This window comes from Orcinus orca, chromosome X, assembly GCF_937001465.1.
Source record: "Orcinus orca chromosome X, mOrcOrc1.1, whole genome shotgun sequence".
Classification (NCBI taxonomy): domain Eukaryota; kingdom Metazoa; phylum Chordata; class Mammalia; order Artiodactyla; family Delphinidae; genus Orcinus; species Orcinus orca.
In genome coordinates, this window is record NC_064580.1 from 64,411,514 (window position 1) to 64,555,692 (window position 144,179).

Below are 144,179 nucleotides of genomic sequence, written 5' to 3' on the forward strand. Positions count from 1 at the left end.
CACATATTTCTTTAAATCCAGTCATTTTTCCAGACAGAAAACATCCTGAGAGTCATCAGAGCAAAACTGTAATAGGTTTCACTTATTTTTCTCCACCTTTCTACTTACCATTAAATCACTGCGGAGAGATGTTGTATATCTAGCTTAAAATAAATATATTTTGTAGTACAACCAAGAGATATGCCACTTGATGGGAACAGATAGTTGAAGTCACAGATCTCCTGCAATACCCAGAATTGTCCCTCCATTTACCCTAGGTTGTCTGCCTGACTCCATCCTCTCTTAAAATGAATTCTTTCTCAAGAGTTCAGCAGTTCTTCTTGCAATTGATTTCTGGTGTCTGCCCTACCACCCAGTTTCCAAACTGTGCTCAAACATGTCTAAACCCCAGGAAATGACATACTTTAAGCTAAGCTAAGTCCTTTTCACCTCACTACACAGATTACTGACAACACAGGTCGGCTCTATGCAGTATTTTACATAAAAATGGCCACACATCAAGGCCCAGATGTTTATACAGTTCTCTACCATTACCTCCTATTTGAGGGTGACAATATCAACATAAAGAAAGAGAAAGTAATGATGTAAATGAATAGAATAAGAGATGTTCTATGCTGGGTTCTTGTAGAAAACTAATGATAACTTTAGAATGTAGAAACTATTCCTTTGGAAAGGAATTAAGACCTCTAAATTGTCTTTTCCTTAACTGTGCAGCACGAACCTTCCCCCACTAACCTTCCACACCATTCACATGTAATTTTGCACAAACAAGTTTGAGTCTCAGTTTAAAAAAATGTTTTGGGGGCTGGCATCCAGCTAGTGTATTTTTCCTTACGGAGAGGGACCAAAAAAGATACACGTTTTGATTAATATAGAGGCTTCTTAGAGGAGTCAGAAGTTGAGCGAAGTCTAAAAGAAGGAATTTTGGGGCTGGAGAACAGCATCCCAACCACTTTTTTTTTTTTTTTTTTGCGGTACACGGGCCTCTCACTGTTGTGGCCTCTCCCGCTGCGGAGCACAGGCTCCGGACGCGCAGAGTCAGCGGCCATGGCCCACGAGCCCACGAGCCTAGCCGCTCCGCGGCATGTGGGATCTTCCCGGACCGGGGCACGAACCCGTGTCTCCTGCGTTGGCAAGCAGACGCTCAACCACTGCGCCACGAGGGAAGTCCCCCCCCCCCCAAACCACTTTTTAAAGACGCTTTCTGTTACAGAATTAAACAAGGAAGCATCTTGTTTTGAATCCAGTTTTGTCATTGACTTATTGTATGAATTTAGGCCTAAACCCTTCCCATCTCTGTACAGTTTTCTCATCTTTTCAATTAGCTGGTTGAAGTAGACCATGATCTATAGGAGCACGGAGCTCAGTGGAATGAAAAGAATTAGGTTTTGTACACTCTAACACTCACTAGCTGTTGCAGCTTTTGGAAAATTGGTTCATCTCTCTAAGCCTTAGTTTCCTCATCTATAAAACAGGGAACATCAGTTCCCAGCTTACCTTATAATGTTGTGATAATTTGGTAAAATAACAGAAAGATAGGTTTGTCTATTAAAAAATGCTATACACATGTGAGGTAAATGAAAGTTGACTAGAACGAGAGATGTGGAAAGGAGTCGGGGCAAAGATAAAAGCAATTTGGTATGGAAAAAGAAGAAAGAAATGAAGGGAAAGAAAATGGGAAATAACGAGGGAATTTCAGCGGAGGTAAACGCTGTAACAGGAAGCGCAATTGGGCAGGAACACTGCGCGGGGGCCGCAGGGCGCCTGGGTCACGTTGCTGGGGGAGCCATTTGGGCAGTGCACGGCGGTTGGGCGCCGGCGCTATTTGGCTGTGACGCTCAACTCAGGTTTCTATCGCCCTATCCCTTAGGGCTCATCTAAGACCTAAGATGGCGGCGTTTCCATGGCGTGTAAGCGCTGCAGGCGTACCAGATATGGAAAGGCGGCCAAAGGACGAATCTACTAAGGAGTGTCCAAGAACTCGCCGATATTTGTGTTGTGGTGAGTGCTGAACCTCACATCGGGTAGAAGAGTGACCGTTAGCAAGGTTACACACTTCGGGATCGCGTGGCCTGCCTGAGTGGGGGAGGAGCCGGCCTGCATTTCATCTTTCTCTCTCTCCTCTCTTCAAAATATCGGAGAATTTCTCTCTCCTTAATCACCTTACTGTCACGGATGAGGATAGGTGGTTGCACAAACTAGGTCCTAGGAGCGATCCTGGGTCGTTTTCCTCTTTGTTTTACTTTTTAAAATGGGTTTTTATTGACACCATGACGCCCTAAAATGAAAGATTCTGTCTCCCTCGAGCGCTTTCAGGAACTGCCTAACCTGTTGGGCCTACCCGTCCTTAATTCCTTCGGGCTGCCTTTCATGTGCAAACTTAGTAGCTTTGATAAACCAGTCAGTTTGTAACATATTCATTGTGGGCTAGATTAAAATTTTTTTTTTCTATGCCCTTTATATATACCCCAAATAAGGACTTTTGGGCATATAATACTTAACATTTGTTCTGGAAGCATGTCAGAGGTAGAGGGGTGTGTGTGTGTGTGTTTGTGTGTGTGTGTATAGATAATATTTGTGGGAGTTGCTACGTTATTTTGTGGATTGTTAGTTTTATTACTCACTGAGTAAGAAAAGAGCTAAATTTCCTGTGTTCAGCTCTCTTGGTGAAAATAAATTTATGTTAAGCATAATATCATAACATGTTTACTATATGGGGAAGACAGTAAAACTGAATTTAATCTATTAAATGCTTATGTGGTTAAAAGAAATTTCACTCAAGAAATGCCCATATCTCACTCATACGTTGCTGGAGAGTATGAATTGCTGTAACCTTTTGAAAAAATAATCTGCCAGTGTTTAGGGAAATAAAAAATACAGGTACCACTTGACTGAATACTGGAACCTAATTGACTTTTAAGAATACATCCTACAGAAATAAATGTACCATTGTATAAGGACATATGAACAAGGATGCCTTTGTAGCTTTGTTTTTGTGACAGGTAACTGGAAACAGCCTGTATATCCATCAATAGGAGGATGTTTGAATAAATTGTGGGACATTTGTATTATGAAATATTTTGAAGCTGTGGAAACAGATTTACCTCTTTACACTCTTTTGATTTAGAGAATGCTATAATGTATTGTTATGTGAGGAAAGTAAGTTGTAGAATACTATGTCTAGTATGATTTAGTGTTTTTGTTTTTGGTGGTGGTAGTGAGTGGTGAAGGAATTGTTAGATTAACTTTCTTTGTCTTTTTTGGGGGGCTTTCTATATATGTTATGAAATACTTAAGGCATATACAAACATATAAAGAATAATACAGTGAATCTCTTTTCTCACCAACCAAACATAAAAAATTAAACATTACCATTATAGTTGAAGTCCTCTGTGTACCCATCCCTGATTGCATCTCTCACCTCTTCCCCAGAGGTAACCATTATTTTAAAGTGATTCTTTTTCCCATGCATTTCTGAAACTTTTGTGACATAATGAACTTTTTCTAGCATGGGTTATTTTTTATACATTTTGAAGAGAAAATTTTAAAAGTCAATAAAAAAGATGAATTTTTAAGTGCCTGTTATCTGGGTAACAGTAACAGGGGCCAAGTGAAATTTCTTCTAAATTGAGGACAGAGTCTAATTTATTAAAAAACCAAAACCAGGAAACAAGTGTTGGCAAGGAAATAGAGAAATTGGAACTCTCATACATTGTTGCTAGGATATAAAATGGTGCAGCCACTGTGGAAAACAGTTTGACAATTTCTCTATAAGTTAAACATAGAATTACCGTACCTCCTTGCCAACACTTGTTATCTCCTGTTTTTGTTTGTTTGTTTGCTTGCTTAATTTTAAAATTACAACCATTCTAGTGTGTTTGAGGTTATATGTCATTGTGGTTTAGATTTGCATTTTCCTAATCACTAATGATTTTGGGCATCTTCACGTACTTGTTGGCCATTTGTATATTTTCTTTGCAGAGATGTCTATTCAAGCCCTTTGCCCGTTTTTAAATTTGGGTGTTTGTTGTTGAGTTATACTTTATATATTATGGATAGTAGACTGATCATATATATAATTTGCAAATTTTTCCCCATTCTGTATACGTTTTTTACACGTTCTTGGTAATGTCCTTTGGTGTACAGATTTTTAAAATCTGAAGTCCACTTAGTCTATTTTTTTTTCTTTTGTTGCTTGTACTTTTGGTGTCAAATCTAAGAATTCTTTGCCAAATTCAAGGTCATGAAGATTTATCCCTATTTATTCTTCTAAGTGTTCTATGGTTTTAGCTCTTATATTTATGTCATAGATCCATTTTAAGTTAGTTTTTATATGTGATGTGAGGTCCAACTTCGTTCTTTTACATGTGCATAGCCAATTGTCCCAGCACCATATGTTGAAGAGACTGTTCATTCCCCCATTGAATGGTCTTGGCACCCTTGTTGAAATCAGTTGGCCATAGATGTATGGGTTTGTTTTTGGTCTTTCAGACCCCACCTCTTTCTATCCTTATTCCAGTGCCACTTTTTTTTTTTTGTGGTACATGGGCCCCTCACCGCTGTGGCCTCTCCCGCCGCGGAGCACAGGCTCCGGATGTGCAGGCCCAGCGGCCATGGCCCACGGGCCCAGCCGCCCCGCGGCATGTGGGATCCTCCTGGACCGGGGCATGAACCCACGGACCCTCAACCACTGCGCCACCAGGGAAGCCCTCAGTGCCACTGTTTTGATTGATGTAGATTGTGCTAATTTTTAAAATTGAGAAGTGTCAGTCCTCCAACTTTGTTCTTTTTTAATATTGTTTTGGCTATTCAGGGCCTCTTGCAATTCCATATGAATTTTAGAATCAGCCTGTCCATTTGTTTTTAAATCATATAGAAAAAAATAAGAGTTACAAACCAAAAGTACAATAATACTGGCTTTTATATTTACCTATGTAGTTACCTTTACCCATGTGCTTTATTTTTTCATATACTTTTGAGTTACTGTCTATTATCCTTTCATTTTAGCCTGAAGAACTCCCTTTGGCAATTCTTGTAGGGTAAGTCTGTTAGCAGTGAACTCCCTAAGCTTTTGTTTATCTGGGAATGTCTTAATTTTTCCTTCAGTTCTCTTTTGACAGATTTATTGAAGTATAATTCATAGCATACAATCACCCATAGCATACAATCACCCATTTAAAGTATACAATTCAATAGTTTTTAGTATATGTGCAACCATCACCACAGTCAATTTTAGAACATTTTCATCACTCCAAGAGGAAGTCCATATGCTTTAGCCATAAACCCATATCCCCTTCAACCCCACCTGCCCATCCCTAGGTAACCACCAATCTACTTTTTATCTCTATAAATTTCCCAGTTTTGAGCATTTCATATGAATAGAATCATATAATAAATGGCCTTTTGTGATTGGCTTTTTTCACTTAGCATAATGCTTCAAAGTTCATCCATGTTGTAGCATGTATCAGTACTTCATCCCATTTATGGCTGAATAATGTTCCATTCATAGTATGGATATACTACATTTTGTTTATCTGTTCATCCATCTGTGGACATTTGGGTTGTTTCCACCTTTAGGCTATCAAGAATAATTCTGCTAAAACATTTGTGTACAAGTTTCTGTGTAGATACATGTTTTCATTTTTCTAGGTGTATACTTAAGAGTGTTATTGCTGGATCATATGTTAACTCTGTGTTTAATAGTTTGAGACACTGTCAGACTTTTTTCCAAAGTGGCTGCATCATTTTACACTCATACCGGCAGTACGAGGGCTCTAACTTGTCCACATTCTCACCAACACCTGTCATTATCTGACTTTATCCAATTCTGGCCATCCTAGAGGGTGTGAAGTGGTATCTCATTGTAGTCTCCTTTCCCACAAGGTTAGTTCCCTGATGTTGCTCCTTGGGGAGGTGCAATTTGAATATACCCACCACCACCCTAGGATGATGGGTTTTGTTAGAGCTGACTGTCTCTGACCACACCCAGCAGCCATCCTCCACTTACTGTGAACTGATTGTTTAACTGTTTTCCATAATGCCCTAGGGCATAAACTATTCTGAAAACTAAGTCAGTCAAATAGTGGGTCATTTGAAGAAATAGTTGCTGAAGTTAGTGCTTGATATTTGTTCTGGCTGTAGGAGGGTTCCTCCCATTTGCCTTATTGCCCAGTTCTCACCTGCAAACTAGCTGACCTACAGTTTAGCCTATATTTTGAATCTTCTCCCAATTGCCTTTCTTTACAACCTCACTGTTTTTTCAGGGCTCCTCTAGGCTTGACTTTCTCCATGGTCTTGCAAATGAAGTCAGTTCAGTTCCTTTGAGAAGAGAATAGGTGCTCCGTTTTAATGTCTGCTTCTTCCCTCAAGCTAAAGCTCTGAGTCTGGTCTCTGGAGGTGGGGGTAGGGACAATGGCAAGTTTCTCTCTGAGAGACAATTCTGCTCGGTTAGCTGAGCGCTTAGTGGAGGGGAGGGTGCCACCAGAGGTCCTCTCAGTTTGCCTTTCTCTCACAGCCCAGGGCAAGGATGTTCAGGGTCCAGTATTCTCCATGTACCACACCCAATTAGAGTCTACATTCCACCACCTGGGGTTAGGTGGCAGAAGGGAACCCGTTCCTCTAAACCACACTTGCTCAGGACTCAGCCCTAGCAACAGGCAGCTGGTGGCTGGATGGGAAACTCTGATGTCCTGTTCTTCCAGGGAAGAAAGCTCTCTAAATGGGACTGGGGGAGGGTGGAGAGGGAGCCCTGTGTTCTTGGCTTCAGGAGTCTTGAGTAGAGTCTCCTGTTCCTTGAGCTGGGATGGGAGAAGAAGGGTGGGAGGGAGAAAGTAGGCTTGGTTCAAATACCGTAGGCTTACCTTTCTTAGTGAATTTTAAAAGATGTTCTTGAATAGATGTTTCTTCATTTGTTGTTTGTCCTTAGAACCATTTCCAGAGGCTTTAAATGGTTGGGTTTCTTTTTTTAACAGGTTTCGTCAGTTTCAGTGGGGAGCAGGACAGTCGAGCTCCTCACGCTGTCATGCCATAAGTTGATTTCTTGCCCTTCTTTGTGAAAGATTGTTTTGTCAGAAATAGATTTGTTGATTCAGAGCTTTTTTTTTTTCTTTCTGGCTTCTTTTTTACTTTATTTATTATTATTATTTTTTTTATTGGGGTTCAGCTGTTTTACAATGTTGTGTTGGTTTCTACTGTACAGCGAAGTGGAGTTCCCTGTGTTATACGGCAGGTTCTCATTAGTTATCTGTTTTATACATACTAGTGTATATATGTCAATCCCAATCTCCCAATTCATCCCACCGCCCCCCTCCCCTCCTTGGTGTTTGGTGTCCATACATTTGTTCTCTACATCTGTGTCTCTTATTTCTGCCTTGAAAACTGGTTCATCTGTACCATTCAGAACTTTTTTTTTTGTTCCAGCATTTAAAATATGTCATTCCACTGCCTCTGGCCTTCATGGTTTCTGATGATGAGTTACTTCTATTTTCTTGCTTTTTTTTTGGCTGCATCAGGTCTTAGTTGCGGCATGCGGGGTCTTTGTTGAGGCATGCGGGATCTTTCGTTGTGGCGCGCGGGCTTCTCTCTAGTTGTGGTGTGCGGGTTTTCTCTCTCTAGTTGTGGCGCATGGGCTCCAGGGCACATGGGCTCTATAGTTGTGGCGCGCAGGCTCCAGAGTGTGTGGGCTCTGTAGTTGTGGCACACGGGCTCTCTTGTTGAGGCACGTGAGCTCAGTAGTTGTGGTGTGTGGACTTAGTTGCCCCATGGCATGTGGGATCTTAGTTCCCCGACCAGGGATCGAACCCATGTCCCCTGCGTTGGAAGGCGGATTCTTTCCCACTGGGCCACCAGGAAAGTCCAAAAAGAGAATCTTAAAAGCAAGAAAAGAGGGACTTCCAATGCAGGGGACATGTGTTCGATCCCTGGTCCGGGAAGATCCCACATGCCACGGAGCAACTAAGCCCGTGCGCCACAACTACTGAGCCTGTGCTCTAGAGCCCACGAGCCACAACTACTGAGCCCACGCACCACAACTACAGAAGCCTGCATGCCTAGAGCCTGTGCTCCAGAACAAGAGAAGCAACCACAATGAGAAGCCTGTGCACCACAGTGAAGAGTAGCTTCCGCTCGCCACAACTAGAGAAAGCCGGCATGCAGCAATGAAGACCCAGTGCAGCCAAAAATAAATAAATAAATGTATAAATTAAGAAAAAATGGGGGCTTCGCTTGTGGCGCAGTGGTTGAGAATCCACCTGCCAATGCAGGGGACACGGATTTGAGCCCTGATCTGGGAAGATCCCACATGTAGCAGAGCAACTAAGCCTGTGTGCCACAACTACTGAGCCTGCGTTCTAGAGCCTGTGAGCCACAACTACGGAAGCCTGTGTGCCTAGAGCCTGTGCTCCGCAACAAGAGAAGCCACCGCAGTGAGAAGCCCGCGCACCACAGTGAAGAGTAGCCCCTGCTTTCAGTAACGAGAGAAAGCCTGCACACAGCCGCGAAGACCCAACGCAGCCAAAAATAAATTAAAAAAAGATTCTCTCTTTTTCTTGGGTTTCAACATTTTGATTATACTACAGCTCAGTGTGGATCTTTTTTGAGTTTCTTCTATTTGGGATTCATTGAATTTCTTATGCTATGTAGATTGGGCATTCTTTCATCAAATATTCTTTTTTTGTAATTACCCTGTATTCATATTTGAAAACTGAATGGAAGGCATAGGGAATATTGCTTCCTTAGTTTTGGTCTGCATTATGGATAACAAAATAGTATACAAAATATAATTTGGGGACCTGTGAAGAATATTGAAGGATTGGAGAGAACAGCTTTCATTAGACTAAATAAAGAGATTTCTGTTACCTTTTCACAGATTGATAGGTTGAAGACAAAGCAGACAAAGATAACTGATATTTGGAGATCACTGAGAAAATTGAGAGGGGTCAGGCTGGGCCCGTCTTTCAATAAAGAAGTCTCATGGCCCTCTGGCTTGTGCTTCTGAATTGTATTAATATGTCTTATACCTTATAATGAACACCTGAGTTGTACAGAGATGAGAGAGGTTACAACTGCAGATCCCAAGTTATATATGAAGCCTGTTTAGTCCTGCAGGATTCTGAACATTGCTTCAAGGTTCTCTGTCATGTTAATAAAAATAGATCTATCACTTCTATTTATTTAGTATTTGCTACATAGGACGTACTTTACTCATCAACTCATTGGAACTTAAAAGTTCTAAATAAGTGTTGCTTAAAAGTTCTGAATAATTGTTAAACCATTTCACAGATGAGGAACTTGAGGTTTATATGGGGACTGATCCACCCATAGTCATGGTTGAATATTGACAGCTCAAGGATATTGTTTGCTTTATGATGTATCTGTAGGTGTATTTGAAATGGATGGGGAAGACAGTTTTGTTAATATGTTCTCAAAATTTATAACCTGTCTGGAAGTGAGAATTATGACTTGATTTGAACATTTCCAGGTTATTTTACACCATACCTCATGTGATATTTCTTTTCAGTAAATGTTGTTGTTCAGAATGTATATATATCCCTGATTACGTCTAAAGGGCACTTGGAAAGTCAGCAGAGAGACACAGATGCCTGAAACACCAAACTCTATACATATAGTCCCCTTCTCCAGCGCTATCATGTCAACTACCCTCCCTTGGAACTTATCCGGGAAGCTCTCTTGGAAGCAGAGTATCCATGATGTTTTAGAAAGCAGTGACCGGGGCTTCCCTGGTGGCGCGGTGGTTGAGAGTCGCCTGCCGATGCAGGGGACACGGGTTCGTGCCCCGGTCCGGGAAGATCCCACATGCCGTGGAGTGACTAGGCCCATGAGCCATGGCTGCTGAGCCTGTGCGTCCGGAGCCTGTGCTCCGCAACGGGAGAGGCCACAGCAGTGAGAGGCCCGCGTACCGCAAAAAAAAAAAAGGAAAATTTAAATTTAAAAATAAAAGTTCTATATGCATATAGTAGAGTTGTGTAGTTTTATGTTTGTTTTTAAAAACCCCGTGTCTTATTTCCCTTACTCCTTAATTTTCCATTCTCAAAGGTAACTAAATCACTTTGAACTTTGATTTTTCTGTTACTTAGATCCATATATCTAAATAATATGCTAGTATACCTTTTGTTTTCTTTTCTTTTCTTTTTTTTTTTTTTTGCGGTACGCGGGCCTCTCACTGTTGTGGCCTCTCCCGTTGCGGAGCACAGGCTCTGGACGCGCAGGCTCTGGACGCGCAGGCTCAGTGGCCATGGCTCACGGGCCTAGCCGCTCCGCGGCATGTGGGATCTTCCTGGACCGGGGCACAAACCCGCGTCCCCTGCATCGGCAGGCAGACTCCCAACCACTGCGCCAACAGGGAAGCCCTAGTATAGCTTTTTTATTTTTAAGTTTTAGCCATTATCTATTGATTGTTCACCCTAGATGATGAGAATTTAACTCTCCTTCGTATATATACCTTTCTCACCCCCACCCTGAATTCAGGTATGTTATATACATACTCACTGCTGGTCCTTTCCGTTATCTTAATATATCATGATTTTGATCTTCTCACTATGTAGTGTCTGGTTTTTAAAATTTTCATTTAGGTTTTTTGAAGTGTAATTTAAATAATGTAAAATTCACTTTCTTTAGTTTACAGTTCTATGAGTTTTCACATTCCATAGTATAGACATCACTACAGTCAAAATATGGAATTGTTTCATAACCTAAAACGTTTGCCTTATGCTCTTTTGAAGTCAGCCCATTCCTTCATCCTCTAATAATTCCAATACTGTTTTGTTGAATATATGTATGGGTTTATTTCTACATACCCTGTTCTGTTCCACTGAGCCACGTGTCAGTCATTTTGCTGATACTGCATAATAAGTCTTGAAGTAAACCTTGAAAACAGGTGGTATGAGTGCTCCAGCTTTAACCTTTTTTTTTTTCCTCAAATATTCTTGTTTCTTGGTTTTTCTACAACTGCCCTAAAAATCCTCTCTGCTCTGCCAGTTCATACTTCTCTCCCCTTTAGCCTCTGGCAACCATTGATCTTTTTACTGTCTCCATGGTTTTGTCTATTCCAGAATCTTAGATGTTGGAATCATACAATATGTAGCCTCTTCATATTAGCTTCTTTCACTTAATAATATGCATTTAAGGTTCCTGCTTATCTTTTCATGTATTGATAGCTCATTTCTTTTTAGCACTGAATAAGATTCCATTGTCTTATTCATTCATTCACTTACAAAGGGGCATCTTGGTTGCTTCCAAGTTTTGGCAATTAATGAATAAAACTGCTACAAACATCTGTGTGCAGGTTTTTGTGAGTATAAGTTTTCAACTCCTTTGGGTAAATACCAAGAAATGTGATTGCTGGATCATATTGTAAGAGTATGCTTAGTTTTGTAAAAGTCTACCAAACTGTTTTGCAAAGTGGCTGTATCATTTTGCATTCCCACTAGCAGTGAATGAAAGTTGCTGTTGCTCTACATCCTTGCTAGCATTTGGTGTTATCAGTGTTCTGGATTTTGATCATTCTAATAGGTATATAGTGGTTTTTCATCATTAATTTAATTTGCATTTCCCTAATGGCAAATGATGTGGAACGTCTTTTTATATGCTTATTTGCCATCTGTATATCTTTGGTGAGGTGTGTCTGTTCGGGCATTTTGCCCATTTTTTAAATTGGGTTGTTTCCTTATTGTTGAGTTTTAAGCATATTTGTATATTTTGGATGACAATCTTTTATCATATATGTCTTTTATAAATATTTTCCTTCAGTCTGTATCTTCTTTTTGTGACAGTGTCTTTTGCAGAGCAGAAGTTTTTAATTTTAATGATGTCCAACTTACCAATTATTTTTGCATGAATCTTACCTGTGGTATTGTATCTAGGAGGTCATCACCATACCCAGGATCATCTAGATTCTCTCGTATGTTATCTTCTAAGAATTTCATAGTTTTGTATTTTACATTTATGTCTGTGATCCATTTTGAGTTAATTTTTCTAAAGGGTGTAAAGTCTGTGTCTAGATTCATTTTATTGCATGTGGGTGTCCAATTGTTCCATCACCATTTGTTGATTAAGACTGCCTTTTTTTTTCCCTATTATATTGTCTTTGCTCCTTTGTCAAAGATCAGTTGACTGTATTTATGTGGGTCTGTTTCTGGGCTTATGCTCTGTATTCTGTTCTATTGACCTGTTTGTCTATTCTTTCATCAATAATACAGTGTCTTGATTACTATAGCTTTATAGTAAGTCTTGAAGTCAGAGCGTATCAGTCCCATGATGTTGTTCTTCAGTATTGTGCTGGCTGTTCTGGATTTTTACCTCTCCATATAAAACTTAGAATCGGTTTTTTGATATCCACAAAATAATTTGCTGGGATTTTGATTAGGATTGCATTGAGTCTATTGATTGAGTTTGGAAGAACTGACATGTTGACAGTATTTACTCTTCCTCTCCGTAAACATGGAATATATCTCTGCTTATTTAGTTATTTGATTTCTGTCATCAGAGTTTTGTAGTTTTCCTCATATAGATCTTGTACATATTTAGATTTATATCCTCATTTTGGGAGGTGCAAATGTAAATAGTATTATGTTTTTAACTTCAAATTCCACTTGTTTATTGCTGGTATATAGGAAAGCAGTTGACTTTTGTATATTTACCTTGTATCCTGCAACCTTGGTATAATTATTAGTTCCAAGTTTTTTTTGTTTTTGTTTTTGTTTTGGGGGGTCAATTCTTTAGGATTTTCTATAATGGATGGACATGTTATCTCTGAACAGAGACAGTTATATTTCTTCCTTCCCAATCTGTATTCCGTTTACTTCCTTTTCTTTATCTTTTCTTGCATTAACTAGGACTGTCAGTGCATTGTTGAAAAGGAATGGTGAGAGGAGCCATCTTTGCCGCCTTCTTGATCATTGTGTGAATTCTTCTAGTTTCTGACATTAACTATGTTAGTTGTATTCTTTTTGGTAGATGCTCTTTATCAAGTTGAGGAAGTTCCCCTATGTTCCTAGTTTGCTGAGAGTTTTTAGCATGAATGGGTTATTGGATTTTGTCAGATGCTTTTTCTGCATCTATTGATATGATCATGTGATTTTTCTTCTTTAGTTATTGATGCAGTGGTTAACATTTATTGATTTTCTAATGTTGAACTAGCCTTGCATACTTGGAATAAACCCCAGTTTGTCATGGTGTATAATTTGTTTCTTATATTGTTGGATTCAGATTGCTAATTTGTTGAGGATTTGTGTATCTACATTAATGAGAGGTATTGGTGTATAGTTTTCTTGTAATGTCTTTGGTTTTGGTATCAGGGTAATGTTGGCCTCATAGAATTGAGGAAGTACTCCCTCTGCTTCTGTCTTCTGGAAAATATTGTAGAGAATTGTTAAAATATCTTAAATATTTGCTAGAATTCACTAGTGAACCCATCTGTGCTTGGTGCTTTCTGTTTTGGAAGATTATTAATTATTGATTCCATTTCTTTAATAGCTATAGTTCTAATGAGATTGTCTGTTTCTCCTTGTATGAGTTTTGGTAAATTGTTTCTTTCAAGAAATTGATCTATTTCATCTAGATTATCAAGTTTGTAGGCATAGTTACTCATAGTATTCCTTTATTATCCTTTTAATGTCCATGGAATCTATAGTGCCCCCTCATTCATTTCTGATATTAGTAATTTGTGTCTTCTCTTTGTTTAATTCATAGTTATCCTTGCTAGAGGCTTATTGATTTTATTGCTATTTTGAAAGAATCTGCTTTAGATTTTACTGATTTTGTGTATTTGCTGTTTTTAATTTGACTTCTGCTGTGGTTTTATTATTTACTTTTTTCAGCTTAATTTGGATTTAATTTGCTCTTCTTTTCTAGTTTCCTAAGGTGGAAGCTTAAGTTTTTGATTTTAGACTTTTATTCTCTTCTAATATATGCGTTCAATGTATAAATTTCCCTTTAAGCACTGCTTTCATTGTGTCCTGCAACTTTTGGCAAGTTGTATTTTCATTTAGCTCAAAATTTATTTTAAATTCTCTTGAGATTTCGTCTTTGATCCATGTGCTAGTTAGAAGTGTGTTATTTAAAATGCAAGTATTTCAGAATTTCCCAGTTATCTTTTTGTTGTTGATCTAGTTTAATTCCACTGTAATCTGAGAACATACAGACCTCAGGAGGGCTCTTCTATCTGTCTCTTTCTCTGGTCTCTGGTAAACTTCTAACTGGTGTTCCTTTAGTTTGTTGCTCTCGTGTAGTTACCAGTGTCCTCTTAATTGTTTACCACCAAAATTTCTGTTCTTTTTGGGAGTAGTTTTAGGATTGAACTTTCCCCAGTGTGTTCCAAATTAAGTTGGTTCCCTTGGGGATACCTCTGAGCTCTCTGTTATTACAGCCTACCTCTGCCCCTTGGCAAAACCTCTGCACTGCTGATCTGGAGCTGAGGGTAGAGGAAGTGGCTTGCGTTTCTCAGAGTGACACCGCTTCTTAGTGAGCAGGGTTGCTGACCTAGGGTAGTAGCCTCTGGTTTTCCTAAATGACTATGTCACCCTCAGGTTAAGTCTTCCCTTTGTGCTGTATCTCTGGAGAAGCTCTCTTCCCATTTTATTGTCCCACTCTTATTTGCAAAAATATCTTCTAAAAATCCACAAAAAGAGGTTGCTGAGATTTTGATTGGGATGACTTTGAATCTATAGATGAGATTGGGGAGATTTAATATCTTACTGAATCTTCTGATTCATAGACATGGTATTTTTCCTATTTAGATCTTCTTTGGTTATTTCATTAATATTTTGTTGTTTCTAGCATATAGATGCTGCTTCGTTAGATTTATATATAAGAGCTTAATTTTGGGGGATGTTATTATAAATTGAATTATTTTTATTGTTTAATTTCAAGCTCCAATTATTTGTAACTCTGTATAAGAATATGGTTGACTTTTGTTTATTGACCTTATATTCTGCAACCTTGCTAAACTCACTTTTTAGTTATAAGGGTTTTTTTTTTTTTTTTGGTAGATTGAGATTTTCCAGATGGACAATTATGTTTTCTGCAAATAAAGGCCTTTAAAATTTATTTCTTCCCAACATGTGTGCCTTATAATTTTTTTCTTGCTTTATTGAACTGGTAGGCCTTCCAATACAGTGTTGAGTAGGGTAGAGAGGGAGGGCATACTTTCCTTCTTTCCAGTATCTGTTACCTATAGGTCTTATAAAGATGCTCTGTATTAGGTTAAGCACTTCCCATTCTGTTTATAGTTTTGTGAGAGTTTTTACCATGAAAGTATGAATTTTTCAAGTTCCTTTTTCTAAATCTATTGAGATGACTGTGTGGTCTTTCTTATTTAAATTGTTGATACGGAATTTCATTGATTTTTGAATGTGGAACTAACCTTATATTCCTTAGATGAACTTGACTGTAATACAGTTTTTTAAATATTACTGGATTTGATTTGCTAACATTTTGTGACAATTTTTACATCTATTATATTCATTAGATGTATTGATTTGTAATGTTCTGGTAGTGTTTCTCTCTGGATTTGTGAGCAGGATAATACTGGTTTCATATTTGGACCATGTTCACTACTTTTCTTTTTAATGGAATTGATTGTATAGAATTGGTATTATTTCTTCCTTGATTGTTTGGTAGAATTTACCAGTGGAACCATCTAGGCTTGAAGTTTTCAGCTTTAGTAGGTTAGTAACATCCCAATCCAATTTATTTAAAAGATATAGGGCTATTTGGGTTTTCTTGAGCAAGTTTTGGTAGTTAGTCTACGTCTTTTAAATAATTATTCCATTTCATGTAATTTATCAAGTTCATAAGCATAAAGTTGTTTGTAGTATTCCTTCATTTTCCTCTTAAAGTCTTTGGCATTATTTGTGATACTGATGATTTATAGTTTCTTTCTCTTCTGTGGGTTTTTGTTGTTGTTGGTTTGCTTTGGTCAGCCAACTCTAGGCACAGTTGAAAATCCATGTATAACTAACTTACAGACGGGCTGTCTATATCCACAGGTCCTCCGTACCTGTGGATTCAACCAACCGTGGATCATGTAGTATTGTAGTATTTACTATTGAGAAAAAAAAAAAAAAACTTTGTATAAGTGGAGCCATGCAGTTCAAAACTGTGTTGTTTAGTGTTTTCAATGAACCAAGTTTTGGTTTTATTGATTTTCTTGGTATTTTTTTTGTTTTGATCTCTGTTCTAGATCTTCTTATTTCCTTCCTTTTGCTTGCTTTATTTGCTCTTCTTTCTCTAGTTTCTTTAATGCAAGCTTTGGTTACTGATTTTAGGTCTTTATTATTTTCCAGTATAGTTATTTTAGTGCTATAAATTTCCCCATTAGCACTGCTTTAGCTGTATCCCACAGATTTTGATGTATTATATTTTCTTTGTCTTTTAGTTCAGTGTCTTTAATTTTAATTTCCCTTTAGACTTTCTCTTTGATCTCTGTTATTTAGACATTTGTTGTTTAATTTTCAGTTATTTGGGAATTTTCCAGATATCTCTGTTATTGATTTCTAGTTTAATTTTATATTTTAGAGTGCACTTTATATTATTATTATTTAAACTCAGTGAGATTTGTTTTATAGACCAGAACATGATCTATCTTGCTAGTGTTACACATGTGTATTTTAGAAGAATATGTATTTTATTGTTATTGTTTGGTGTGTTCTATAATTATATCAAGTTGGTTGATAGTGTTGTTCATGCCTTCCATATTTGTTCTGGTTTTCTGACTGTATTATTAACTTTTTAGAGAGCAGTGTTGAAATCTCGAACTACTTTTGAATTTGCCTATATATCCTTTCACATCTATGATTTATTTATTTCACATCTATATATCCTTTCACACCTATGATTTATTATTAACTTTTTAGAGAGCAGTGTTGAAATCTCGAACTATTTTTTAATTTGCCTGTATGTCTTTTCACATCTATGATTTATTGTCTTCTGTATTTTGAGAATCTGTTGTTAGGTGCATATGCATATGGGATTATTATATCTTTTGGGGGCTGTCACCCCTTTATCTTTTCATAATGTTCCTCTTTATTCTCTGATAATACTTCTTGTTCTGTTGTTTGATTCAAATTAGTATAGATTCTCATCTTTTTTCTTTGGTTAGTATTTCATGCTATGTCTTTCTTCATGTTTTACTTTTAATCTTTTTGTATATGTAAAGTTTGTGTGGGTGTGTGTTTCACAGTAAGTAGGTTGGTGGTTGGGTTTTTAGGTCAGATAATTGGAGTAAATAGATAGGTGGGTTGGCTTGTGTTTTATCCCATATGACAATGTCTGTCTGTCTTCTTTTGGTGTTGTTTAGACCATTCCAATTTTAAAAATCAACTGTTTTTCAGATAAAACTTACATACCATTTAATTTGCTCATTTAAAGTATACAATTAAATAATTTTTAGTAAATTTAATGAGCTCTGCAACCATTACCATAATCACGTTTTACAACATTTTCACCATTCCAGTAACATCCCTCATAGTAGTTTACATTTAATCTCCGTTTCCACCTTTAACCCCAGGCAAACACTAATCTACTTTTGCTTCTACAGATTTGCCTTTTCTGGGTCTTTCATACAATTGGAATCATATAACTTGTAGTCTTTGTGTTTGATTTCTTTTACATAGGTTAATTATTTTGAAGTATTTCATTCAGTATCTCATTTGTTTGCACATAATGTTCAGTTGTACGAGTATACCAGTTTTTGTTTCTGTATTAAACACTTGAGAGTTTGGGTTGTTTCTGTTTTGTTGGCTATTATAAATTATGCTTCTGTGAACATTCACATGGAAATCTTTGTGTGAGTATCTTTTCATTTCTCTTATGTGTAAATTGTAGGCTCATTTGGTAATTTATGTTTAACTTTCTAAGAAATTTCCAAATTCTCTTTCAAAGTAACTTTAGCATACTATATTCCCACCAGCAATGTAGGAGGGTTAATGATTTTTACATTTCTGTCTACATGTTACTGCATTCTATTGGAGTAAAATTGCATCTCATTGTGGTTTCAATTTGCATTTCCTTAATGACTAATGAATTAGGGAATTTTTCCTGTTTTTTTTTTTTTTTTGGCTGCGCCCTGTGGCTTGCAGGATATTAGTTCCCGGATCAGGGATTGAACCCACACACTCAGCAGTGAAAGCGTGGAGTCCTAACCACTGCACCGCCAGGAAATTCCCTCCATGCTTTTTTATTAGCTTTTCATATATCTGTTTTGATGAAATGTCTATTTAAATATTTTGTCTGATTTTTAAGTGGATGTTTGCCTTCTCATTATTGAGTTATAACAGCTCTTGGTGTATTCTGGACACTAGTCTCTTACCAGATACATGATTGGCAAGTACAGTTGACCCTTAAACAGTGCAAAAGTTAGGAGCACCAATCCTCCAGGCAGTCAAAAATCCACATATTAAACTTTTGACTCCTCAAGAACTTAACCAGAAGATTTACCAATAAAATAAATAGTTGATTAATACATGTCTTATGTGATATATGTATTATATACTGTATTTTTATAATAAAGTAAGCTAGAGAAAAGAAAATGTTACTAGGAAAATCATAAGAAAAATACATTTACAGTACTCTACTGTATTTATCGAGATCATAAGCTTATGTCATCTGTTTACTAGATGTCTATCAGTACCTCCATCAGTATTATATGATACAAAGCATGTAGATGTTATACATATTACTAACACTAGATACCAAAAATGAAAAGATAATGTGAAAAAAGAAATTAACATATAGTTACAGGTGTAATCATTTATGCATTGACAATGAAGAAGCAGCAATATGATTGCTTTATGGTAGCCTAGTGTAATCAATATGATAGCCTATACAATACTGAATGAAGTGTTATAAAAATTTTATGGCATACAGTCATATTCATTATACAGTATTTTTTTCATAATACAGTATTGGAAACATCGTTCCATTAAAAAAAACACCTGTGATGACAAACTGATGCACAGTTTCTCTAATTACGAGAGAGAGGTATTCTGTACGGCGATGTAGTTCTTTAAAAGCAGAGTTAGAAAACAGTAAGAAAAGTAACCCCAAAATCTAGAACTAATAAGCAAGGATAAGAAGGATGCAGGATACATTTAGACTATACAAAAGTCAATTATTTTCTTTTTTCTCTTTATTCCTTTAAATCTTTTTTGTTTTGTTTTTTTAATTCTATTTTTTAATATATAACATGTTCTTATTAGTTATTTTATATATATTAGTGTGTATGTGTCAATCCCAAGCTCCCAATTCATCCCACCACCACCATCACCACCCCTGCTTTTCCCCCTTGGTGTCCATACATTTGTTCTCTACATCTGTGTCTCTAGCCTTGTAAACCAGTTGATCTGTACCATTTTTCTAGATTCCATATACATGCATTAATATACGATATTTGTTTTACTCTTTCTGACTTACTTCACTCTGTATGGCAGTCTCTAGGTCCATCCACTTCTCTACAAATGACCCAATTTTGTTCTTTTTTATGGCTGAGTAATATTCCATTGTATATATATACCACATCTTCTTTATCCATTCATCTGTCAATGGGCATTTAGGTTGCTTCCATGACCTGGCTATTGTAAATAGTGCTGCAGTGAACATTGGGGTGCATGTGTCTTTTTGAATTATGGCTTTCTCTGGGTATATGCCCAGGAGTGGGATTGCTGGGTCATATGGTAATTCTATTTTTAGTTTTTTAAGAAACCTCCATACTGTTCTCCATAGTGGCTGTATCAATTTACATTCCCCCCAACAGTGCAAGAGGGTTCCCTATTCTCCACATGCTCTCCAGCAATTGTTGTTTGTAGATTTTCTGATGATGCCCATTCTAACTGGTGTGAGGTGATACCTCATTGTAGTTTTGATTTGCATTTCTCTAATAATTAGTTATGTTGAGCAGCTTTTCATGTGCCTCTTACAATTATTTTCTTATATGCCAGCAATGAACAATTGGAATTTGTAATAAAAAAAAAAATACCATTTCCAGTTGCACCAAATGAAAATGAAGTACTTAGGTGTAAATTTAACAAAATAAGTACAGGGTCTGTTGATGAAAAATATGTACAGGGTCTGTTGAGGTCAAAGAAGATCTAAATAAATGGAGAGATACTTTCTGTTCATGGATTGGAAAGCTCAAGATTGTTAAAATGTCAAATTTTCCTACCTTGAGCTGTAGATTCAATCCAATTTACATAAAAATTCCACCAGAATATTTTGTTGATATTCATAAGCTGATTCTAAACCTTTTATGGAAAGGCAAATTATCTATAACAAGTAACATAGTGCGGAAGAAGCACAGAGTTGGAGGGCTTATACCACTTGGTTTCAAGACTTACTGTAAAGCTATAGTTATGACAACAGCATGCTACTGGTAAAAGGATAGGCATATAGATCAATGGAACAGAATAGAGTTGAGAAACAACCCATACAAACATAGCAAACTAACCTTTGACAAAGGCAGAAAGGCTGTACAATGGTAAAAGGATAGTCTTTTCAACAAATGGTGCTAGAACAATTGTATGTCCACAGGTTAAAAAGTGAACCTATTTTGAGGCCCTCACCCTTCACAAAAATGAACTGAAAGTGGAACACAGACCTAAGTAGAAAATGGAAAACTGTAAGACTTCTAAAAGAAAATACAGGAGAATATGTGAATTCGGGTTTGGTGATGAGTTTTAGATATGACATCAAAAAAGAAATTGATAAGTAGGACTTTATTAAAATTAAAAATGTTTGCTCTGGAATTCCCTGGTGGTCCAGTGGTTAGGACTTGCACTTTCACTGCAGGGGGCCTGGGTTCGATCCCTGGTCAGGGAACTAAGATCCCATAAGCCGCGCAGCGTGTCCCAAAAATTTAAAAAAATGTTTGCGCTCATAAAACACTGTCAAGAGAATGAAAAGACAAAAACCATAGACTAGGAGAAAATTTTGCAAACCCCATATCTAATAAAGGACTTTAATATACAAAGAGCTCTTAAAACTCAACAATAAGGAAACAAAAAAACCAATTAAAAATTGGCCAGAAGATCTGGACAAACACCTCACCAAAGAAAATACAGATACGGCAAATGAGCAAATGAAAAGATGCTCATTTGCAATTACAGAAATTCAATGAAAAAAAAAGATATCCCTATACCCATAATAGAATGAATAAAAAAATTTTAAACCTATAAATACCAATTGCTGGCAAGAGGAAACTCATTTGTAGTGTATTTTTTAGTTTATTTTAAAATTGTTGCTCAAGAGATTATAATATGCATATTAACTTGAAATCATCTACTTTAGATTAATACTAAGTTATGTCCAACATTGTATGGAATCTTCCAATAATTCTTTTTTTGCACCCTCTCTCCTTTGTGCTGTAGCCATACAAATGAGGCCTTTACATGTTGTAACCCAACAATGCTGTTTTATACTTGTTTTGTATTTGTATCTTTTATGCACTTCTCATTTTTTTTTAGCATCTTTATTGGAGTATAGTTGCTCCACAATGGTGTGTTAGTTTCTGCTTTATAACAAAGTGAATCAGTTATACATATACATATGTTCCTGTATCTCTTCCCTCTTGTGTCTCCCTCCCTCCCACCCTCCCTATCCCACCCCTCTGGGTGGTCACAAAGCACTGAGCTGATCTCCTTGTATGCATTTCTCTTTTAAATCATTTTAGAAGAAAAGGGTAAAAAATATATTCTATCATTTATATTTACCCATGTAATAAGTTTTCCTGGTGCTGTTTATTTCTTTGTATGGATTTGAGTTAGTCATTTTTTTAAACAGACTTTACCTTTTTAGTGGAGTTTTAGGTTCATAACAAAATTGAAAACAAGGTACAGAGATTTCCCATATACCCCTTCCCCTACACATGCAATGTTGCCCCCATTATCAACATTTCCCACCAAAGTGGTACTTTTGCTACAACTGATAAACGTACATTAACACATCATCATCCAGGGACTTCCCTGGTCACACAGTGGTTAAGAATCTGCCTGCCAACGCAGGAGACACAGGTTCAGGCCCTGGTCTGGGAAGATCCCACGTGCCATGGAGCAACTAAGCCCGTGCACACAACTACTGAGCCTGTGCTCTGGAGTCTGTGAGCCACAACTATTGAGCTTACGTGCCACAAGTACTGAAGCCTGCGCACCTAGGGCCCATGCTCCACAACAAGAGAAACCTCCGCCATGAGAAGCCCGTGCACTGCAATGAAGAGTAGTAGCCCTCACTCGCCACAACTAGAGAAAGCCCGTGTGCAGCAACGAAGACTGAATGCAGCCAAAAATAAATAAATAATAAATTTATTAGGGAAAAAAACCACATCATCATCCAAATCCATAGTTTACATTGGGGTTCAGTGTACTGTTGTACATTATATGGGTTTGCACAAACTTATAATGACAATACATCCAAGATTAAACTGCTATACAGAATCTCTGCCCTAAAAATCCACTGTACTTTCCCTGTTTATCTCTCCCTCCATCCCCTAACCTCTGGCCACCACTGATCTTTTTACTGTCTCTATAGTTTTGTCTTGAATGATAGTTTTTTTCCCTTAGTTTTTCACCTTACTTTGGAGTTTCTGTCAACCTATGTTCGAGTTTCCTGATTAGTCATTTGTGTTGAGTCTACTTATGAGCCCATTAAAGGCATTCTTTGGGCTTCCCTGGTGGCTCAGTGGTTGAGAGTCCGCCTGCTGATTCAGGGGACACGGGTTCGTGCCCTGGTCCGGGAAGATCCCACATGCCACGGAGTGGCTGGGCCCGTGAGCCATGGCCGCTGAGCCTGCGTGTCCGGAGCCTGTGCGCCACAACGGAAGAGGCCACAACAGTGAGAGGCCCGTGTACCGCAAAAACAAACAAACAAAAACAAATAAGCAAAAGGCATTCTTCATTTCTGCGTTTTAAATTTCTACCATTTTCTGGGCTTCCCTGGTGGCGCAGTGGTTGAGAGTCCGCCTGCCGATGCAGGGGACACGGGTTCGTGCCCCGGTCCGGGAAGATCCCACATGCCGCGGAGCGGTTGGGCCGGTGAGCTATGGCCGCTGAGCCTGCGCGTCCGGAGCCTGTGCTCCGCAACGGGAGAGGCCACAACAGTGAGAGGCCCGCGTACCACAAAAAAAAAAAAAAAAAAAATTTCTACCATTTTTATATGATTCCTTCTTATAGTTTCTACCTGTCTTCTGATATTACCTACGTGATCTCGTCTGTTGCCTACGTTTCAAACGTATTATCCTAGTTATTTAAAATTCTCTGTTAGTTCCCACATCTCATATCCGAGTCTGGTTTTGAAGATTGCACTTTTTCAGACTGTTTTTTATCACATTATTTTTGTTTACATTATAATTTTTGTTGATAGACGTTATATAAGATAGTAGATACTGAAGTATATATTTTTTATTCTTTGAGAAAAACATACCTTTCTTTTGTCTAGGCTATTAATGTGGAATTTTGTATCCAGTTAGTGAGAATTGAGTTGGTTTTGAAGCTTGTTGCTATGGTTTCCCTCAGTGCACCAGAGATTTTGAACCATGTAATGATACTTTGTTTTCATGTCCCTGCTTGGCTTTGGGTTTCTTTCTTTGCAATGCTTCCCAGAGAGGGTCTGTCTCCTTCAGTTTTCCCCTGTGTATTATTTTAATTTTAAGCCGGCACTGTGATTCTGGGTCTTAGAGTATGGCCTTCACAAGTCTTCTTGCACCTTCATATTTAATGCTGTTCCCAGCTTGTATTCCTGTTCCTCCTCCAGGGCTAAAGCTTTGTTTTTTCTCCCTTACCCAGATGTAGTTGGTTTCCACCACTGGGTTTCCCCACGTTGTGCATTTAGGCTTTTGTTCCTTAGGGGAGATAGGCCTGGTATTAATTTTTGTCTGCCCTCTATTCCTCTACCCAGTTCTTCAGGCCACAAGTTTTAGTGATCTTACTTTGAGATTAAGTACTTTTTCTTTGGTAAGAGAGATAGGAGAGATGCTTCTGGGCAGGATTTCAGCCATAGTTGCTGCTCCCCTTCCCCCGATAGCACAGAGGGAATCTTTCTCTCTGATCTTCCTTGTGGCCATCTGTTGATAAAACTGCAGGCCAGTACAGCCTGACCCTTGTTTTTGAAACCTTGAGGGGCTTCTCCTTCTTGTGGAATCCCATACTTGGCCATTAGCAGTTTATTATAATTTTTAGTTTAATATTCCTACCTGCTTTTATATGACTTTCTGTGGCATTCGTTCCAGTAATCAATTGCTCATTCTATCTTTCCCTGTAGGCACCTTCCTTTCTCTAAATTTCTTTATAATTCTTTGCCACAATGGCTTAACTTCTGAGGTCAAGAAAATCAAGTTGTCAAGCTTGTGTCTTCTCTTAAGGAACATAGTGATGCTTTTTCTAACTTCCTACATGTCTGACCTTTGTTGTCTTTGTTAATTTTGTTTGTTGATGTTTTTCATTTTTTTCTTTTGCATTATTTGACCATTTTTTTTAGTATTGCATTTTAAAGTTCTTTTTTAAACTTTTGGTTGCATCTCTTAAATTTGCTTTGCTGTTGTGGTTGCTGTAGGGATTACACTATACATACCTAGCAATCACCTAACAGTTTGCATAGATTTTATGTTTTACCACTTCAAGTGAAACACAGAAGCCTTAACATTCATATAGATCTCTTTATACCCCCAGTGGTTTTTTTAATAGTTGCCATGTGTCTTACATTTATATATTTTGAAGGCCCACCAGACTGTGTTATGATTCCTTTCATATTTTAGAGTCTTACATATTTTAAAGAATTTAGGAGGAGAAAAATAATCTGTTAGTTATTTACCAGTTCCATTGTTCTTCCTTCATTCCTAAAGATCCTAGCTCCCTCTGGACATTATTTACCTTCAAGAGTAAATAGCTCTCTATCATTTCATCTCAATGCTGCTTGAGATGAATTCTCTTCATTTTCCTGCATCTAAGAATGTGTTCATTTCACCTTCATTCCTAAAGGACGTTTTCACTGGATAAAGAGGTGTTAGATAATGAAACCATTATTTACTTCTTCTTTCAGCACTTTAAATAAAGGTGTTTTTCTACTATGTCCCCCATCGTTTCTGAAGAGAAATTTGCAGTTGTTTGAATCATTGTTTCCCCTTAAGGAATGTGTTGTTTTTTGTAGCTGCTTGCAAATTTTTTCTTTATTTTTTAGCAGTTTGACTAATATTTTTGGGTGTGTTTTTCTTTCGGTTTATCTTGTTTGGGTTTGCTGAGGTGGTTGAATATGTGGATTTATCTTTCATCAAATTTGGGAAGTTTTTGGCTGATATTCCTATGAACATTATTTGCCTGCGCAATATTTATCTCTTTCTGGCATTCTGAAGACTTGTATGCTAAGCATTTTTATAGTGCCCTATAGATCCTGAGTGTATGTTTTGTTTCAACCTTTTTTGTTGTTGTTCTGTTGCTCAGAACAGTAATTTCTGTTGTCTGTCTTCAAATTCAAATTCAGTGACTTTTTCTTCCTGTCTCTATTCCGCTATTGAGATCTCAAGTGAATTTTTTTTATTGTAGATGATGTATTTTTTAGTTAAAAATTTTCAATTTGGTTCTTTTTAAGCATTATTGAGGTATAATATCATACCATAAAAATTAGTCATTGCATTTACTTATTTTCAGTAAATTTGTATAGTGTGCAGCTGTCACCACAATCCAGCTTTAGGACATTTCACTATTTCAAAAAACTCCCTCAAGCCTGTTTATATTCAGTCCTGTTCCTGTCCTCAGCCCCAGGCTACCACTGATCTGTCTAAAATTAACCTTTTCTGGATATTTCATATAAGTGAAATCGTATAATATTTATTATACTGAGTTTGATCCCCCTTCACTTATTAAAATCTCTCTTCTTTTTTTTTGGCCGCCCTGCACAGCTTGCAAGATCTTAGTTCCCCAACATCAGGGATTGAACCTGGGACCATGACAGTGAAAGTGCCGAGTCCTAACCACTGGACCACCAGGGAGTTCCCAAAATCTTTCTGAGGTTTATCCTTGTGGTAGCATATATCAGTATTTTAGTTCTTTTTTAGAGCTGAATATTATTCAATTTTATAAATATACTACATTTTTGTTTTTCCATTTAGCACTTGACAGAAAGTTAAATTGTTTCCCCTTTTTGTTTTTCTTTTGACTATTAATAAATGCTGCTGTGAACATTGATGTACATATTCTTGTATGTTTTCATTTCTCTTGTGTAGATTTTTTGGAGTGGATTACCTGGGTCATAGGGTAAGTATTTATTTAGCTTTTAAAGAAGCTGCCAAATTGTTTTCCACAGTGGCTGTGCTATTTTACATTCCCACCTATAATATATGAGAGTTCACATTTCTCCACATCCTCATCGTCACTTGTTGCTCCCCGTCTTTTTGGTTATAGCCATTTTAGTTTGTGTGAAGTGGTATTTTGTTGTGGTTTTATTTTGCATTTCCTTAAACTCTAATGAGCTTGAGCATCTTTTCATTTGCTTATTGCTCATTCATATGTATTTGAAGGAATAACATTTAAATCTTTTCCATTTCTAATGTTTTTCTTATTGCATTGTAAGAGTTCTTTATATCTACAGAGTTTGGACACAAAGTTATCAAAAATATGATTTTCAAATATTTTCTCCCACTGGGTGGCTTGTCTTTTCATTTCCTATAGTGTCTATCTGAAGCACTAAAATTTTTAATTTTGATGAAGTCCAATATATCAGTTATTTTCTGTATCTAACCTTTTATCAGTGTTGTACTGTCTTGATTACTGTAAATTTAAAGTAAGTTTTAAAATCTGGTAATGAAAGACCTAATACTTTTGTTTTTCAAAATTGTTTCTGGTATTCTGCATTTTTTGCCTTTAGGATCATTTGCCATTTTCCACACACACACACACACACACACACACACAAAAGCCTGTTGGGATTTTGATATAGATTGCATTGACTTTATAGAGCAGTGTGGTGAGTGTTGTCTTCATAATAATATTGCATGTTCCAATCCATGAATGTAGATTTCCATAAATTTCTTTCCATTTATATATCTCAATTTCTCCAAGAAGTGTTTTGTAGTTTTTAATGTATAAATCTTTTCTTTTGTTAAATGTATTCCTAAATGTTTTATTCTTTTTGATGCTATTCAGAATGGAGGTCTCTTAATTTCATTTTTGGATGGTTTATTGTAGTGTAGAAATACAATTGATTTTGGGGTTTAAATCCTGTATCCTATTGCTTCCTAAATTTCTTTGTTAGTTGTGTAGTTTTATTATGGATTCCTTAGGATTTTCTACATATAGGATTATTTCACCTGCAAATAAGGGCAGTTTTACTTCTTTCTTTCTAATCTCATCTTCTTTAATTTTTTCCCCTTATTTACTGCCTAGAACTCCCAATACAGTGTTGAATAGAAGTGGTAGGAATGGGCATTCAGTCTTTCACCATTAAGTATGGTAGTAACTATAGGTTTTTGTTTTGTAGATTTCCTTTATTAGGTTAAATCAGTTTCTTTTCATTCTTAGTTTTTTGAGTTTTAAAGTCTTGAATGAGCTTGGAATTTAGTCAAGTGCTATTTTTGTGTTCATTGAGATGATTATGTGGTTTTTCTTTTGGAATTCAATGTATTTAACTACATTTATTTTTGAATTATGAAACAGGCTTGTATTTCTGGGATAAACCTTACTTTGTCAAGATACATTACTCTGTTTATATGTTGTTAGATTAGATTTGCTAAAATTTTGTTAATTGTTGCATTTACTTTCATGAGGGATATTAGTTTGTAGTTTTCTTATGTCTTTGTGAGGTTTTAGTATCAGCCTGATTGTGGCCTAATTCATTAAACTGAGTTGGAGTGTAATACTTCTTCAGTTTTCTGAAATAATGTTTGAAGAATCCATATTATTTCATCCTTACATGTTTAGTAGAATTCACCAGTGAATTCATCTTAGCCTGATGTTTTCTTTTGGGGAAGATTTTTAACATTTATTGTAATATCTTTAGGTTATATACATATATTTGAGTGAGCTTTGATAGTGTGCATCTTTTAAAGAATATGCCCATTTCACTTCAGTCATTGAATTTATTGACATGAAGTTCATAAAATTCACTTATCATTTTTTTATATCTATGTAACCGGGTGATGTCACCTTTCTCATTTGTGGTAATGCTGTCCTGCCTTCTCTTTTTCTCTCTGTTTTCTCATCAGCCTGGCTAGAGGTTTATCAATTTTATTAATCTTCTCAAAGATCTACATTTTGGTTTCATTTATTTTCTTTATTTTATGTTATCAGTTCATTGATTTTTTTTTTTTTTAGGCTGATTTTTTTTTCCTGCTTATTACCTCTAGTTTAATTTGCTCTTTTTCTAGTTTCTTAAGGTCAGGTCACTGAGTCAAGACTTTTCTCTCTCACATAGGGATTTTATGCTGTTTTCTCCTATGTACATCTTTGGTGACTTCCCACAAATTTTGATATAGTTTTAATTTTATGTTCAAAATACTTTCTAATTTCCGTATTGATTTCTTCTTTGATCCATGAGTGTGCTATTTAGTTTGCATACATTTGGGGGATATTGGGGGATATTCCAGAGATCTTTCTGGATTATTATCTATTTTAATTCTCTTATAGTCAAAGAATATGCTTTATATGATTTGCATTATTTTAAATTTACTTAAGATTGTTTTATGGCCCTGGTTATGATTTATCTTAAAAATGCTCAGTGTGTGCTTAAAAAAGAATGTGTGTCCGCTGTTGGCTGAAGTGTTATATAAACATCAGCCAGGTCAAGTTAGTTGATTGAGTTGTTCAGTCTCTATCTTTACTGATTTTCTGTCCACTTTTTCTACCAATTATGGTGAGAAATATATTGAAATCTTTAAATATAATTGCAGTCAATCTGTTTCTCCTTGAAGTTCTATTAATTTTTGCTGAATTTATTTTGAGGCTCTGCATAGACTTTTGGCATTATGTCTTTCTTAACCCTTTTATCATTACGAGATGAACTTCATCTGTGGTAATATTCTTTGGTCAGAAATCTGCTTTGTCTGCCCCAAAAGGCCTTGGTTTCTAGCAAATTAAGCCATGAAGAAAAAAAAAACTTGGAGAAAATGAGAATATGATCCAAATGATTGTTGACACTAAACTTGTTCAGGCGAGGTTAAGAGTGCAAGAAGTAGGAGAGTTGATGAAAATGTGAGGACTTTAAATTTTTTAATATCTCTGAAAATTCACTTTTTTTTCACTTGAGAAAATTACAGCCTCCAACTAAGGCAGAAACTTTTGAATTCTTTTTAAAGATAAATTTAAGTTTTAAAATAACTTTTATGGTAAAATACACCACAAACAGAATTTGAAAGAAAACTAATTTGTATTGCACGCAAAAGGTAAAGGGTTTCTATCTCTGCTATTCCAAAGAGTTAGTAAGAAAAATAGTAGATTAATGGATAAAAGATACGAATGGAAATGCCTATCCAAATCAATAATAAGCATAGAAAATATACTGAAGGAAATGCAAGTTATAAGTGCAATATCCTTTCTTATCTGCTAGATTGGTATAAAACTAAATAGACAACTACTATTGGCAGTGATGGGCAAAGGATACTTTTGTATGTTGGTTGTGGAACTGGAGCTGTGAATTGTCACTCTCTTTTTTTGGATCTGTAGGACCTTCCATACAGGAAGCCAAGCTCTTCTACTTTCTGGAGAGCACATTTCTTGCCTAGATATCACAGCAGTGGCTTTGAGTTCTGTCTTTGTTTCTGGTATCTGAGGAATTTCTTCTCTTCTCTTTGATCTTTCTTATGTACTTTTGTCAGTGTGTTCTATTTTATCCAGCATTTCTATTTTGAGTTGGGTGAGGGGAGGTTTCCCATAGCATTCTTAAGTTCACCATAGTGACTGGAATTCATCTAAAAAATTGTCACCAAATTTGTTACCATATCACTCAAAGAGAGAGGTTGTCTTTCAAGTATTAAGGAGACAGGCAGAAATAATTAAATATAAAATTACTCATGGAATTAGCATTCATGAACCTTTCTTGAAAAAGGTATTTAACAGTGAAATATAGTCAACCACGAAGTAAATAAAAATTCATATAAGGCAAGTCAAGGAAAATTTAAAACTAAAGCTTTTTCTCTGCCCTTTGGCCTCTTGTCTCCCCTCTATTGTGCATTGTGTATTTGCATTATGCATCGACCAAACCTCCCTGTCAGCAGAAATACCTGCTCAACCATAAAGAGCAACATTCTCCTAGCACCAACAAGACAACTCCTTAAAAGATAGCATTCCTTCTTAATCTTGTAAGGAGTCACAATGACCCACCATTTTGTACTTGCAGATCTGAATTGTGCAATCTATCTGTGGCATTTAATGTACAGCTTTCTGTCTCAAAAAAACTGCTTTGACCTCTAATGGGTGGAACAGTTCTCAGATCTTTCTGAGAGGCTGTTCCTCGGTTATAATCCTCAATTTGGCTCAAATAAAATTTTCCTTTTCTTTCAATAGATTGACTGTTGATTAATTTTTTGTCAATTACAGGAATAGAATTAACTGTTATAAAAGGACTGGTGGTAAACATTGAATCCATGGTAAATGTTGAACTAGAGGAAAAACTGAGGGAGTAAGGTTACACAACAAAATGTGTTATAAGCCCTGAAAGTAGAAATACACCAGCCACAGAAATTTGTCATTTTATGAGTTGTAGAAGTAATTATCCTCATTCTTTTATTCTCATTCTTCATTGTATGGTGTCAATACTTTAAAATTAACATGTGGTAAGAATATATATAATGTTTTACATGCTAATGATTTTTCATCCAAAAAAAACATTAGGGTGTCATTTTGTAAGTTATATTTCTTGTGAAATAGCATGTGCAATTCAGCAAGTCCTTCACTGTCATTTTTCTTTCTCTCCTCTTTAAAACAAGTAAAATAAAATTGAACTATTTAAAATAAAAGCTCATATAATCCCATTTTAAAACTTTGAGGTATAGTTCACATATATTAAAATGCATTATCGGGAAGAAAGAAATTTTCCTCTATCCTTACTGGAAGCCTTTCCTCTATCCTTACTAGACCTCTGGCTGGTCTAGTAATTAGATTGACATGATTTACAGGAGATTAACAGAAGAAAAATCAAACAAAAGTTTAATAACATGTATACATGGGGCAGACCCAGGAATGTTGAGTAACTTGCCAAAATGGCTGAAGCCTTCACCTTAAATACCATCTTTAGCTAAAGACAAAAGAGGGTGTTGGGGGTAGTGGTTTGGGACTTCAAAGGGAAGGAAGGCAATTCACATGGAGATGGAAAAGCAAGGGTCTGGTATATAAATGCAGAGACAACCTGACACAGAGTGGACTCTTGATCTCTAGGCCCTGCTAAGTTTCCTCCCACCACAGCTAGTTCATATTATTTGCAGATATCTTTGGTGATAGCTCTATTCCAGGAACAGGCCCTTGATCTAAATTCTTTAGATAGTTTCAGGGTAAGTATAATGACAGTCTTCCAGAGTCTTCTGTTATTTAAAAATAATCAGCCTAAATTAATCCTCATGCCAAAGAGAAACATTTTGGGGTGGCAAATTTTGCACCCCTAAAGCATTGTAACCCTTCCATTTCCATCACCTGTGAAAGTTTCCTTGTGCCCCTTTCCAGTCAGTTCTGTAAGCAACGGCACCAAAAACGGAGGAGAGCTTAAACAAGCTTTATTTAGGAACGCTCCCGGGCGAGGTTCACTGGTCCGAGAGAAAGGGGCCAGAGAAGTCGCGCGCGGGTGCAGGCACGAACAAAATTTATAGGGGTGGACGCAGGGGAGGCGCTTGCTGTGTGAGGCAGCCCTTTTTTGGTAATCTCTCGGGTGTTGTGGCAATGTCAGGTGTCGGTTGCATCAGCCTCAGAGCCGTTGGTTCTGCCCCTTGGGGAGCGGGAAGACCGGGGCCGAGTGGGAAGTCCTGGGCCTGCAATGTCAGGTGTCGTCGGTTGTATCAGCCACTTTGGCGGGGGTTCCGTCTGGCTCCCTGGGCCCTTCCCTGGACCTGCTGGCCTTACAAGTTCACCACTCCTTAGCAGCCACTTTGTGATTTAATCCTAGGTTAATGAAATTGTTGGTAACTATGTTTTTAATCTACTTATATTTTTCTTTTTAATTTTATTTTTTGTACATTTTTATTTTAGTTTTATTGAGATATAATGGACATATAGCACTGTATAAGTTTAAGGCATACAACATAATGATTAGACTTAACATGCATCATTAAATGATTACCACAATAAGTTTAGTGAATATCCATATTTCATATAGATGCAAAATTAAAGAAATAGAAAAAAAATTTTTTCTTGTGATGAGGACTCTTAGGATTTACTCTTAACAACTTCTATCCATAACATACATCACTGTTAATTTATCATGTTGTACATTACATCCCTAGTACTTATTTATCTTATAACGAGAAGTTTGTAACTTTTGACTGTCTTCATCCAAACCCCACCCCCCCCACCCATCTCTCGTAACCACAAATCTGATGCATTTTTCTATGAGTTACTTTGTTTTTGAAGTATAATTGACCCACAGTACTATGTTAGTTCCTGTTGTACAACATACTGATTTGATATTTCTGTATATTTCAAAATGATCTTCACGATAAATCTAGTTACCATCTATCACCATTCAAAGGTATTACATAATTATTGGCTATATTTCCCACACTGTACATTTTATAGCAGTGACTCATTTATCGTGCAACTCTTAATCCCCCTCACTGATTTCTCTCCTCTCACTCCCTCCCCTCTGGCAACCATCTGTTCTCTGTATTTATGTTTCTGTATTATGTTTGTTCATTTGTTTTGGTTTTTAGATTTCACTTAGAATAATACTCTCTAGGTCAAGATTTCATTCTTTTTTATGGCTAAGTAATATTCCACTGTGTGTGTGTGTGTGTGTGTGTGTGTGTGTGTGTGTGTGTATCCCACATCTTCTTTATCCATTCATCTATTGAAGAGCCCAGGGTGTCCCAAACCTGGTGTCAGCCAGCTGCTGAGCAGGCTGGATCCTAGGGCAGCTGACTGAGGGGTCCACAGTGTCTCAGAGCTGGTGTTGGCCTGCTGGTGGGCGGGGCCAGGTCCCAGGAATCCTGGGACTAGTGCCAGTCCATTGGTGGGCAAAGCTGGGTCCCAAGGTTTTTGACTGCAGGGCCCTGGGGAATCCTGGAGCTGATGTCAGCCCCTCTGGTGGATGGGGCTGGGACCTAGGGGGTCCCTGGGTTGACACCAGCCTCCTGGTAGGTGTGGTGGGTCTTGACACTGGTAGACCATGGGTCTGTGGTGGTCCTAGCGCTGGTGTCTGCCCACTGGTGGGCACCACCAGGGTCAAGGGGGTTCCGGGGTTGGTGCCCACCCACTGGTATGTGCAGCCAGGGCCCAGGGTGTCCTGGGGCTAATGCCAGCCTGCTGGTAGGCAGAGCCAGGTCCTGATGTCTCTGGCTGCAGGGCCCTGGGGGTCCCAGAGTTGGTGTCTGCCCACTGGTAGGCGGACTGGGTCTTAATGGCTGGCTGTAGGCCCTCAGAGGTCCCTGGGCTAGTGCTGGTGCATTGGTGGTAGCCCATGTCTGAGGGTGGCTGGTGCTCAAGGGGTCCTAAGGCAGCTGGTCTGCTGGTGGGTGGGTCTGTGTTCCCATGTGAGTAGCTGCTTGACCTAAAGCATCCCAGAACTGATGCCGACAGGCTGGTGGGTGGGGCCAGTTCCATCCCTAATAAGCTAGAGGGAAGATTCCAAAATGGCGTTTTCCAGCACCAGTATCCTCCTGATAGAATGAGCTCCCCAAAATGGCTGCTGCCAGCATCTGTGTCCTCAGGGTGAGCTCCAGTTGCCTCCTGCCTCTCGTAGAGCCTCTCCAAGATCAGCAGGAGGGTCTGATCCAGGCTTCTTTCAAATTACTGCTTCTTCCCAGGGTCTCAGAGTGTGTGAGATTTGGGGTGTGCCCTTTAAGAGTGGAGTCTCTTTTCTATCCTCTGGTTCTCCTGAAAGTAAGTCATCTAAATTTTTTAAATGAAATATTTCAAACGGAATATATTGGCAATGAGAAACTGAGCGCTTGTTACTACTACCCTGCTTTAACAGATCTTAAATGTTATATTTGTTTCAGATTTTTAAAAACTTTAAACAGTACAGTTGAAGCCCCCCTCTTCATCACATGCCACAAGTAAGTCCTATTCTGAAGTTGTATATCCTTACCATGTGTTTTTTTTAATACTTTTACTGCTTAGTTATATAGTAATGGTTTTTCCATGCTATTAAACTTTATTAAAATTCTATCATATTTTATGTATTCTACAACTTTGGTTTTTTTCACTCATTTTTGAGATACGGGATATTCAGCCACTATGGAGTGGTATAGCCATAGTAGTTATTTACAATGTCTTTTCTGGTTGGTGCCATACTAGTTGTTAAGTATTTTTAATATCTTACCCTGGGATTTATCTATATTGATAAATATATTAATCTAGCCAATTCATTTCAATTACTGTACCATAGTCCACTTGGTGAAAATACAATGGATCTGTTAGCCTATTGATGGATGTTTAGGTTGTTTCCAGTTATTTACTATTAAATACAAAGCTGCAGTAAAATCTTTAGAGGACTTCTTACACACATATGAGAATTTCTTCAGTGTTTTTATTAAAGTGAAATTATGTGTATGTAAAGTGAAATATGTGTTACTCTCCAGAGTGATTGTTCCAATTTACGCTCTCACCAAAGAGTATGAGAATATTTGTTTCTCAGTAACATTTTCTTTCCTCTCCTTATCCCTTTTCCCCCCTGCTTATGCTTTTCAGCACTTTTGTTATTATTTCTTTAAAAAATTTGCCAACATGATGGATATGAAATTATATCTTGTGCTTTAATTTGCGTTTCACTAATTATTGGTGATGTTGAAGATCTTTTCATAGGCTTATTAATGATTCTGGTTTCCTTTTCTTAAGTTTCTTTTCACATCATTTACTGTTATCTATTGGGTTGTTTTGTCTTTTAATTTTGTTAATTGATTTGCGACAGTATTGTTTTTAATATTCTGGATAAAAATTTACAGTAGTTTTTAAGAAATGTTATGGATGTCATTCCTTTTTTAAAAATTTTTCATTCAAAAATATTTTTAAACTTATGGAAACTTACCAAAATAATATAAGGAACACATGTATTCTCTTATCAAGATTTGTCTATTGTTTACATTTTCCACTACTAGTTTTACCTTTTGTGCTCCTCCCTCTTCACTCTGTATAAATAGTTTTTTTTTTCTAGAACATTTGGCCCTTTACCCCTAAATACTTAAGTGGATACTTTCTAAGAATAGGGTTGTTTTTGTTTTTTTTTTATAACCATAATACATTTGTCTACCTCATTTGTCTAAACTATCCTTCATATTTCATAACAATGTTCTTTATAGCATTTTTACCCCATGTAGTCCTGGATCCAGCCTAGAGATAAATATTATACTTAGGTGTGCCAGTTTATTTTCCTAGGAAGGGCTTATCCCACGTCACACATCATTTATTAAGATTCCCCCAACGTTGCTGCCACTCATTGATCCCTACCTTGCCTGAACTCTTACAATAGTCAGACTAAAAACTTTGTTTTAGCGTTTAACTATACAAGGTAGTGCCATGAAGAAAGCATAGACTTTGCTGACAGCCAAGAGAATGCTGGAGTTCTCTCAGAGTAAATTGACCAGCTGAAGAAATCAGACCAGTATTTACAGTTGGGAATCTCCATTGAAATGACCCAACCATGTCATTCTACCACGAAGAACAAAGATTAACAAGCCCCACCTATATACCTAAAACTTCCAATCAGCTTTTCATTCCAGTCCCTTAGATATGAACAGACAACCATGGATCACTCCACATTTGAAGAAAATCTTTAAGCAGAAAGGCAGAGACCAAAATGAACAAACCAACAGCAAGGAATTAAAGACAAACAAACAATGCAGAGAACAGAAGAAAATGTTTTAATTATAATAAATTCCTTTAGAGAGATGAGAGAAAACTTTGCATCCATGAAACAATAAAATGCCAGGACTTCCCAGGTGGCGCAGTGGTTAAGAATCCACTTTCCCATGCAGGGGACACAGGTTTGATCCCTGGTCCGGGAAAATCCCACATGCCACAGAGCAACTAAGCCCGTGTGCCGCAACTACTGAAGCCCACGCACTCTAGGGCCCTTGCTCCGCAACAAGCATAGCCACCGCAATGAGAAGCCCGTGCACTGCAACGAAGAGTAGCCCCCGCTCGCTGCAACTAGAGAAAGCGCGCACGCAGCAACAAAGACCCAGCTCAGCCAAAAAAAAAAAGCCATGTAAAGGAATATTTAAAGGACCAAAATGAGCTCTTAGAAATTAAAAACATGATAACATAAATGAAAAAGTCCATAAGTGGATTGAAAGATAAACCAAGGAAATGTCCCAGATAGTAGAACAAAAAGACAAAGCTATGAAAATAAGAGAGAAAAGTTAAGAAAATTAGTGGATTAGAACAGGATATCTAACATCCAAATAAAGGAGAGAGAGCAGAGAATATGGAGGAAAGGAAAATATTAAAATAATTTTTAAAATTTTCTCAGAAATGTCAGATGTGCATTTTCAAACTGTATCAGCGCACTAAGTGCCCAGCATAGTGGAAAAGAAAGACCAACAGCAAGGGACATAATTGTGACATTTCAGAACAATGGGAATCAAAAGAAGATCATAATAACTTGCATGGGGGGTGCAGGGGGGAACCATGTTGCATGAAAAGAACAAGAATAAATATATCTTTGAACTTGCCAGTAAAAACACTGGAAGCTGAAGGATAATGAAGTAAACAATTTGAAAATATTTTTAACCTAGAATGTTATACTCAACCAAATAATCAAGTGTGAGAGCAAAACAGCTCATTTTCAGACACACAAGTTCAAAAAAATTGTATCTCTTACACACCCTTTCTCAGAAAGCAAATGGAGGCTGTGTCACACCAAAACAAGGCAGTTAATTACAAGAGAGCAACGTGGAATCTCGAAAACAGGAAACAAACATGGGGGTATAATGCAAAACAGGACATTTCTGTTGGGAATGTGAAATGGTACAGCTACTGTAGAAAACTATATGGCAGTTCCTTAAAAAATTAAGCAGAATTGCCATATGATCCAGCAATTTCACTTCTAGATATAGTTTCAGAATAAGTGAAAGCAGAGACAGGTATTTGCACACCAATATTCATAGCAGCATTATTCACAATAGCCAAAAGGTTGAAACAACCTAAAAATTCATCAACAGGTGAATGGATAAAACAAAATATCATGTATACATACAATGGAATATTAGTCTTAAAAAGGAATGAAATTCTGATACATACTACAACATGGATAAACCTTGAAAATATTATGCTAAGTGAAACGAGCCAGCCACAAAATGGCAAATACTGTATGATTCTACTTATATGTGGTACGTAGAATAGTCAGATTTATAGATACAGAAGGTAGCATAGTGGTCTGGGGGTGGGGGGCTGGTGAGGGAGAATAAGAATCATTGTTTAATTGGTGCAGTGTTTCAGTTTGGGATGATGAGATGGATGGTGGTGATGGTTGGCCAAAAATGTGAATGTACTTAATGTCACTGAATTGTACATTTTTAAATGGCTGAAATAATAAATTTTATGTTATGTTTTTTATACCAAAAAATATATTATACTTAGTCGTCATGTCTTTGTAGCCTTCTTTAATCTGCAGCATTTCCACAACCTTGTAAAACTGTAGTACAGTATGGCAACCAGAATATTCACATTGTTGATGATTCCATCACAGTGTAGTGAGATATTTTGAGATCATGAAAATATCTTGCACCCTATCAAAATATCCCCCTGGACTTAGCCTTTATCCTTGCCCATTCTTTACTGTGAATGTTTTGCAACTCTAGTACTTCCTCCAGATTTACCAGTCAAGCCTCAGCATAATACTATAAGCACAAGACCTACCTTCTCTCTGATTTATTTATTATTATGAGGGATTGAAATTCTTAGCTTTTTTCAATGGTTAATAATTCATTTTGTTTCTTAATTATTTTTTTGCTCAAAATGTTCTAGACATGGCCCATGGGAGCCCCTTAAAACTGTTTCTTATGTGCTTGTAATATGTCCCCAACATTTATTTGAACATTTCCTTACTTTTGTCATCATAAGACTCATACCTATCCTGCCTCATCCTGCAATTGTCTCTTTCTTCTAGGAGCCTTGGCTCCTTTTAGTGGAGGAATAGTATTTACAAACCAAGATCTCGGTGCTTGGTTGCTCATTGCTCCTGAGCTCTTTTCTTGTTAGCCCTTCCTACAGAGCTAGGAAGTACATACATATATATACACAGATACACAGATATATATATATACTAAACATATACATATTTTATTTCTGTGTGGGTTCATACTGTACCTTCAGTTCTAATCCATCCCTATAGTGTTCTTTCTTGATTTTCCCCATTCTATAATTATCTCTTCCTTCTATGCACAGTGGGAAAACTGGCTCCCAGTAACATCAAAAATATTTACGCAATTGTGCGGTCTTACAATGTATCTAAAGTATTTTCAAAATTGCTTCACCCAAAAGCCAATAAACAAACCCACTAAGAATAGTTAAGGGTTTATTTTCACTACTGCTCCTCGCCCCCTGACACCCCCGCATCCCCCAAGACTGAGGGTATACTGTCAGATATTGTGTTTATAAGATACTTGAATGCATCCTTTCTTCTTCCCTCCCTCCCTTCTTTCCATTCTTCCCCTTTCCTTGCCTATTTCCCTGCCCCTTCCTCTTTCTCTTTTTCCCATCCCATTTGCTTCCTTTTCTTCTCTCCATATGGTTATGGTGTAAACACAGAATGTAACTATGTTCATTTGTTTAGTTTTAGTTTTCCTTCCATCACGTTCTTACTGATATAATTTTATTTTTTGAATATTTAGAGTAGTAATATGCTTTAATAAGTTAAAAAGTGTACAAAAGATTACACTCAGAGAAGTGTCATTCTCTCCTATATCCGTTCTACCTCATTTGCTTCCCCATCCCTTATTGATGACTCAGTTCATTGTTTTCTGGTTTATTCTGCTGACACAGATATATGTTTTCTTATTTTCCCTTCTCACACAATAGGTAGCATGATATATTTGTTCTTTAACATATTGTATTTTGAGTTTTCCTTTTAATACTACTTTTTGGAACCTACTCCATATCAATTCATAATATTCCTTTTTTATTTTTTGAATGTATGAAGCATCTGTAGTGATGTTCCTTATTTAATTCCTGATGTTAGAAATTAGTTTTATTCCTTTCTTTATCAATCTATCTAATTTATCAGTTTTGAGACTTTTTTGTTTTCTCTATTTTTCAGTTTTTTATTTCAGTGATTTCTGCTCTTACCTTTATAATTTGCTTTTGCTTGCTTTGAGTTTAACTTGTCTTCCTTTCCTGCTTTCATAAGGTAGAAGTTTAGGTCAGGTGTAGGCAAAGTTTTTGTTAAAGGGCAGCATAGTATTTTAGCTTTATGGACCGTATGGCCTCTCACAATTGCTCAGTGCTGCTGTTGTGGCAGAAGTCGGCCATAGATAATTTAAGTGAATGGATGTGGCTGTGTTCTGGTAAAACATTATTTACAAAGACAACACAGGCCTGGGGGCTGTAAATCAGTGAACCCCCCCCCCGCACTGGCTTAGATCGATTTGAGACCTTCCTTCTTTTTTTTGGCTGCGTTGGGTCTTCATTGGTACACGTGGGCTTTCTCTAGTTGCAGCGAGTGGGGGTTACTCTTCGTTGCAGTACGCTGGCTTCTCTTGTTGCAGAGCACAGGCTCTAGGCATGCAGGCTTTAGTAGTTGCCACATGCGGGCTCAGTAGTTGCTGCACATGGGCTCTAGGGTACGCGGGCATCAGCAGTATGGCACGCAGGCTCAGTAGTGGTGGCTCGTGGGCTTTAGAGCGCAGGCTCAGTAGTTGTGGTGCAATGGCTTAGTTGCTCTGCAGCATGTGGGATATCTTCCCAGACGAGGGATCAAACCCATGTCCCCTGCATTGGCAGGCGGATTCTTTTTTTTTTTTTAAACATCTTTATTGGAGTATAATTGCTTTACAATGGGGTGTTAGTTTCTGCTTTATAACAAAGTGAATCAGTTATACATATACATATATCCCCATATCTCTTCCCTCTTGCGTTTCTCTCCCTCTCACCCTCCCTATCCCACCCCTCTAGGTGATCACAAAACACCGAGCTGATCTCCCTGTGCTATGCACCTGCTTCCCACTAGCTATTTTACGTTTGGTAGTGTATATATGTGCGTGCCACCCTCTCACTTTGTCACAGCTTACCCTTCCCCTCTCACCATATCCTCAAGTCCATTCTCTAGTAGGTCTGCGTCTTTATTGCCATCTTGCCCCTAGGCTTTTCATGACCATTTTTTGTTTGTTTTTTAGATTCCATATATATGTGTTAGTATACGGTATTTGTTTTTCTCTTTCTGACTTACTTCACTCTGTATGACAGACTCTAGGTCCATCCACCTCACTACAAATAACTCAATTTCGTTTCTTTTTATGGCTGAGTAATATTCCATTGTATATATGTGCCACATCTTCTTTATCCATTCACCAGTTTATGGATACTTAGGTTGCTTCCATGTCCTGGCTATTGTAAATAGAGCTGCAGTGAACATTGTGGTACATGACTCTTTTTGAATTATGGTTTTCTCAGGGTATATGGCAGGCAGATTCTTAACCACTGCACCACCAGAGAAGTCCCAAGACCTTCCTTCTTTTCTAAGATAGACATTTAAAGTCATAAATTTCTCTATTTAGCTGCATCTCACAGATTTAAAACATATTTTCATTATTATTCAGTACAAAATGTCATCTGATCTTTCTTTTTTTTGTTAGTAGTTTTTTGACTGAGTCAATGTTCATTTAAAGGAATGTTTAATTTCTAAGTATTTGGGGGCTTCCTAGTTACCTTATGGTTTGTGTTTAATTCTGTTGTGGTTAAAGAACATATTCTTTACAATCTTAATGTTTTAACTTGTTTTTTTTTAATTTAATTAATTTATTTTTGGCTGCATTAGGTCTTTGTTGCTGCACACGCAGGCTTCCTCTTGTTGCAGCGAGTGGGGGATTACTCTTCGTTGTGGTGCGTGGGCTTCTCATTGTGGCGGCTTCTCTTTGCTGCAGAGCATGGGCTCTAGGCCTGTAGGCTTCAGTAGTTGTGGCTTGCGGGCTCCAGAGCACAGGCTCAGTAGCTGTGGTGCACGGGCTTAGTTGCTCCATGGCATGTGGGATCTTCCCAGACCGGGGCTCAAACCCATGTCCCCAGCATTAGCAGGTGGATTCTTAACCACTGTGCCACCAGGGAAGCCAATCTTAATGTTTTTATTTATACTTGTACTGTATTATGGTCCAGCATATTGTCCCTCTTGGTAAACCTACCTTGTGCAATTGAAAATAATGTGTGTTATGTCATTTTTGTTGTATTATCTAACAGTATCAATTGAATCTAGGTGATTGATAACGTTGTTCATATCTTTTATGCATGTATGCATTCCTGAATTTTTTTTTTATGTCTGTGAATTGCTGACAGAGGTTTAAAATTAGCAACCATGAGTGTAGAATTACCTTTTATTTTGTCAGTCTTTAGTTCATGTATTTTGATGTAGTTCATGTATTCTGTTACTGAGTGCAAATACGTTTATGATTATTGTGTATTGTTGAATCAGTACTTTTTTTAGTCTTAGTCCTTCTTGATTTCCAGTAATAAGTTTTGTTTTTAAATCTGTTTTATCTACTATTAATGCAACTATTTTAGTGAACTTATGCTTATCATTTCCTTCTGATATTGTTTTTCCACCCATTTCAGTCTATTTGTGTTTTATATTTAAAGTTCACCTCTGTATTTCATATTTAGTTTATGTTAGTTTTTAAATTGATTTTTAACAGTCTCTGCCTTTTAAGTGGAGCATTTATTCCATTAACATTTATTGGAATTATTGCCGAGTCTCTGCTGGGGTCTGCCATTTTATTTTTTGGCTTTCTATTTGTTTCCTCCATTATTAGTTTCTTTGTTCCTCCTTTCTTGCTTTTCTGGGAGCAGTTGAATTGTTTTAGAATTTCATTTTAGTTTTCCTATTTACTATTTAGCTTATGTTTTGTACATTATTTTTATAGTGGTCTTCCTATGAATTACAATGTTCATTCTTATGAAGAACCGAATTCCAACTCTAAGGTAAACCAAAATTGTAAACTAGCATTTGAGAATTTTAAAGTGGGCATTTTTATTCTCAATGAAGTGAAACAACATATTTTCTTTTTTAAATATTTATTTATTTTTATTGGTGTATAGTTGCTTTACAATGTTGTGCTAGCTCCTGATGCACAGCGAAGTGAACCAGCCATATGTATACACATATCCCCCCCCGCTTTTGGATTTCCCTCCCATCCAGATTGCTACAGAGCACTGAGTAGATTTCCCTGTGCTCTACAGCAGGTCCTTACTAGTTATCTGTTTCATACCTAGCAGCATATGTATGTCAATCCCAGTCTCCCAATTCATCCCAGCCCTCCTTCCCCCTGCCGTGTCCACACGTTGAAACAACATATTTTCAATGCATGAAAATCTCAGTAGAAAAATGGAAACTCTCCACAAGGAGCTCATGAAAAGGAAATAAATGGAAATGCTGGAAAACAACAATGTAATTTCTGAAGTGCAGAGTTCATTGAGGAGATTTAACTTCTGTATGTGTATAGACGTGACAGAAGAAAGAGTAAGTGAGCTTGGAGCCAGATCAATAAAAATTATCTTAGGTGAGGAAACGAGTAAAAAAAGAATGAGAAAAACTGAACAGAGCCATGGAAACCTGTTAGATCACATCAGTCAAACATATGTGTAATTGGGATATCAGAAGAGATGAAAGAGACAAATAGGGAAAAACATTTTTTAAATGAAAAATTCTCAAACTCCATTAAATGTAAAAATTTGCAGACAGAAAATGCTAAATATGAAGCATGATAAAGGTAAAGAAGGCCACCTTAGGCACATCATAATTAAAGTGTCTGAAGCCAAACAAAAAGTGTAAGCTTAGCAACACAAAAATGACATATACATGGGCATAATGATCATATTACTTTCTGACTTCTCATCAGAAACCATTTCAGCCAAACTGCATGGAACAGCACCTTTAAAGTTGTGAGCGAAAAAAAAAAAAAGAAACAAACCTGTCAATCCTTAATGTATATCCAGTGAAAATACTCAAAAATGAAGATGGAATAAAGGCATTTTCAATAAAAGAAAACTAAGAGTATTTGTTACAAATGGATCTGTATTACACCACAAGATAAAGAAGTACTTAAGACAGAAGTAAATGAAACTTCTTGAAAACTTGGATCCTCAGAAAAGAATGAAGGGCATTAGAACTGCTAAATATCTGGGTAAATGCAAAGTTTGTTTTTTTTTTTTGGCCTTTTCTGTCTTCATAGCTTTATAAAGCAAATACCTTATTAAAAATTAAAATTGTAACATCGTTGTATTAGGTCTATAACATACATGTATGTATTATATATAAAAAAGTAAAATAAAGAACGGGACTATGAGCTTATAACATTGCAAGATATTGTGAAGCAATACATTATTAACTGCAAAAGGACTGTGATGTAGTAAGCTTTTACATATAGTTGGGTCTGTTTTCTGGACTTTTCTGTTCCTTTCCATTGACCTCTCTATTCAGGGGCTAGTACCACACTCCTGATTATATAGGCTTTATAGTATATTATAATAACTTGTCAGGTTAGTTCACTCATGGAGCTTTTTTTTTCTTCAGTGTTTTCCTAGAAATTTATGTGGGTTTATTTTTCCAGTTGAACTTCAGGATCAATTTGTGTAGCTCTGTAAAACTAATTTTTGGGGATTTTGGGGGGAGGATTTTATTAAATTTATAAAATTATGTTTATAAAATTTATAAACTTATAAGTGTTGTCTTGAAGATCTTGGGACATCCTAATCCAAAAACAAGGGATGTCTTTTTATTTATTTAAGGCTCTTTTTGAATTTTTAATGTGTATTTTATAGTTATCTTTATATATATTTTAAACAGTTTTTGACCTGCTTATTCATAATATTTTATCCTTTTTGTTGCTGTTGTATTTGGGGCTTTACCATAATGCCCTCTAACACAGGGGTCAGAAAGTTTAAGGACCAAATCGAAGGTGTTTTATGCTTTTCAAGTCCTGGTCTTTCACACTACTTAACTCTGCCATTGTAGCACAGAAGTCACCTTAGACAATTAATAAATGAATGAGTGTGACTGTTTTCCAGTAAAACTTTATTTATAAAAACAGGCACCAGGACTTCTGTTTCAGAAAGTGTGACATAGATACATTTCTCCCTGTTCCTCCACTCTTAAGTACACTGTAATCCCTGGAAATAACTTAAGAGGCAACCCAAGGAGAACTCTGAAAAGTGGAAAGAGGAGCTCTGTTAATATGTTGGTAAGGTATGTGGGGAGAGGAGTAGCATTTATATCCCTGTGATTAAGTCTCAGTCTTTTAGTGAGCCTGTGCCCCTTGTCTGTGACCTTACCAAGTGATTCTTGGGTTTTTCCCACTTGAGGTGAGACAGGAAGGCTAGAAAGGGCTGGATTTGGGTACTTCCCTTTTTTCTGTCAGAGGCTCGAAGGGACTGGAGTTGGGTATTTTCTTTCCTCTATGTCAAAGGCTGTAGGGAACAGAAGTTGGGATTTCCCTTACCCGAGGTCTGTTTGACTGTGATAAAATGTTTCCCTTGACAGTGTGCCTTTTTTAAGGAGAACAGAATGCTCTGGGTGTATTTGAAAATGGTCCGGTTCAGAACTGAAAGAGTAATTCAACATTTGGAAGTCAATCATGTAACTAAAAAAGAAAACATGTTATCTCAATATGTACAAAAAGAAAAAGCATTTGACATAATTTAAAACCTATTCATAACAAAAAAATGCTTAGCAAATTTGGAATAGAAGGCAACCTCATTAATGTGATAAATTGAATCTCCTAAACATTGATAGTAACATCAGTATCAACCATTAAAGACTTAATGGTTTCCCCTTCTATGAACAGGAAGTAGGCAAGTATGTTAGATTTCACCATGACTATTCAGTTTTGCACTGGAAGTTCAACCCAATACCATAAGGCAATAAAAAACAATAAAGGGCATGCATTTCAGTATACTAGCTGTGAATATTTGGAAATCAAAATTTAATTAACAGTACCATTTACAGTGGCACCCCACCCCCCAAAAAATCCCATGAAATATAGGCAAATCTTGCTTTACATAGTATTGTGGGACTGTAAAAATGACTGCTACCTGAAAGCAGTATTAATTAATGGAAAAATTACTGTTGCTCCATTACCTAAAATGTTTTTTGTCAAAACATTAAAAATTCTTACTGTCAATCACAAATGTATAGGAAATTTAAAGCATTAGTTAAGCTAACAGTTATTTACTATATTTTAATATGAAATGTTAGAAACATTTAAAATTAGAGTGTTTTATTTCATTATAAAAATTATCAATAGTAGATTTAACAGTGCTTACTTTCTTCTCGTATAATTTGTATATTAGGAATGAGCATCTTTTCTATAGTTTGCTGAATTGTCATTCTTCTTTCTAAATATGGATTTCCATCCAGCATTTCATCTTTCATGCCTTCAATGTCATGAAATATTTCTGAAAGTTTCTTTAATATAAAATTTTTTGCTGGTATGTCATTCCCTATTGGACATCTTCATCCTTTTCAGCACAGTCACTGTTCTCATTTGTACTGGTAAGTTACTACAGGTGCATATCTAAACATCTCAAATGATATTGTCAACATTTCCATGGTCAGCCAATTATGTTATAACTATGTTTACATTAATTTCAAATTTCCCGTCAGTATTAACACTTTTATTACTGCACTTCTATTTTTTTTTCTTGGCCATTTCCTTTTTTGATTATGTATTTTCGAAGATGTTGTATGGGTTCATCCCTGGAAGACAAGGAGGCAACATAACTACATTTTTGCATGTAAACTGAATACCTGATATGCAGTGACTGATCACTAGTAGACTTCAAAAGAAGTGAGGTTTCTAGTTCCACATGTAAGGAACTTGGAGCCACTCCATCCAAAAGATAAGTAAAAAACTAAACAGACTGAAAAATCACCAGTGCTTCTTGTATCTGTAAAAGAGGAGAGGACACAGGGCAAACTATTGCCCACAAGATTGGAGAGAAGAGACAGGTGAATACAGGGAATCATGGCTTACTGTAGTAGAGGAGCAGAAACCACTGCAGGAACCAGTGCCAGGATAGGAAAACCTGAACTGTAAGTTAAATTGCTGGAGCCTCAGTGTGGACAAGTCTGAGAGGTAAAAACTCCTTGGGAACCCAGTCATAGAGGGATCTCCACAATATTGTGAGATTTACCTCCAGGAGTACATACAGGAGAAAAATACCCTTGTACTTCTGTCAGGGGGAGAGACAGGGGAATCATTTTGAAATAAGCCAGAGTACTCTGTTCTTAAGAAGACCTGACCTCAGAGGCAACTATTTAACCAGAGCCTAACCTGCTGGGGTATTATCATAGCCTAACTTAACCTGGGGAAGGGGAATACCCAACTCCAGCTTACTGTAGCCATCCTGTCCCACCCAAGGCAAGAAGAATAAAACTGAGAAGCTGTTGTGAAGTTACATAGTCCAGAGACTACGGTCACTGAGAGATCGAAATCTAATTATAGGACTGTAGAATGTTTCTCCTTCCCTCACGCTTCACCATCCCATTACTAAAGCCTTGTTATAGCAGTTCCTTTTACATTGTATGTCGTGTCCAGCTATCAAGAAAAAACTACAAGGCATACCTAAAGGCAAAAAAACCCAATTTGAAGATGCAGACCAAGGACCAGAACCAGAGATGGCAGGTATATTGGAGTTATCAGACCTGGAATTTAAAACAACTATGATTAATATTCTAGGGGCTCTAAATGAGTGAAGTAGACAGCATGCCAGAAGAGACGGACAGTGTAAGTAGAGAGATGGAAATCCTAAGAAAGAACCAAAAGAAGTGATAAATATAAAAAACACTGTAACAGAAATGAAGAATGGTTTTGATGGGCCCCTTAGTAGACTAAACAAGGCTGAGGAAAGAATCTCTGAGCTCAAGGATATAGTAATAGAATTCTTGAAAACCAGAAGCAAAGGGAACAAAAGACTGAAGAAAAAAGTAGAATATTGAAGAACTGTGGCACAACCACGAAGTGTAACATACATGTAATGGGAATACAAGAAGAAGAAGTAAAGGAACAGAAGTTATATTTGAAGTAATAGTGACTGAAATTTTCCCCCAAATTAATGTTAGACACCACAGCACAGATCCAGGAAGCTCAGAGAGCACCAAGATAAATGGGCCAAAAACTATACCTAGGAATATCATTTTAAAAAACTACAGAAAATTAAAGCTAAAAAAAAATCCTGAAAGAAGCGAGAGGACTATGTTAAGGACTCTAGTGGGTGACGTAGACAGCATGTAGGAACAGATGGGCAATGTAAGCAGAGAGATGGAAATCCTAAGAACCAAAAGAAATGTTAAATATCAAAAACACTATAAAAGAAATGAGGACACCTTTATAGAGGAATAAAAATAAGAATCACATCTGACTTCTCAGAAATGATAGCAAGAAAAGCATGGAGTGAAATATTTAAAGTGGTTAGAGAAAAAAACCTGGAAACTAGAGTTCTGTACTTTGCAAAGTTATCCTTCATAAGCGAAGAAGAAATAAAGACCTTCTCAGACAAACAAAAATTGAAGGTCCATTTTTTGCCAGTAGACCTTTCAGGAAACGTTAAAAGAAGTGCTTAGAGAGGAGGAAAGTGATAAAGATTAGAAACTCGGATCTACATAAAGTATCGAAGCGCCTTGAAGAAGGAATGAGTGAAGGTGAATAAAAACTTTTTTTCTTATTATTAATTGATCTAACAGGTAATAGTTTGTTAATAATAACACTGTATTCAATCGTGTACTTTTATATATCATATGCATATATGTTTGTGCTTATGTTTACTTACATATAAGTGAAATTAGTGAAAGCAATGATATAAGGTACAGGAGGGAGGAATTAGGAGTATTTTGTTATTAAAAGGTACTCACACTACCGGGAAGTGATATAATGTTGTTTGAAAGCAGACCTGGATTAATTGTAAATGTATATTGCATTGTGGCAAGCACTAAAAAAAAGTTACAAAAGAAGTATTAGCTGATATGCTAATAAAGGGGAGAAAATGGAATCATATAAAATGCTCAGTTAAAACCACAAAAGGCCAAAAAAATTAAAAGACAAAAATAGGAACAGAGAAAAAGTGCAACAAATAGAAAACAGGAACAAATATAGTAGATATTAATCCAGCTATATCAATAATCACTTTCAACATCAGTGTTCTAATTGCACAAATTTGGGAGTGTTCAGAGTAGGTCAGATAACAAGAGCCAACTATATGCTTCCTAAAAGAAGTGAATTATAAAGACACATACAGATAAAAGTAAATGAGTGGGCTTCCCTTGTGGCACAGTGGTTGAGAGTCCGCCTGCTGATGCAGGGGACATGGGTTCGTGCCACAGTCCGGGAAGATCCCACATGCCGCGGAGCGGCTGGTCCCGTGAGCCATGGCTGCTGAGCCTGTGCGTCCAGAGCCTGTGCTCCACAGCAGGAGAGGCCACAGCAGTGAGAGTCCCGTGTACCGCAAAAAAAAAAAAAAAAAAGTAAATGGGTGGAAAAGATATATCATGTTAACACTAGTGAAAAGAGAGTAGGAGTACCTCTATTAATTTCAGATGGAGGAGATTTCAAAGAAATTAAAGGTGTCAGGGATAAAGAAGGTCATTACATAACGATAAAGGGGTCATTTCTCCAAAAAGATACAAGAGTCCTTCACGTGTATACACTTACCAACAGAACATCAAACTATTTGAGGGAAAACCTATGCAAACTACACAGAGAAATAGATGAAACCATCTATTAGTTAGAGACTTCAACACCTCTCTTTCAGAAATGGACAAATCCAGCAGGCAGAAAATCAGTAAGGACATAGTTGAACTCAACACCACCATCAATCAGCTGGGTCTAATGAATATCTATAGACTACTTCATTGAACAACACTAAGATTACACATTCTTCTCAAGCTGACATGGAACATTCAGCAAAATGGAAAACATTTTGGGCCATAAAACACACCTTAACAAATTTAAAAGAATAAAATCAATATATGCTCTCAGACTGCAATGGAATGAGATTACAAATCAATAATTTTCCTGATTAGAAATATCTGGAAAATCTCAAATGTGTTGAGATTAAAAACACTTCTAAATAACACATGTGTTAAAGAAGCAGTATCAAGTGAAATTTTTAAATATTTTTAATTAAATGAAAATGAAAACTCTACTTACCAAAATTTGTAGAATGTAATGAAAGCAGTGCTCAGAGAATAATTTATAGCACCGGATATGTATTTATAGAAAACAAGAAACAACTAAACTCAATCTAAATTTCTACCTTAGGAAACTAGAAAAAAGCAAATTAATCTAAAGAAGAAAAATAACAGAGCAGAAATTAATAAAACTGAAAACAAGAAATACAAAAAGTAAATGAATCCAAAAGTTGGTTCTTTCAAAAGATCCATGAAATTCATAAGCCTCTAGACAGACTAAGAAAAATAAAGCAGAGGACACAAATTACTCATATCAGAAATGAAAGATGGGACATCACTACAGATCCTGTGGACACTGAAATGATAATAAAGGAATACTATAAACAATTCTGTGCCCACATATTTGATAATCTAAATGAAATGGACCAATTCCTCAAAAGACACAGTTTACCAAAACTTACACAATAAAAATAGACAATCTCAGGAATTCCCTGGTGGTCCAGTGGTTGGGACTTGGTTCTCTCACTGCCAGGGGCCCAGGATCAATCCCTTGTCAGGGAACTAAGAACCTGCAAGGTGTGTGGTGCAGCCAAAAAAAGAAAAAAGATGAGTATAGAAAAAGTTACATTTAAAAAAGTAGACAAGCTCCTTAGTCCTATATCTATGAAGGAAATTGAATCAATATTTAATAACCTTTCAAAACAGAAAGCACCAGGCCCAGATGGGTTCACTAGTAAATTCTGTAAGACATTTAAGGAAGGAATCATCCCAGTACTCTACAATCGTTTTCAGAGGATAGAGGCAGAGAAAATGTTTCCTAACTTATTCTGTGAGGCCAACATTACCCTAATAGGAAAATCAGACAAAGGCATTACAAGAAAACTGCAGACCAGTATCTTTCATGAACATAGATAAAAGTTCTCAACAAAATATTAGCAAATCAAATACAACAATGTATAAAGAATTATGCATCATGAATAAATGGAATATATAATTGGTATGCAAGGTTGTTTCAGCATTTGAAAATTAATTAATGGTCAGATGCCAGTCCCTGCTCCTGCTGTCCTGGGAGTGTGCACAGGCCACCAGACCTGCACACCCCATATCAAGGGGATAATGGCTAGCACACACTGAGGAAAGAGGCAGCAATCATCCAAACTAAAAGCAGCCCCTCCATTCTGGACAAGATGGCAGAGTAGAAGGACTTGTGCTCACCTCCTGTCATGAAAACACCAAAATCACGACTAACTGCTGAACAGCCATCAATAAAAAAGGCTGGAACCTATGAAAAAATATATTTTACATCCAGAGACAAAGAAGAATCCACAATGAGATGGTAGGAGGGGCACTTTCATGATATAATCAAATCCCATACCTGCCAGGTGGGCAACCCACAAACTGGAAAATATATCAGGTTCTCCCACAGGAGTGAGAGTTCTGAGCCCTACGTCAGGCTCCCCCAGCCTGAGGGTTTGACATTGGGAGGAGAAGCCCCCAGAGCATTTGGCTTTGAAGGCTAGCAGGGCATGAGTGCAGGAGCTGCATAGCAGTGGGGGAAACAGACTCCACTCTTAGAGGGCGCACACAAGGCTTCATGTGCACTGGGACTCAGCACAAAGCAGTGACTCCATAGGAACCTGGGCTAGACCTACTGGCGGGTCTTGGAGGGTCTCCTGGGGAGGCAGGTGTCGGCTGTGGCTCACTGTGGGGGCAAGGACATTGGTGGCAGAAGCCCCAGGAAATATTAATTGGTGTGAGCTCTCATGGAGGTCACCATTTTGGCACTGAGACATGGCCCCACCCAACGGCCTGCAGGCTCCAGTGCTGGGATGCCTCAGGCCAATCAACCAGCAGGCTGGGAACACAGCTCCACCCATCAGCAGACAGGCTGCCTAAAGTTGTACTGAGCTCACAGCCACCTCTAAACCCACCCGTTGAAATGGCAGGTACCAGTCCCTTCCACCAGGAAGACTGCACAAGCCCCTGGACCAACTTTACCCACCCGGGTGGCAGACACCAGAAGCAAGAGGAACTATGACCCTGCAGCCTGTGGAAAGGACATCACAAACACAGAAGGTTAGGACTTCCCTGGTGGTGCAGTGGTTAAGAATCTCCTGCCAAGGCAGGGGACACAGGTTTGATCCCTGGTCTGGGAAGATCCCACATGCCACAGAACAGCTAAGTCTGTGTGCCACAACTACTGAGCCTGCACTCTAGAGCCCATGAGCCACAACTACTGAGCCCAAGTGCCACAATCACTGAAGCTGTGCACCTAGAGCCTGTGCTCCGCAGCAAGAGAAGCCATTGCAATGAGAAGCCCGCTCACAGTAGTGAAGAGTAGCCCCAGCTTGCCACAACTAGAGAAAACCTGCACACAGCAACGAAGACCCAATGCAGCCCCAAATAAAATTTTAAATAAATTTATATAAAAACACATGAGAAAAACCCACAGAAGGTTGGACAAAATGAGACGGTAGAGAAATGTAGTCCAGATGAAGGAACAAGATAAAACCCCAGAAGAACAGCTAAGTGAAGTGGAGATAGGTAATCTACCTGAAAAATAATTCATAGTAATGATAGTAAAGGTGATCCAGGATCTTGGAAAAAGAATGGAGGCACAGACCGAGAAGATGTAAGAAATGTTTAACAAAGATTTTTGTTTTGTTTTCAAATTTGCTTTATTATTATTTTTTTAACATCTTTATTGGAATACAATTGCTTTACAATATTGTGTTAGTTTCTGCTATACAGCAAAGTGAATCAGCTTTATGTATATTTACATCCCCATATCCCCTCCCTCTAGAGCCTCCCTCCCACCCTCCCTATCCCACTCCTCTAGGTCATCACAAAGCATCGAGCTGATCTCCCTGGAGGTAGAGATTTAAAGAACAAACTGTTAAACAGAGATGAACAATACAGTAGCTGAAATGAAAAACACACTAGAAGGAATTAATGGCAGAATAAATGAGGCAGAACAGATAAGTGAGCTGGAAGACAGTGGTGGGAATCAGTGCCACAGGACAGAATAAAGAAAACGGAATGAAAAGAAATGAGGACAGTGTAAGAGACCTCTGGGACAACATTAAATGCACCAATATTCACATTGTAGGGGTCCCAGAAGGAGAAGGGAGAGAGAAAGGGCATGAGAACATATTTGAAGAGAAAATTAATTAATGTAAACTCTTATATCAACAGGCTAAAAAAAGAAAAATCACATGATCATAGCAATAGATGCAGGAAAAGCATTTGACAAAATCCAACACCCATTTGTGATTTAAAAAAACAAAAACCTTGCAATAAACTAGGAATGCAGGGGGAACTAACTCAGCCTGATAAAGATGATCTATCTACATAAAACCTACAGCTTGATACCTAATGGTGAGAAGCTAGCAGCTTTCACACCAAGATCAGATAAAAGGCAAAGATGTCCCCTGTCACCACTCCTTTTTTTTTTTTTTTTAACATCTTTATTGGGGTATAATTGCTTTACAATGGTGTGTTAGTTTCTGCTTTATAACAAAGTGAATCAGTCATACATAAACATATGTTCCCATATGTCTTCCCTCTTGTGTCTCCCTCCCTCCCACCCTCCCTATCCCACCCCTCCAGGCTGTCACAAAGCATCGAGCCAATATCCCTGTGCCATGCGGCTGCTTCCCACTAGCTATCTACCTTACTACGTTTGTTAGTGTGTATATGTCCATGACTCTCTCTCGCCCTGTCACAGCTCACCCTTCCCCCTCCCCATAACCTCAAGTCCGTTCTCTAGGAGGTCTGCGTCTTTATTCCTGCCTTACCCCTAGGTTCTTCATGACATTTTTTTTCCCTTAAATTCCATATATATGTGTTAGCATACGGTATTTGTCTTTTTCTTTCTGACTTACTTCACTCTGTATGACAGACTCTAAGTCTATCCATCTCATTACAAATAGCTCAGTTTCGTTTCTTTTTATGGCTGAGTAATATTCCATTGTATATATATGTGCCACCACTCCTTTTTAACATTGTACTGGATTCTAGCTAAAGCAAAGACAAGGAAATTAAAGGAATACATTTTGGATAGGAAAAAATATAACTGACTTTGGTTGGAAATGACATGTTTGTCTATGTAGAAAATATGAATTGACAAAACTAAAACCAAAAATACCTTCCCAGAACTGAAAAAATTATAGAAAGGATTCAGGATACAAGGTTTTTCAGTCACTTTCTTAGACAGCAGCAACAAGCAAGTGGAATTTGAAGTTAAAAACACAGGTCTGTTCACATTCATACTCTCCAAAATGAAACTGGTATAAATCTAACAAAATATGTACAAGATATATATGAGGAAAACTGTAAAATTCTGATAATAGAAATTACCTGATTTAATGGAGATAGTATCAATACATGTTCATGGATAAAGAAGACTCAATATATTCAAGATGTATGTTTTTCCCAATTTGATGAATAGCTTCAAGGTAGTCCTAATAAAAATTCCAGTAAGTTATTTTGTGGATATCAACAAACTGATTATAAAGTTTATATGGAGAGACAAAATACCCTGCATTACCAACATGTTATTTGAGAAGAGCAAAGTTGAAAGATTCACACTACTCTACTTCAAGACTTATTTTAAAGCTACAGACAGTAATCAAGATAGTGTTGTATTATTCCCCCCAATAGACAAATAGATTAATGAAACAGAATAGGTAGCCCAGAAATAGACCCAAGTGAAAATTGATACATATGACAAAAGAGCATATATATGATATATATGCCAGTATGGTACTGGCACAAAAACAGAAATATAGATCAATGGAACAGGATAGAAAGCCCAGAGATAAACCCACGCACATATGGTCACTTTATCTTTGACAAAGGAGGCAAGAAGATACAATGGAGAAAAGACAGCCTCTTCAGTAAGTGTGCTGGGAAAACTGGACAGCTAAATGTAAAAGAAGGAAATTAGCACACTCTCTAACATCATACACAAAAATAAACTCAGTATTGATTAAAGACCTAAATGTAAGGCTGAATACTATAAAACTCTTAGAGAAATATATAGCAGAACACTCTTTGACATAAGTCACAGCAACATCTTTTTTGTCCCACTGCCTAGAGTAATGAAAATAAAAACAAAAATAATGGGACCTAATTAAACTTAAAAGCTTTAGCGCAGCAAAGGAAACCATAAACAAAATGAAAAGACAACCCTCAGAATGGGAGAAAATATTTGCAAATGAAGCGACCCACAAGGGATTAATTTCCAAAATATGCAAACAGCTCATGCAGCTCAATATCAAAATAAAAAACAACAAACCCAATCATAAATGGGCAGATTATCTAAATAGACATATCTCCAAAGAAGACATACCGATGGCCATGAGACACATGAAAAGATGCTCAACATCACTAATTATTAGAGAAATGCTATCAAAATTACAATGAGGTATCACCTCACACCAGTCAGAATGGCCATCATCAAAAAATCTACAAACAGCAAATGCTGGGGAGAGTGTGGAGAAAAGGGAACCCTCTTGCACTGTTGGTGGGGATGTAAATTGGTACAGCCACTATGGAGAACAGTATGGAGGTTCCTTAAAAAACTAAAAATAGAGCTGCCATTTGATCTAGCAATCGCACTCCTGGGCGTATATCTGGAGAATACCATAATTTGAAAAGATACATGCACCCAATGTTCATTGCAGCACTATTTACAATAGCCAAGACATGGAAGCAACCTAAATGTCCATTGATGGATGAATGGATAAAGGTGTGGCACATGTATACAATGGAATATTACTCAGCCATAAAAAAGTACAAAATAATGCCATTTGCAGCAACATGGATGGACCTAGAGATTGTCATACTGAGTGAAGTAAGTGAAACATAGACAAGTATCATATGATATTGCTTATATGTGGAATCTGTAAAAAAGGTTACAGATGAACTCATTTACAAAACAGAAGTAGAGTCACCGATGTAGAAAACAAACTTACAGTTACCAGGGGATAAAGGGGGGGGAGGGATAAATTGGGAGATACACACTACTATATATAAAATAGATAACTAATTAGAACCTGCTGTATAGCACAGGGAACTCTGTACTCTGTAATGGCCTATATGGGAAAAGAATATAAGAAAAAAAGGAGTGGATATATGCATATGTATAACTCATTCACTTTGCTGTACACCTGAAACTAACACAACATTGTATTAATAAAAATAATTTTTAAATAATAATAAAAAATTTTAAAAAACAACCCAATTTAAATAAATGGGTCAAAGATGTTAATAGACCCCTCACCAAAGAAAATATACAGATCAAAATAAACATATGATAAGACTTAATGTAAAAAATAAATGGAAATTTAACCATCACTGTGATACCTCTGCACACCTATTAGAATGGCCAACTTCTGAAACACTGACCATACCATATTTTGGCAAGGATGTGGGGCAACAGTAACTCTCCTTCATCGCTGGTGGGGATTCAAAATGTTGTAGCCACTTTAGAAGACAGTTGGCAATTTCTTAAAAAGTAAACATACTCTTACCATAAAATCCAGCAGTTGTGCACTTTGACATTTACCTGAAGAGTTGAAAACTTAAGTTCACACAGAAATCTGCACATGGATGTTTATAGCAGCTTTATTCATAATTGACCAAATGTGGAAGAATTAGGATGTCTTTCAGTAGGTGAAGGAATAAATAAGCTGTGGTACATTCAGAGAATGGAATATTTAATTCTAAAATGAAATGATATATGAAGCCATGAAAAGACATGAATGATTCCTTCATATGTGCATATTATAAAGTGAAAGAAGCCAGTCTGAAAAGGCTATATAATGTATGATTCCAACTATATGACATTGTAGAAAAGAGAATACTATGGAGAACGTGAAAGGATCAGTGGTTCTCAGAGGTTGGGGTGGGGTGGAATGAAAAGTACAGCACAAAAGATTTTTAGGGCAATGAAAATACTCTGTATGATATGTTAACGATGAATATATGTCATTATACATTCTATGTACCCATAGAATATACAACACTGAGAGTGAACCGTAATGTAATCTGTGGATTTGGGTGATTAAGATATCTCTGCGTAGATTTGTCACTTGTAACAAATGTGCCATTCTGTTGGGGGACATTGATAATGAGGGAGGATATGCATGTGGTGCAGCTTGTATATGGGAAATCTCTACTCCTAAATTTTGCTGTGATCCTGAAACAGCTCAAAAAAATAAAATCAACCATAGGGGAAGAAACAAAAAGAAGAACAGAGAACTACAAAAACAAAAAGGAAACAAGTAATAAAATGGCAATAAGTACATACCTATCAATAATTACTTTAAATGTCAACAGACTAAATGCCCCAATCAAAACACATAGGGTGGGACTTCCTTGGTGGTCCAGTGGTTAAGACTCTGTGCTTCCACTGCAGGGGATGTGGGTTTGATCCCTTGTTGGGGAACTAAGATCCCCCATGCCACGTGGCACGGCCAAGAATAAAAACACACATAGGGTGGCTGATTAGATATAAAAGCAGGACCTATCTACATGCTGCCTACAAAAGACTCACTTCAGAGCTAAAGACAGACACAGACTGAAAGTGAGGGGATGGAAAAAAGATATTTCATGCAAATAGAAACAAGAAAGTGAGGGTAATAATACTCATATCAGACAGAACTTTAAAGGGTATAACAAAAGACAAGGGCATGATAATATGATAAAGGGATCAGTACAAGAAATTATACTTGTTAACTATATGCACCCAATACAGGAGCATCTAAATATATAAAGCAAATATTAACAAACAAAAGGAGGAATTGGCAATAATATAAGGCAAAAGAAATAAAGCAAAAATAAACAAATGGGACCTAATTAAACTTAAACGCTTTTGCACAGGAAAGGAAACCATCAACAAAACAAAACGATGACCTACCGAGTGGGAGAAAATATTTGCAAATGATATGACCAACAAGGGGTTAGTATCCAAATTATATAAACAGGTCATACAACTCCATATCTAAAAAGCACCCAATTTAAAAATGGGCAGAAGACCTGAACAGACATTTTTCCAGAGAAGATCTACAGATAGTTAATAGGCAGATGAAAAGATGCTCAACATTGTTAATTATTAGACAAAGGCGAATCAAAACAACGAGATACCACCTCACATCTATCAGAATGGCTAACCTCAAAATGTCTGCAAATAACAAACGTTGGCATGGATGTAGAGAAAAGGGAATACTAGTACACTGTTGGTGGGAATGTAAATTGGTGCAGCCACTGTGGAAAACAGTATGGAGGTTCCTCAAGAAACTAAAAATAGAACCACCATATGATTCAGCAATTCCAGTCTTGGGTGTATATCCAAAGAAAATGAAAACACTAATTCAAAAAGATACATGCACCCTAGTGTTCATAGCAGTACCATATACAATAGCCAAGATATGGAAGCAACCCAAGTGTCCATCAATAGATGAATGGATAAAGAAGAGGTATATATACATGTGTGTGTGTATATTATACACGCACACATATGCATACCCACAATGGAATATTAGCCATAAAAAAGAATGAAATTCTACCATTTGCAGCAATGTGGATGGACATTATGCTTACTGAAATAAGTCAGACTGAGAAAGACAAATACTGTATGGAATCACTTATATGTGGAATCTAAAGATCAAAACAAATGTACATAGCAGAACAGAAACAAACTCATAGATGTCGAAAACAAACCAGTGGTTATCGGTGCGGAAATGGAAGTGAGGAGGTGCAAGGTAGGGGTATGGGATTAAGAGATATGAACTCCTATGTATAAAATATAGAAGCAACAAGACATATTGTATAACAGTGTATATAGCCATTATTTGGTAATAACTTTTAATGGAATATAATTCATAAAAATACTGAATCACTTTGAAAATTTGAAGAGATCTATATAAATAAAGGGACTGAACAAGTAACCAAAATATAAAACCTCTCAGTAAAGACCTCTGTCATATGCCTGCACTGGTACATTCTACCAAATATTGGGTTGATAGTAATCACTCAGATTCTTTAAAAAAAAAATGGAGGGGCTTCCCTGGTGGCACAGTGGTTGAGAGTCTGCCTGCCGATGCAGGGGGCACGGGTTCGTGCCCCAGTCCGGGAAGATCCCACATGCCGCGGAGTGGCTGGGCCCATGAGCCATGGCCGCTGAGCCTGTGCGTCCAGAGCCTGTGCTCTGCAACAGGAGAGGCCACAACAGTGAGAGGCCCACGTACTGCAAAAAAAAAAAAAAAAAAAAAAGGAAAGGAGGGAATACTTAGTTATTCTCTGTGTCCACATTACTCTGACACCAAAGCCAAGTAAAACCATCACAAGAAGAGAAAATTAATTACCAGTATGTCTTAGAATATAGATTCCAAATTTTTCCAAAAACTCTACAAGAAAGAAACCAACATTATATTATCAGAATTATACACCAAAAATAAGTAGAATTATTGCCAGTAATACAAGGATAATACATCACATTAATGTAATGAGGGAAAGAAACCAAAGGATCATCTCAGTTGATACAGAGCAAGAATTTGATAAAAACCAACAAACCTTTCATGATTTCAGAAAAGAAAAAAAATGTGAATTAGGAATAGGAAATTTCTGAACATGATAAATAGCATTTATGTAAAACACATAGCTAATATCAGTGTCAAATGACTGAATGCTTTTCTGCTAAGATCATCAGCAAGACGAATGTACCTGATTTCATCATTGCTGTTATATATTGTACTGGATATTGTAGCCACAGCAACTAGGCTGGAAGAAGGAATGGAAGGCATAGTAATTGGAAAGTAAGAATTAAAACTCTTTTTATACTCCTATTATGTAGAAAATTCCAAGGAATTCACAGAAAGTTTCTAGAGATAATAAGATCAGCAAAATTAAACCATCAGCACTCAAAATTATTTGTATTTCTGTAGCTAATTACAATCTGAAAAGGAAATTTTAAAATTATTTTTAAAATCCATGAACCGGGCTTCCCTGGTGGCGCAGTGGTTGAGAGTCCACCTGCCGATGCAGGGGACATGGGTTTGTGCCGCGGTTGGGGAGGATCCCACATGCCGCGGAACAACTGGGCCCGTGAGCCATGGCTGCTGAGCCTGCACGTCCGGAGCCTTGCTCTGCAACAGAAGAGGCCACAACAGTGAGAGGCCCACATACCACAAAAAAAAAAAAAAAAAAAAAAAATCCATGTACCATAGTATTCAATAGAATAAAATGCCTAGGAATAAATTTAGCCTGGAGTTGAAGTATTTGTTCAGTGAAAACTGCAAAACTTTGCTGGAATAAATTAAGGAACATGTAAATAGATGGAAAGACATCCTGTGTAAATGTATTGTAATACAGTATTCTTAAGATGTCGTACAACCCATAGTGATCAACAGATTCAGTGCAATTCCTTTCAAAATATGTATAGCCTTTTATTCAGAAATGGAAAAGCTGGTCCTCAAATTCATACGTAATTGCTAAGGTTTGTGAGTAACCAAATCAGTCTTGAAAAAGAGTGAAGTCCGAAGACTTGAATTCTGATTTCAAAACTTACTGCATAGCTTCATTAATCAAAAATGATACAGTCCTGGCATAAGTATATACATATTGACCAATGAAATAGAATCGAGTTTCTAGAAATAAACCCGTATACCTATACCCAGTTGCTTATTGATAGGTTTCCAAGATCATTTAGAGGAATGAGTAGTCCCTTCAACAAATGGTGCTTGACAGCTGGATTTCCACATGCAGAGGAATGAAGATGAACCCCTACCAACAAATGGAGCTTGGACAAATGGACTCAGCAATGAAGATGTACCATATACAAAATTAACTCAATGTGCATCAACATCCCAAATGTAAGAGCTAATCTCTGTAACTTTTAGTAGAAAACATAGAAATAAATCTTCATGACCTTGGATTTGGCAATGGAATATTAGATGTGATATCTAAAGTCTAAGTAAATAAATAATTAATATATTAGATGCTATCAAAAATCAACACTTTTGTGCATGATAGAACATTACCAAGGAGGAAAAAGGCAACATGCAGAAGATGAGAAAATAGAAAGCATATGCCCAATACGGGTCGAGTATCAAGGATGTGTTATGTATTAAAAACAAAAAAACAAAACTCTTACATCTCCACAAGTAGACAACCCAATTAAAGAATGGGCAAAAACTTGAAAAGACATTTCTTCAAAGAAAATGTATAAATGGACAAAAAGCACATGAAAGATGCTTCATAGTATTTGACATAAGTGAGGTAAAAGCAGAGCCATGAGATAATTTCATATCCACTAATGTGTTTGTAATTTTAAAAGCATGAAAAAGAAAAGTGTTGGCAAGAATATACATAATTGAATCTTGTCCACATAGCTGGTATTTAAAATGGTTCAGCTGCTGTGGAATACAGTGCAAATGTCCACAGAGACAATGAAATTTTGGTATATGCCTACAGTGGAGTATTATTAAGCCACAGAAGTCATGAGGCACTGACAAAATGATAAATTTGGATGAACCTACAAAGCATTATGCTAAGTGAGTGAAACCAGACACAAAAAGTCACATGTTATATGATTTTATACATATAGACATTACTTTGAGAAAGAATTTTGATTATTTGGTGCCAGGAACTAGGAATAGAGGGAATGTGGAGAAACCGCTTAATGACTATAGGGCTTTACTTTGTAGTGATGAAAATGTTTCCTACTAAACCATGTGAATGTGCTAAATGCCACTAATGTGTTCACTTTAAATTGTTATTTTTAAGTTATGTGAACGTCACCTCAGGAAATTATATTTTTTAAAATCTGCCAATAAAGAAGCCCAGTACTAAGTGGTTTCACTGGTGAATTCTTCCAGATGTTAAGGAAGAATTAATACCACTTTTCAGCCTCTCTCCAAAAATACAATTGAGGGAACGTTTTAAAATTCATTTTATGAGATAACATTTCAATGATACCAGTGTCAGACAAACACAAAGACAAATCTATGGGTCATTATACCTTATGAATATAAATGCCAAAACCCTTAAAGTACTAGTTAAAAATTGTGACAACATGCTAAAAGGGATTATACACCATGAGCAAAATGGGATTTTTTTTCCAGAATTGCAAAGATGACTCACCATACATAAATCAATGTTACATACCATATTAATAGTAGAAAGGAAAAAAATAACACGTGATAATTCATTTCAAAGAAAGCATTAGACAAAGTACATACCCGTTCGTGATATACAAAGCTCTACAAACTAGGGATAGAATTGAATTTCCTCAACATGATGAAAGGCATTTATGAATACCATGTAACATAGTTAAAGGGGAAAGATGGCTGTCTCCTTATGACCAGAAATAAAACTAGGATGCCTCTTGTATTCAGCTTTGTACTAGAAGTTTCAGCCAGAACAATTAGCCAAGAAAAAGAATAAAATATATCAAAATTGGAAATGAAGATGTAAAATTGTCTCTATTCTCATGATATTGTCATACATACAGAAAATCTTAAAGAATACATGCAAAAAACTATTAGATCTTATAAGAAATTCAGCAGTTTCAGAGTATACAGGAAAATCGGTTATATTTTTGTGTACTAGCAATGGACAATAAATAAAGGCAAATAAGCAATTCCATTTACAATATCATAAATAATAAAATATGTAGGGTACATTTATTCAAATAGATGTGAGACTTGTAAATTGAAATCTACACAACATTGCTGAAAGAAATTAAACAAATGGAAAGACATCCTGTGTTCATTTATTGGAAAGCATATTTAACATGCCATCAGCCCATAAAGCAATATACAGATTTAATGTGATCCTTATCAAAATCTCAACTGCCTTTTTTACAGAAATGGAAATGTTGAACCTAAAATAGGTATGAAATTGCAAACAACCTGAATAGCCTAAACAATCTTGAAAACTATAAATTTGGATGATTTACACTTTTCTCAAACCATAACAAAGCAATAGTAATCTTGAACAGTATGGTATTTGTGTAAGGATAGACATATAAGCCAATGTCATAGAAATGAGATTTCAGAAATACAACTTATGGCTAATTGATTGTCCAGAAGATTGCCAAGACCATTCAATTATGAAAGAGTAGCGTTAGCAGATGGTCCTTTGACAAATGGAGATCAACATATAAAAGAATGTAATTGGACTTTTAACTCATAACCTTTACAGAAATTAACTCAAAATCTATCAAAAGCTAAATATACAAGCTAATACTGCAAAAATCCATAACTGAAAATGTATAGTAAAATTTTCTTGATCTTTAATTTGGTGATCAATTCTTAGATACGACACTGAAAGTAAAATCATCAAAAGAAATAATAAATTACAGTATACCTCATTGCAGTTGGTTTTACAGTATACCTCATTGCACTTTGGGTACATTGTGTTTCTTACAAATTTAAAGTTTGTAGCAACCCAACATTGAGCAAGTGTATTGATACCATTTTTCCAACAGCATTTCCTCACTTTATATCTCTGTGTCATATTTTGGTAATTCTTGCAATATTTCAAAAATTTTCATCATTATATTTGTTATGGTGATCTGTGATCAGTGATCTTTGATGTTACTATTGTAATTGTTTTAGAAAATCACATACCACATCCATATAAGATGGTGAGCTTAATCAATGTTGTATGTGTTCTGAATGCTCCACTGACATGCCATTTTCCTGTTTCTTTCCCTCTCCTCAGGCCTGTCTATTCCCTGAGAAACAACAACAATGAAGTTAGGCCAGTGGATATCCCTACAGTGGCCTCTAAGTGTTCAAGTGAAAGGAAGACTCGCACATCTCTCACTTTAAATCAAAAGCTAGAAATGATTAAGCTTAGTGGGGAAGGCATGTGAATGCCTACACAGGCCAAAAACTAGGCCTTTTGTGCCAGTTAGCCAAATTGTGAATACAAAGGAAAAATTCTTGAAGGAAATGAAAAGTGCTTCTCCAGTGAACACGTAAATGATAAGAAAGCAAAACAGCCTTATTGCTGATACTGAGACAGTTTTAGCAGTCTGGATAAACGAACAGACCAGCCTCAACATTCCCTTAAGCCAAAGCCTAATCCAGGGCAAGGCCCTAGCTCTCTTCAATTCTATGAAGGTTGACAGAGATGAGGAAGCTGCAGAAGAAAAGTTTGAAGCTAGCAGAGGTTCGTTCATGAAGTTTAAGGAAAGAAGCCATCTCCATAACATAAAAATGCAAGGTGAAGCAATAAGTGCTGATGTAGAAGCTGCAGCAAATTATTCAGAAGATCTGACTAAGATAATTAATGAAGGTGGCCACACTAAACAACAGGTCTTCAATGTAGACAAAACAGCCTTCTATTGGAAGAAGTACATCTAGGATATTCATAGCTACAGAGGAGAAGCCAATTCCTGGCTTCAGAGGACAGGCTGACTCTCTTGTCAGGCTAATGCAACTGGTAACTTTGAGTTCAAGCCGGTTGTCATTTACCATTCTGAAAATCCTAGGGTTCTTAATAATTATGCTAAATCTACTCTGCCTGTGCTCCGCAAATGGAACAACAAAGCCTGGATGAGAGCACAGCTGTTTACAACATGGTTTACTGAATATTTTCAGCCTACTGTTGATACCCACTGCTCAGCAAAAAGAGATTCCTTTCAAAATATTGCTGCTCATTGACAATGAACCTGGTCACTCAAGAGCCCTGGTGGAGATGTACAATGAAATTAATGTTTTTTTAATGCCTGCTAACATATCATCCATTCTGCATCCTGTCAGTTAAGGAGCAATTTCGACTTTCAATTTTTATTATTTAACAAGTACATTTTGTAAGACAATACCTGCCATAGATAGTGTTTTCTTTGATGTTTTGGGCAAAGTAAATTGAAAACCTTCTGGAATGGATTCACCATTCCAGATGTCATTAAGAACATTCGTGATTCATGGGAAGAGGTCAGAGTATCAACATTAACAGGAGTTTGGAGGACATTGATTCCAGCCCTCATGGATGACTTTGAGAGGTTCAAGACGTCAGTGGAGGAGGTAACTCCAAATGTGGAAATTGGAAGAGAACCAAAAATTAGGAGTGGAGCCCGAAGATGTGACTGAATTGCTGCAATCTCATCACAGAACTTTAATGGGTGAGGAGATGCTTCTTATGGATGAACTAAGAAAGTGATTTCTTGATATGGAGTCTACACCCATTAAAGATGCTTTTGAATATTGTCCAAATGACAAGAAAGGATTTAGAGTATTACACAAACTTAGTTGATAAAGTAGTGGAAGAGTTCGAGAGGACTGACTCCAATTTTAAAGTTCCACTGTGGGTAAAATGCTACCAAACAGCATTGCATGTTACAGCGAAGTTGTTCGTGAAAGGAAGAGTCAATTGATGTGGCAGACTTCACTGCTGTCTTATTTTAAGAAATTGTCATAGCCATCTCAATCTTTAGCAACCACCACCCTCATCAGTCAGCAGCCATCAACATCAAGGCAATATCCTCCACAAGCAGAAAGATAACTACTCACTGAAGGCTCAGGTGACAGTATTTTTTAGTTAAGGTATGTACATTGTTTTTTAGGCATAATGCCACTGCATACTTAATAGACTACAATGTAGAGTAAATATAACTTATTTTCACTGGGGAACCTAAAAATTCATTTGACTCAACTCACTTTACTGTGATATTTGCTGGAACAATACACTCACTATCTCAGAGGTATGCCCGTAGTTGGACTTTATCCAACTTACAAACGTGCACCATAGCACACTCTGAGGGAAGTGAAAAGACAGCTCACAGAATGGGAGAAAATACTTGGAAATTATGTATTTGAGAACTTACTAGCATGGAGAATATATAAAGAGCACTTCCAACTAAAAAACGGAAGAAAAGTACAATTTAGAAATGCACTAAGGATGTAAATATTTCTCAAAAGTTAATATACCAGGAGCCGTAGTACATGAAAAGAATTTTAATATTTTTACTTGAGAAATTCAATTCAAAATAATCATGAGATATCACTTCACATTTTGGGTATAAAATGAAAAATGAGAAATAATAAATGTTGCTAAGGATGTGGAGAAGTTGGGATTTTTGTTCTTTGCTATGGGGGGATGTCAAATAGTGAGGCTACTGTGCAAAACACTATGGTGGTCCCCCAACAATTTATAGAATCTCTGTGACCCACCAATTCCACAAAAGGTATATTTCTCAGTTAAAGGAATATTAATGTTCAAGTAGAAATTTTGTATGGAAATATGTAAAGGAATATTAATGTTCAAGTAGAAATTTTGTATAGAAATATGTATAGCCACACTACTTGCCATAGTCAAAGGGTGTGTAAATGGAATAAGACCCTTATGTGTCTGGTTTCTTTTACTTAGCACAATGTCATACATGTCATACTGTGTATCCATAATTCATTCCTGTTTATAGATGAATAATATTGCAGTATATGGACATACTACTTTCTTTACCCATCTGTCACCTCATGGTGATTGGCACAGAAAACATTTGAAGAAATAATAATATTGTTTGGTGAAAGACATATATGTGCAGATTTAATAAGCATTGTGACCTTGAAGAGAATAAACCCAAATGCATACTGATAACACAATGTAATCAAACTGATGAAAGCCAATGATGAAGAAAAAATTTTGAAAGTTCCTACCAAAAATCAGTTTATTATATATAGGGTAATGGTAATTTGAATAAATAATTGTATTTCTTACCAGATACTACAGAGTCCAGAAAATAGAACATCTTTAAAGTGCTGAAGGTAAAATTAACCCAGAAGTCTATAACTAGGAAAAATGTCCTTTTAAATGAATTGAAGATTATTCTCAAATGAAGGTAAACGTAGATAATTTTTTATCACAAAAATGCTCTAAAAGAAATGATAATGGTTTTCTTCAGGTAGTGACACCAGAGAGAAACTTGGTACTTCAAAGGGATAAAGTTTGAGCAAGTAATGGTAAGTATCTGGGGATATACGATAACTGTTTTTCTCCTAAACTCTTTAAAAAGTACATGACTCTTGGAAACAAGATTATAGCATTGTCTGAGAGGAATTTCAATATATTTAGATGTTAAATTATGGTAACAACATGAAGTAGGTGTTGGTAGGTAATTTTAGCACAGGGCAGGTTTTTTGTTTTCTTTTTAGGTATTTTAAATTTGTTTTATTTTTATTTATTTTTGGCTGTGTTGGGTCTTTGTTGCTGCGTGTGGGCTTTCTCTAGTTGCGGCAAGTGGGGGCTGCTTTTCATTGTGGTGCATGGGTTTCTCATTGTGGTGGCTTCTCTTGTTGCAGAGCACGGGCTCTAGGCACGTGGGCTTCAGTAATTGCAGCGCGTGGGCTTAGTTGTGGCACACGGGCTCAGTATTGGTGGTTCGCAGGCTCTAGGGTGCAGACTCAGTAGTTGTGGTGCACGGACTTAGTTGCTCTGCGGCATGTGGGATCTTCCTGGGCCAGGGCTCGAATCTGTGTCCCCTGCATTGGCAGGTGGATTCTTAACTGCTGTGCCACCAGGGAATCCCACAGGGCTGGTTTTTAAATTTATTGTTTTGCTCTATCCAAATGATAATGTTTCCTTCTGTCATGCCAGAGGTTGGCATGACACTTTGCAATCTCTTAAAACATTTGGAATATCCATTTTGAGAAAAAAGGCCCAACAAGCCTATTTGTCAGATGAAATTAGTATTTTTTAATAATACAGAAACATTAGCCCCAGGGTAATCTCATCTTCACTTTGAAATGTTGCAGCTTTCCCTCTCTGGGAATCTTTATCTCCTGCTCCACAACCTGAAGCAAAGCTTCAGTGAAAGCTGACTCCATGGGGTGCTTAATTCATTAAGGTTCCTCTACCTATTCCTTGAATACAGTCAAGTCAGCTTCATCTCATTGGCCAGAGTTTGTTTTAGATTATAGAATTGCCCTAGAGTTACAACTTGCAAGCAAAGACAGAGCCTCTGCAATTACTAATATATCCTGTGATACCTGGATTAATCCTTTGGGCCTATTGGAAAAGTTAATATACAGAGAATCCAAAATATTCAGGTTTCCTAAACTTGGGATTCCTTACCTCTGATGCAAACCCATTACATGGGCAGAATCCACCTAGACCATTTTTCATTGCCTCCTTGAAATAAGGTGGAAGGCTTGAAGAACCAGTGTGAACTCATGAAATCAATGTGAAGATGCTCATGCTGCTTACCATGTCATAAGTTATAAAATCTTCTGTCATTGAGGCATGATTTTCATGTCTTCTGCCAGAATTCATAAAGCTAACAGGCTTACTTTGAGCTTGTACGTATGACAAAATCACAGGACTATAGTTCATGACAAAGCAGATGGTAATGGGACCTATATGGTCCTAAGATTTATAGATTTTATTTAAAGTAGTAATATTTTAATGTTTAGTAGATGGGAAAATATCACCCATGTACATTTTAATCCTTAGGGAAACCTCTGAAATATATGAAAACCTACTAAAAATTATTAAATAAATTAAAATGGAATACTATAAAATATTCAAATCAAATGGAATAGAGGAAAGAAGGAAAAGTAGAATTTTATAAAGAGAGGAGAGACATAATAAAAAGATAGACATAAATGCATATAAATAAATATCTTAATTTTATATGGCCTAGGATTTTGGGCTCAAGATCAGGGGAATAGATGCACTTTCATATTTGCCAAAAACCCTGGATATTATATATAAAAGAAATATAAGAAGAATGAAAAGGGATGGAGATCAGCAAGAGACACTGGCACCCAAGAAAAGACATTACATTGAGGTTTTTTTCTTTTGCCTAATATATCTCAGGTTAAGTGCTGAAGTATCTGGCAAATAGAAAGACCTGTGAGCACAGACCAAAAATCAAAACAGAACAAATCCCTAGGAAAAGGATTCTCTAGCCAGTAGCAACCCATCAAATAAGACAACTTTTAGAAAGTATTGCCCTACTACTTCCAAACCTAAGGGTAAAAATCACTGCTCCATCCACACCTTCATCAGCAAAGGCTGAGTGGCATCATAGCCTTCTCTGTTGCCAATCTACAATGAGACTCTTCAACCACCCTCAACCAATGTCAGGGTAGTATGAGAGAAAGCCTGTTGGGCAGCAAAGCCTTTACTGCACAGTGGCAGCACTAATCCCCATGGCATAAATAGAGGCCTTGTGGGCATCTTGGCTTCATATCCACATCCCGCAGTAACAAAGAGCACTTCCCTCTCTACATGGGGCTTGTCAGATGAGGCCATGTGGTAAGCTAGTACTTCAATCACTCTCCAGCCCTATTGAGTGCTGTCCCAACCACCCATTCTGATATCTGTGGAGGACATGTGGTGAGGAGCATTGATATAATATGCTGTTCCCTCACATCTACATATGATCAGCAGTAATGAGCTTCCTCTCCCTCCTGGAGTTTAAAGAATGTCAAGGGGAGAACCTGTACATTCACTGTTACCTAGTACTTAGATGGCAGAATCTCCATCCCTCACCAGAGCTGACTCATAGGAGGTCTGTAAAAAGAAGATTCAAATGAATTCCAGAATCATATGCCCAAAATGTCTAGCATAAAAAAAAATCATAATCATGGGCGAGGAAATTTTCAACTTTAATGAGAAAAGACAATAAATAGCTGCCAACATAGAGATGACACAGATGTTGGAATTACCTATTGAAGACTATAAAGCAGCCCCCACAGGAATGTTTTAACAAGCAATTAAAAACACATTTGAAATAGAATATCAGAAAATCTCAGTAAGGAAAGAAGATATGAAGGACCAAGTGTTTAATTTCAGAACTGAAAAACATAAATGAAGTAACTAAACAGATGGTTTTAACAGCACAATGGAGATGACAGAGAAAAGACCCAGTGAACTGAAAGATAGAACAATTAAAATTATTCACAGCAAATAGACTAAACATTTTTTTAAGCCTCAAGGGTCTTTGGGACAATAACAGAAGTTCCACACGATTCCTGTCACTGGGGTCCCAGAAGAAGGTAAGAAAGAAGGTAAGTCCAAAATGTGTTTGACAATGACTGAAGACTCCTCCAATTTTTTTAAAACACATAGATTCACAAAGCTTAATGAACCCCAAATAGTAGAAACCCAAAGAAATCCATTCTGAGGCACACAGTAGTCAAACTATTAAAAACAAAAGATACTCATGAAAGCAGCCAGAGGGGGCCAAAAAGAAACAAACAAAAACTATTGTAGAAAAAAACACAAATGATAGTAGACTTGTCCTCAGAAAATGTGGAGGCCAGAAAGAGGTGACTTTACATTTTTCAAGTCATAAAGGAACTGTCACCTAGATTTTTATAGTGGGCAAAGTTATCCTTTAGGAATGAAGAAGAAATAAACACATTTTCAAACAAATTAAACACAGGATAAATTGATGTTCCCAGACCTATTCTATAAGAATGGTTAAAGAACATTCTCCAAACAAGTGAAATGATAAATATTGGAACACTAGGAGGGACGAAAGAACAGTAGAAGGTGAAGACTGTTTAACACTGAGCATGGTTCTCAAAGCATGTGGTGAAAATATTTAAAACTATTATAAATAGGAGAGGGAAAAGAGACAGAAGTTCTCTACACTTATTACCAAGAGCAACTAAAAATCTCTAAGAAGAGATATACTCAAAAACACTAGATAAATCAATATGATATCCTAATACGCACTCAAGTAAAAATTAGTAAGGTAGGAAAGATAAACATAAATGAAAAACAGAAGGAGCAAGCAAACAGCAATATAAATTGTGGAGTTAACCCTACCATGTCAAAAGTTATAATGTAAATTTCTAATTATGGAACAATTATAATGTATATAATATACAATAATATATATAACATAAATTATAATATGGGTACAATTATAAGACAGTGGCATAGAGGACAAATTTACATGGCCAGTTATACATGCTATATATCAGTAAATCACTCAAAATATGGTGATATATATACTTGGAAGTAGAAACATGGAAAAAGCTAACCATGCAAATATGAACCTGAAGAAATTAGGAGTTCCTGTAAATTTCACCACAAAAAATCACAAGGACCAGGAAGAGACAAAACATAATAAAAGAGTCAACTAAGAATATATAACAATCCTAAATTTTATGCATCAAACAGCAGAGGTTGAAAATACAAAAAGTGGTAATGGATACAAAAGTAATAAATAGAGTTGGCAAACACTCCTCTCAATAGTGGATAGAATTAGACAGAAAATTAGTAAGGGTAGAGAATTGATCAAAACTATGAATTACCCAGACTTAATTGACAGAAGAAACAGGCCATCCATATAATACCAAAGTAAATGTTCTCTTCAAATGAACATTTGAAATAAACAAATGTAGAAATGATACCATATTTTGTGCCACAAAGCAAATCTGAATGTGTTTAAAAGCATTTCAACCATAGAGTGTTTTCTGACCACAATAGTATTAAAGCAGAAATGCATAAGTGAAAGGTAACAGGAAATTTTATGAACACTTGGAAACTAAAAAACATACTTTTTTGGGGGGGGGGCGGGTACGCAGGCCTCTCACTGTTGTGGCCTCTCCCGTTGCGGAGCACAGGCTCTGGACGCACAGGCCCAGCGGCCATGGCTCACGGGCCTAGCCGCTCCATGGCATGTGGGATCTTCCCGGACCGGGGCATGAACCCACATCCCCTGCATCAGCAGGCGGACTCCCAACCACTGCACCACCAGGGAAGCCCAAAACATACTTTTAAATAACCCACTGATGAAAGAAAATGTCTTTCAAGAAATACAAATACCTAAAAATGACGAAAAATATTAAATATGTAAGGTACAGCTCAATCAGTGCTGCAAGAAACATATCATTGAATACACACATCAGAAAACACAAAAACCACAAAATCAGTAAACACCTTAAGAAACTAGGAAAAGAATGGCAAATTAAATACAAAACAAGAAGAAGGAAGAGAATAAGACCAGAAACTGATGAAACGATGCACAAAACAATAGAGAAAATGAAACATAAGCTGTTTCATTGAAAGGCTTGTTGAAATTAACAAACCTCTACCAAGACTGGGAAAAAAGTGAAGCCACAAATAGTTCAATAACACAAGAGAAACAAGATATAACAATAAACTATGAAGACCTTAAAGAAATGAGAAAATACGAATAACTTGCCATGCTTGAGTTAGACACATTAAATGAAATGGACCAATACCTTAAAGAACACAAATTACTGTTACTCGCTAAAAGAAGTAAAATGAATACTCCAATAACAACTTATTTACATTTATAATTTTAAAACTCCTGGAAAAAAGATCTCCAGGCCCACTTTGTTTTACTGCAAAAACAAACTAAATATTTTCAGATTTATCACCAATTTGCATGTGATCTCTTTCAGAAAATAAAAAAGAAAAGCACTTCTTAACTCATTCTGTAAGACTAGGTTGTTGCCTTTATATCAAAGGCAAATGAACTTAAAAAATAAATAAAATACATAAATAAACTACAGACTAATATCAGTTTAATATAGATATACAATTCCTTAACAAATAGACAAATTTTTTTTTTTTGGCAGTACGCGGACCTCTCACTGTTGTGGCTTCTCCCGCTGCAGAGCACAGGCTCAGCGGCCATGGCTCACGGGCCCAGCCGCTCCGCAACATGTGGGATCCTCCCGGACCGGGGCACGAACCCGTGTCCCCTGCATCAGCAGGTGGACTCTCAACCACTGCGCCACCAGGGAAGCCCAACAAATAGACAATTTGAATAAGCCCTTATGTATTACAGAAATTAAATCGATAAATAACAGCCTTCAATAAGGGAAAGCATAAGGCCTAGATGGATTCACTGGGGAATTCTATCAACAATTTATGGAAGAAACTATGTCAATACTCTGCAAAGTCTTCCAGAAGATAGAAGCAGTAGGAATATTTCCTAACTCATACAATTGGACCACAATTACCATATATCAAAATCACAGACATTAAAAGAATACTACAAACCTGTATTTCATGAACACAGATGTAAAAATCCTTAACAAAATATTATATCAAATCCAAATATGAATTAAAATTTTTAAGCCGTGAACTTACGGAATTTACCCCATGTAAGCAACATGGTTTCAACATTCAAAAATCAGTTTCTGTAATCCATCACATCAACAGGCTAAAAAAAGAAAAATCATATGGTCATATAAATAGATGCAGTAAAAATCATTTGACAAAATCCAAAACCCATACATGATTTGTAAAAAAGAATAAAGAGTAACATCCTTAACCTGATAAAAACTTATTCAAAAAACCTACAGCTAATATCATTTTTTAAAATTGTATTTTAAAAATGTTTTATTGAAATATAGTTGATTTAAATGTGTGAGTTTCAGTTGTACAGCAAAGTGAGATATATATATATATATATTTTTAAGATTATTTTCCATTATAGGTTATTAAAAGATATTGACTATAGTTCCCTGTGCTATACAGTAGGTCCTTGTTGGTTATCTATTTTATATAGAGTACTGTGTATATTTTAATCCCAAACCCCTAATTTATTCCTCCCTCCCTCTTTCCCCTTTGGTAGCCATAAGGTTCTGTTCCGTGAGTCTATTTCTGTTTTGCAAATAAGTTCATTTGTATCATTTTTTAGATTCCACAAATAAGTGATATATATTTGTCTTCCTCTGTCTGGTATGACTCTGGTATGACTGCTTGGATTGCATGAGCCCCATTAGCACCAAATGCGCAGGGAAGCAGGCAGCCACGGGCGCAAGAGATATGGCCCTCTCTGGATTATTCTTAACTTAGGATGCAACTAACTATAGTTTTCAACATAAGTGAAACAAAAAGTGAAAAGAGATATAGAAAGATCCACAATTATTCTTGGAGAATTTAACTTTCCTCTCTCGTTATTCATCAATTATTATTATTAATTCATTATTTTATTCATATATGAAATCACGTAGACAGAAAATATCATGGATGTAGAAGTCTAAACACTATAAATCAACTTTACTTAGATGACATTTATGGAACACTCCACCTAACAACTGTAGATTGCAAGTTCACTTGAAACATTCAGCAGTATTCACCATATGCTCAGCCAAAAGGAAATTTGATCAAATGTACTATGATCATAATCATAGAAAGTGTTATTTGTCGCAATAATGGAATTAAACCAGAAATCAGTAACAGAAACATCTGATACATCCTCTACTCTTTGGAAATTAAGCAACAACCTCTCCAAATCTAATTGGTATAAGAAATTAGATTTGTATAAGAATTAGATTAGAAAATATTTTGAACTGAATAAAACATACAGCATATCAAAACTGGGATGTTTCTACACAGAACTTGAAATTTTTAACGTTAAATTCTTACATTGGTATTCAAGAAAGGCTTTAAATCATTAAAAATTTCCCCTTGAAGCAGGGAGAAAAAGAACAAATTAAACTGAAAGCAAGCGGTAGTAATGAATAATAAATATGGGAGCTAAAATCAGTGAAATTGAAAAAAGAAAGTAAAATTAGCAAAAGCAAACCTTTCTAAAATCAATAAATATGATAAGCTACCTGCCGTAACCTCCAAGAAAAAAAGAGACATAACAAAATTATCATTATCATGAATAAAAGATGATATTATTACAAACCCTAAAGGCATTAAAAGATATTAAAACACCAACTACTATAATTACACCAAGAACAGATAATTTGAATAGGCCCATATTTATTAAAGAATTATATAATTTGTATTTAAATAACCTTTCAACTTCAAAGTTTTGGTGGAAGAAATCAATGACCTAAATTAATTGAGAGACATACTGTGTTCATGGGTTTGAAGACTCATCATAGTAAGGATGCCAATTCTCCTCAAATTTATCTGTAGAATTAACAATTTTCCAAACATGATCATAGCAGTTAGTAGTATACTGTCTACCTACTAAATAAATATTTTCAATATTTTTGTATGATCGAGTGATGAAATAAGTGACCAAAAAATACATTACAAATAAACTTTTTGTAGAACTTATTTTTCAGCTTGAGACTCTTCTGTATATCAGTTTTCCATTTGTCAAATTAGTGTAACAATTGTGGGATCTTAGTTTTTTAAAATGATTCAGTGCAAGGTGTATGGATAGAAAATATATTTAATTGAACTCAGTATGATGAATTACATCATGATATTTCCTATATTTTAAAACATTTCATATATGATATTCTGTTATACATTTTCTTATTTGGTTCCCCAGAACTTTTGTATTTCTCCATATTCCTACTTTTTGCATATTTTTTATTTATTTATTTTTATTATTTTTTTTTATTTTTTAACATCTTTATTGGGGTATAATTGCTTTACAATGGTGTGTTAGTTTCTGCTTTATAACAAAGTGAATCAGTTATACATATACATATGTTCCCATATCTCTTCCCTCTTGTGTCTCCCTCCCTCCCACCCTCCCTATCCCACCCCTCCAGGCTGTCACAAAGCACCAAGCCAATATCCCTGTGCCATGCAGCTGCTTCCAACTAGCTATCTACCTTACTACGTTTGTTAGTGTGTATATGTCCATGACTCTCTCTAGCCCTGTCACAGCTCACCCTTCCCCCTCCCCATAACCTCAAGTCCGTTCTCTAGGAGGTCTGCGTCTTTATTCCTGCCTTACCCCTAGGTTCTTCATGACATTTTTTTTTCTTAAATTCCATATATATGTGTTAGCATACGGTATTTGTCTTTTTCTTTCTGACTTACTTCACTCTGTATGACAGACTCTAAGTCTATCCACCTCATTACAAATAGCTCAATTTCGTTTCTTTTTATGGCTGAGTAATATTCCATTGTATATATGTGCCACATCTTCTTTATCCATTCATCCGATGATGGGCACTTAGGTTGTTTCCATCTCCAGGCTATTGTAAATAGAGCTGCAATGAACATTTTGGTACATGACTCTTTTTGAATTTCGGTTTTCTCAGGGTATATGCCCAGTAGTGGGATTGCTGGGTCATATGGTAGTTCTATTTGTAGCTTTTTAAGGAACCTCCATACTGTTCTCCATAGTGGCTGAACCAATTCACATTCCCACCAGCATTGCAAGAGTGTTCCCTTTTCTCCACACCCTCTCCAGCATTTATTGTTTCTAGATTTTTTGATGATGGCCATTCTGACTGGTGTGAGATGATATCTCATTGTAGTTTTGATTTGCATTTCTCTAATGATTAATGATGTTGAGCATTCTTTCATGTGTTTGTTGGCAGTCTGTATATCTTCTTTGGGGAAATGTCTGTTTAGGTCTTCTGCCCATTTTTGGATTGGGTTGTTTGTTTTTTTGTTATTGAGCTGCATGAGCTGCTTGTAAATTTTGGAGATTAATGGAAAATGGATGAGAAGTAGTATTATATAGTTGACTACTGTGAGGATTAATTTTATGTGTTGTTGAGAATTTAAACTCCATAATATTGCTGCCTTGGCATCCATTTTGTATGTTTAAGTACCCTGCAGGGGCCTTAAGTTGACACTAGCCCCTTCAAAGAATGCATGCCCTATATAACAGCAGGGGCACAAATGTAAATGTAGGGTCCTGATATGACTCCCCAAACTGCCCTTGTAGTAAGCATTCTCATCCAAAGCCTCCCCCTTGTGCACCTTTTATATTAGACTCAAGAAGCTTTCCAAAGTCCGATTCTTTTTGGTTTGAATTGACCAATTCAGCCCTAGCCTGGGATCTCTTGCGGTCTTTTGTTGAACTGTGACTCACCATCTGACATCCTGAGGCTCTACTTGACAAATGATAATTTAACAAGTCACAACATGTGTCAGTTTGACTGCACTAAGTGATGCCCCAGATAGCCGGTAAAGAATTATTTCTGGGTGTATCTGTGAGAGTCTATCCAGAAGATTTGTATTTGAATCAGTAGACTGAGTAAAGAATATCCACCCTCACCAATGTGCCAGAATAGAACAAAAAGGCAAAGGAAGAGTGAATTCTTTCCTGCTGTCAGACATTGGAGCTCCTGGTTCTCAGGCTTTCAGACTCCAGGATTTACACCACCACCTCTCTTCTCCCCTAGAGTTTCAGTCTTGGAATGGGAGTTACATCATTGGTTCCCCTGTCTCCCAGGACTTCAGACTTGGACTGAATTATACCACCAGCTTTCCTGAGCCTCCAGCTTGCTGACAGCAGATCATGGGACTTCTCATCCTGTGTTGCCACATGGGCCAATTCCTATAATAAATCTCTTCATATATTTGTTTTATATCCTTCTGGTTCTGTTTCTAAGGGGAACCCTGACTAATATAACTAGTTTATATGAATGTGTAAAGTGAAGGAGTAGAAAAAACACTTTGAAATTTAAATCTCAGAATTAGGATGCTCAAATTAATTTTTAAAGACATACTTTCAAGTATTAGATTTAAAATTCTCATGTCTATTTCATAATATCTTCAAAAGTTAACCTTAGGGGCTTCCTTGGTGGCGCAGTGGTTGAGAGTCCGCCTGCCGATGCAGGGGACATGGGTTCGTGCCCCGGTCCAGGAAGATCCCACATGCCACAGAGCGGCTAGGCCTGTGAGCCATGGCCACTTAGCCTGAGCGTCCGGAGCCTGTGCTCCGCAGTGGGAGAGGCCACAACAGTGAGAGGCCCACGTACTGCAAAAAAAAAAAAAAAAAAAAAGAGTTAACCTTAAAATGTTAGAGCAATTATAATTAGAAAAATATACCAGTAGAGCAATTATACCTCAGTATGGGAAATTTATTTGAGAACCATTATAACCACTTGTCAGCGTTTTTAAGCTGAGCCATATTCATGATAACTTATTCCAAAAATAATATATTTTCAAATGTATTTACAAGTGTCTGTCATCAAGATTTTTGTAGACTATTAGAACTAAAGTTAATGTTTTGGTTTTTACTGTAACAGTGTTAAACATGCCAATTATAGAAGAGTAAATTGCAGGCATTAATAAAAATATTGAAAAGTAAGTAAAGATAAACTACTATACATATATATGTAGTAGTTGGGTATCTTCTTAGGTCTGGGAAATATCAATTCTAAATAACAACTCTTGGTCCTGTTTTTAAAATAGGTTTGTGGCAGACAAACCATAAGGTAACCCCCAATATTTTCTTGTCTACTAGTGTTTACACCTTTGTCTATTCCCCTCCCCTTCTGTGCACACAGTACCTGTGACTTCCAACCAATAGCAAACTCTAAACAATGGCAGAGGTGATGGAATGTCATTCACTTGATTAGGTTATGTTATGTGACCAAAAGTCACTTCTATGATTATATCATGTTATCTAAGACTCTATCCTATATCAGACTGGAGGAAGAAACTCATTGCTGGTTTCACAATGTAAGCAGTTATGTTGGGGAGACACATGGGAAACAGGAACTGTGGCATCATTTAGGACCTGAGGTCAGTCTCCTGCTGGCAGGCAGCAAAATGTCTGAAAATTTGGTTATATAGCCACAAGAACATGAATTATGCCAACAACCTGAATGAACTTGGAAGTATATTCTTTTCCTAACTATTCCTACAGATGAGAACCCAGCCCAGCCAACACCTTGATTACAGTCTTGTGAGACCCTAAGCAGAGGAGGCAGCTAAGCTGTCCCAGATCCTTGGCCAACACATAACACGATATAAAAAATGTGTGTTATTTAAAGCTGTTAACTTCATGGTAATTTTTAGCCAGGAATAGAAAATGAATATAAAGTTTAATGTGAAGTTGTCTATGTCTACAATCTATTTGAATAGTCTTTAACCTGTTCTTCTACAAATATATTTTTTGATTAGCTTTGGAAAGGATTATCATCTAGTATATTTTTCAGGATTGCTCCTAAAATTTTAAAACTTTTGTTTTCTTTACAAGTAGGTTTATGAGCTATCTACTGTTGTGTAAAAAATTGGCCCATAATATGAAGGCTTAAAACTACAAACATTAATTACCTCACAGTTTGTAGGAATTAGAAATTCAGGTATAGCTTAGCTAATAGTTCTGGCACAGCATTTCTCAGAATATTGGAGCCAGGGAGTCTGTTGAGACTGGAACCATCTGAAGGTTTGACTGGGTTGTGGGATTCACTTATAAGATTGCTCAGTCACATTGCTTTTGGTAGGAATATTTCATTCCTTCTATGCGGGCCTCAGCATATAGCAGTTGGCTTTTCCCAGAGTGAACAATCCAAGAGAGAGAGCAAGGAAGAAGCCTCCAATGCCTTTTGTGATATAGTCCTCCTGAGTCGTGTACCATCACTTGTATTTTGTAGCCACCTCCTATTGCTATTGTGGTGAGAGCAAGTGTTGGGAGGATCTGCTTGAAACACTGTGTGATGTTAATCATCTTTGTGTGAGTGGTTTGTCCCCAGTAAATTGCATAACAGTAAAAAGTGATTTCTGCTTGTTTTTGTGTTTGTTTGCGGTACACGGGCCTCTCCCGCTGAGGAGCACAGGCTCCGGACGCACAGGCTTAGCGGCCATGGCTCATGGGCCCAGCCGCTCCGCGGCATGTGGGGTCCTCCCAGACCAGGGCACGAACCCATGTCCCCTGCATTGGCAGGTGGCCTCTCAACCACTGCGCCACGAGGGAAGCCCTGTTTTTGTGTATTTTTCATGTTTAGTGCAATACAGTAAACCTTGTATAACATCATGGGACCCATTCAAAGTGCCACTAGTGATGCTGGAAGTGCTCCCAAGAAGCAGAAAAAAGTTGTGACATTACAAGAAAAAGTTGAATTGCTTGACATGCACCTGCCATTTCAAGATAAATCCAGTATAAGGATTATTGTAAGAAAAGGAAAGAAAACGAAATTCATAACGTCCTTGCTGTGGCTAGCAACAGACCTAAAAACCTTGCACTTTTTGTGAAATAACTTTTTATCTCCTATTGAAAATGCAGCTTCTATGTGGGTGCAGGATTGGTATAAGAAAGTCATGCCTATAGACTCTAATATGATTCAAAATAAAGCTATGTCAGTATATGGCAAAGCAAAAGGAAGGTGAAGGATCTAAAGCTGGAGAATTTAATGCCAGAAAAGGATGGTTTGATCATTTTAGAAAGAGGTTTGGCTTAAAAAATGTCACGATAACAAGAGAACCAACTTCTGCTAATGAAGAGGCAGCAGACAAGTTCCCAGATACCATTAAGAAAATCACTGAGGAGAAAGGATGTCTTTTTTAAAAATATGTATTTTATTGATTTTTAACTAATTTTATTGGAGTATAGTTGCTTTACAATGTTGTGTTAGTTCCTGCTGTACAGCAGAGTGAATCAGTTATACGTATACATATATCCCCTCTTTTTTAGATTTCATTCCCACTTAGGTCACCACACAGCACTGAGTACTACTGTGCTATACAGTAGGTTCTCATTAGTTATCTATTTTATTCACAATAGTGTATATATGTCAGTCCCAATCTCCCAATTCATCCCACCCCCATTCCCCCCTTGGTATCCATAAGTTCTTTACATCTGTGTCTCTATTCCTGCTTTGCAAGTAAGTTCATCTGTACCATTTTCTTTTTTTTTTTCATCTGTACCATTTTCTAGATTTCCACGTATAAGTGATATTATATGATATTTGTTTTTCTCTTTCTGACTTCATTCTGTATGACAGTCTCTAGGTCCATCCACATCTCTGCAAATGATCCAATTTCGTTCCTTTTAATGGCTGAGTAATATTACATTGTATATATGTACCACATCTTTATCCATTCCTCGGTTGATGGATGTTTAGATTGCTTCCACGTCCTGTCTATTGTAAATAGTGCTGCAATGAACATCTGGGTGCATGCATCATTTCAAATTATGGTTTTCTCTGGGTATATGCCCGGTAATGAGATTGCTGTGTCATATGGTAGTTCTATTTTTAGTTTTTTTAGGAACCTCCATACTGTTCTCCATAGTGGCTGTACCAATTTACATTCCCACCAACAGAGTAGGAGGGTTCCCTTTTCTCCACATCCTTTCCAGCATTTATGGTTTGTAGATTTTTTTGATGATGGCCGTTCTGACTGGTGTGAGGTGATATTTCATTGTAGTTTTGATTTACATCTCTCTAGTACTTAGTGATGTTGATCTTCTTTTCATGGGTTTGTTGGTCATTGCGACAGTCAGGTATGGGCCCAACTCTCCAGCGTCATCCATTTTCAGGGCTAGTTAATTTGGCAGGTGAGTTGTTACACACTCCTTACCAGATTCCAACATCCATGGCCACTGTCCTGCTGAAAGGGTATCTTCTTGAACAGGTTTTTAACGCAGACAAAAGTGCCTTATTCTGGGCGGAAAATGCCACAAAGGACTTCTATTAGTAAGGAAGAGAAGCAACCATCAGAATTTAAGGCAGGAAGGGGTAGGATAACTCTACTGTTTTGTGCAAATGGAGTCGGGTTTATGAACAGGACTGCCTTTACCTATAGAGCAGCTAACCCCCGAGCCTTGAAGGGAAAAGGTAAACACCAACTGCCAGTCTTTTGGTTGTACAACAAGAAGGACTGGACGACAACCCTTTTTTCTGGATTGGTTCCATTAATGCTTTGTCCCTGAAGTCAGGAAATACTTTGCCAGTAAGGGATGGCCTTCTGAGGTTCTTTTGATATTGGACAATGCCCCTGGCCATCCAGAACCCCATGAGTCCAATACTGAGGGCGTCAAAGTGGTTTATGCCCCCAAATACACGTCTGTAATTCAGCCTCTAGGTCAGAGGGTCATAAGGATCTTTAAGGCTCATTACACACAGTACTGTATGGGAAAGATTGTCAATGCTATAGAAGAGAACCACGATAGAGAGAACATCATGAAAGTCTGGAAGGAGTACACCATTGAAGATGCCATCATTGTTATAGAAAAAGCCATGAAAGGCATCAAGCCCAAAACAATAAATTCCTGCTGGAAAAAAACTGTCCAGATGTTGTGCATGACTTCACAGGATTTAGGACAGAGCCATCAAAGAAATCATGAAATAGATTGTGGATATGGCCAAAAAGATGGGGAGAGTGAGTGATTCAAGATATGGATCTATTGAGAAATTCAAGAGTTAACAGACACCATACCAGAGCAATTAACAGATGACAACTTGATGGAGATGAGTGCTTCTGAACCAGTGCCAGACGACAAGTAAGAAGACTTAGAAGCAGCACCAGAAAACAAATTGACGTTAGACAATCTAGCAGTGTTCCAGTTATTCAAGACTGCTTTTGACTTCTTTTATGACAGGGACCCTTATATGATACAGGTGCTGAAACTAAAGCAAATCTTGGAAGAAGGATTAGTACCATATAGAAACAGTTTTAGAGAAATGGAAAGACAAAAAAGTTAGACAGAAATTGTGATGTATTTCTGTAAAGTTGCACCGAGTGTGCCTGCCTCTCCTGCCTCCCCTTCTACCTCTGCCATCCCTGAGACTGCAAGACCAAACCCTCCTCATCCTCCTCAGTCTAGTCAATATGAAGATGATGAAGATGAAGAATTTACGATGATCCACTTCCACTTAACGGTAGCAAATAATCACCATGCCCTACAGTTTAGAAACTTATCTATTGTGTATGTCTGTGAATGTCTTCATATGAAAATCTAATAAACTTACAGCAAAAACTCTATGGGACCTTTTTTGTCACCATTGTCATCATCATCCCCTAAGTATTCATTGTATATCACATCCTGTACAAGACTTGTATTGAGCTGGGTAACCTATCCTTACATAGGCATAATGTGAATGACATTTAATATAAAATTAGTACTGGGTTAGTTTTCTTACTGTTTTATAACTTTACTTTCAAAGAATTACATTACAGTATGCCTCTCGTTATTAGAGAAACTGTGCATCAGCCTTATCATAACAGGTAAGTGGTTTTTTAAAAGTGTAATAACATTTCCAATACTGTATTAAGAATGTGACTGTAATATTGCATACCATAAAATTTTTATAACATTTCATTCATTAGTGTATAGGCTATCATATTGATTACACTAGGCTACCATAAAGCAATCTTTCTTATCAATGCATGAAAATAAATCAATACCTGTAAATAAATATTAATTTCTTTTTTCACATTGTTTCATTTTTGATGTCTAGTGTTAATAATATGTATAACATCTAAAGTGTTTTGTATCATATAAGACTGTTGTGGGTACTCACAGATGATTCATCTTGTAAACAGATGATGTAAACTTATGGTATCAATTAATATATTACAGTACTGTAAATGTATTTTCTCTTATGATTTTCTTAACATTTTCTTTTCTCTAGCTTACTTTATGGTAAGAATGTAATATATAATACATATAGCATACAAATATGTGTTAATTGACTGTTTATGTTATCAGTAAGACTTCTGGTCAACAGTTGGCTATTAGTAAAGTTTTTAGGGAGTCAAAAGTTATATGCAGGTATTTGACTGAATGAGGGTTTGGTGCCCCTAGCCCCCACATTGTTCAAGAGTCAACTGCATTTATGTAATAATGAGACCTCTATAAAAAGAAATGTGTAAAATGAAAGGAATATTGAAATAATTATGCAGCTATGCAAGTAACTACTCTGTCTCTTTTCCCTTTCTCACACACACACACACACACACACACACACACACACACACACACATGCCCTTATTCAGTTTTGCTAGTATATTTTTAGTGGTTATTTATATTATTATTTTAAACTCAACAAACTGTGGGATAATAGTTTTAATTGATGAGAAAGAATAGCATGCTTGGTGTAAATTTAAAAAACATCTCATTATTTATTTAAGTGGTATGCAAGGTTATAGCTTAGTTAGGTAATTGAGTAACTTGGTCATTCTAATGTTTTTTCCATTCCAGCTTCAGTTAAAAAGTTTGGAGATTAATAGCAGACTTGTTATAAGTAACAGCTTACCACATACATTAGTAATGTGGTTTGTAAACTCATTAAAAGATTGTGGTAGCTGAAGTAAAACAGTCATGTTGCTATACAGAGTGGTGTTTTATCTTCTTTCTCTAAGCATCTCAGCTTTGAGTCATTCCTGAAGAAGGGTTTAATCACGTTCCAGCAAGTCTCTTCATCTTTGACATCCATCTGCACTGCTGAGCTCTGTGGACCTGGTCTTATACTTGGTTTGGTTTCTGTAGCATCTTTATTAAGCTATAAAAAAGGAGAATGAATATTAACAAATCCATTAAAATATTATAGAGGGTTGATAAAAATACAAGTAGACTAAAATGCAAGGACAGAATCCTTCAGGAAAGAACCATGCATGTTAATATCTATGAAGTAAAAGAACCACAAGTAGATAGATTCAAATGACTGTTGAGAGGAACTGGGGGAAATACAACAATAATGCAGAAAATGGCTTAAGGACAGTGATCTAAAAACATATTCACTTTCATGTGATTTAGTAAGAAGAAACAACATTATTAAGAAAGCTTAAATTAAGTGAAGTAATTTAGGAAGAGAAAGACAAATACCATATGATATCACTTATATGTGGAATCTAAAATATGACACAAATGAACATATCTATGAAACAGAAACAGACTCACAGACATAGAGAACAGACTTGTGATTGCCAATGAGGAGGGGAGTAGGGGAGGGAAGTATTGGGAGTTTGGGATTAGCAGATGTAAACTATTATGTATAGGATGGATAAACAACAAGGTCCTACTGTATAGCACAGGGAACTATATTCAGTATATTGTGATAAACCATAATGGAAAAGAATATGAAAAAGAACATATATATATGTATAACTGAGTCACTTTGCTGTACAGCAGAAATTAACACAACATTGTAAATTAACTATACTTCAATAAAATTTAAGAGAAAAAGAATGCTTGTATTAAAAGGCTACCATTTAAAATGAATTTGAGGATTTTTTTTCAAAAAAAAAAAGTCACCAAAAGATCAGTAGGCAGCATTAATAAAAAAATCCTGGGGAGAGGTGAGAATCTAATTTCTATAGCTGCCATATTATAATATGGACATCCTCAAAATGTCCACTTTTCAAGAAAAATCTAACAGACATTTTAATAAAAGAAAATATGGGACTTCCCTGGTGGCACAGTGGTTAAGAATCTGCCTGCCAATGCAGGGGACACGGGTTTGAGCCCTAGTCCAGGAAGATCCCACATGCCATGCAGCAACTAAGCCCATGTGCCACAACTACTGAGCCTGTGCTTTAGAGCCTGCAGGCCACAACTACTGAGCCTGTGTGCCACAACTACTGAAACCTGCACACCTACAGCCCATGCTCCACAACAAAGAGAAGCCACCTCAATGAGAAGCCCACACACCGCAATGAAGAGTAGCCCCTGCTCACCACAACTAGAGAAAGCCCGCCTGCAGCAATGAAGACCCAATGCAGCCAAAGATAAATTTATATAAAAAAAGAAAATATGGCATATCAACAAGAGAAAAATCAATGCAAACATGCTTGAGGAAGCACAAATGATGTATTTCTAGACAAAGACTTTAAGTTGGTTGTTTTAAATGAGTTTAATAGAATGAGTTTTGAAGTGTTCAAAGAGCTAAAGGAAACTATTATCTAACAAACTAAAGAAAAGTATGAGAAAATGTCTCACCAAAGTGAGAATATCAATAAAAAAATGGAAATTATATAAAGAGCAACTAAATAGAATATTTAAACTTGAAAAGTATAGTAACTTGAATTCCTTTTATTTCTTTTTCTTGTCTGATTGCTATGACTAGGACTTCTGATACTATGGTGAATAAAAGTGGTGAGAGTGGGTGTCCTTGTCTTGTTCCCAGTCTTAGAGGAAATGCTTTCAAATTTTCACTGTTGAGTATGATGTCTGCTGTGGGTTTCTCATAAATGGCCTTTATTATGTTGAGGTATGTTCCTTGTATGCCCACATTCTGGATAGTTTTTATCCTAAATGGATGTTGAATTTTGTTAAAAGCTTTTTTTGCATCAATTGATATAATCATATGGATTTTTTGTTTTGTTTTGTTTTCTGTTTTTTCTTGCAGTATGCGGGCTTCTCACTGCTCTGGCCTCTCCCGTTGTGGAGCACAGGCTCTGGACACGCAGGCTCAGCAGCCATGGCTCATGGGCCCAGCCGCTCCACAGCATGTGGGATCCTCCCAGACCGGGGCACGAACCCGTGTCCCCTGCATCGGCAGGCAGACTCTCAACCACTGCGCCACCAGGGAAGCCCAATCATATGGTTTTTATTCTTCAATTTGTTAATGTGGTGTATCACATTGATTGATTTGTGGATGTTGAAAAATCCTTGCATCCCTGGGATAAATCCCACTTGGTCATGGTGTGTGATCCTTGTAATGTATTGTTGGATTCGGTTTGCTAATATTTTGTTGAGGATTTTTACATCTATGTCTGTTAGTTATATTTGTAATTTTCTTTTTCTTGTGATACCTTTGTCTCATTTTGGTATCAGGGTGATGCTGGCTTCATAGAATGAGTTTTGAAGTGTTCCTTCATCTGCAGTTTTTTGGAATACTTTAAGAAGTGTAGGTGTTAACACTTAGTTAACTGTTTGGTAGAATTCACCTGTGCAGCCATCTGGTCCTGGACTTTTGTTTGTTGTGAGTTTTTAAATTACTGATTCAGTTTCATTACTGCTAACTGGTCTGTTCATATTTTGTATTTCTTACTGGTTCAGTCTTGGAAGATTGTATATTTCTAAGAATTTGTCCATTTCTTCTTGGTTGTTCATTTTATTGGCATATAGTTGTTTGTAGTAGTCTCTTTTGATCCTTGGTGTTTCTGTGGTGTCGGTTGTAACTTCTCCTTTTTCATTTCTTACTTTATTGATTTGGACCCTCTTCCTTTTTTTCTTGATGAGTCTGGCTAAAGGTTTATCAATTTTGTTTATCTTAAAAAAAAACAGCTTTTAGTTTCATTGATCTTTTCTATTTTTTTAGTCTCTTTCATTTATTTCTGCTCTGATCTTTATGATTTCTTTACTTTTTTTTTTAAACATCTTTACTGGAGTATAATTGCTTTACAATGGTATGTTAGTTTCTGGTTTATAACAAAGTGAATCAGCTATACATATACATATATCCCCATATCTCCTCCATCTTGCGTCTCCCTCCCAACCCCCCATCCCACCCCTCTAGGTGGTCACAAAGCACCAAGCTGATCTCCCTGTGCTATGCAGCTGCTTCCCACTAGCTATCTATTTTATATTTGGTAGTATATATTAGTCCATGCCACTCTCTCACTTCGTCCCAGCTTACCCTTCCCCCTCCCAGTGTCCTCAAGTCCATTGTCTTCATCTGCGTCTTTATTCCTGTCCTGCTCCTAGGTTCTTCATAACCTTTTTTTTTGGTTTGTTTTTAGACTCCATATATATGTGTTAGCATATGATATTTGTTTTTCTCTTTCTGACTTCACTCTGTACGACAGACTCTAGGTCCATCCACCTCACTACAAATAACTCAATTTCGTTTCTTTTTCTGACTGAGTAATATTCCATTGTATATATGTGCCACATCTTCTTTATCCATTCATCTGTCAGTGGACACTTAGGTTGCTTCCATGTCCTGGCTATTGTAAATAGAGCTGCAGTGAACATTGTGGTACATGGCTCTTTTTGAATTATGGTTTTCTCAGGGTATATGCCCAGTAGTGGGATTGCTGGGTCACATGGTAGTTCTATTTTTATTTTTTTAAGGAACCTCCATACTGTTCTCCGTAGTGGCTGTATCAATTTACATTCCTACCAACAGTGCAAGAGGGTTCACTGTTCTCCACACCCTCTCCAGAATTTATTGTTTCTAGTTTTTTTGATGATGGCCACTCTGACTGGTGTGAGGTGATACCTCATACTTCTTTTTTTTAATTAGTTAATTTTTGGCTGCATTGGTTCTTTGTTGCTGCATGTAGGCTTTCTCTAGGTTCAGTGAGTGCGGGCTACTCTTCATTGTGGTGTGCAGGCTTCTCATTGCAGTGGCTTCTCTTGTTGTGGAGCTTGGGCTCTAGGCACGTGGGCTACAGTAGTTGTGGCATGCGGGCTCAGTAGTTGTGGCTCACAGACTCTAGAATGCAGGCTCAGTAGTTGTGGCACATGGGCTTAGTTGCTGCATGGCATGTGGGATCTTCCCTGACCAGTGATCAAGCCCATGTCCCCTGCATTGGCAGGTAGATTCCCAGCCACTGCTCCACCAGGGAAGTGCCGATTTCTTTACTTCTAATTTTGGGTTTTATTTGTTTTTCTTTCTCTAGTTCCTTTAGGTATAATTTTATGTTGTTTGATATTTTTCTTGTTTCCTGAGGTAAGCTTGTGTCACTATAAACTTCTCTCTTAAAACTGCTTTTGTTGCATCCCATAGGTTTTGGACTGTTGTGTTTTCATTTTCATTTTTCTGTAGGTAGTTTTTTAAATTTCCATTTTGATTTCTTCAGTGATCCATTGGTTGTTTAGTCCATATAGTTTTGCCTTCACATGTTTGTGCTTTTTGCAGTTTTTTTCTTGTAGTTGATGTCTAGTCTCATAGCATTGTGGTCGGAAAAGACGCTTGATATGATTCCAATTTTCTTAAATTTACTGAGGCTTGTTTTGTGGCCTATCATGTGATCTATCCTGGAGAATGTTCCATGCACACTTGAAAAGAATGTGTATTCTGCTGCTTTCGGATGGAATGCTTTATATATATATCAATTAAGTACAACTTGTCTAATATGTCATTTAAGCCCAGTATTTTATTGTTTATTTTTTGTCTGGATTATCTATCCATTTATGTAAGGGGGTTGTTAAAGTCCCCCACTTTTATTGTGTTACTGTCAATAAGAAAAATGAACACAAGCATACTACTAAAGGAAATCATCAAACGAAATGGAGAGAAACTAAAAGAAGAAGAAAAGAACAGGGAAAACTGACAAAAATAATCAGAAAACAGGTATAAGTACATACCTATCAATAATTACTTTAAATGTTAGTGGACTAAATGCTCCAATCAAAAGATATAGGGTGGCTGGATAAAAAAAACAAGACCCATCTATATGATGCTTACAAGAGACTCACTTCAGAACTAAACACACATGCATACTGAAAATGAAGGGATGGAAAAAGATATTTTATGCAGATGGAAATGAAGATAGAAAAGAAAGGGGTGGTACCAATAATATCAGGAAAAATCTTTAAAGCAAAGTCTCAACAACAGACAAAGAAGGGCATTATATTATGATAAAGGGATGAATACAAGAAGTGTATATTTTACTTTTTAACATTTATGGATCCAATGTAGGAGTACCTAAGTATATAAAGCAAATACAGATATAAAGGGGAAATTTGACAATACAATAATGGCAGGGTACTTTAGCACCCCAATTTCATCAAAGGACAGATCATCAAGCTCTAAAGACTTTACCAAAAAACTATTATAAATAAGAGATGGATTCAGTAAAGTTGCAGAACAGAAAATTAATACACAGAAATCTGTTAAATTTCTATACAGTAATAATGAGCTGTCAGAAAGAGAAGTGAAGAAAACTATCCCATTTACAGTTGTATCAAAAAGAATAATACACCCAGGAACAAATTTAACGAGGTGAAATACCTGGACTCTGAAGAGTAGAAGATATTGTTGAAGAAGACACAAATAAATGGAAAGATATTTCCTGCTCATTGATTGGAAGAATTCACATTGTTTAAATGTCCATATTATTTAAAAGAATCTATGCATTCAGTGCAATTCCTGTCTGAATCTTAAGGACATTTTTCATAGAAATAGAACAAAAAAATTCTAAAATTTATGTGGAACCACAAAATACCCCAAATAGTCAAAGCAACCCTGAGAAAAAAGATCAAATCTGGAGGTGTAACACTCTTTAGTTTCAAAGTATATTACAAAGGTATAGTAATCAAAACAGCATGGTATTGGCAGAAACTCAGACATATGTGGGCAATTAATTTATGATAAAGTAGCAAAGAACATACAATGGAGAAACAATACTCTTTTCAGTAAATGATGTTGGGGAAACTTGACAGTCACATGCAAAGCAAAAAGAAAAATGAAACTAGATCGATCACCTTGTTTCACCATAAAGAAAAATCACCTGAAAATGGATTGTATGTAAGCTTTGAATGTAAGAACTGGAACCATAAAACTAGAATAAAACATAGGCAGTATGCTCTTTGAAATCAGTCGCAGCATTATCTTTCTGGATATGTCTCCTCAGGCATGGGGACCAAAACAAAAACAAATGAGACTACATTAAACTAAATAGTTTCTGCCTATCAAAGGAAATCATCAACAAAACAAAAAGAGAACCTACTGAATGGGAGAAGATATTTGCAAATCATATATCCAATAAGGGGTTAATATCCAAAATATATAAAGAATTCATAGAACTCAAAAACAAAAGCAAACAACCTGATTAAAAAGGGGGGCAGAGGAAATGAATAGACATTTTCCAAAGAAGACATACAGATAGCCAATAGGCACATGAAAAAATATTCAACATCGGTAATTATTAGTGAAATAAATATCTGGTAAAGATAAATACATGGGAAATTGTGTAATGCCAATTTTTATTTTCTACATGATTGAAAAGATAAATGCATTAGAATTATCATTCTATTTATTGGGCACACAATTTATAACTATGTAGTCTATGTCATCAATGATAGAAAGAGGGAAGGACAGAGCTCTACTGGAGCAGGGGTTTTGTATGATATTGAAGTTAAGGTGGTATACATTCTTTTTTGTTTTTTAATTGAAGTGTAACTGATTTACAATGTTGCGCCAATCTCTGCTGTACAGCAAAGTGACTCAGTTATACACATATAGACATTCTTTTTTTAAATTTTTTTTCCATTTTGTTTTATCCTAGGACATTGGATATAGTACCCCTTGCTATACAGTAGGACCGTTTTGTTTATCCATTCTAAATGTAATAGTTTGCATCTACCAACCCCAAACTTCCAGTCCATCCCTCTCCCTCCCCCCATCCCCCTTGGCAACCACAAGTCTGATCTCTAGGTCTGTGAGTGTGTTTCTGTTTTGTAGATAGGTTCATTTGTGCTGTATTTCAGATTCCACATATAAGTGATATCATATGGTATTTTTCTATTTCTGACTTGCTTCACTTAGTATGATAATATCTGTTTGCATCCAGGTTGCCATAAATGGCATTACTTTGTTCTTTTTTATGGCTGAGTAGTTTATATGTTGTTTATATGTACCTCATCTTCTTTATCCATTTTCTGTCAATAGACATTTAGGTTGTTTTGATATTTTGGCTATTGTTAATAGTGCTGCTGTGAACATTGGGGTGCATGTATCTTTTTGAATTATAGTTTTGTCCGGTTATATGCCCAGGAGTGGGATTGCTGGATCATATGGTAATTCTATTTTTAGTTTTCTGAGGAACCGCCATACTGTTTTCCATAGTGGCTGCACCAACTTACATTCAAGGGTGGTATACATTCTAATTAGACTGTTATAACTTTAAGTTGCTAAATGTAATGATCAGTGTACCCACAAAGTACCTATGTATAGAATATACACTAAAATAAGAAGGGAATCAAAATGTTTCACTAGAAAAAAAAAATCATCCAAACACAAAAGATGTCAGTAAAATGGTAGGAAATGAGTTACAAAAATGCCATAAGGCATATAGTAAACAAATAGCAAAATGGCAGAAGAAGTACCTCCTGATTGATAACTACTTGGAATGTAAAAAATCTTTAATCAAAAGACATAGCTTGGCAGAATAGATAAAACATGATCAAACTATATTGTATCTAAAAGAGACTCATGGGGACTTCCCTGGTGGCACAATGGTTAAGAATCCACCTGCCAATGCAGGGGACACGGTTCGATCCCTGGTCCAGGAAGATCCCACATGCTGCAGAGCAACTGGGCCCATGCGCCACAACTACTGAGCCCGCGCTCTAGAGCCCGCGCGCCACAACTGCTGAAGCCCGCATGCCTAGAGCCTGCGCTCTGCAGCAAGAGAAGCCACCGCAATAAGAAACACACACACCGCAGGGAAGAGTAGCCCCCATTCGCCGCAACTAGAGAAAGCCCACGCACAGCAATGAAGACCCAATGCAGCCAAAAATAAATAAATAAATTTGTTAAAAAAATTTTTTAAAACAGACATATTTTAGATCTAACACACAAATATATTGACAGTGAAGAAGACTCCATGCAAATAGTAACTGAAAGAGCTCAGGCGTGTCTATACTAATATGAAATAAAGTAGATTTTAAATCAAGAAGTTTATAGTAGGTGGAGGAATTATATATTAATAAAATATTCAATTCAACAAGAAGACATAACAATTGTAAACATTTACAAACCTAATAACAGATCCTCAAAATATATGAAGGAAACTGGACAGAATTGAAGGAAGAAATAGGTAGTTCTTCATAAGAGTGAGAGGCTTCAATACTTCTCTTTCTATAATGGAAATAGCAACCAAACAGAAAATAAGTAAGGAATTAGAGGACTTGAACAACTCTGAACCAAATACACCTAACAGACATATATAAAGTACATTCTACACAACAACAGCAAATTACACATTCTCTCACATGCACATGGAACTTTCTCCAGGACAGAGTATATTTTAAGCTACAAAACAAGTCTCAATAGATGTAAAAAGATGGTTATCGTACAAAGTATCTTCACTGACCACAACAGGATGAAGTTAGATATCAACAACAGAAGGAACTAATAAAATCACAAATATATTAAAATTAAACAACACACTCAAACAGCCAATTGGTCAAAGAAGAAATTGTAATGGAAATTAGAAAATACTTAGAGACAAGTGCAAATAAAAACACATTAAAATTATACTATGCAGTGAAAACAGTTGTTAGAGGAAAATGTATATCTGTAATTATGTAGATCTAAAAAGAATAAAGGTCTCAGATCAGTAACCTAACTTCACACCTGAAGGAACCAGAAAAAGAAGAAGAAACTATCCCAAAGGTAACAGAAAGAAGGAAATAATAAAGATCAAAGTAGTGATAAAATAGAGACTAAGCAAACAATAGAGAAAATTAATTAAATCAGAAGACGGTTCCTTGGAAAGATAAACAAAATCACCAAATGTTTAGTAAGACTAAGAAAAAACAGGGAGAGAGAGTACATACAAATAACTAAGATGAGAAATGTAAGTGGTGACACAACAACTGACCTTAACAAAATTAAATTAATTGTAAGAAAATAGTATGAAAAATTGTACAGCAAATTAGATAACTTAGAAGAAATGGATAAATTCCTTGAAATACACAATTCACCTAAACTGACTCAAGAAGAAATAGAAAATCTCAACAGACCTAACAAGTAAAGAGAATGAATCACTAACATAACACCTGACGACAAAATTAAGTCCTGAATTAATTTTGGTGATTTCCGCCAAACATTTAAACAAGAGCTAAAAACAATACTTTTAGTACTCTTTCAAAAAATTAAAGTACTTCCTAACTCATTTGATGAGAACAGCATTGCTCTGATACAAAACCAAATAAAGACATAACAAGGAAGAAAATTATAGATCAATATCCCTTATTAATATAGATGCAAAAGTCCTCAACAAAATATTAGAAAACCAAATCCAGTTGCATATTAAATGGATTACTCACCATGTCCAAGTCAAATTTATTCCAGGAATGCAAGGGTGGTTCAACATAAGGAAAGCAATCAATGTAATACATGATGTGAATAGAGCAAAGGGAAAAAACCCTCATGATCATCTCAATTTATGCAGGAAAGGCATTTGACAAAATCCAACATCCTTTCTTGATAAATACTCTGAAAACTGGGAAAATAGGGAAAATTCTGCGACATGATACAGGACATTTATGAAAAACCCACAGTTAACATCATACTCATTGATGAAAGACTGCAAATTTTACCCCTAAGATCACTAACAAGGCAAGGATACCCACTTTCATCATTTGCCATTCATGTCTTACTGGAAGTACTAGCAATAGCTATTATACAAGAAAAGGGGCATCCGCATTGGAAATGAAGGGGTAAAGCTACCTCTATTCACAGATTATGTGATCTGATCTTTAGAAAATCCAAAGGAATCCGCAAGAAAGCTAGTAGAACTAAAAAGCGAGTTCTTCATAATTGCAGGGTACAAATGAAAACAAAAATCAGATGTATTTCTGTACACCACCAACAATCTAAAAATGAAATTAAGAATGGAATTCCATTTATAATAATATCTAAGAGTTTAAATCCAAGGAGAGAAAGGAAATCTTGGGAAGCTGCCGTCTGCACTTCCATGACCAGCACAGCCATGCCAGAGTCAACAGGAGACCCAGGCCATCACCCCATCACTGCTGCTTCTATCCACCTGCTTCCACGTCCTTGGATTCCTTCCAACAGCTTGCTAAAACATGATGGATTACTATGAAGTTCTATGCATGCAGAGACATGCTTCAGCCAAGGATATTAAAAAGGCTTATTGGAAACTGGCATCAGCATAGCAACCAGATAAAAATCTTGACAAGAAAAAGGGAGAGAAAATTCAAATAGCCAAGGTATATGAGGTGTTTGAGGTGTTATCACATATTAAAAAAATGGGACATCTATGACAGATATGCTAAAAAACAATTAAATGATGGAGGTGGAAGTCATTTTGACAGGCCATTTGAGTTTGGCTTCAGATTCCTTAATCCAGATGTCTTCAGGGAATATTTTGGTGGAAGAGACTTTTTTTATTTGACCTCTTTGAAGACCCACTTGAGAACATATTTGGTCATTGCAGGGGCCCCATGGAAACAAAAGCTGGGGCACAGGGTCATTTTTCTCTGCCTTAAGTGGATTTCCGTCTTTTGGAGGTGGATTTTCTTCTTTTGACCCAAATTTACATTGTTCAGTTCACTACGTCATGGGGGCCTCACTTCATTCTCTTCCATGTCATTTGGTGGTAGTGGGATGGGCAACTTCAAATCTATGTCAACTTCTACTAAATTAATTAATGACAGAAAAATCACTACAAAGAGAATTGTCAAGAATGGTGAAGAAAGATTAGAAGTTGAAAAAGATGGCCAGTTAAAGTCCTTAACAATAAAATGCAAGGAGCAGCAGCTATGCTTGGATAAGGAGTAATTGCATGCATTTAACTGAAATGTTAAACTATAAATATAGGAACATTTGTTGAAGATTTGAAATGAATTCAACTTCTAGTATAACTGTACCTAATGTAAAGTATTTATAAACAGTTCACTGGAGCCCCTATTTGTCATATGCTTTCGAGTTTATTGTTGGGACCACATAACAGTTCCATATTTTTTTGTCTTTAAAATTGTTGTAAATCTGTATATGCACATTGCTTTTCTATTAAATGTAATCTAAGGTGGCTTTGATTCTTTTGTACACTAACAGCTGCAAAGACCTTCTTTTGCATTGTGTTTGAAATATGAGCCAAGTAGTGTCAGTCAGCTGTAAAGTCAGTATTGCCAGGATGAATCTTACACACACACACACACACACACACACACACACACACACACACACACATACACAAATTCAATTTTTTTCAGTATTTAATAGTGAAAGACATTAATGGTAACACACTTTTGATTTAATATAAATTGAGGATGTTTTCTACTTGTGCATGAATGCTGGCAACTTAGTACATTTTGACAATTGTTTAAACATGTAATTATAAGCTTAGGTTTAAAAAAGTAAAGCTGGTAAGCTGGGTCTTTGTCATTTGCTTTAAAAAAAGAATGGAAATGTGAATGTGTTTAATGCATTCCTTCCTGAGTGGGACCTGTAAAAACTTAATTAATTTAATTAATTTATGAATTAAATTCTCAGTAATAAATTTAGGCAAAAGGCTAGTACACCAAAAATTATAAAACATTTTGCTGAGAGAATCCTTGTGCATTTCTGGTGGGAATGTAAAAAGGTGTAATTGCTATGAAAAACAGTTTGGCAATTTTTCAAAAGGTTCAATATAGAACTACCAAATGACACAGCAATTCCACTCCTAGGTTTATATCCGAAAGAACTCAAAACAGGAACTCAGATATTTGTAACAAGTTTCATAGCAGCATTATTCACAATAACCAAAAGGTGGAAACAACCGAAGTGTCAATCAACAGGTGAATGGATAAACTATATGTGGTATATTCATACAATGGAATATCATTCTGTCATAAAAAGGAATTACATTTTGATATAGGATATACCATGGGTAAACCTTGAAAATATTATGCTTAGTGAAATAAGCCAGATACAGATGAAAATATAATATTGTATCCTTTCACTTTTATGACATGCCTAGAATAGGCAAATTCATAGAGACAGAAAGTAGAACAGAGATTACCAGAGGCTGGGGGCAAGGGATGGGGTTAGAAGCTCAGGTTTTTGTTTAATGTGTATGGGGGTTTGGTTGGGATGATGAAAACGTTTTGGGTATTGATTTAGTAGTGATGTTTACAAAACATTGTATATTTAATGCCACTTACAAATGATTAAAATGATAAAAAATTATGTATATTTTACCACAATAAAAATGAAAAAGAAATTAAGGCATTTCCAGATCTACAAAAACTGAGGGTTGTTTTTTACTAGCAGACCTGTCCTTCAATGAATGCTAAAGAGAGTCCTTTAGTTTGAAATATATGGATACTAGACAGTAACTCAACTCGACATGAAGAAATAAAGAACAGCAGGAAAGGTAACTAAATAGGTAAATGTAAAAGCCAGTATTATTGTATTTTTGGCTTATAACTCCTTTTTCCCTATATGATTTAAAAGACAGTTGCAAAACGCAGTAATTATAAATCTGCATTAATGGGAACACAGCATGTAAAGATGTATTCTGTGGTAATAGAAGCATACAGATTGGGAGAGGAATGGAGATATATAGAAGCAAAATGTATACTATTGAAATTATGTCAGTGTTACTCTGAACTAGATTGTTATAAATTAAGATGTTAATTGTAATCCTAAGGCAACCAGTAAGATAATGACTAAAAGATATAGTAAAAGAAATGATAAGGGAATGAAAATAATACACTAGAAAATATCTATTTAATACTAAAAAAGGAAATAAAATAAGTATGGAGAAACCAAAAAGACATAAGATATGGAACATTAATATCCAAATGCTACAAATAAGTCCTTCCTTATCCATAATTACATTAGATGTAAGTGGATTAACCTCTCGAATTAAAAGGCAGAGATTGGCAGAATGGATTTTTAAAAAAATGATCCAACTAAATGCTGTCTACAGATACTTTAGTTTTAATGACACAAATTGTTTGAAAGTAAAAATATAGTGTATGGAAACAGTACTCACAAGAGAGCTGAAGTTCATATGCTAATATCAGACAAAATAGACTTTGAAATAAAATTGTCACTAGAGAGAAAGGACATTTTTTTTGGCTGCATTGGGTCTTCATTGCTGCATGCGGGCTTTCTCTAGTTGTGGTGAGCGGGGACTACTCTTCATTGTGGGGCATGGGCTTCTCATTGCGGTGGCTTCTCTTGTTGCAGAGCACGGGCTCTAGGTTCACGGGCTTCAGTAGTTGCAGCACTCAGGCCCTAGAGTGCACAGGCTTCAGTAGTTGCAGCACGTGGGCTCAGTAGTTGTGGTGCGTGGGCTCTAGGGCACACAGGCTTCAGTAGTTCTGGCGTGCAGGCTCCATAGTTGTGGCTCACAGGCTAGTTGCTCCATGGCATGTGGAATCTTCCGGGACCAGGGATCGAACCTATGTCCCCTGCATTGGTAGGCGGATTCTTAAACACCGCACCACCAGGGAATCCTGAGAAAGGACATTGTATAATGATGAAATCATCAATCCCTGGAAAAAATATAATAATTTAAGCACCTCACAACAGAGCACCTCACAACAGAGCTCCAAAATATATAAAGTAAAAATGGAGAGAATGGAAGGGAGAAATAGGTAATTTAATCATAAGAGTTGGATATGTCAATACCCTACTTTCAATAATAGAAAAAGTAGATGGAAGATCAGCAAGGAAATGGAAGACTTGAACATCCCTAATTACCAAGCAGACCTAACAGTTACCTATAGAACACTTCACCCAATTTCATCAGAATATTATTCTCAAGGGAACCTGGAACATTGTGCATGATAGATTGTATCTTAAGCCATTAACGTGTTAATAAATTTTAAAAGGATTTAAATCATACAAAGTAAGTGTTGTAATTAAAGTAAAATGAAATATGAAATTAGTAACAGAAGGAAATTTAGAAAAACCACAAAATGTGGAAATCAAACAACACACTACCAAATAAGGAATGGGTTAAAAAGGAAATCATAAGGGAATGTAAAATGGTGCATTTGCTGTGGAAAATAAGTTTGGCAGTTGCTCAAAAAGATAAAATAAAGTTACTTTATGACACAGCAATTCCTCTCCTAGGTATATACCCAAGAGAAATGAAAACATATGTCCATACAATACTTGTACATGACTGGTTATAAGAGCATTATTCATAATAGCCAAAAAAATGAAAATAACCCAAATGTATTCAATACATTAAATGTTGGATGGACAAATAAAATGGATGTGGACAAATAAAATGTGGCATAACCATCCAAAGGAATATTATACAGAAATAAAATGAAATGAACTGATATATGCTGCAAGATGGATAAACATTGAAAATATGCTAAGTGAAAGAAGCCATATACAAGAGGCTACATATTCTATGATTCCATTTATATGAAGTAATCAGAATAGACAAATCTGTAGAGACAAATCTATAGAGATAGAAATCTGTAGAGTAGTTATTGCTATCACATGGGAGGAAAGACAAACTAGGACTAACTACTAATAGGTATGGCTTGGTTTTGGGGGTGGGGGTATCAATAGAAATAGTCTGGAATTAGATAGTGGAGATGGTTGCAGAACCTAATGAATGTCCCCAAAACCACAGAAGTGTACCCTTTAAAGTGGTGAATTTTACCTCATGTAAAGTACATGTGAATTTTAAAACCCTATAGGTCCCCCATGTGGCCACAAATTATTTACAATCCTCCCACATGCAAAATACACTTACCCACTACAAAGGCCCACAAAAGTCTCATCTCACTATACCATCAGCTCAAAGTCCGTGAAATCATCTAAATCAGATCCATGCACAGATGAAGTTTTCCCAGGTATACTTTCTTAAGTAAATCACCTCAAGTATAGTTCTTGATCTGAGTTATGTGCACTCCATTTGCCCAACATACAGGGTCGAGACTGATAAAACCCCTATGGGTATTCCTATTCAAATAGGGAGAAAATGTGAAGCACAAAGAAGTACATAGAAATTCTGAAATCCAGACAGGAAAATTTTGGAAGTTTCTTCATTAAGGACTCGGCCCCATTCCTGCCCAGGAATGGCTCAGTCCTTACTCATTGTTCTTGGTTCCACACTTTGAGTCATCCTTCCTTTGATTTGCTAGGTAAGCTATATTTTCAACTGCGTAGCTTTTGTGGTTTGCTCCCTGCTAGTAGGTTTCGGAGGTTCAAAGTCCTTTTTTCCTTTTTGTAGTGTTTTTGTCCCTGTCAGTGAAAGTTGGTGGTATGTCTGGAAATGTAATTCTTTTAAAATCATTTTGGTCTCCTATGAATAAACACCACACCCTGAATTTCTTCCAATTAAACCCTTCTTCACCCTGGTCTTATGTCAGGAGGGTTGTATAATAAAGTTTTTATGTTTCTTAGATACTCTTGTTTGATGAAGATACTCTTAGGTACACCCTTAAACTCTAAAGTGCTATTTTTGTCCAACTTAATATTCTAAAGCAGAACACTATCTTTTTGATGCCTTAACAAAGGATTTTAGAGCTATAACTTCAGCTTCACCTTGAGAGCATACAGTATTTTTCTGGCAGGACCCTGGGTTTGATTGTTACTTGGAAGCCATTTCTTAACTTCAACATAGTTTGCCTTTAGGAGAGAATGAGAATTTTCCAAACCGTTAGGTCTAAACTTGTTCATGTTTAATACTCCTTCTTTTTTTTTTTTAGTTTTTTAAGGAACCTCCATATGGTTCTCCATAGTGACTGTATCAGTTTACATTCCCACCAACAGTGCAAGAGGGTTCCCTTTTCTCCACACCCTCTCCAGCATTTATTATTTGTAGATTTTTTTGATGATGGCCATTTGGATTGGTGTGAGGTGATATCTCACTGTAGTTTTGATTTGTGTTTCTCTAATGATTAATGATGTTGAGCATTCTTTCATGTGTTTGTTGGCAATCTGTATATCTTCTTTGGAGAAATGACTATTTAGGTCTTCTGCCCAGTTTTGGATTGGGTTGTTTGTTTTTTAGATACTGAGCTGCATGAGCTGCTTGTAAATTTTGGAGATTAATGCTTTGTCAGTTGCTACATTTGCAAATATTTTCTCCCATTCTGAGGGTTGTCTTTTGGTCTTGTTTATGGTTTCCTTTGCTGTGCAAAAGCTTTTAAGTTTCATTAGGTCCCAATTGTTTATTTTTGTTTTTATTTCCATTTCTCTAGGAGCTGGGTCAAAAAGGATCTTGCTGTGATTTATATCATAGAGTGTTTTACCTATGTTTTCCTCTAAGAGTTGGATATTGTCTGGCCTTACACTTAGGTCTTTTATCCATTTTGAGCTTATTTTTGTGTATGGTGTTAGGGAGTGTTCTAATTTCATACTTTTACATGTAGGTGTCCAGTTTTCCCAGCACCACTTATTGAACAGGCTGTCTTTTCTCCACTGTATATTCTTGCCTCTTTTATCAAAGATAAGGTGATCATATGTGCATGGGTTTATCTCAGGGCTTTCTATCCTGTTCCATTGATCTATATTTCTGTTTTTGTACCAGTACCATACTGTCTTGATAACTGTAGCTTTGTAGTATAGTCTGAAGTCAGGGAACCTGATTCCTCCAGCTCTGTTTTTCATTCTCAAGATTGCTTTGGCTATTCGGAGTCTTATGTGTTTCCATACAAATTGTGAAATTTTTTGTTCTAGTATGACCCAGCAATCCCACTACTGGGCATATACCCTGAGAAAACCATAATTCAAAAAGAGTCATGTACCAAAATGTTCATTGCAGCTCTATTTACAATAGCCAGGACATGGAAGCAACCTAAGTGTCCATCAACAGATGAATGGATAAAGAAGATGTGGCACACATATACAATGGAATATTACTCAGCCATAAAAAGAAACGAAATTGAGTTATTTGTAGTGAGGTGGATGGACCTAGAGTCTGTCATACAGAGTGAAGTAAGTCAGAAAGAGAAAAACAAATATCTTATGCTAACACATATATATGGAATCTAAGGGGGAAAAAAAGGTCATGAAGAACCTATGGGTAAGACAGGAATAAAAACACAGACCTACTAGAGCATGGACTTGAGGATATGGGGAGGGGGAGGGGGAGGCTGTGATGAGGTGAGAGAGTGGTATGGACATATATACACTACCAAGCGTAAAGTGGATAGCTAGTGGGAAGCAGCCGCGTAGCACAGGGGGATCAGCTAGGTGGTTTGTGACTGCCTAGCGGGGTGAGAGAGGGAGGGTGGGAGACGCAGGAGGGAAGAGATATGGGAACATGTGTATATGTATAACTGATTCAGTTTGTTATAAAGCAGAAACTAACACACCGTTGTAAAGTAATTATACTCCAATAAAGATGTTAATAAATAAATAAATAAATATATAAAATGCTAAATAGGACCACAAAGCACAGTTTAGACAGAGCAACTAAGATTAATCTTTGCCTCCAATTCTTGAGGTGCCTCTTTCACTATAAATTCTGTAACAGCTATTCTTAAAATTGTTTAAAATTTAAACTAAGCTAAATACAGGTACATGATTTATCTAACTAACCCTATTGCACAAGATTCTAGAAAATTTCTTTAGATCTATTATTTTGAATAATTTATTCCTATTGAATTATAATTTGTTTTAAATAATTGTATGAATTTCTTGTGGGGTGGAGCTGTGGGTAATGGAAATTGGGTAAAACGGAATTTTTTATAGGACTTATAAAATTTTAGTTTGTAATACAATCTGACACGATACTTTCTTCTTAGATGAAAGTACTGAGGCTTGGGCTACATTCAAACGGAAATAAAGATTTGAAACAGTCAAAAAAAAAAGATGTGGCACATATATACATTGGAATATTACTCAGCCATAAAAAGAAACAAAATTGAGTTATTTGTAGTGAGGTAGATGGACCTAGAGTCTGTCATACAGAGTGAAGTAAGTCAGAAAGAGAAAAATAAATACCATATGCTAACACATATATATGGAATCTAAGAAAAAATATGGTCATGAAGAACCTAGGGGCAAGACGGGAATAAAGACACAGACCTACCAGAGAATGGACTTGAGCATATGGGGAGGGAGAAGGGTAAGCTGTGACAAAGTGAGAGAGTGGCATCGACATATATACACTACCAGATGTAAAATAGATAGTGGGAAGCAGCCGCATAGCACAGGGAGATCAGCTTGGTGCTTTGTGACCACCTAGAGGGGTGGGATAGGGAGGGTGGGAGGGAGGGAGACGCAAGAGGGAAGAGATATGGGAACATATGCATATGTATAACTGATTCACTTTGTTATGAAGCAGAAACTAACACACCATTGTAAAGCAATTATACTCCAATAAAGGTGTTTTTAAAAATACAAAAAAAAAAGAATGATGTTGGCTGTAGTGGATTTTTAAATTTTTTTTAATCAAATTGAGGAAGTCCTTCTCTATTCCTAGCTTTCTGAGAGTTTCTTTCATGAATGGCTGGTGGATTTTTTCAAGTGTTTTCTTCTGCATCTATTGATATAATCATGATTTTTCTTCTCTACTCTGTTAATGTGAGAGTTTACATTATTTGACTTTCGAATGTTGAACTAGCCTTACATAGATGGAAGAAATCTCACTTGGTCATGGTGTATATCCTTTTTATATATTTTTGAATTCTGTTTACTAATATATTGTTGAATACTTTTGCATATACATTTATGAGGGATGTCATTCTCTGCTTTTTGTTTCTTATCATAGTTTGGGCAATTTTTAATGCTGCATCTTCAGTTCATAAATTTTTTACTTGTTCTCTCCAATCTCTTGAGCCCACCTATTGAGCTTTTAAATTTTTACTGACTCTATGCTTTACTTCTAAAATTTCATTTGGTCTTTTTTATTTCTTCTATTTCCTTGCTGGTGCTTTCTAAATGCTTAATGAGACTTTCTGTTTTTGTTTCAGTTGTGTTTGTAATTCCTCACTGATGCTTTTTTATAAAAGTTGATTGAAAATCATTTTCAAATAATTTTATCATCTGTATCATCTCAGTGTTGACACACTTCGATTTTCTTTTTTCATTCAGTTTAAGATCCTCCTTGTTCTTGGTATAAGTGACTTTCAGTTGAAAGCTGAAAATTTTAATATTATGTTATTAGACTCTGGGTGTTATTTAAATCTTCTGCTTCATCTGGTTTTCTCTGACAGTGCTTTGGCAGGGTAAAGAGTATCACCACCTTGTTACTTCCAGGTGTAAGTAGAATTCTAGATTCCCCACTTGACCTCATTACCACCTAAGGATGGGAGCTTATTTGCTTATTTTTACTGCTGGGCAAGAATCAGAATTCTGGCTTCCCTCACAGTCTCCAGTGATGCTGCAATGGGGGTGCTTTGGTACCATTAGGTGATAGTGAAGTTCCTTACTCTCCACTTCTCCTTTGATATTTCCCCAGTAGGTAAAAAAATGTTGTGCTGCATGGGGCTGAAGTCTACAGTTTCTACGTGGTCTCCACTGATATCGTGGGGATGAATGGTTTCATTGCTGACAAAAGGGGATGAGAGTCCAAGTTATCTACTTGGACCTCTTGAACATCACCCACACATGAATGTTGTGATGCTCTGCTACAACCTCATGGGAATTCTGTGGTACCCACCTGGATTTTTCTGGTATGGTTAGGGGTGAGGAGCCACAGTTCTTTTCTGTAATGTTTGACTAGAGTACAGCCATTATTATGTAAAAGTTTTCTGCCTTGTTAAGATGCTCCTTTCCTGATCTGTTGCTAGGGAAACCAGGATTTATTGGGCCTTTTACAGCAGTAATTGGCAATTTGAGGTTTCTACCTTCTTCAGTTCCAAGTCTGGGATATATTAGGCAAAGAGAAACCCCACAGAACTCATAAACATCTCTTCCTTTTGGTCCCAAGGACCCTAGCTGTCTGCCTTCTCTCCACCTTTCATATTCTTATTTTATATATAGTGTCCAGGGTTCTTATTTGCAAGAATGAATAGTAAGAAGAATAGGGAAAAGTATGTCTACTTCATCTTACCAGAAGCTTCTTTTTGGGGAAGGAATCTTCTCTCTACATCAAGTTCTTAAGTATTTATTTGGTTTGTTTTATATGTTTATGTGTGTGCATGTTAAACCAACATGGAGCAAACCATTTAACATACCGAGATTTAGTCTCTTTGAGTAAGTACATAAAGCTTTATTCAACTGCTTTGCTAATAGAGAAGAAAGAGAACACTATTAAATAAATTGTTGAGTATAAGCATTATGGTTTTGCTTCCCCTCAACTTCATTTTCAAACTTTCTCAAGGGCAGCTAATAAAGAACAGAATTTGCTTATTTGAATTATACCTTGTTCCTTTAGTTGCCTAACTTCTGTTATTAATACAATGAAATTTCTAAATGATAAGTTGGGAGTGGAAGAAAGGCTCAAATTATATTCCAGGCAGATAATCAGCCCCTTTATACTTGAGACTTAGTTATACTTATAAGCATTATTCATTCTAAAATAAAGGAGTAATATTAAAAATGCTTGTATTAATAAGATACAGATTCATAATTTGAGGGAAAAGTATTTTCCCCTTAATATAGTACCAAGTAACTCATATTTTTAAAAAGGTTTTCTCCCTTTCAAAGCCCTTTTCTATATTAATTAGTTTGGCAACATCAGCTATTGAAATGTCATTTTAAAGAGACTTTTTTTCCCTTCATTATTTATTTTAATTTTTTATTTGTTTTTATTTTTTTTTTGGTTGTGCCACGTGGCATGTGGGATCTTAGTTCCCCAACCAGGGATCAAACCTGCGCCCCCTGCATTGGAAGCGCAGGGTCTTAACCACTGGACCGCCAGGAAAGTCCCAAAGATACTTTATTTTCGTTGTCCATAGTGAGAAAATGTCTTAGCATACATGATCCAACTGTAGAACAAGAGACAAATTTTTATTTGGGTTTGGATATTTTCTTGACAAATCACTTAAAATTTTATTACAGAATAAAATAAAACCCTCTTTGGAAATGGTTATATTACACTCAAACTTGCTGTGAGCTCATCTCCAGACTCTTACAAAGTAACCAGCTACAGCCTTAAAAAATAATGTGTTGATGAAAAATTAATCAATAGTGAATCTATGAAAGAGATGGAAAATTGTATTAGAGCCAACCTGAGGATTATAACCCAGGAGACAGATTATAACCCAGAGAGCCCTGAGAACTGTTCTGCCCATTAGAGGTCAAAGCACAGTTACATACATTTTTGAGACAGAAGGTTATATATCACAGTATGTATTGACAGTGTACACAATCTAGAATTGCACTTACAAAGTAATGGGTCATCCTGACCCCTTGCAGGATTAAGAAGGAATGTTATCTCCTAAGGAATTATCTTGCTAGCACTGGGAGTATATTGCTCTATATGGTGGAGCAGGTATTTCTGCCATGGGGGAGGTCTGGTCAATGCATAATGCAAATACACAATGCACAGCAGAAGGGAGAGAGGAGGCCAAAGGGCAGAGAAACTTTTTATGTTTAAATTTTTAGAGAGTTGCCTTAAATTATGAATTTTTATTTCATCAATCTCCCCCTTCTTATCATAAATCTTTTGATAAAAAGCATAAGGTGATCAATTATTTCATCCCTCCATGCAGGTTGCTTACCTGCCCTGGGTTCATCATGTCCCTTGATGGCTGGGACCTAGTAGCCTGGTTCTCTATTTTTGGGAAGGGGGTTGGTTATACTAATAGGATGTTCGGCAAGGACTGAAGGTCAATTCCAGGTTGTCCAATAAGATGCCAGTTTTGCCTCGCATATGCATTGTGCATGTCCATTATTTTATAAAGAACTATAGATGTAATCAATAATTTCAAGTTGTTTAGACATGATTATCTTAGTAGGAGTAGGTAATATATGGCATGAAAGGCAAGAAACTATCACCTTACAAGTTAGACAAACTGTAATTAAAATTGCCAGGTGGAGTAAACAACATTATTAGTAAAGTTTTAAGCCAAGATCCTCCTAAACCAAACCATTTTCCTAGTATTTCCCCTAAACTGGGAAGAGGATTATTCAGACCAGAAATTTGAGTCTTCATAGGTATTAAGAATGAGTTACATTAGAAGACTTGCCAGGTATAAAGACACAGCATTCAGTTTGTATTATAGCACAATTCCCCCTTGAGAAGCAGTTAGAATATCAAGGGCTATGCAATTCTGTAGGACCACTTTTCTCATCATGGAGACTTCTGAATTGAGCAAGCTAATGGCTTAATTACTATCATTCAAAGCTTGCTGAGTAATTTTTAGTAAAGCTTCTATGTGAGTAATGATATCTTCTATTCCATGCGCAGGAACAAATATCACGACCAAATGATCATATCACTGAAAAACTAATCAAACCCAGTGTGCCCACATTAAAGGCAGATTGGCAGGGGCTATTTCCAAGGTTACCGGTAAGTGACCTTGAACCCAAGGGAAAACAATTGTGCATCTCCCTAACCAACCTGAGGAAAACCAAGGCCACAAACTTGTTCCACAAATCCATTGGATCCCATTAGAAGCTACACAGTATATCCCTGGTCCTCTTAACCAATTAGTTCCAAACCAATCACTGGTCCTCAAAGTTATAGTATACTGACAACTTTCAGGTGGCATCCAACATAACTTATAAGTATTGCTAGGTTGATTATCTTTGGTATGATTGGTTTGTCCCCATCAGAGAGGGTCCCTCATATTCAGGTTGCCATAGGCTGGCATCAGATAAATTCATCCCATAACTGGGGAATAATGCCACCAAAAAGACAGGTTGTTACATTTTTAGGTTTAGCCTTAGCATGCTGCTCTGGTTGGGATTGGGTAACATCCAGTGAAAAGGAGTATTTATGGCCAGGTTCAGAACAGGTGTCATTAATTAACCAGGTAAGAGGGTCCCACTTAGTGATATCATTGGTGGCTTGCATGGTACTAGAATTTCTTTCTTCTAAGATAAAATGCCTAAGGTCTAGCCAGTCTGAACCGTGAAGAGGTTAAACCCGCCAGTGTAATCCAGAAGTGCTGGACATGGGTAATTGGCCACAAACCCAGCAATTGGATTGATTTTTCAAATTTTCAAGTGATTGAGCCCAAGAAATAAATACATTTGGTTCATAAGCAAACGTGAGCGATTATCAAGACCTGGTCCAGCATCTTGGGTCATCTGTTTACTTCGGATTTCATCTTCTCCTCCTGGTCTGGTAGTGCTGGTTTTAGTTAGTCAAAGCTGGGTGTCAGAAACAGGAGTTGCAGTCCATTTAGGAGAGGAGGCTTTTTAAGGTGAGCAATGTGAATCCAAGAGCTTACTCCTTTAAGTTTTGCAGCACAGATTTGTTAGTAATATCTGATATGGCCTCTTCCAATTTGGTTGTTAAGAGTCCTTTATTTGATATCTTGTCCAATAGACAAAATCTCCAGGCTGTAACCCGTGGTCCTTAGAGTCTTTGTCTCCCAGGAGCTCGCTGTGAAAGGAATTAGTAACTTTTCATTTTCTTTAAGTGCTTTAATAAGTCCTTGGCAATAATATGATACGGCACCCTTAAGTAATGCTGGTTCTTACATGCCTTCATCTAAGCACATAGGTCACCCAGTGATTATTTCAAAAGGAAACAGTTGATGTTTACCAAAAGGGATAGACCTGAGGTTGAGAAGCACCAATGGGAAAGGTTTTCACCATGAAAGACTAAAAGCCTCTGAGAATTTTGCCAATTGAGTTTTGCTGTTGTTGTTGTTATCTTCATGATCTTATGATTTTTTTTGTTTTTTTGAATTTATGAATTTTATTATGTTTATTTTTTATACAGCAAGCTCTTATTAGTTATACATTTTATATGTCAATCCCAATCTCCCAATTCATCACACCACCACCACCACCACCCCCGCCGCTTTCCCCCCTTGGTGTCCATACGTTTGCTCTCTACATCTGTGTCTCAATTTCTGCCCTGCAAGCCGGTTCATCTGTACCATTTGTCAAGGTCCCACATATATGCGTTGATATATGATAATGTTACTCTCTTTCTGACTTACTTCACTCTGTATGACAGTCTCTAGATTCATCCACATCTCTACAAATGACCCAAATTCGTTCCTTTTTATGGCTGAGTAATATTCCATTGTATATATGTACCACATCTCCTTTATCCATTCATCGATGAGAATTTAGGTTGCTTCCATGACCTGGCTATTGTAAATAGTGCTGCAATGAACATTGGGGTGCATGTGTCTTTTTGAATTATGGTTTTCTCTGGGTATATGCCCAGTAGTGGGATTGCTGGATCATATGGTAATTCTATTTTTCGTTTTTTAAGGAACCACCATATTGTTCTCCATAGAGGCTGTATCAATTTATGTTCCCACCAAAAGAGCAAGAGGGTTCCCTTTTCTCCACACCCTCTCCAGCATTTGTTATTTGTAGATTTTCTGATGATGCCCCTTGTAACTGGTGTAGGTGATACCTCATTGTAGTTTTGATTTCCATTTCTCTAATAATTAATGATGTTCAGCAGCTTTTCATGTGTTTCTTGGCCATCTGTATTTCTTCTTTGGAGAAATGTCTATTTCGGTCTTCTGCCCATTTTTTGATTGGGTTGTTTGTTTTATAAATATTGAGCTGCATGAGCTGTTTATATATTTTGGAGATTAATTCTTTGTCCATTGATTCATTTGCAAATATTTTCTCCCATTCTGAGGATTGTTTTCTCGTCTTGTTTGTAGTTTCCTTTGCTTTGCAAAAGCTTTTAAGTTTCATTAGGTCCCATTTGTTTATTTTTGTTTTTATTTCCATTACTTGAGGAGGCGGATAAAAAAGATCTTACTGTGATTTATGTCAAAGAGTGTTCTTCCTATGTTTTCCTCTAAGAGTTTTATAGTGTCTCATCTTACATTTAGGTCTCTAATCCATTTTGAGTTTATTTTTGTGTATGGTGTTAGGGAGTGTTCTAATTTCATTCTTTTACATGTAGCTGTCCAGTTTTCCCAGCACCACTTATTGAAGAGACTGTCTTTTCTCCATTGTATATTCTTGCCTCCTTTGTCATAGAATAGTTAACCATAGGTGCATGGGTTTATCTCTGGGCTTTCTATCCTTTTCCATTGATCTATGTTTATGTTTTTGTACCAGTACCATATTATCTTGATTACTGTAGCTTTGTAGTATAGGCTGAAGTCAGGGAGTCTAATTTCTCCAACTCAGTTTTTTTCCCCTCAAGACTGATTTGGCTATTTGGGGTCTTTTGTGTCTCCATACAAATTTTAAGATTTTTTGTCCTAGTTTTGTGAAAAATGCCAGTGGTAGTTTAATAGGGATTGCATTGAATCTGTAGATTGCTTTGTGTAGTATAGCCATTTTCACAATATTGATTCTTCCAATCCAAAAACATGGTATATGTCTCCATCTGTTTGTATCATATTTAATTTCTTTCATCAGTGTCTTATAGTTTTCTGCATACAGGTCTTTTGTTTCCCTAGGTAGGTTTATTCCTAGGTATTTTATTCTTTTTGTTGCAATGGTAAATGGAAGTGTTTCCTTAATTTCTCTTTCAGATTTTTCATCATTAGTGTATAGGAATGCAAGAGATTTCTGTGCATTAATTTTGTATCCTACAAATTTACCAAGTTCATTGATTAGCTCTAGTAGTTTTCTTGTGGCATCTTTAGGATTCTCTATGTATAGTGTCATGTCATCTGCAAACAGTGACCGTTTTACTTCTCCTTTTCCAATTTGTATTCCTTTTATTTATTTTTCTTTTCTGATTGCCGTGGCTAGGATTTCCATAACTATGTTGAATAATAGTGGTGAGAGTGGCCATCCTTGTCTTGTTACTGGTCTTAGAGGATATGCTTTCAGTTTTTCACCATTGAGAATGATGTTTGCTGTGGATTTGTCGTATATGGCCTTTATTATATTGAGGTAGGTTCCCTCTATGCCCACTTTCTGGAGAGTTTTTTTCATAAATTGGTGTTGAATTTTGTCAAAAGCTTTTTCTGCATCTATTGAGATGATCATATGGTTTTTATTCTTCAGTTTGTTAATATGGTGTATCACATTGATTGACATGCAAATATTGAAGAATCCTTGCATCCCTGGGATAAATCCCACTTGATCATGGTGTATGATCCTTTTAATGTGTTGTTGGATTCTGTTTGCTAGTGTTTTGTTGAGGATTTTTGCATCTATGTTTATCAGTGATATTGGTCTGTTGTTTTCTTTTTTGTGACATCTTTGTCTGGTTTTGGTATCAGAGTGATGGTGGCCTCATAGAATGAGTTTGGGAGTGTTCCTCCCTCTGCTATATTTTGGAAGACTTTGAGAAGGATGGGTGTTAGCTCTTCTCTAAATGTTTGATAGAATTCGCCAGTGAAACCATCTGGTCCTGGACTTTGTTTGTTGGAAGACCTTTAATCACAGTTTCTATTTCATTACTTGTGATTGGCCTGTTCATATTTTCTGTTTCTTCCTGGTTCACTCTTGGAAGGTTATACCTTTCTAAGAATTTGTTCATTTCTTCCAGCTTGTCCACTTTATTGGCGTAGAGCTGCTTGTACTAGTCTCTTAGGATGCTTTGTATTTCTGTGATGTCTGTTGTAACTTCTCCTTTTTTATTTCTAATTTTATTGTTTGAGTCCTATCCCTCTTTTTCTTGATGAGTCTGGCTAATGGTTTATCAATATTGTTTATCTTCTCAAAGAACCAGCTTTTAGTTTTATTGATCTTTGCTATTGTTTTCTTTGTTTCTGTTTCATTTATTTCTGCTCTGATCTTTATGATTTCTTTCCTTCTACTGACTTTGGGTTATTTGTTCTTCTTTTTCTAGTTCCTTTAGGTGTAAGTTTAGATTGTTTATTTGAGATTTTTCTTGTTTCTTGAGGTAGGCTTGTATTGCTATAAACTTCCCTCTTAGAACTGCTTTTGCTGCATCCCACAGGTTTTGGATTGTCGTGTTTTCATTGTAATTTGGCTCTAGGTATTTTTTGATTTCCTATTTGATTTCTTCAGTGATCTCTTGGTTATTTAGTAACATACTGTTTAGCCTCCTTGTGTTTGTGTTTTTTTATGTTTCTTTCCCCTGTAATTGATTTCTAATCTCATAGCATTGTGGACAGAAAAGATGCTTGATATGATTTCAGTTTTCTTAAATTTACTGAGGCTTGATTTGTGACCCAAGATGTGATCTATCCTGGAGAATGTTCCATGCGCACTTCAGAAGAAAGTGTAATCTGCTGTTTTTGGATGGAATGTCCTATAAATATCAATTAAATCTATCTGGTCTACTGTGTCATTTAACGCTTGTGTTTCCTTATTAATTTTCTGTTTGGATGATCTGTCCATTGATGTAAGCGAGGCATTAACGTCCCCCGCTATTATTGTGTTACTGTCGATTTCCTCTTTCATAGCTGTTAGCACTTGACTTCTGTAGTGAGGTGCTCCTTTGTTGGGTGCATATATATTTATAATTGTTATATCTTCTTCTTGGATCGATCCCTTGATCATTATGTAGTGTCCTACTTTGTCTCTTGTAACATTCTTTATTTTAAAGTCTATTTTATCTGATATGAGTATTGCTACTCCAGTTTTCTTTTTTTTTTTTCTTACATCTTTATTGGAGTATAATGGCTTGACAATGGTGTGTTAGTTTCTGCTTTATAACAAAGTGAATCAGTTATACATATACATATGTTCCCATATCTCTTCCCTCTTGCATCTCTCTCCCTCCCACCCTCCCTACCTTACCCCTCCAGGTGGTCACAAAGCACCGAGCTGATCTCCCTGTGCTATGCGGCTGCTTCCCACTAGCTATCTACCTTACGTTTGGTAGTGTATCTATGTCCATGCCTCTCTCTCGCTTTGTCACAGCTTACCCTTCCCCCTCCCCATATCCCCAAGTCCATTCTCTAGTACGTCTGTGTCTTTATTCCAATCTTACCCCTAGGTTCTTCATGACATTTTTTCTCTTAATTTCCATATATATGTTTTAGCATACAGTATTTGTCCTTCTCTTTCTGACTTACTTCATTCTGTATGAAAGACTCTAGGTCTATCCACCTCATTACAAATAGCTCAATTTCGTTTCTTTTTATGGCTGAGTAATATTCCATTGTATATATGTGCCACATCTTCTTTATCCATTCATCCGATGATGGACACTTAGGTTGTTTTCATCTCCGGGCTATTGTAAATAGAGCTGCAATGAACATTTTGGTACATGACTCTTTTTGAATTATGGTTTTCTCAGGGTATATGCCCAGTAGTGAGATTGCTGGGTCATATGGTAGTTCTATTTGTAGTTTTTTAAGGAACCTCCATACTGTTCTCCATAGTGGCTGTACCAATTCACATTCCCACCAGCATTGCAAGAGTGTTCCCTTTTCTCCACACCCTCTCCAGCATTTATTGTTTCTATATTTTTTGATGATGGCCATTCTGACTGGTGTAAGATGATATCTCATTGTACTTTTGATTTGCATTTCTCTAATGATTAATGATGTTGAGCATTCTTTCATGTGTTTGTTGGCAGTCTGTATATCTTCTTTGGAGAAATGTCTATTTAGGTCTTCTGCCCATTTTTGGATTGGGTTGTTTATTTTTTTTTATTGAGCTGCATGAGCTGCTTATAAATTTTAGAGATTAATCCTTTGTCAGTTGCTTCATTTTTAAATATTTTCTCCCATTCTGAGGGTTGTCTTTTGGTCTTGTTTATGGTTTCCTTTGCTGTGCAAAAGCTTTGAAGTTTCATTAGGTCCCATTTGTTTATTTTTTTTATTTCCATTTCTCTAGGAGGTGGGTCAAAAAGGATCTTGCTGTGATTTATGTCATAGAGTGTTCTACCTATGTTTTCCTCTAAGAATTTGATAGTTTCTGGCCTTACATTTAGGTCTTTAATCCATTTTAAGCTTATTTTTGTGTATGGTGTTAGGGAGTGATCTAATCTCATACTTTTACATGTACCTGTCCAGTTTTCCCAGCACCACTTATTGAAGAGGCTGTCCTTTCTCCACTGTACATTCCTCTCTCTTTTATCAATGATAAGGTGACCATATGTGCATGGGTTTATCTCTGGGCTATCTATCCTGTTCCGTTGATCTATATTTCTGGTTTTGTGCCAGTACCATACTGTCTTGATTACTGTCCAGCTTTCTTTTGATTCCCATTTGCATGGAGTATCTTTTTCCATCCCCTCACTTTCAGTCTGTATGTGTCCCTAGGTCTGAAGTGGGTCTCTTGTAGTCAGCATATATATGGGTCTTGTTTGTTTGTCCATTGTGCAAACCCGTGTCTTTTGGTTGGAGCATTTAATCCATTCACGTTTAAGGTAATTATCGATATGTATGTTCCTGTTACCATTTTCTTAATTGTTTTGGGTTTGTTTTTGTAGGCCCTTTTCTTCTCCTGTGTTTCCTGCCTAGAGAAGTTCCTTTAGCATTTTTTGTAGAGCTGGTTCGGTGGGACTGAATTCTCTTTGCTTTTGCTTGTCTGTAAAGCTTTTGATTTTTTTTGAATCTGAATGAGATCCTTGCCAGGTAGAGTAATCTTCATTTTAGGTTCTTCCCTTTCATCACTTTAAATATGTCATGCCACTCCCTTCTGGCTTGTAGAGTTTCTGCTGAGAAATCAGCTCTTAACCTGATGGGAGTTCCCTTGTATGTTATTTGTCATTTTTCCCTTGCTGCTTTCAGTAATTTTTCTTTGTCTTTAATTTTTGCCAATTTGATTACTATGTGTCTTGGCGTGTTTCTCCTTGGGTTTATCCTGTATGGGGCTCTCTGCACTTCCTGGACTTGAGTCGCTATTTCCTTTCCCACGTTAGGGACGTTTTCAAGTATAATCTTTTCAAATATTTTCTCGGGTCCTGTCTTTCTCTGTTCTCCTTCTGGGACCCCTGTAATGTGAATGTTTTTGCATTTCTTATTGTTCCCCTGGTCTCTTAGGCTGTCTTCATTTCTTTTCATTCTTTTTTTATTCTGTTCCACAGCAGTGAATTCCACCATTCTGTCTTACATGTCACCTATCCATTCTTCTGCCTCAGTTATTCTGCTATTGATTCCTTCTAGTGTAGTTTTCATTTCAGTTACTGTATTGTTCATCTCTGTTTGTTTGTTCTTTAATTCTTCTAGATCTTTGTTAAACATTTCTTGCATCTTCTCCATCTTTGCCTCCATTGTTTTTCCTAAGTCCTGGATCATCTTCACTCTCATTATTCTGAATTCTGGAAGGTTGCCTATCTCCACTTCATTTAGGTGTTTTTCTGTTGTTTTATCTTGTTCCTTCATCTGGTACATAGCCCTCTGCCTTTTCATCTTTTCTATCTTTCTGTGAATATGGTTTTTGTTCCACAGGCTGCAGGATTGTAGTTCTTCTTGCTTCTGCTGTCTGCCCTCTGGTAGATGAGGCTATCTGTCAATTGAGTTTTGATAATACTGTTTATTCTTTCTACCAATCCTGAAGATTGGAGGTGGTAAGCGCACTATTGGCCAAATATGGATTTTATTATTTTCCCAGTAAAGTGAGTCCCCTGGTTGTGGTGCAACTCGAAAGGGATCCTCCAAACAGGAGTTATTCTTTCCAATAGTAATTTACCTACTGTTAAAGCTGTTGCTGTTCTGCACGGAAAAGCTTCAACCCAGTGTGAAATCATACAGATCATTACCAAAATATATTCATATCCTTGAGATTGTGGCATTTGGATGAAGCCCAATTGCCATACCTCAAAGGGTCCCCTAGGAATGGGAAAGTGACCTTGTGACCAATGCAGTGGTTTTCTGGGATTATATTTAAGGCAAATAATACATCCAGTATATGCCTTTTTGGCTACCATTGAGGAGCGCTTTGAAATATACTCTTTTCTCCATAGAGTTATTTTTTCAGGAGCCTATTGGGTCAGGGAATGCATGTGCTGGAGTAAGGGTAACTGAGCCCCCATGGGCACTATAAGCCTCTTATTATTTTCCAAATCGTATTCGTGAGGTGGGATCAAAGAATCTTGTTTTCTTCTTCCATATTTCTTTTTCATCTTTTGGGGCTAATTCTTGAACCTGTAGGGGAAATTTCTTAACAGCTAAATTGGTGTCAAGTTTAAGTAGTGGACATTCTCAGAGCTGGACAGAAATAGAACTTAAAGCAGCTTGTTTAGCTGCCAAGTCTGTGAATTGATTCCGTTTAGCCTCTATTGAATAAGATTTGGAATGTCCAGGTATTTTGATAATGGCCAATTGTTTGGGTAATTATGGAGTCTAGTAATTCTGAGACTAGTTTCCCATTTTTTTATGAGCTTCCCTGAGGAAGTAAGAAATCCTCTTTCAGGGCTTCTCTGGTGGCGCAGTGGTTGAGCGTCCGCCTGCTGATGCAGGGGACACGGGTTCGTGCCCCGGTTCGGGAAGGCCCCACATGCCGCGGAGCGGCTGGGCCCATGAGCCATGGCCGCTGAGCCTGCGCTTCCGGAAGCTGTGCTTCACAACGGGAGAGGCCACAACAGTGAAAGGCCCGTGTACCGCAAAAAAAAAAAAGAAGGAAATTGTCTTTCCTTCCAGAGCCTTCCAAAATCATGAGCCACTCCAAAATCATAGCGACTATCAGTATAAATATTTGCTATTTGATCCTTGGCTAGCTGAGAAGCCCTGATTAGAGCAATTAATTCAGCTTGTTGTGCCAACTTTTGTTCTGGTAAGTAAGAAGTTTCAATTATGTCCACAGTGGATGTTATTGCATTTTCAGCTCAGTAATGTCCGTGTTCATCTTTTAAGTAAGATCCATCTGTAAACCAACTTAAGTCAGCATTATCAATAGGATTTCTTGTAAATCATTCCTAGGAGTAAGAAGATAATCCATTAGTGAAATACGGATGTGGCTGTTTTCTTCCTGTGGTACTGGAAGCAAAATTGTGGGGTTAAGATTATCACATTGAGCCAAAGTATAATAATATTAGACAAAGAAAGCAACAATGCCTTGTAAGAAGTGAGTCTACTCACAGAATAGTGCTGAGTATAATGAGAATTTAAAAGAGATTCCACTGAATGTGAAACATAGACAGTCAAAGGAGACCCCATTATGAGCTCTTCAGTAACTTTGAACAAGAGAGCTGCTGTTGAAACAACCTTCATATAGGGTGGGATTCCTTTTGCCACTGAATCTAGGTGGTGGCTATACTATCCTATGGGTTGATGCTGGTCACCACGCTTCTGAGTTAACACACCCCTAGGGCATTTCCTTTATCTTCATGCACAAAGAGAAAAAATGGTAATTTATAATTAGGATGGCCTAATGCCAGAGCCTGAGTCAATGAAGATTTTTAAGGCATCTGTAGCCTTTTCTCCTTTTATTGTCCATTCAATTGGGCCTGATCAGTCGTACTTAAGTAACACATAGAGGAGTTGGGAAATTAGGGGAAAAGTAGGTACTTAATTCCTACAGTATTCAGTCAAACCTAGGAATCCTCTTAGCTATTTCTTTGTTTTGGGTAGCAAGAAAGCCAGGATTCCCTTAATTCTTTCAGAATCAATTAACAATCCTTCCTTGGATATCAAATGACCCAAATATTTCACAATTGGTAAACAGAATTGCAGTCTGTTTTTAGACACTGTATGTCCCTTAGAGGCTAATTGTTGTTACAGACAGATAGTGTCTGTTTGAAAGTCCTGTTTGGGGACTTCCCTGGTGGTCCAGTGGTTAACACTCCATGCTCCCAATGCAGGGGGCCTGGGTTCAATCCCTGGCCAGGGAACTAGATCCCACATGCATGCCACAACTAAGAGCCCACATGCTGCAACTATAAGATCCTGCATGCCAAAACAAAGGTACCATGTGCCTCAACTAAGACCCAGCACAGCCAAATAAGTAAATAAATATAAAATAAAGAAAGTCTTGTCCAGTTCTTGAACACAAAAGCAAATCAGCTACATATTGAATCAAAACAGAGCCATTAAGGAAGTGAACAGCTAAGTCAGCTTTAAGTATTTGAGAAAAATAAGTGAGTCCTTCAGTATAGTCTTGCAGCATAACTCTCCAAGTATACTGATGATCTTCCCACATAAAGGCAAAGAGGTATTGGTTTTCATCTTCCACTGGAATACTAAAAAATGTACTACATAGGTCTATTACTGAGAAATAACAGGTGTCTGCTGGAACGGCTGAGAGCAGGGTGTGAGGATTAGGAACCACAGTGTAGCAAGGGATCACAATGGTATTTATACCTCTCAGGTCCTGAACAAACCTTCAGTCTTCCTCATTTAACTTTCTTACTGGTAAAATAGGGCTATTACAAGGACTGGTACAAGGAATTATAAGTCCTTTATTGAGGAATTCCTGAATAATAGGAATTCCATTTAATACCTCTGATCTAAGTGGATATTGTCAAATATTGGATAGAGGCTTGGAATTATCAATAGTTACTTTAATGGGAGTAGCTGACTTGATTTTCCCAATGTCTGAGGAGGAGGATGACCATAATTCCTCAGGCACCTGTAACAGTAGTTAACTTCCTCTCCATCTGTCCAAACTCTTGTTTTCATTACCATCAATTTCTTGGTAATTATGTTCTTGTCTGCATCTAAGTTTTATAAATCTAAAATAATTTCACCCTTTGGTGGAAAGATAATATGGCTGTTGTATGCTTATGAAAGTCTCATCCTATTAAATGAATTGGAGCACATTTTACCAAAAGGAAAACATGTCTTCCAATGATAGTTCCTAGCTGAAAATTTATTGGTGCTGGTTTAAAAACTTGTATAGGTAAATTAGAAACCCCTATCATTTGAATCGACTGTTTACTCTGAGGGAGAGGGCAATGAATAAGGGTAGGGTTAAGAACAGATAATGTAGCCCCTGTGTCTACAAGGGCCTTAGAAGTTTTCCCTCTGATTTTTATTTCAATTTCCCCGAAGGTAGTTAGTGAGAAGGAGGGGGAATGCCTTCTCATAATCCTCAGAGCACCCGTATTCCTTGTTAATCCTACCTTGTTCTAAATGTCATTTAAATTTGTGGCAGTCTCTTTCAAAATGCCCAGGTTTTCTGCAATAAAGGTGTTACTGAAGTCAGGTCTGGCCGCTTGCCACTCAAAAATCAATATCAAGAGGCAATTGTTGGTAGAAAGGAAAGTTGCTTTTAATCAGAATGCTGGCAATCTGGGGAGAAGGTGGACTCATGTCCCTCAAAAACTAACTCCCAAGATTCTGCTTTGCCATGAAAGGTTTTAAAGGGAAAAGGACAAGTAATTTCAGTTAATCATTGAGATAGGGCGTCTGAGTCATTGCCATCTCCCACTGCATGCAGGCTTGTTGACTCCTCGTGGTCTTTCTTTAGATGCTATTTTGTTCACGCAGTTTGTTCACAAAGTTTATTTGAAAGATTACTGAAGGGGAAGCTAGGGAAACAATCTGGTCATCTGTTAATTACTTTTTCTTCATTTCTATTTCTTTGATCTATGGAAAGAACCAACAGGTTAGGCAAGGTACTGTGTAATCAAAAGTTATGAAATGTGTGCTACGGCCAGAGATGAGGAGAGCATGGGGGTGCCTGGTTATATTAGTTACAATATAGCTTTCCTAAAGTGACAAAACAAAGAAGCCTCCTGCAGAGAGCTCTTTTCTGCAAAGAGCTCTTTCCTGCCAAAAGCTGCTTACAAATCCCCACTTGTCAGAATATCATTCCATGTTTGTGGGATTATGAGTGAAGGTCCATCTTCTGTAACTTCTTCCTGCTGACATAGGGTGCCATATTCTTAGAGTGGAAGATGTCAACGTAGTTCTGTAGTATCTCTTTGCTGACAGTTTTAGTTGCCTATTTACATACATGGGCAGAACAAGCTACAATTATTTTGATGCCCACATAGATATAGATTATTATGAGCAATAGTGTTTTTTCTTTTGATTTTCCTTACCTATTTTAATTGAAGTACAATTAATTTACTATATATATATATATATATATATTCTTTTTCAGATTGTTTTCCATTATAGATTATTACAAGATATTGAGTATAGTTCCCTGTGCTATATACTAGGTCCTTGCTGTCTACCTATTTTATATATAGTAGTGTGTATATGCTAATCCCAAACTCCTAATTTGTCTTCCCCCCACCTTTCCCCTTTGGTAACCATAAGTTTATTTTCTATGTCTGTGAGTCTGTTTCTGTTTTGTAAATAAGTTCATTTATATCATTTTTTTAGATTCCACATATAATGATATCATATGATATTTGTCTTTGTCTGCCGTACTTCACTTAGAATGATCATCTCTAGGTCCATCCATATTGCTGCAAATGGCATTATTTCATTTTGTTTTTATGGCTGAGTAATATGCCATTGTATATATATATCACATCTTCTTTATTCATCTGTTGATGGACATTTAGGTTGCTTCCATGTCTTGGCTATTGTGAATAGTGCTGCTATGAACATTGAGGTTCATGTATCTTTTCGAATTAGAGTTTTCTCTGGATATATGCCCAGCAGTGGGATTGCAGGATCATATGGTAGTTCTACTTTTAGTTTCTAAAGGAACCTCCATACTGTTCTCCATAATGGGTGCACTAGTTTACATTCCCACCAACAGTGTAGGAGGGTTCTTTTTTCTCCACACCCTCTTCAGCATTTATTTGTAGACTTTTTACTGATGGCCATTCTGACTGGTGTGAGGTGATACCTATGAGCAATAGTGTTAATCCCACTCTCTTAAGGATGGTTCTTGGAATTGTGCTAATCATAGATTCAGCACTGCTCAAGATGGAGCAGCTTATGTCATGGCTGCAATCTGGCCATCATGCAGTTAGCTTTCTCCCTCTGGTGGCAGTTATAGTATCTGTAAAACAACTCAGAAATGTGCATCAGATACTGAATCTGTGACTTTATCGTCCTAATCATTAACTGCTTGAGTCTGCTCTTTTGTGACTCACGGAGGGCTGGGAGATTTCAGCTTTTCTACAAACAAGAGGCAGGGAACATGGAGGGGGCCTTTATACTTGGAAGGGGGGCCCACAGGGTTCCAAAGGCAGGTGTGGTTGCTTCAAGACTGATTGAAATTTGGGCCAGGTAGTCTCAGTGGACTGCTGAGCAGTTGTAACTGCATAGTCATAACCTTGGCAGCTTTTTCCTTTTCTCTTTTCTGTAAGGTTTTGGAGAGTTTGTCAGCAATAGTGAAAAGTGTATTAGTATACATAGTAGCCCAATCAAGTTCATATCTTTTTACCAGTCATGCCAATTCACCTATTCCTTCTAGGAAAATATAATTTAATATTGGATCATTCTGATGGTTCAGGAAACTCTTTGGGTCAGTGCCAGAGTGATATTTGACTATATTTTCAAATATTTTGAAATAATCAAAAAAAGTCTCTTCTGGCTTTTGTTTGCATTGATGGATTTTTGCCCAATCTATTTTCTTTGGAAAGATCTTTGGAATAGCTTAATAAAGGTTGTGGGCAATTTCTCTGCATTTCTGGCAATCTGCAGCCTTGTTTAAGAAAATCTTCCATAGGTGTCTTCTAATCTATCTCCTGGAGCCATTCTTTTGCTTTATTTTCAGAGACTAGTAATTGTACAAGCTGGTACAAGGCTGAATATCCAGGCTTGTGAGTTGTTACTGTAAGGTCAAATTATTTAGCAAAACCCAAAGGATCCTGTAAAGGATCTGGAAAATCCTTAGTTAAGTTCTTAAGTTCTGTCTTAGTCCAAGGGGTATAGGCAAGAGCAAGCTCCCCTCTACTTGTGGGTTTCTCCTTAAAGGGAGCAGCTGTTATTTTAGAGCTGTCTTTATCCTTTCCCTTAGACTCAATAAGTTCTTTCTTTGAAATTGAAAGTAGAAGAGCAGGAAGGTCAGGACAGGGAAGCACAAAAAGAAGAGGATATGAAGAAGCTGAAGGAGGAGGAAAGAGGGGGAGAATAAGCAATGGTTTCTGAGGTCTTTTCTAATTAAGCCACTGTTTCTAATAATTTTCAGTTTGTCTCTTACAATGAAGCCACTTTATCATTCTCTTGCTTTGAGGCTTCCAGGTACCAATTAAAATATGCCTTCCATTCTGGCTGTTTGATCTTATAGCTGGATATTTTTCTAATTGAGCCTGTGAGTAAAGCAACTTAGTTTAAAATCAAAAGTGCCCCATTTTGGCCATCTCAGGCACAAATTATATTTGGTCAGACCTTACCATTTAGTTAAATACTTGCAAGTGTCAGTTCCATAGATGTTATACATAAACCCAGATGGGTTTCCCAGAGGTGGCTGTTCATCTGGGAGCTTTTTGGCCTTTGAGGCACAATTTCCCTTTATTAATTTGGTAGCCTAATGCAGATATGAGATATGATCTGAACAACTTTCTGAGGATGGTGTGTTTGATTGGATGGATGCTGCTTCTGAGTATAGCTCCCCAAAGAATTACCCTTGGGTCAGTTCAACTCTTTTATGTGTCTTGGTTTCTCCCTCTTACAATCTAAAACTTCCATGGGTGCTCTGATCACTAGGTGATCAGCCTCTGTCACATTTCCCAGAAGAGCAGTATTTACTTAATGGTTGTAGTGGGGCCCCCTTTGGGACCACTACACATCACAAGGATTAATCCTCAAACACTTCTGCTAGGTTCTTAGCCACCTGAGGATGCCTTGTGGCTGGAAGGAGCAAAAGTCCCTTGCGCCTTGGAGCTGAATAATTCAGTCTCTCATTTCACTAGCAAATGGTTTGTTCAGGCCATATATCAACTTGTTTTTTCTAAAGTTAAGCCAAATTTAACAAAAACCAGCCACCTATGGTTCCCTGGACCTCCTACCCAGATCCCCATACATGCCTGCCTAGGAAAATGCACCAATGCCCCTTAAGACTCCAAGTCCTAAGTAAAAACAGCTCAAATAAAATTTTTAGGATCATCACTCAAACAATGAGATCCAACTATCAGGAGAACTCGAGGAGTCAAGATGGCAGAATAGGAGGATGTGGAATTCACCTTTCCTCACAAGTACATCAAGAATACAAACAATCTACGAATGGAACAGTTCTCACAGAGCACTTGCTGAACACTAGTAGAAGACCTTGGATACATAAAAGGACAAGAAAAATCCCCACACAACTGGGTAGGATGAAAGAAAGAAAATAAGAAATGGAAAGGGACCAGCACTGCTGGCAGAGAGCTAAAAGTGAGGAGAGGTTCCCACATGCAGAAAGCCCCCTCAAGGTGGGAAGATTAGTTGGGGCAGAAAGAGGCCTTTGGGGGATCAGAGTGGAATGCAACAACCAGTCTGTGGAAGGCAGGACAAAGTAAGAACTGCATGCATGATCCATGCCACAGCACTGCACACCTGAGTTGTGTGTCTCCTGGTGTGGAGAGGGGCTGGGTGCTGGAAAGTGGGATTTGGAGAGTGGATCCAGGGAGGGGACAGCTGTTGGCTGTGAAGAGACAGCCTGAAGGGACAGGAGTAAAGAGCTCCACAACCAGGAAAGTTTGTGGAAGAAACCCAGGACACTATAGAAGCAAGGCGTCATTGTTGAGTGGTGTGCAAGGGGTGGGACCGCCATTGCAACCCCCTTTCTCACCCATTGGCTCCTGCCTCCATGGGCACTGGGAGGGGCACCCATCTGAGCAGGCTCACCCACCCTTCAAGCCAAAGCTTCCTCCACCCATGCAGGCTCTGGGGTCATGAGCACCACCACCACCAAAGCCTCCTTTGGCTGCACAGGCCCCAGCGGGCCCACACGTGCCACCCATGCCAAAGCCTCCTTGGGAATCAGCCCTGGGTGCCCCAGCCTGAGATGGGAATCCACCAATGCTGGTGGGGGCTGAGTGCTAAGCATGGGGTTAGGAGAGCGGATTTGGGGAAAGGACCACTCTTGGCTGTGTGGAGACAACCTAACGGGATGGGAGTGAAGGGCTCCAGCAGCTGGGAATGCTCCTAGAGGAAGGGTGGTCTGCCTTGGAAAGGAGGCACCATTGTCGTGTGGTGTGCAAGGGGCGGAGCCACAGTCACAGACTCTCTTCCAACATGCCAGCCCCTGCCTCCACGGGCACTGGGAGGGACTCCTGCCAGAGCAAGCACAGCCCAATCTGTTGCAACTTCCTGCTGGTCTCTGCTGCTGCAGGCACTTCGCACATGCCCCAGTTGCGACCGCCTTATCCCTCCCCAGCCTAAGTAAGTGTGCCCCAATCAGCCGCTGCTTTTGTCCCCTCTTGCCTGGGTGGGAGTCAGAGGCCTGAGGTTGCCCTACACACAGAGGTGGGGCCAAAACCAAAGCTGGGCCCCAGGTGATGTGTGACAAAGGAAGAGGAATGGAAATCTCTCCATGCAGCTGCACAAGCCATGGATTAAATCCCTGCAATCAGCTTGGTAAACCCTGCATGTGTGGACTATCTGAATGAACAAGGAGTGCTCCCACAACTGAGACCAGTCTAGCTTTAGCAGCTGTGGACTTTGGGGGCAAGTACATGTGGGAGTTGGCCCCAGGAAAACTGTTGTTACTATTAAATTTTTTGTTACATTTTGTTCTGTTGCTGTTTTTTTAAATTTATTTTTTCTTTTCTTTTCAAAAATATTTTAATGTATTTCTTATTTTTCCATTTTTACTTTACTGTTTGTTCTTTTTATTTTTTTTTCTGTTCTTTTGTTTTGTTTGGAACTTTGATCATTTTTGTGTGTTTGTTTTATGTTTTCTTTGCTTTTTTTCAGTTTGCTTCCTGTTTTTGTTCTGTTTTCTTGTTTTTAGTAGTCTTGTTTTTACTGTTTGTTTTCATTTTCGGGTTCTTTTGTTTGTTTCATTGTTCTCTTGTTTTTTGTTTTCTTTGTATCTTTATTTTTTTCTCTGTTTTTGGTTTTCATTTTATTTTTTTGGTTTTGCTTTTATCGTTTGTCTTCGGTTTTGTTTGTTTTCTTTTATTTTTTTATGTTGTTGATGTTTCTTTCTGTTTCTGTTATTTGTCTTGGGTTTTGTCTCTATCCTTTTTTTAAATTTTTTTAAAATTTTATTTATTTATTTATTTTGGTTTCACCAGGACTTAGTTGCAGCAGGCGGGCTCCTTAGTTGTGGCTCATGGGCTGCTTAGTTGCAGCTCACCTGCTCCTTAGTTGCGGCAGGTAGGCTCCTTAGTTGCAGCTAACAGCCTCCTTTAGTTGCAGCTGGCCAGCTCCTTAGTTGTGGCATGTGAACTCTTAGTTGCAGCATGCATGTGAGGTCTAGTGCCCTGACCAGGGATCGAACTGGGGCCCCCCTGCATTGGGAGCTTGGAGTCTTAACCACTGTGCCGCCAGGGAAGTCCCCTGTCTATTTGCTTTTCCTTTTTTTCCCTTCTTTTTTGGCCATGCTTCACAGCTTGCAGGGTCTTCGATCCCAGGCCAGGGGTCAGGTCCGAGCATCTGGGATGGGCATGCTGAGCCCAGGATGCTGGAACACCAGAGAATTCTCAGCCCCAGGGAATATTAATCAGCTTGAGCTCTCATGGAGGTCTCCATCTCAACACCAAGACCCTGCCCAACCCAACTGCCTACACGCTACAGGCTCCAGTGCTGGACGTCTCATGCCAAACAACCAGCAAGACAGTAACACAGCCCCACCCATCAGCACACAGGCTGCCTAAAGTCATACTAAGCTCACAGACAACCCAAAACACTCCCCCTGACATGGCACTGCCCATCAGGGGGACAAGACTCAGCTCCACCCACCAGAGTACAGGCCCCAGTCCCTTCCACCAGGAAGCTTACACAAGACCCTGGACTAACTTCGCTCACCACAGGGCAGACACTAGAAGCAAGAGGAGCTACAACCCTGCAGCCTGCAGAAAGGAGACCACCAACACAGTAAGTTAGACAAAATGAGATGACAAATATGTTGCAGATGGAGTAAGTTAAAAACCCACAAGACCAAATAAATGAAGAGGAAATAGGAAGTCTACCTGAAAAAGAATTCAGAGTAATGATAGAATAGATGATCAAAGATCTTGGAATAGAATGGAGGCACGAAATGAGAGGTTACAAGAAATGTTTAACAAGGAACTAGAAGAACTAAAGAACAAACAGTGATGAAAAACACAATACCAGAAATGGAAATACACTAGAAGGAATCAATAGCAGAATAACTGAGACAGACACACAGATAAGTGAGCTGGAAGACAGAATGGTGGAAATAACTGCCATGGAGCAGAGTAAAGAAAAAAGAATGAAAAGAAATGAGGACAGTCTCACAGAACTCTGGGACAAACATTAAATGCAACAACATTTGAATTATAGGGGTCCCAGAAAAAGAACAGAAAGAGAAAGAGTCTGAGAAAATATTTGAAGAGATTATAGTTGAAAACTTCCCTAACATAGGAAAGGAAATAATCACCCAAGTACAGAAAGTGCAAAGAGTCCCATACAGGATAAACCCAAGGAGAAAGATGCCACAACACATATTAATCAAACTAACAAAAATTAAGTACAAAGAAAAAATATTAAAAGCAGCAAGGGAAACAGCAACAAATAACATACAAGGGAATCCCCACAAAGTTATCATGTGATTTTTTCAGCAGAAACTCTGCAGGCCAAAAGGGAGTGGCATGATATATTTAAAGTGATGAAAGGGAAAATCCTACAACTAAGATTACCCAGCAAGGGTCTCATTCAGATTTGACAGAGAAATCAGAAGCTTCACAGAAAAGCAAAACTAAGGGAATTCAGCAGCACCAAACCAGCTTTACAACAAATGCTAAAGGAACTTCTCTAAGCAGGAAACACAAGACAAGAAGAAGACCTGCAGAAACAAATCCAAAACAATTAACAAAATGGCAATAGCAACATACATATCGATAATTAACTTAAATGTAAATGGATTAAGTGCTCCAACCAAAAGATACAGACTGGCTGAATGGATAGAAAAACAAGACCCCTATATATACTGTATACAAGAGACCCACTTCAGACCTAGGGACACATACAGACTGAAAGTGAGGGGATGGAAAAGATACTCCATGTGAATGGAAATCAAAAGAAAGCTGGAGTAGCAATTCTCATATCAGACAAAATCAACTTTAGAATAAAGACTGTTACAAGAGACAAGAAAGGACACTACATAATGATCAGGGATCAATCCAAGAAGAAGTTATAACAGTTGTAAATATTTATGCACCCAACATAGGAGCACCTCAATACATAAGGCAAATACTAACAGCCATAAAATGGGAAATCAACAGTAACACAAACACAGTGGGGACTTTAACACTCCACTTACACCAATGGATAGATCACCCAGACAGAAAATTAATAAGGAAACACAAGCCTTAAATGACACATTAGACCAGATAGACTTAATTGATATTTATAGGACATTCCATCCAAAAGTAGCAGAATGCACTTTCTTCTCAAGTGCACACAGAACATTCTCCAGGATAGACCACACCTTCAATCACAAATCAAGCCTTGGTAAATTTAAGAAAATTGAAATCGTATCAAGCTTCTTTTCAAACCACAAAGCTATGAGACTAGAAATCAATTACAGGAAAAAAAAACTGTAAAAAAGAAACACAAACACATGGAGGCTAAACAATATGCTATTAAATAACCAATGGATTACTGAAGAAATCAAACAGGAAATCAAAAAATACCTGTAAAAAATGACAGCGAAAACACGAAGACCCAAAACCTATGGGATGCAGCAAAAGCAGTTCTAAGAGGGAAGTTTATAGCAATACAATCTTACATCAAGAAACAAGAAAAATCTCAAATAAACAGCCTAACTTTACACCTAAAGCAACTAGAGAAAGAACAAATAAAACCCAAAGTTAGTAAAAGGAAAGAAATCATAAAGATCAGAGCAGAAATAAATGAAATAGAGATGAAGAAAACAATTCAAAAGATCAATGACACTAAAATTTGGTTCTTTGAGAAGATAAATAAAATTGATATACCTTTAGCCAGACTCAACAAGAAAAAAAGGGAGAGGACTCATCCTTAAAATTAGAAAAGAAAAAGAAGTTACAACTGACACCACAGAAATACAAAGGATCAAAAGAGACTCTTACAGGCAACTATATGCCAATAAAATGGACAACCTGGAAGAAATGGACAAATTCTTAGAAAAGTACAACCTTCCAATACTGAACCAGGAAGAAATAGAAAATATGAACAGACCAGTCACAAGTAACGAAATTGAAACTGTGATTAAAAATATTCCAACAAACAAAAGTCCAAGACCAGATGGCTTCACAGGCCAATTCTATCAAAGAAAAGCTGACAGCCATCCTCCTCAAACTCTTCCTGAAAATTCCAGAAAAGGAAGACCCCAAGCTCATTCTACGAGTCCACATTTACCCTGATACCAAAACCAGACAAAAATATCACAGAAAAAGAAAATTACAGGCCAATATCACTGATGAACATAGACACAAAAATACTCAACAAAATACTAACAAGTCGAATCCAACAACACATTAAAAGCATCATACACCATGATCAAGTGGGATTTATCCCAGGGATGCAAGGATTCTTCAATATACACAAATCAATCAGTGTGATACACCACATCAACAAGTTGAAGAATAAAAACCTTATGATCATTGAAATAGATGCAGAAAAAGCTTTTGACAAAATTCAGCACGCATTTATGATAAAAACTCTCCAGAAGGTGGGCAGAGGGAACCTACCTCAATAAAATAAAGCCATATACAACAAACCCTCAGCAAATATCATTTTCAGTGGGGAAAAACTGAAAGCATTTCCTCTAAGATCAGGAACAAAACAAGGATGTCCACTCTCGCCACTATTATTCAACATAGTTTTGGAAGTCCTAGCCACGGCAATCAGAGAAGAAAAAGAAATAAAAGGAATCCAAATAGGAAAAGAAGAAGGAAAACTGTCTCTGTTAGCAGATGACATTATACTATGCATAGAAAATCCTAAAGATGCCACCAGAAAACTACTAGAGCTCATCAGTGAATTTGGTAAAGTTGCAGGATACAAAATGAATACACAGAATTCTCTGGCATTCCTATAAACTAACAACAAAAGATCAGAAAGAGAAATTAAGGAAACAACCCCATTTACCATCACATCAAAAAGAATAAAATACCTAGTAATAAACCTTCTTAAGGAGGCAAAAGACCTGTACAGAGAAAACTATAAGATACTGATGAAAGAAATCAAAGATGACACAAATAGATGCAGAGATATCCCATGTTCTTGGATTGGAAGAATCAATATTGTGAAAATGACTATACTACCCAAAGCAATCTACAGATTCAATGCAATCCCCATCAAATTACCAGTGGCATTTTTCACAGAATTAAAACAAAAAAACTTACAATTTGTATGGAAACACAAAAGACCCTGAATAGCCAAAGCAATCTTGGGAAAGCAAAATGGAGCTGGAGGAATCAGGCTCCCTAACTTCAGATTATGCTACAAAGCCACAGTAATCAAGACAGTATGGTACTGGCACAAAAACAGAAGTATATATCAATGGAACAAGATAGAAAGCCCAGAGATAAACCCATGCACCTATGGTCACCTAATCTATGACAAAGGAGGCCAGAATATACAATGGAGAAAAGACTGTCTCTTCAATAAGTGGTGCTGGGAAAATTGGACAGCTACATGTTGAAGAATAAAATTAGACACTCCCTAACACCATACTCAAAAATAAACTCAAAATTGACTAAAGACCTAAATGTAAAGCTAGACACTATAAAACTCTTAGAGGAAAACATAGAACACTCTTTACTATAAATCACAGCCAGATCTTTTTTCACCCACCTCCTCAAGTAATGAAAATAAAAACAAAAATATACGAGTGGGATCTAATGAAACTTAAAAGCTTTTACACAGCAAAGGAAACCATAAACAAGATGAAAAGATAACCCTCAGAATGGGAGAAAATATTTGCAAACAAAGAAACTGACAGGGGATTAATCTCCAAAATATACAAACAGCTCATGCAGCTCAATATCAAGAAAACAAACAACCCAATCAAAAAATGGGCAGAAGATCTAAATAGACATTTCTCCAAAGGAGACATACAGGTCGCCAACAGACACATGAGAAGATACTCAACATCACTAATTATTAGAGAAATGCAAATCAAAACTACAGTGAGTTATCACCTCACACCTGTCAGAATGGCCATCATCAAAAAATCTACAAACAATAAATGCTGGAGAAGGTGTGGAGAAAATGGAACCCTCTTATACTGTTGGTGGGAATGTAAGTTGGTATAGCCACTATGGAGAACCATATGGAGGTTCCTAAAAACTGAAAATAGAAATACCATATGACCCAGCAATCCCACTCCTCATCATATACCCAGAGAAAACCATAATTCCAAAAGATACATGCACCCAATGTTCATTGCAGCACTGTTTAACAATAGCCACGATATAAAAGCAACCTAAATTTCCAACAGAGGAATGGATAAAGAAGATGTGGTACATATATACAAGGGAATATTACTCAACCATAAAAAGGTATGAAATTGTGCCATTTGCAGAGACATGGATGGACTTAGAGACTGTCATACAGAGTGAAGTAAGTCAGAAAGAGAAAAACAAATATCGTATAATATCCCTTATATGTGGAATCTAGAAAAATGATACAGATGAACTTATACGCGAAGCAGAAATAGAGACACAGACATAGAGAACAAATGTATGGATACCAACAGGGAACAGGGATGGGATTAATTGGGAGATTGGGATCGACATATATATACTACTATGTATAAAATAGATAACTAATGAGAAAGTACTGTATAGCACAGGGAACTCTACTCTGTGCTCTTTGGTGATCTAAATGGGGAGGAAATCCAAAAAAAGAGGAGATATATGTATACGTATAGCTGATTCACTTTGCTGTACAGCAGAAAGTAACACAACATTGTAAAGCAACTATACTCCAAAAAAGAAAAAGTAAGAGAAAACAAATATCAGGAGAACTTATCAGAACATCTGAGAGATAATGAGAAGCCAGTGAATCTCAAAGCGCCCATGTTGGTACCACGGGCCAGTTCGGGATGTCCTGCAGGTGTCCTCTAGTGGGTGTTTCTGATATCCTGCCAGGTATGCCATGCAAATGTCAATGAAAAATTAATTAATAGTCAATCTATGAGGGAAATGAAAAATTTTATTGAAGCCACCCTGAACAGTGTAACGTAGGAGATAGTCTTTCAGAGAGCTCTGAGAACTGTTCCGCCTATTAAAATGTCAAAGCACAGTTATATACATTTTTGAGACAGGGTTATACATCATATGATGTACTGACAGTTTACACAATCCAGATCTGCATGTACAAAATAGTGGGTCATCAAGACCCCTTATAGGGTTAGGAAGAAATATTATCTCCTAAAGAGTCATCTTGCTGACATTAGGAGAGTATTGCTCTATGTGGTTGAGCAGGTATTTCTGTCTTTGGGGAGGTCTGGTCAATGCATAATGCAGATATATGATGTACACCAGAGGGAAGGAAAGAGACCAAAGGGCAGAGAAAAATTTCATGTTTAAATTTTCCTTGATTTGCTTTAAAATATGAATTTTAATTTCATCAAAACTAACTAAACAGGCAAACAATACCAGGTCAGCAATTATCTAGGTCATTCCCTCCACAGGCTTTTCACCCTTCTCCTCTGGGTCCAAAGCACAAGACACTGCACTGCCTTAGTCTGCTGCTGTGAATCTGAGGTTTAAAATGGCCATTCTGTGTTCATCTGAACAGAACCTAGGGTGAGGCATTTGCTGTCCCACCCAATTTTTCACACCCCCCCACATTCTGTCACTTGGAGGCAGAGGGATTTAGAAGCCCCTTTGTTCCATAGAGGCCTCCTGAGACTCAGCCATTTCCAGCCCAAGGGCTTCTTCCTCTCCCTCAAGCAAAAGTAAATCAAGAGACCCTGGGGTGGTTATGAATTCTGATATAAATTCAGGATAGCTGGGGGGGTGAAGGGATGGAACCAAGGAAACTTCAGCAGTGTTGTCCAGGGGTGAAATGTAACCCTGTTACTACTAATTAAACATTAATAGCGCTTATTAAGTGCTTTGTTTTAATCCTCACAAAAACGAGATGTCATAGATAGGTACTATTATTATTACTCCTGTTTTTCACACGAGGAGAGAGAGGTTCAAGGCAATTACTTGCTCATGATCACACAGCTGGAGCACATATATGCCTTATACACTTGTTAGGGGCAGAGGATATGGGTGCCAATGCTTTTCAAAAACTTGTGCCTCCTGGCTAACTGATGCCTCCAGAGCTCCATCCTATGTGCTCAAATCATTCCTTGGCCTGGGAAAATATGGCTTCTGTCTCCAAGAGATCAGATGCATTAGAAAAAGCACTGGACTGGAAGTCCAGAAAATGAGTTGCCAGGTAGAAAGTGTCTCTTGTTAGAGCAATGACCCTAATCACCCATCTCACTTCCCCTAGAACCCTAATGAACCCAACCCCATATAGAGCAAGAGTCAAAGCTCACAGAGTGATTGACTATCCACTTGAGAAAATACATTTCAGAAAATTTTTACCAAACATTCAGAAGTCTGGCACCAGAGACCCCCTTTTTGCCACAATATTTAGGTCAAGGAGAGTGTGATGCATTAGATAGGCCTTGCTGGTGAGAGGTGCTGCTCTCCTGGAACTTCCTGAAAAACCAAGATATTGAAGATCCTTGGCTTTCAAATACTCTTCTCTGGGAAAACTCGGAATAATGTCATTGCCTACCCTCAACTTTTTGGTTATTAACCCTCCCCTCCTAGAAAAAAGCAATTCCTCTCCACTTTTATCAAACTCTAGCACACCTGATATTTATCATCTGTGAATTTGCATATCAGCTTGGGGTCCAGCTTTCTGCTCAGTATTCCTGCTCATTTGTCAGGAGTACAAACCTTCAGACTCTGAACCTTTAACTTATGAATGTCAAAGCTCCAAGACTCCTTATGCACTGCTCAGTCCAACCTCATTATTGCCAAGAGGAAGACCCCATCTCTAGGAGACATGACACAGTTTGTCCATAGTATGCAGAGCTGTGGTGTACTGGAATGACTCTTAAGGACTCAGGAAATCAGATTGTGTGCATTTATTCCCAACTCCACCTTTAGTGGCGTAAGTCTGTATCTTGAAGTTGGTCATGGTTAGGGTATACACACCGTGGAAATCAGCAATATACATGCCAGAAAGTTTTCAGAGTGCTGGTTGTTAAGTCAGCACACCACTGGGGCTGGCTCATATATTGCCTGGGTGCTCTCTTTTTCTTTGTAGATCCTTCTCAAACTGATTGCTTAAGTCCACATCTCCTCTCCAAAACCCCACCCTCAAGTTCTTAAAAATCACCAGGCCTGCGGCTTGCCACACACAACAGGAGGGAGGTGAGGAACAATTGAATCTCCAGGATCAAGTAAAGTGAACTTTCCCAAAGGTGATTTTATTAGACATATTACAAGCTGCACTCTGCTTGAGGCCCTGGCATAGTCCTGGCAAACTCCAGGATCATCACAGACCTCTAGCAAAGTGAAATAAAGAGATGGAAAACAAAAATCAAACCAGTCATTCATTAGAAAAATAAAGGTGCCAAAGTGATAAGACAAAAAGCAGAATGGCAAATAGAAAAGTGGATGAGGTTTGATAAAGTTTTAAACTTTGTGAATTCTTATTTATTTATTTATTAGTGATTCACAAATTTTAAAGGCTATATTCCATTTATAGTTATTATAAAATATTTGCTATATTCCCTGTGTTGTACAATATATCCTTGTAGCTTATTTTATATCTAATTTAAAACTTTATGAATTTTTCAATAGTATATGCACCATAGAGTTTCAGAGCTTTTAAATGAGCCAGCTGCGGGGAGGGGATGGGGCTACGTCACCTTCTTTGAAAATACATATTATAATGTCTGCATTCAAACGCTATGAAACCTTACCAACACAGACACATAGAAAGAAAATGACAGCTATACAGACTCTAGAATCTCATTAAGTAGGCCAATTTTCCAGACAAAGTGCTCACTGCCACTCTGTGGGCTGGCCTTCAATGGCCTGCAAGGTGGTAAGTGAAAACAGCCTTCCTTGGGAAAGAGAAAGTTGCAGGCACACTCTTGGCGTCCCTTAAAATGACCTCTGTGTTCTCAAGGTCATGAAATTGATGCTTTTAGCTATAACTTTGTGGTAGAGGTGTGGGCAGTATGGCACAGCCCCTTCTCACCCTCACCAGGCCCCCCCACCCTTCTCAACCTCGAGGTTTAATACTATTGCATTCAGTGAGGTTACAGAGTGGCCAGAATAGAAATGAAAACTAGAAATGTAAAGGGTACTTCATTTCTATGGCAAAAAGTGTGAGATGAGAGACAAAAGGGAAGGGGGAGACTGTGAGGAGAGGAGGTTGCCTGATAAGGCTGAGACTTGCAGAGGTTGGTAGAAGGTTATGTATTCAGTAGATGTCTGTGTATAGTTACGGGTAGGGCTGGTGTGAAGGGAAAGGTAGTCAAACTAAGAATGTTTTTTCTTCCCTGCTTTCTCATTTACTTTCTGCCTTTTCAGCTTGCTTCTCTCCCCTCCCACTTCCCACTTCCTCCTTGAGCCCTGGGCCAGTAGGGGATCTCCATTAAGGATTCCTGATACATTCATGGAGCAGGGGAGGAAAAGCTGAAAGATTCATTCAGGAGGTTTTTTCCACTGTTTTATTTGCTCCGAAAAAGAACACCCTCTGGAAGAGGATGGAAGGCAGTCCTGGGAATCTGATCTTGCCCCTTCTTAGGGACTCCAAGAAGGAGCAAATCTTTCAAAGTACTTGGGCAGAAATTTGGATGTAGAGGAAGACAAGTCAGTTCTGAGGTAGCTATTCAGCAGCCTGAAGCCTTTCTTGGCACAGACTGGGATATCTGGGAATGGCTCCCGCCTGTGTCCTCACCCACACCACCATGCTTCAGTCCATCTCTTCCCAGCTGTGAGCTTTTCATTCTGGCTGATGCTGAAAGAGGACACTAGATAAAACTGAAAGTGAGAGCATAAAACCAATAAATACAGTTCCTCTTAAACATTGGAAAAAGAAGGGGGAAAAGGGATAAAAGAATACCACTCTTTGCCCTGTACCCCCCACCCCAGGAATCCCCCAATCATGGAGGCATTCATGTATACACATACACACCCAAACAGCATTTACAATAGGCACAAATACACAGAGACAGAAGTAAATAGAGGATAGAAGCCAACTGGGGCCTTCTCCAAAGCTGTTTTTCTGGACCCAGAGAACAAGAAAGTGAAGGAGCAACATGCTTGAAGAGGAGAGATTCTATCATCTGGAATGTCTCCTTCGCTTCTGCCCAAGAAGATGACTTCTTCCCCCCTACTTCCTTTGCATTACCCTTCCCCCTTCCACCTCATACTCTATTACTCTCTCCTCCTCCTTCTATCCTAGCACTGGTCTCCAGGGACTTTGCCACAGCCTCCTCTCTCACACAGGAGGTGGCTCTGCAGCACGACCCTAATAGCCTGTGTCCCAACCATCTTTGGATTCCAGAATTTATCCCAGGCAACCCCTCAACACATTCTGATTTGATGGAGCCCCCAGAAAAATGATTTCTTGATACCACAAGCCCACCCAGGAACTCTGCATAAAAGGATGTACAGGTGGATGTAGAAGTAGCTATTGAAGAAATGGATGACTGTCCTCTGGATTTCTGCATTTTGAAATCTGTAGGTGATGGGAATGATGACTGAATGGAAAGTAGTTGTCAGGGCCATAGAGGTGTTGGGAAGCCAGGGATATGAGGCATCTCTGATGAGCAGGACATGTCCATCCAGTAAACAGGCCCAGTACCAGGGAGACAGTGGTGATGCACTTGAGGTTTCAGATGAAGCCACTCTGGCTTGGGCTGTCCTGAACCTGACCTAGATCCTGACACTGGCACAGGATCTCCTAGGCTTGGTGATGGAAGGAGTAGGAGATCTGAATATGGAGTTGATGCATAAGAATAAAGACAGTCAAGAAGTACACAACCAAGTATTGTCTTTTCTCAAACAAATGGACACACTGCAGGAATCAGGGTGGTCTAGACAATTCCAGCCCATTACTGGAAACAAAGAGCCACTCAGATAACTATACCCTGCTTAATATTCCTAAGGTATGGGGCATGGTGCAAATCACTTGGTAGGTAAAAGTATTGTGCAGAGGTATATAGAGGTCAACAGTGATGGCCAAGATCCCACTAAACAAGGAGGAGAAAGTTATCTGTTAGAAACATACTTGACATAACCAGCACTGATAGCTGGTTTTTCAATATGGATGTAGTCACTTGAGCACTTAATGATCATCAGCCCAATGTGTCCCAGGAGGTCAGCAATGGCAAGATTCCCTCTAAGGAAAAAAGTGGGAGAGTATAGGGTAGGGAACAGGCACACTGCATTCAGTACCAGGGCATTTTCAACCTTGTACCAAAGTGCAGAGTTCCACATATCACTTGGTCATTTTCACAAATTAGCTCTAGACCACTGCAGGATAAGAAAGTACCTATGAGAGAGTCATGCTGTGGTTGTATAACTGCTGTGTGTTGTTCAAGAACAGTGAAGGAGGCAACAGCTGGCCTTTCCCAGGGGAAGGTGATAAGTTTTTTACATTAGTGGGGAGAAAGGATAAAAGAGAAGGGGGGAGATTGAGAAAGAAGGAAATGGAAAGATTGATACAAGTCATAGAGCATGACCTGGTTATTCCAGAGGTGCAAGTTATCACTTTCTTGCTGTGCCCCAGAGGTTCAGCCTCTGCTATCTCTGTTTGTGTCAGGCTTTTCAAAAACTGGGACTTCATATTCCCTAGTCCCTGCTAGATATATGTCTCTCAGAGTATAGACATCTCTTCATGCTCTTGGGAGCAATCGGGAGTGCCAGTCCTTGACACTATTTGGTTTTATGTCTTCCTTGTTGATGCATTAGAATAACGGATGCCATGACTGCAACAAAACCCCCTAAGTCCAGTTTTCTAAGGGATTTTGACAGCAAAGCCCAGGTCAATGCAGCTTGTCCTGCCTTGCTTGGTCTCCCACTTGTGATACCTCTCCCAACTACCCCTCAGGTCCTCTCTCCACCACCCTCTCCCATCCCCAGTTGCCAGCTCTCACTATTTCTCTGACCTTCTCTTTCCATTATCCCTCCTTCCCCCAGCCTCCACCTCAACTTGATCCCAATCATTGTACATCTGCACTCATACCCGCTTCATACCCGATCGTGCTACCTCTCAGACCCCAAACCAGCCCCAACATCTATTCAAGATACTTCTCTGTTCCTCACTCGTGCTTCCTCTCCAAAACGGCCTCCAATTCCAATTTACCCCTCCTCAGCCCCAGCATTACTTCTCTCACCAGGAACCGACTCCTCTCTGGTCAGTGCTACCTCCAGGCTACACACCCCATCCATCCACCGTTCTGTAGCTACTCCTGGGGCTACATCTCTGCTAAGCTCCTGCCGAGATCCCAGCTTGCACTTTCTCTCCAGCCCTGGCTGGCACTACTTCTCGGTTCTGATTCCCTATACCTGCTTCTGCTAGCTCTCAACTACTATTAGCCTCATCCTGGTTTGCACCACCTCTTAGCTCCCCAACCCACTTCGAACTCCACTTGCACTACTTCTCTCCTCTGGCCCTCCCTCCAGTTCTTGCTAGTGCTGTCTCTTTCTTCTCCCTTCAGACTTCCATTCCTGCAGCCTCTACAGATCTCTGCTCAGATCAAGGTTACACTACCTTTCTATACTCACTTTCCACCTGCTCTAAATCCCCTGTCCCTGCTCACACTACCTTTCCAGCTCCTCACTTACTCCAAACCCCTCTTGTGCTACCTCTCTGTATGATGCTTTGGAACCCAGAACTCCAATTGCTCAACTCAGGCCAAGAGAACAATTCCCATAGGCCATGATGATCAACCTTAGAGATCCAAGTACCTTTTTCCTTAAGGCAAAGTGTAGCCTGTACTGCCTTGTCTGTCTCATTGATCCAAATACAGCAAGAAGTATTAGTGATGGCACATGACTACCCCAAAAGAAATCTAGAGTAATGAGATTGTCACTACTCAAGCCAAAATGAGACTAACCTGTATTCTACCTGGGGCAGAGGTGGTATTAATAACTTCTGCCAAAGTTAGTGGTAAGTGTCTCACAGTTTTTTCTATTTGTGTGATTTCCATTACTGGGTATACTGCTCTGATTATTCACATAAACAATGATTCAGTAATTCCCTCAGGTAGAATGCTTGAATAATCAAGGGTGACCTCATTTTGAAGTTCACATCTGAGTCAGAATTTCAGCCTTGCAGATGTATAGAATTAGGGTCTTTTTGTACAGACAAGTCTCAGAATACTCTTCCTAAGGTGCATGAGATGTTAGTCTGAGACAAACAGGACCAAGTGTCCTAGCCACAAAGAAGTAATATCTGTTAGAAGCACATGGAAATCCAGGAAAAAGGAATTGTTCATGACATAAGGTCTGGAAAAGGCCTTACATTAGCTAGGTTACATATATAAATTTCTTTCTTTTTTTACATTTAAACAATTTGTTTAAACTAAAAAAAAAGTGAATTTCTATTAATTAATTCCAGGTGATAAGCATTTGGCACATTGTCCTACAAAGATTGTTAAATTCAAATTCATGATTCCCAGGATCTGATCAAAAGTTCTAATAAGTGGTTCTTTTTCTGGGACACAAGCAAAGTCACAGGTCATTTGTTTAAGGTCACTTGTCCATGTAGACACAAGTGTAAATGCCATTGGCTGTAGTTCCCTATGGTCTTATTTGATGACTCTGAAATTGCCCATAAGATTTTTTTTTAGTTCATGGGAGTCATATCCAATAATAGGTAAGACTGAGGGTAGTGACTACTGTTTGAGATAATCTTATGACATACCTAGCAATTATCATAAAGAGGAAGAAAAGGGACAATTAGGAGTGGATGAAAACCAGGGGTCTATAGAAAATGAGAAGAATGCTTAAAAGCAAGCAGATTAAAGACAAAACAGGAGGAATTAGAAAAGGATCTTTGTCTGACATCTTTGGGACAAACTGTCCACTGTCCAAGGTCATTTGTGTGTTCCAGAGGTCTGGGTCAGTTGTCCATTTCTGAAAATTGGCTGCTTCTCATAGATTTCTGAGAATCCACAGTTTGAAGTTACCTATTGGAGTAGCCTTCCAATAGGAATTCTGATTTGCTTCTTTAGTTGTGAGACACGAATCCACGGATTGACTCCCTGGAGTTTCACTACTATGTTGTCAACAGTACATGAAAATGCCCCTTCTATCAAAGTTCAAGAATAGTTTTTCTCTAGAGAGTGATGTCATCAAAACGTCAGTATAGGAGTTTTCTACCATCTTCCCCCCAAAGAACACAAGTTTTGACAATTACCCTTGGACAAGAGGGCCTCTTTGGAAGTCCAGGAATATAGCATAGAAGTTGCAGCACACTGTTGGACAAAAAAATCTGAGATTGGACTCATTGAAGAAGGTAAGAGGAACAGTTTATTTTAACTCACATCACTCCTCCCCCAAGGTGGCACAGGTCAGCATTAAGAGAGAACTTTTTAGCCTGTGATTTCTTCCATGGGAGAAAATGAAAGTGTGTGAGTGAGCATCTGGCCTCCCCAGCTGTGCAGCACACTGCCAAAAAGGACCATTTCTTTCTCACCTCATCCAGAATATTGAATCATGAAGTGCATGACTGGAGGGCAAATGAATGGCTGGGAGAACAGCAGCCAGGGATTAGAACAGAATGCAATGTTATCAAAGGGATATAGATCTTACTAACCACTTCATGACTCCATCAGGAAGTTTGCCCACAAGCTGCTGGGAATGCCTCACCTACGAATCACCCCACCAGCCTATAGGCACCACAGAATTCCATGCGTCTCACCAACACACACCCCTACCTCATCTCTAGCTCTTTGTGCACACCCTTGAAAGTGGTGTGTGTGAGCCTTTGCTGATGGCTAGTGAGCACACATAGAATGCTGGCCTGACTGAGAAAGCACACAAACTTTAGTATTCAACACTGCCATAGGGAAGGCAAACGGGACTCTGTCAGCACCCAGCTTGGCTTTGCAGGATTCAGAGAAGGTTTTAAAATCTCAAGAATTCCCCCCACCCCAAGAGAGAACTAGAATTGTGGAACAGATGTAACCATAGAAAAGGTCTGAGAATCCTCAGAACCCCTAACAGGGCAGATGGAAGATATTTCTCTCCCAAAGCCAGTCAGTAAAGATCAGAGGAGGTGATACTTCTTCAAATGTGGAGACAGTAATGCAAGCCTTCAAGGAACAAGAAAAATCAAGGAAACATGGCACCACCAAAGGAAAACAATAATTTTCCAGGAAATGACTCCAAATTAATGGAAATCTGTGATTTGTCCAACAAAGAATTCAAAATGGTTGTTTTAAGGAAGCTCAATGAGGTGCAAGAAAACACACAAAGTCAAATCAATGAAATCAGGAAAACAATACAAGAAAAAAATGAGAAGTTTAACAGAGAGATAAAAATCATTAAAAAGAAGCAAACAAGACTTCCCTGGTGGCACAATGGTTAAGAATCTGCCTGCCAATGCAGAGGACATGGGTTTGATCCCTGGTCTGGAAAGATCCCACATACCACAGAGCAACTAAGCCCATGCACCACAACTACTGAGCCTGCACTCTAGGGCCCATGAGCCACAATGACAGAGCCCGTGCACCACAAATACTGAAGCCCACACACCCTAGAGTCCATGTGCTACAACTACTGAGTCCATGTGCCACAACTACTGAAGCCCGTGCACCTAGAGCCTGTGCTCTACAAGAGAAGCCACCACAATGAGAAGCCCACACACTGCAATGAAGACTAGCCCCTGCTCACCACAACTAAAGAAAGCCTGCATGCAGCAACAAAGACCCAACGCAGCCAAAGAATTTTTTTAAAAAAAGAACCAAACAGAAATTCTGGAGCTGAAGAATACAATAAATAAAATGAAAAATGCAATGGAGAACATAAACAGAAGACTGGATCAAGCAGGAGAAAGAATCTGTAAAGTAGAAAACAGATCGTTTGAAATTATCCAGGCAGAGAAGAGGAAAGAAGGAAGGAAGGAAGAGAAAGAAAGAAAGAAAGAAAGAAAGAAAGAAAGAAAGAAAGAAAGAAAGAAAGAAAAAGAAAGAAAAAGAAAGGTTGTGAGGAAAGCCTACATGAACTGTGGGATACTATTATAAGAAACAATCTATGCATTACTGGAGTCCAAGAAGGAGAAGACAAGGAAAAAGTGGCAGAAAGCTTATTTAAAGAAATAATGGCTGAGAATATCCCAAATCTGGAGAAAGGTTTGGACATCAAAGTTTGTTTGATTCATAAGTACCCCATCCCCCACATCTCAACCCCAAACAATCTTCTCCAAGATATATATATTTTTTTTAATTGTCTAAATCAAAGACAGAGAGAATTTTAAATGGAATAAGAGAAAAGAAACCTCCTCATATAAAGGGAATGCCTATGTAGAGAGTGGAATGATATATGCAAATTGCTGGAAGAAAAAAATGTCAATGAATACTTTACCCAGCCAAAGTTGTCCTTCAGAAATAAAGGAGTGACAAAGACTTTCCCTAATACACAAAAGCTGAGGGAGTTCATCATAATTAGACCTACTTTACAAGAAATGCTGAAAGGAACTCTTCAAGATGAAATGAAAGGACACTAATTGGTAACATGAAAACATGAAAATATAACAAACTAGGGTAATGGTAAGTATAGATTGAAATTCAGAATATACTAATACTGTAATATGGTGGTATATTAATTGATTAACTCTAATGCAAAGGTTAAAGGACAAAAGTATTAAAATAACAATAGCCACAATTATTGATGAATACACAATATAAAAAGAGGTAAATTATGACATCAAAAGCATAAACTATGTGGCAGGGAGTAAAAAGGTAGAGTTTTTGTATGTGATCAAAGTTAAGTTGTTACCAACTTAAAATATTCTGTTATATCAATAAGATGTACAATAAGGAAACATTGGATTTTAATTATACTTTAGACCAAGTGGACCTAACAGACATACATAGAATATTCCATGCAACAGCAGCATATACACATTCTCAAATGCACATGGAACATTCTCTAGGGTAGATCATAAGTTAGGTCACAGAACAATTACAAAATTTAAGAAGGTTGAAATCATACCAAATATATTTTCTGATCACAATGTTATGCAATTAGAAAAAAGTAAAAAGAGGAAAGCTGGAAAATTCAAAAATATGTGGAAATTAAACACCACACTTCTGAACACCCAATGAATCAAAGAAGAAATCAAAAGGGAAATTTTAAAAAATCTTGAGACCAATTAGGATGGAAAACAATATACCAAAACTTATAGGATGCAGAAAAAGCAGTACTAAGAGGGAAATCTATAGTGATAAACACCTAAACACCTACACTCAGAAAAAAGGAAGTTTTCAAATAAACAACCTTGAGGTGTACCTCAAAGAACTAGGGGAAAAAACAGCTAACCCCAAAGTTAGCAGAAGGAAGGAAATAACAAAAATCAGAGTAGAATTAAATGAGATGGGAACTAGAAAAACAATAGGAAAAAAATCAACAAAACTGAGCTGTTTTTTTGAAAAGATCAATGAAAGTGGCAAATGTTTAGCTAGTATAACTAAGAAAAAAAAAGGAAATACTCAAATAAGTAGAATCAGAAATCAGAGGAGACATTATTACCGATACTACATAAATACAAAGAATCATAGAATACTATGAAAAATTATATGCCCAAAATTGGATAAGCTAGAAGAAATGGATAAATTCCTAGAAACATACAACCTACCAAGATTGAAATGAAGAAATAGAACATCTGAACTGACAAATAATGAGTAAGGAGACTGAATCAGTATACAAAAATCTCCCAATAAAGAAGTACCCAGGACCAGATGGTTTCAGACCAGATGGTTTCACTGGTGAATTCTACCAAACATTTAAAGACTTAATGCCAATCCTTCTCAAACTCTTCCAAAGAGTTAAAGAAGAGGAAACACTCCTAATCTAATTTTATGAGGCCAGCATTATCCTGATAACAAAGTCAGATAAAGACACTACAAGAAAAGAAAACTATAGGCTAATATCCCCAATGATAGATGCAAAAACTCTCAATAAAATACTAGCAAGATGAATTCAACAACACATTAAAAGGATCATACACCATGATCAAGTGGGATTTATCTCTGGGATTCAAGGTTAGTTCAACATACACAAATCAATACATGTGATTCACCACATTAATAGAATTAAAAATAAACCATGTGATCATCTCAATAGATACAGTGGGAAAATGTCAAAATTCAATATTCTTTCATGATAAAAACCCTCAACAAATTGGGTATAGAAGGAACAGACTTCAACATAATAAAAGACATAAATGACAAGCCAACAACTAACATAGTAGTCAATGGTGAAAGTTTGAATGCTTTTCCTCTAAGATCAGGAGCAAGACATGTGTTCCCACTCTCACCACTCCTATCCAACATAGTATTGGAATTCCTTGCCAAAGCAATCAGGCAATAAAACAAAATAAGAGGGCTTCCCTGGTGGCGCAGTGGTTGAGAGTCTGCCTGCCGATGCAGGGGACACGGGTTCATGCCCCAGTCTGGGAAGATCCCACATGCCATGGAGCAGCTGGGCCCGTGAGCCATGGCTGCTGAGCCTGTGCATCCAGAGCCTGTGCTCCACAATGGGAGAGGCCACAACAGTGAGAGGCCCACGTACCACAAAAAAATAATAATAATAATAAGAGGCATCCAAGTCATAAAGAAAAAAGCAAAATTGTCTAGGTTTGCAGATGATATGATTTTTTATATAGAAAATCCTAAAAACTCCACCACAAAACTGTTGGAACTTATAAACAAATTCAGTAAATTTACAGGATACAAAATTGGCATACAAAATTCATTGTATTTCTATACATTAATAACAAACTATCTGAAAAAGAAATAAAGAAGACAATCCCATTTATGATAGCATCAAAGACAGTAAAATACTTAGGAATAAATTTAACGAAGAAGGTGAAAGATCTGTACACTGAAAACTATAAAACAGTGATGAAAGAAATTGAAGATGTAAATAAATGGAAAGATATTCTGTGTTCTTGGATTGGAATAATTAATATTATTAAAATGTCCACAGAACCCAAAGTGGTCTATAGATACAATGCAATCCTATTAAAATTTCAATGGCATTTTTCACAGAAATAGAAATAACCTAAAATTTGTATGGAACCACAAAAAAACCTTGAGTAGCTAAAGCAATCCTGAGAAAGAACAAAGATGGAGGTGTCACACGTCCTGATTTCAAACTATATTACAAAGCTATAGTAATCAACACAGTATGGTACTGGCATAAAAACAGACACCTAAACCAATGGAACAGAATCAAGAGACCAGGAATAAACTCATGCATATATGGTCAACTGATACTTGACATGATAGCCAAGAATATTCAATGGGGAAAGAATAATCTCCTTAATAAATGGTGTTGGGAAAACTAGATATTCACATGTGAAAGAGTGCACTTTGTCCCTTATATTACACTACTCACAAAGAATAGCTCAAAATGGATTAAAGACTTAAATTTAAGGCCTGACACTATAAAAACTCCTGGCAGAAAACATAGGGGAAAATCCTCTTGAAATGAATGTTAGCAATGATTTTTTGGATATGCATCCAAAAGTATAGGCAACAAAAGCTAAAATAAACAGGTAGAAATACATCAAACTAAAAAGCTTCTGCACAACAAAGAAAACCATCAACAAAATGAAAAGGCAAGCTAGAGAATGGGAGTAAATATTTGCAAATCTTATGTCTTAAGATATTAATATAAAAATATGTAAGGAATTCTTACAACTCAGTAACAACAACAAAAATTAAAACAACCCAAATAATCCAATTAACAATGGACAAAGGACCTGAACACACATTTTCTGAAGGGAGACATACATATGGCCAACAAGTACATGAAAACCTGCTCAACATTACTAATGATCAGAGAAACGCATATCAAAACTACAATGAGATATCACCAAGCTCCTGTTGGAATGATCATTATCAAAAAGACAAGAGGTAAATGTTGGTGAGGATTTGAAGAAAAGGGAATCCTTGTGCACAGTTGTTGGGAATTTAAATTTGTAGAACCACTATGGAAAACAGTGTGGAGGTTCCTCAAAAAATTGATAATAGAACTACCATATGATTCAGAAATCTCACTTCTGGGTATATACTCAATGTAAGTAAAATCACTACCTCAAAGAAATATCTGCACTCCCATGTTCATTCCAGCATTATTCATAATAACCAAGACATGAAAACAACTTATGTGTCTATCAATTGAATAATGAATAAAGAACATTCCACACATAATGGAATATTACTCAGCCATGAAAAATAAGAAAATCCTGCCACTTGCAACCATATGGATGAATATTGAGGGCATTATGCTAAGTGAAATAAGCCAGACATAGAAAGACAAATACCATGATCTCACTTATATGTGGAATCTGAAAAAAGCAAAGTTATAGAAATATTGGTAGAATGGTTGCTAGAGTCTGGGGTATGTGGGAAATGGGGCAATGT

The 144,179-nt window shown here is 37.3% G+C and overlaps 1 pseudogene; it reads left to right on the forward strand.

Annotated features, from left to right (window-relative positions):
* The first annotated feature begins 1,847 nt into the window (after positions 1-1,847).
* Positions 1,848-95,997, forward strand: LOC117198132 (dnaJ homolog subfamily B member 6-like; annotated as a pseudogene).
* The last annotated feature ends 48,182 nt before the right edge of the window (positions 95,998-144,179 follow it).